Source organism: Azolla caroliniana, unplaced genomic scaffold (assembly GCF_043228905.1).
Source record: "Azolla caroliniana isolate FFs.n. ecotype wild unplaced genomic scaffold, voAzoCaro1.0.p SCAF_11, whole genome shotgun sequence".
NCBI classification, from domain to species: domain Eukaryota; kingdom Viridiplantae; phylum Streptophyta; class Polypodiopsida; order Salviniales; family Salviniaceae; genus Azolla; species Azolla caroliniana.
The window spans coordinates 15,609,281-15,752,856 of NW_028230446.1; the positions used below are offsets into that span (position 1 = coordinate 15,609,281).

General features: G+C 38.5%; 12 protein-coding genes, 2 long non-coding RNA genes and 1 other non-coding gene across 21 annotated transcripts in view; 8 read left to right on the forward strand and 7 right to left on the reverse strand.

Moving 5' to 3' along the window:
* The first annotated feature begins 1,128 nt into the window (after positions 1-1,128).
* LOC147857982 (Rhodanese/Cell cycle control phosphatase superfamily protein) lies at positions 1,129-3,610 on the forward strand. Of its 2 annotated transcripts, none has more exons than XM_087327836.1 (3): positions 1,129-1,273; positions 1,747-2,112; positions 3,031-3,186. In XM_087327836.1, the coding sequence occupies exons 1-3, from the start codon at positions 1,169-1,171 to the stop codon at positions 3,046-3,048; spliced, it is 489 nt and encodes a 162-aa protein (XP_087183962.1). In that variant the 5' UTR covers positions 1,129-1,168; the 3' UTR covers positions 3,049-3,186. The 2 variants fall into 2 exon arrangements, with proteins under 2 accessions (XP_087183962.1, XP_087183961.1); XM_087327835.1 differs by having other exon boundaries at positions 1,131-1,273; positions 1,747-2,084; positions 3,031-3,610.
* Positions 3,611-4,553: 943 nt separating this feature from the next.
* On the reverse strand, positions 4,554-7,241 carry LOC147857983 (uncharacterized). 3 transcript variants are annotated; one of them, XR_015530410.1, is made up of 8 exons: positions 6,843-7,238; positions 6,626-6,713; positions 6,122-6,216; positions 5,940-6,012; positions 5,260-5,352; positions 5,087-5,173; positions 4,715-4,974; positions 4,554-4,595 (listed from the first exon to the last, which is right to left on the reverse strand). XR_015530410.1 is itself a non-coding variant. In XM_087326603.1 (7 exons), exons 1-7 carry the CDS (start codon positions 7,202-7,204, stop codon positions 4,909-4,911), a joined length of 864 nt encoding a protein of 287 aa, XP_087182729.1. In that variant the 5' UTR covers positions 7,205-7,238; the 3' UTR covers positions 4,554-4,908. The 3 variants fall into 3 exon arrangements, 2 of the variants coding, with proteins under 2 accessions (XP_087182729.1, XP_087182730.1); XM_087326603.1 differs by having other exon boundaries at positions 4,554-4,974; XM_087326604.1 differs by lacking the exons at positions 4,554-4,595; positions 4,715-4,974; positions 5,087-5,173; positions 5,260-5,352 and adding an exon at positions 5,376-5,846 and having other exon boundaries at positions 5,881-6,012; positions 6,843-7,241.
* A 3,460-nt stretch (positions 7,242-10,701) lies between these two features.
* On the reverse strand, positions 10,702-19,636 carry PEX1 (peroxisome 1). 2 transcript variants are annotated; one of them, XM_087326804.1, is made up of 17 exons: positions 19,350-19,635; positions 18,829-19,002; positions 18,604-18,699; positions 18,073-18,520; positions 15,516-16,274; positions 15,297-15,388; positions 14,697-14,770; positions 14,387-14,609; positions 13,996-14,086; positions 13,751-13,905; positions 13,289-13,576; positions 12,108-12,308; positions 11,894-12,019; positions 11,754-11,815; positions 11,455-11,572; positions 11,026-11,325; positions 10,702-10,935 (listed from the first exon to the last, which is right to left on the reverse strand). In XM_087326804.1, exons 1-17 carry the CDS (start codon positions 19,554-19,556, stop codon positions 10,897-10,899), a joined length of 3,453 nt encoding a protein of 1,150 aa, XP_087182930.1. In that variant the 5' UTR covers positions 19,557-19,635; the 3' UTR covers positions 10,702-10,896. The 2 variants fall into 2 exon arrangements, 1 of the variants encoding a protein (XP_087182930.1); XR_015530440.1 differs by lacking the exon at positions 10,702-10,935 and having other exon boundaries at positions 11,167-11,325; positions 11,920-12,019; positions 19,350-19,636.
* A 1,603-nt stretch (positions 19,637-21,239) lies between these two features.
* Positions 21,240-34,630, reverse strand: LOC147857985 (pyruvate kinase isozyme G, chloroplastic-like). The gene is made up of 13 exons (XM_087328022.1): positions 34,223-34,630; positions 33,147-33,428; positions 31,913-32,078; positions 31,693-31,827; positions 31,124-31,234; positions 30,809-30,897; positions 29,301-29,363; positions 28,966-29,141; positions 28,787-28,889; positions 28,001-28,149; positions 22,084-22,192; positions 21,869-21,992; positions 21,240-21,766 (listed from the first exon to the last, which is right to left on the reverse strand). The coding sequence occupies exons 1-12, from the start codon at positions 34,553-34,555 to the stop codon at positions 21,870-21,872; spliced, it is 1,839 nt and encodes a 612-aa protein (XP_087184148.1). The 5' UTR covers positions 34,556-34,630; the 3' UTR covers positions 21,240-21,766; position 21,869.
* A 3,078-nt stretch (positions 34,631-37,708) lies between these two features.
* On the reverse strand, positions 37,709-38,535 carry LOC147857986 (uncharacterized). Its single transcript, XM_087327390.1, has one exon. The coding sequence runs from the start codon at positions 38,488-38,490 to the stop codon at positions 38,098-38,100; it is 393 nt and encodes a 130-aa protein (XP_087183516.1). The 5' UTR covers positions 38,491-38,535; the 3' UTR covers positions 37,709-38,097.
* A 6,078-nt stretch (positions 38,536-44,613) lies between these two features.
* On the forward strand, positions 44,614-46,649 carry LOC147857987 (uncharacterized). 2 transcript variants are annotated; one of them, XM_087326665.1, is made up of 4 exons: positions 44,618-45,021; positions 45,386-45,435; positions 45,524-45,590; positions 46,334-46,649. In XM_087326665.1, the coding sequence occupies exons 1-4, from the start codon at positions 44,724-44,726 to the stop codon at positions 46,396-46,398; spliced, it is 480 nt and encodes a 159-aa protein (XP_087182791.1). In that variant the 5' UTR covers positions 44,618-44,723; the 3' UTR covers positions 46,399-46,649. The 2 variants fall into 2 exon arrangements, with proteins under 2 accessions (XP_087182792.1, XP_087182791.1); XM_087326666.1 differs by lacking the exon at positions 45,524-45,590 and having other exon boundaries at positions 44,614-45,021.
* Positions 46,650-54,488: 7,839 nt separating this feature from the next.
* On the forward strand, positions 54,489-55,234 carry LOC147857988 (uncharacterized). Its single transcript, XM_087327363.1, has 2 exons — positions 54,489-54,568; positions 54,611-55,234. Exon 2 carries the CDS (start codon positions 54,662-54,664, stop codon positions 55,079-55,081), a length of 420 nt encoding a protein of 139 aa, XP_087183489.1. The 5' UTR covers positions 54,489-54,568; positions 54,611-54,661; the 3' UTR covers positions 55,082-55,234.
* Positions 55,235-56,886: 1,652 nt separating this feature from the next.
* Positions 56,887-59,794, reverse strand: LOC147857989 (metacaspase-6-like). Its single transcript, XM_087327617.1, has 3 exons — positions 59,766-59,794; positions 58,801-59,282; positions 56,887-58,131 (listed from the first exon to the last, which is right to left on the reverse strand). Exons 2-3 carry the CDS (start codon positions 59,147-59,149, stop codon positions 57,191-57,193), a joined length of 1,290 nt encoding a protein of 429 aa, XP_087183743.1. The 5' UTR covers positions 59,150-59,282; positions 59,766-59,794; the 3' UTR covers positions 56,887-57,190.
* Positions 59,795-65,649: 5,855 nt separating this feature from the next.
* LOC147857990 (putative potassium transporter 12) lies at positions 65,650-73,765 on the forward strand. Its single transcript, XM_087326686.1, has 9 exons — positions 65,650-66,182; positions 66,876-67,116; positions 68,098-68,346; positions 68,656-68,706; positions 68,799-69,059; positions 69,139-69,191; positions 71,351-71,465; positions 71,733-71,987; positions 72,478-73,765. The coding sequence occupies exons 1-9, from the start codon at positions 65,901-65,903 to the stop codon at positions 73,521-73,523; spliced, it is 2,553 nt and encodes an 850-aa protein (XP_087182812.1). The 5' UTR covers positions 65,650-65,900; the 3' UTR covers positions 73,524-73,765.
* An 18,288-nt stretch (positions 73,766-92,053) lies between these two features.
* On the forward strand, positions 92,054-103,209 carry ABCG31 (pleiotropic drug resistance 3). Its single transcript, XM_087326778.1, has 24 exons — positions 92,054-92,513; positions 93,585-93,705; positions 93,834-93,922; positions 94,029-94,113; positions 94,679-94,838; positions 94,922-94,998; positions 95,093-95,237; positions 95,339-95,640; positions 95,930-96,211; positions 96,298-96,614; positions 96,708-96,868; positions 96,957-97,060; positions 97,172-97,328; positions 97,407-97,487; positions 97,572-97,711; positions 97,793-98,125; positions 98,822-99,112; positions 100,988-101,071; positions 101,197-101,330; positions 101,420-101,647; positions 101,746-101,917; positions 102,023-102,110; positions 102,228-102,394; positions 102,729-103,209. The coding sequence occupies exons 1-24, from the start codon at positions 92,113-92,115 to the stop codon at positions 102,996-102,998; spliced, it is 4,389 nt and encodes a 1,462-aa protein (XP_087182904.1). The 5' UTR covers positions 92,054-92,112; the 3' UTR covers positions 102,999-103,209.
* Positions 95,026-100,835, reverse strand: LOC147857992 (uncharacterized). Of its 2 annotated transcripts, XR_015530438.1 has the most exons (4): positions 99,525-100,835; positions 99,359-99,420; positions 98,758-99,185; positions 95,026-95,631 (listed from the first exon to the last, which is right to left on the reverse strand). It is a non-coding gene; the product is annotated as an uncharacterized LOC147857992 (long non-coding RNA). The 2 variants fall into 2 exon arrangements; XR_015530437.1 differs by having other exon boundaries at positions 99,359-100,834.
* A 1,589-nt stretch (positions 103,210-104,798) lies between the features above and the next one.
* Positions 104,799-104,871, forward strand: TRNAA-AGC (transfer RNA alanine (anticodon AGC)). Its single transcript has one exon. It is a non-coding gene; the product is annotated as a tRNA-Ala (tRNA).
* Positions 104,872-113,728: 8,857 nt separating this feature from the next.
* LOC147857994 (uncharacterized) lies at positions 113,729-117,285 on the reverse strand. The gene is made up of 4 exons (XM_087327806.1): positions 116,862-117,285; positions 115,547-115,885; positions 115,414-115,447; positions 113,729-114,337 (listed from the first exon to the last, which is right to left on the reverse strand). Exons 1-4 carry the CDS (start codon positions 116,968-116,970, stop codon positions 114,052-114,054), a joined length of 768 nt encoding a protein of 255 aa, XP_087183932.1. The 5' UTR covers positions 116,971-117,285; the 3' UTR covers positions 113,729-114,051.
* On the forward strand, positions 114,170-115,519 carry LOC147857995 (uncharacterized). The gene is made up of 2 exons (XR_015530528.1): positions 114,170-114,292; positions 115,396-115,519. It is a non-coding gene; the product is annotated as an uncharacterized LOC147857995 (long non-coding RNA).
* Positions 117,286-142,687: 25,402 nt separating the features above from the next.
* LOC147857996 (pentatricopeptide repeat-containing protein At2g03380, mitochondrial-like) overlaps positions 142,688-143,576 on the forward strand; it is a 3,958-nt gene continuing 3,069 nt past the window's right edge. Inside the window, exon 1 of the mRNA XM_087326799.1 lies at positions 142,688-143,576. This exon is cut by the window's right edge and continues 2,162 nt beyond it. Coding sequence (XP_087182925.1) covers positions 142,727-143,576 — 850 coding nt within the window. The 5' untranslated portion in view covers positions 142,688-142,726.

Here is a 143,576-nt window from a genome sequence, read left to right on the forward strand (position 1 = left end):
TATAAGAACTCTGTGTATCTTCTTGAAACAGCTAAGAATAAAGTAGCATAATGGGTTCAACACTTGAATGGTTTATTTTACAATATACACGACTCCTAAATCTTCAGAACATGAAGGATAATGTGCTAATTAATGATTTGTTTCACAATGGAAGTAGTGGAAGAACGAACTTAATTGGATGAACAAGAGGCATCCTCTGCACTGTTCGATACTAGGTGAATGTTACTCATATACGCATACAAGATTGTCTTCATCTTTTTAAAGGATTGAAATGGATAACATCTGAGAGGAATATGCTTAGACAACATTTCAATGTAGTTTGGTTCAGATGTTAAGTAGACTTGATATGCTTAGACTACATTTTAATGTAGTTTCATTTAGATGTAAGTAGACTTGAGCGTTTTTATGTTGGAATGAAATTTAGAGAAACTAAGGAGTAAATCTGAAAAGCAATTATTGAGACAGACAACCTGCAACCCAGTGATACACCTCATTATATTGATTGGTGTTTCATTTTCAAACTAGAATTGAACAAACAAGAGCTTCAAGATATTGCTGCTATTCATGCAGTTTTCCATTCCTTTATGCTGAGAGAGATCAAAGGTGCGCATAAGTCATGCCATTTGTAACAAACTTTGAACTAGTAGTAATCGAATTCATTGACACCTTTATCTCAATTAACATACCCACGTTTGTTAATAGAAAACATGTGTATTTCTCCTCAACAACATTCCACACCATTTTGTTCTTTGTTTTTCCATTTGTCAAGTTTTTTAAATAATCCATCATACATACATTACATGGACACAGAATGGATGTAACTTAGAATAGAGAAGCTGGTTTATGAGCCCCCCCCCCCCATTCATTTGGCATTTGTAGAAGGCGGCCAATGCCCGGAAAAATTGCGCAGAAGGAATGATAGAAAGGAATCAATCCATGAGATGGAGAAGAGAAAGGGATCGTCGGTCCGGCCACCGAGAATAAGTGGACCTAAACTCTTTTGCTCCTACTTAGCCCCCCACAAAAAAAATAAGTCTTTAACACAAAAAGAAAGAACATCATCATAAAAAAGGCTTGGCTTATCTCAAATGAGAGAGATATCTCTGTTGGCCTGTGAATGAAGAAATATCTTCACTATTTGGACTGTGGAGCATAGAGAGAGCAAGCCATGTCTGGACTGAGCTCTCTTTCTCCTCCTCCTTCTCTTTCTCTCTCTTTCCAACCCATCATCAGAAAGCTACCTCAGACTCTCCCAATACACTCTTCTCTCAGAGTAAGTGATTCTTTCCATTTTTATTACCTCTCTCGCTCTCCTGTTCTTTGGTCACCTGAAAGCTTAACCAAAAAGAGAAACAAATCAAGAAATCCTTAGCAAAATTTTAGCAAAAAAACAAAAAACAAATTCTCTTATGAAATATTTGTAAGCAACGATAAAAATAGCAATTTTATTTTTTTGTTGGGATTACTAAATCATGAAGTTTCTTTTGTGATTATTTCAAGCAAAATTTTCCAAAATGCTTCAACCAAAATGTCTCATTTGTAAGAAAACGTTTTCCTTGAACATTGCAAATCATAAGATTTTCCTTTAAAAATGCAAGTGAAAACATTTTCTCGTGAAATTGTATCTCAATCTCCTGTGAAATTTGTTCTGGTGAAATTGGATCAAAATCACTTGAGCGGAACAATTTAAGTAAAAAGGAAGAAAAAGTAAAAAGGAATGAAATATTAGAATCTCTTGACGAACAGGATGCACAGGAGCTAGTTGGGATGAGGGTGATAAGGCCAGTTTCCCCTTCTGAAGCGAATAAGGTTATATTGAAAGAAGGTTATAAGTTGCTTGACGTGAGGCCGGCGTGGGAATGGGAAAGAGCTTCTGTCTCTGGATCTTATCATATTCCTCTCTTTATTGAAGATGAAGACCCAAGCTATCTGACCCTCTTCAAGAAAAGCATTCAAATGGGATATGGTGGACTTTGGATGGGTCAGAGACTAACTGCAAAGAATAAAGAGTTCTTTGAAGAGGTTCGATCCAAATTCCCCCGGAAGGACCAAAAGCTTCTTGTTGCTTGTGGAGAAGGATTAAGGTTTGTGTGGCTTGAAGACCAAAATCAGGTTATATTGATTGTTGTGATTACATATGTTTGTCCTTCTTCATGTTTAAGGGTTGTTTATTGAGTGAGATGTTTGATCTTTGTCTTGTGTATTAGCATTTTTGTGTGTCTTTTTTCTTGTTTGATTGAAGAATGATTAAGTGTGTGCATTATTGATAAAACGTTTGTTGCAGTTTTTTTGTACTGAGTGAAATGTTTGACCTTTGTCTTGATGTTCTGTTTGCCCCATCAAGTTTGTATTTTTTCGGTTTTTTCCTTGTTTTTTGCTTGATCGAAGGAGTGTGTATATTGTCGACAAAAAGCTTTTTGCAGGTAATGAAGGATTATGGTGTGTATTGAATGAGATATTGGGTACAAGTTTTTTGTCTCTTTGAAGTCGATTTTTGCTTTGTTTCAGTCAAGGATTCTCACTGTTTTTGCTGAGATATTGATCTTGTTCCCAATATTTTGCATTTCAAATTTGCTTTTTGCTTCTCCGTTTTCATTGGAGAATGATACATTTGTACGTCAAGATATTTTCATGATGTTTCCCCTTAGATTTGTTTGATTGAACAAGGATTAAAGTGTCTTGAGATATTTGATGTTGCCATGAGGTTTCCTATTTGCTCATCTTTTAAATTTGTTTGCTTAATTGAAGAAGGATTAAGGTGTGTATTGAAATATTGATCTTGTCGTGGTGTTTTCCCTTTCCGGTTGGTGTTTTGCTTTTGCCTTTTCGATTTGTGCACTTTGACTAAATAAATGATTAAGGTGCTTGTCGAGATATTGATCTACTATGTTTCCCCCCATGATATTCCTCTTTTTAAATTAGTTTTTTTGATAGCTTGATTGAAGAAGGATCAGTCCATTTCCATGTTGTCACATTGATTTAGCCTTATCCTTTTTTTCTTGCTTAAGCTTGAACTCTTCTATTTGCTAGATCGTTGTTGGCCCTTGATGAGCTACACAATGAAGGGTACACAAACCTTGCATGGATAGATGGTGGCTTCTCCAAGTCCCGATCCGATCACTTCCCTGATGTCCAAGGTCCAAGTATGCTTCAATTTGCAAACATAGGTGGAGTTGCTGAATACCTTGTGAAGTTTTTGCTCTTTGGTCAACGTGTGATTGGTTCGATGTCAAAAGCAAAGGCTATAGAAGATAAGAATTTGTGATAAAATAGATCTAGAAGTTGAGAGTGTATGTTTGGAGGTTGGGGCCTACAACCATTGAGATGTGGATTATTGTGTCTCCCATGTATGATATATATTGTATGACTAGGAAGTTGTATTAGTGCTCTACTGGTCATCATCCGTAGTGTATTAAAGCATGAGTGATGTGTCATGTCATGAATGTCCCAAGTTGATCATCTTGAGATAGTCAATGTTACGGTGTTGATTACTCATTACTCCAATCTCTCACAATTCTGTTGTCAACAATAGAAAAACAAACTTGAAGGATCCTTAACCTGAATGTCCAAACTTGACTGTTCAGATAATGTCATTGTGTTTTTTATGCTCCATGTAGTTCATGGTAACCTTGGCTTATAGTCACCCTACTTGGGCATAGAAAAAAACATTCATAAAAGACATTTGTGTTGGACATGTAAAATAGCGTGATTATAAATTAAGGATATCTACCATTGTACTAATGTTCGACAACTCATGGTAACCTTGACTTATAGTCATGAATTTAATGTTCTTTCTTGCACTAATTGATTTTGAGTACATTTTATGCATAATATCTTAATTACCAAGACATGAATATGTACCTATGCATGAATGGATAATCCGTCTAGTTTGACAAGATTGCTATAAATTACATCATAGAACCAGATGATTACACATCTAATTCCATAACAAATCTAAATAGCCCTGAATTATGTTCTTCATAAGCACTTCACCTTGTTGGAATAAATTTCCTAGATCCTAAATTTTGAAATGGTTTCTTGAAATTTTAAATTTGATCTTCATTACTTTATTACTTGTTTGAAACTTTTTAAGCCCAAAATTCAGACGTGTTGCATTAATAATCGTTCCATTAGAATAAAGATCTATTGGTTCTAACATTGAAATCATCAAAGAGAAATATTAACAGAAACATTTTCATACTATTACTTATGGAGGGAGGTCGTGATCTGCAATTGAGTGTAGAACATCAGTAGCTTTTGATTTGCAAACCCAAAAAATGGTTTTAATCAATTACTTTTTTGCCGACATGTCATTATTGTCGAAGTAAAAACACAAATGTCCAATACTACCTTCAGAATCCGCTGAGGCAATGTGCAACAACAGATTGAAAGGAAAAATAAGAAAACAAATCCAAATCAGAAGTACATGAATTTTATTATCATTCTCACATAACATATGCCTTTTTTGGGGGGGAGGGGGAAGGGAAAATAGATATATTATTAATGTCCATAGGAGACCAAATATGATCTTTGGAACAGGCTGGAGACGCTGATGATGATTGAACTTGGATTCACTCAAATTTATAACTTTGATTCTACAGTATAAGTCACCTAGAGAGAGAGAGAGAGTGAGAGATACAAAATGTTTAGGTTTGGTTATTAGATGAAGCAGATAACTAAAGCAATTTGCTAGACAAATATAGTGAGAACTTACATTTACCAAAGAGAAGTCCCATTTCAATGAGTGGTGATTTTGACTAGATGCTACATAGTATGAAGATCCCTCTACTTCTTTCATCAATGCCATGGGTTCACGTGGTAGATCTAAGCAAGAGAGATATGATTATCTCGAACAAAGAACTACCCACCTTTTAATGTTATCAAAATTTAGATGCTTGCAAAACCTCTTCAATTATGTCCAATAAACGAAACAAAAATACTCCACGCAACACCCATCAAGCTTGTTGCAGCTACCTGTGTTTTTATACCAATGATAATAAAGGCATTATAAAATTGCAGAAGTTGAAAAATCATTGTTTGCAAGTAAACAATGAAAATATGTTATCATCTAAAACAAAGATATTACCTGGAGTTGTGAAGGTACTAATCCAAAATTAATCAACTGGAATGGGATCCACAGTTTCCAATTTGCAATCACCAGAGGAAGCCAATCCTATTATTAACGCAAATACAGGGGCTTTTGAGGCAAAAGTATAGGGGGAAGATTTTTGAAAATAACTATTATTATTATTTATGAACCTTCTCGAGCTTTGGCACAATTTCGTGTTGCCGGCCTTCCAGAATACATAATGCGACAAACACACATCCCAAAGCTATAGGAGTGAAAACAATCTGAAAATAAAGGAATCTCTCTCTCTCTCTCTCTCACACACACACACACACAACATACCCCCAAAATTAAAATGCCACTGCAATGTGCATCAGATCGATCATTGGCCATCAATTAAAATTTGATGACACTTTTAATATAAACAAAGACCACAAAAGAAAGTCATTTGGAAAATTCAGTTACATTTTCATATAATTGATCTCCTATTGAATTTCACTAGATTTTTCAAGCAAGTTTTCCATCGTGTTTATGTTTGTATAACATATATTTTGAACTAATATTTCAATTCCCAGAACATTTCATTTATTTTGCATGAACAGTACATTAGTAAGCTCTAAAATGATTCTATCAAATTTTGGGGAATATAGCCAAACCCTAATTGAGAAATAGCCATGAATTTCCAAAATCCTTGAAAATTTGCCATTCTGACAAGGAATCACCCATGTTTCCTTTTTTACTTGGATGACGATGATCATCATCATTATGTAATACAGTCCTTGAATGATGTGATGATGATCATCATATAATACAAAGACCACCTATCTGTCCATTTCTCAAGATAACTAATTAAATATAAATACAGATGTACCTGATCGGCACAAAGTCGCAAAAACAATCCTTGAAATCCTGGCATCGGAATTAGTTTGGGCAACAGTCCATACCTAAATGCGTAGAACATGCAAAAACATCCCACCATACAATACACTATCACTTTTCTCCCATCCTTTCCATTGCAAAACTTCACTATAAACGTAATTGTAGATAGCATACCAAAAATGCAAGCCAGGTCCACTCAGAAAAAAGCCAAGAGCAGTAAATGATAGAATTCGCTGAATATCCAGCTGTGGAACCTTCTCAAAAAAGATCTGTTGAGGAAAATAAAATACACAATCTGAGCTTGAGAGGAATTCTTTTTAAGTCTTTTCGAATATAGTATTACAAGAACAATGAAGGGTTTAGGCTAATCTAAATCCTAATCCTAAAAACATAAATGTAACACCTTGAGTGTTCTTTAGCGTATGATTTATAACTTATACCTCAAGAGGCATGAGAAATACATAGGGGATACAAATTGTATACTCCAGAAATGTACCATAAATTCTAAATTAGGAAAATACATTTGAATTATTAGTTTCCATAAAAAGTTCAATTCCAAAAAGATTGATGATAATATGAGAAACATAAGTTGAAATCTATAAAAACCCATTAAAATAATTCTACGGGACAATACACCAGTTTTTTTTTTTTAAGGGGAAATATTTTTTGGATATTTACTTGGCAAACAAGGTCGGCAAAAAGATTGAGGAATCCAGTAGTTATGCTTTTGATGAGAAGAGGATTTTCTTCCAGCATGTCCATATACCTGACACATCACTTGAGAGGAAACAATCCAGTGTCCCAAAATCAGTAAGCAACACAACTTGTATATGATCAATCAAAAGAGAAAAAAAACTAAATGAAAGAAAATCCACGAATTGTCTTGCAGACAAACCTGAACCAAAAACTGCTCAAAAGACCAAATCCACCTGGTTTTCCAAAACCATCATTGTTGCCACCAAAACCACCGGCACCATCATTGTTGCCACCAAATCCACCGGCATCATCATTGTTGCCACCAAAACCGCCAGCGCCATCGTTATTGCTGACATAAGCCTTTCTGAAGGCATAGTGGAGAAAGGGAGGATTGTGAGGAGGAGTACTATGTAATGTGAAGGAGGGGGAGGGAAGACGATGCCCTTCCATGAGGTTAACAGGGGACCAGACGCGGTGGAGAAGAGGAGGGCAATCTGTTGCAGGGAAGAAGAGACCATGGAAGTGGTGAGAACCACAGGAAGAGATGGCTGCCATGGTCATGGATCTTTCTCTGAGAATCTCTGAGAGAGAGAGAGAGAGAGAGAGAGAGAGAGAGAGAGAGAGATTAAACCCTTCCTTCCCTTGGTGGAGTAGGTTTGGGGCCCGTGGGGGGTCTAGGCCACGTGGATGGTATGGACCCCACGGCCCGCCATGTCACCCGGTTTCCCGTGGCCGTGGTGCGCCCGACCAATGAATGTGACCACCCAAGTATCACAACATGAGAGCAATCCACCATCTATTTTTAGGTGTTGTCATCGCCATGTCATCATCATGGTCATGGTCATTGCCACATCATCATCATCATCATCAGTACCACGTCATTATCATCATCATTGCCACATCATCAGTGCCACATCATCATTGTCACTCATCATCATCATCATCGCCACATCATCATCATCGTCGTCGTCGTCGTCGTTGTCATTGCCACATCACCATCACAACATCATCATCACAGTTATTGTCATCGACATCACTTTGGGAAGGGCCCTGGGTTGTGATTATCATTGCTATGATCTTTCGATTGAATGAGTGAATGTACTGCATCAACACACACACACACACACACACACTTGTGCATGTGTTGAAGGAGCCCAACACACATTGTCGAAAATTTGCCAAGAACTTCAATGATGAATGATTAGACTTCCTAGAAATGTGGTTGCCTTATGATCGGTATGGATGTTTCGAGATATACGGGGGGCACCACGTTAGCAAATTTGGGGGAGATGCTAGGGTCATGATATTAAAAGGAAACTTGTTTTAGTGGAGTTAGTGTTTCTACTAAATCATCACTATAATATTATGTGGCTTCCCGGTTTTCCCTGGTTTTATTGAACCACTAGTTGAGCCAATTCCACCCTTGGTTTCAAGCATTAATTCAGAGTCGACGGGGGTTACACTCTACTGCAATGCACCACCTAAACCCTAAATCCTTTTAGCAGATTTGCGTTGACCAATACTCTCCTACATGGGACCTATAGCGCTCGTGTAATTGTGTTGCATGTAAAGTCAAGAAGCTCCAACAACTTGAAAGGCAAGACAATTGTATCACTAGTCTATTATATGAACAATGTGTTGTGAAGGGTGACGATGTCATTTGCACTAATTTTGTGGAAAATGAGAAAATGTAAGAGTTGTAAAGCCAATTTATAGGACCGAACTTGTAAGATTGCAAACTGAATTGTGATCAAGATAGAAATGTGCGCACGAATATCTCAGGATTAAAATATAGGGAAAACAAGCTTGGGCATTGCAGTAGAGTGCAACACCTTAATTGTTGAACTTGTTTGGTTCAAGACATACATTATATGAGGTGAGTAGTATGAAAGTGATGGTGCATATTCTGAACAAGTGTATGGTTTTGGCATCTACATGTGAGTGCAGATTACCCATTGATAGAATAAGATGGTTTTGTAGCATAGTACCAAATTTGTTATATATTATCCAAAGCAAAGTAATTTTGTCTCTCCCAATCCTACAATGGCACTGCAAAAAGCCTTATTCACTAAAGAATCTAGTGAAGTAGTGGAATGCACCACATTTAGTAGTCACATCTAGTGAAGTAATGCAAATAATGAGATTTGAACCACATTGCATGCTTAATGACCATGGATAGCTATTAGGATAGAATCCTTAGATTTCTTTGCTTATGTAGCCTATGTATCATAAAGTTATCATATTATTTGTTATGTATTAATGCCTAGAAAAGTATTAGTACTACCTTTAACATCTTGTATTTTCATATATACGTATGGTATAAAAAAGTATGCAAATTCATCGACAAATTGAAATGATGTGGATTTCTCAAGATGTTTGCATGATTACAAATGTTGAGTGCATATAAATTTGTACCCGTGACTTTCTTGAAGGTGCATAATTTGCACTCAATGGTAGAAGGCCTAACAAGCTTACAACTCAAAAGTTTGCTTTGATGTGCAAACATAGAAACAATCGATCGAAGTTTGATGAGATGATGAGCATTATGTTCTAACTCATGGGGTGGGGTGTTTGCAAATGGTCAATCATGGGATAATATGACGTCTCTCACTATGGCTAGTAGTATATTCATTGCATTTGGAGCTTTGTTCTTCATTGATTTGATGGAGATCACAAATCAACCAAAAGGTTGATAATCTAGTTTTCCCATTACGCCATAATAGCTACACACAATCCATAATTTGAAACTTCGTGAGTGAGGAGTTGGAATGGTGATAATCTGGATGCAAGCGCCCTATGGTTTTATTAGGTAAGATGGTTAATGACCATATACATTTGATATTCTTATGGATAATATGATGGTGATAAGGGAATAGAATCAAAACACTTGGGGTTACACTAATTGGAACAATGTCGATGAAAATCTATTAGCAACATTAACCAAATTGTCCATAATTTTGAGATGGGATGATTTGGAGAGTGTCTTTCCAAATTGATAAAATAATTTAGACATAGATGGAGGATCTCTCTTGAACCTCATATTCTTCATCATCATTAATCACAAATTGATAGAGGAAGTCTAGGTATGTATGGCTACAACAAAGAAACATGAAAGATTAGGCATATGATGTCATAGAACAATAAGGACCACGATGATAATAATCAAACTTGTTACGAGGATGCGTAATCATGTGTAAATCTCTTTACTCCCTTGAACCTTGGATTCTTCTTGATCAGCACTCACAACTAGAAAACTTAGTGAAGGAATATGAAGACTAGCTATATATGGCTACAACAATGAAGCATGAAAGTTTGGGCACACGTGCAAAGTTGATGCTCACTCGAGGCCTAAAGCAATGCCATTGATACACAAGGACCAAGATGGTTATATCAAACTTGTTACAAGGATGTGCAATCATGAATGAATCTCTTTACTCTATTAAACCTCAGATTCCTCTTGATCATCATTCACAACTAGAAGAATTAGTGGAGGAATAGGAAGACTAGCTATATATGGCTTCAAAACACTTGCAATGAATCTAGTACCACGATCGTTGACAATGATATCCAACAACCATACAGTTGAGCAACTTTGTGAAGAACTTAATATGCCTTCATTGATGATGACACAATTGAATGGAAGAAAATGAGCCATCTTCAAAATTTGATCAATAATGACTATGCCACATATTCGTGTGCAGTCTTCACAATGTGGGGAGGAGAGTGGGGCAGAGTGTCCAAAAATGAATGGAGGCTTGGATATTGGATCCAAAATATGAAGGTTATGTATAATGAAATTGTCCAAGACACTAAACCTCCCCTCTCCATGGGTTTAATGCAATGAGATTTTGGGAAGGCCAGCCAATTGAATAGACATGTTGCAAAGGGCAACGGGCTTACGTATTGTCAGTGCCAATGGGTTTTAGTCATCAAGATATGGGATTTTCTTATTAGGTTGTATCAAAATTTATCAAATATTTTGGCAGACATCGACATCGACAATTACTTCTATTTAATTTAACATCACATTGTCCGATGCATTTTTTTCTTACAGAATAACACAATGCTTTATATAAACAAATAATTATTAAATTGATGTTAGGATACAATGGTAATGATTTTCATTGTATATCCCTTCATAATATAATGAAATTAAGGACTTGCAACTTCAATTTACAATATTTTCCAAATGTGAACTGAATGACCATACCAAGAATTGCTCTTGCAAGTCAGTCCTTGGTTTCCATTACTCTTCATGCCAATGTTGCCCTTTTGCCCTTAGCATCTCTTCTCTAAAAAAAATAATTACAACAAACAAATTCACATAAACTGATATTGACAAAAACAATCATAGGAAAATCAATGCAAACATGAATGCATACCTTATCAGACATCGATGACCTTGCACTCATAAACATGTCATAGATGTTATAAAGACGACGTCTCTCCTGGTCTGAAACTGAAGGCCTTGCATTCAGTAACACTGACGACATCACACGCATCGTGATAATAGGCCTTTCCGATTTAGTTGCACTGGTATCATTAATGTCTTTTTGAGATGATAAAAAACTATGAACTGCTTCTAGTTGAGCATCAGATAAAATAGCTTGAAGGTCTGCTCCGCTGAGATTTTCAGTTAGTGATGCTACCACATCTAGATTTACATCCTCACCCAGTGGCAACTACATAAATTTTAGCAAAATAATTTCAATCTCATGCATTTTAAGAAACAACTTTTAAAAAACATTTTTTCAAACTCATTCATTTACATGTAAGAAGTCATTAGGCTTATAACAAATTATCACATTCACCTTGCGTGAAAGAACTTGCAAAATCTCTAGTCGTTCCTTTCTTGAAGGGAAATCGCATAGAAGAAGCCGATCAAGTCTTCCAGGACGCAATAGAGCTGCATCAAGTAAATCTGGGCGGCTATAGCATGCACAATGCAGTTTTAAGTTCACATGGGCACTACTCGATAAACCAGAATAAAAGATTGCCTTAACAATTTACAGACTGAACTTATATATAGCATATACACATGTGCAAGGATATGCACGTGGTGATGGAACAGATAACTTAGAACTTCTGATAGAACTATGTGCAAAAATACCTTGTTGCAGCAAAAACAAAAACACCATTCAGTGCTTCCACACCATCGAGTTCTGTCAGCAACTAGATAATGACAGAATAAAGGGTCATTTATCAACATAATTAATGCATGAGAAAAACATGACATGGTGAATTACAGACCTGATTTACAACACGATCTGTCACACCTGTGTTATCATGGCCTCGTTTCGGGGCTATGGCATCAAACTCATCAAAGAATAATATACATGGAGCAGCAGCAGCAGCTTTTGCAAAGATGTCACGGACCTGTACAAAAATACATAATAGTCATAGCTTCTTAATCCTTGATACTTCACAAAGATTAAAAAACTCCCAGAGAGTATAAGAGCCTTACCCCTTGCTCAGACGCCCCAATGTATTTATTCAAAAGTTCAGGGCCCTTTACTGAGATCAAGCGTAATGAACAGGCAGCGGCAGCAACAGCGACGACATGGGTCTTGCCACATCCTGGAGGACCATACAGCAAGACACCTGATCGCAACCTTAAAGGTGCATTTGAGAATATCTTACTAAACTTCACAGGGAGCTCCAGCATCTAAAGAAAAGATAAAAAGAAAGACAAGTATGAACTATCAGGAAATTTGGTTGTATTTTTATTTTCGTTGGACAGTCCCAGCCCATACAGATAATGAAGATGCAGGAAAGGATAATTTAAATTTCTCACTCATCAATCTTAAAGGATAACTTAAAAGAACGGATAGTACAAAGAAGCCCTTATCAATTTTCTCGTTATGAAGCATAAATTAAATGACTTGCCCTATTCCCTATTGTTGGACTGAGTAATGGCCAATGACCTGTGGTAATCAAGGCTTTGTTTTGTATTCTCAACAAGAAAGACACTGCCAAGAATGATACATATTCAAATGTCACCTCTAATGTGGAGGGAGGGAATCCGTTTTCTGTGGAGATGAAGATAGAGAAGGGCATTTGTTGTTCATAAGTATGAAAGAGGAACTCCAGTCTCCTACTCAAGCATAAGAACACCTTCCTCTTATTTTCAGCACTTAAAGACTCTCAAGCACACGTGTTAGATCACCTTGGGGTATTTCTGATCACCTAATTGTCACTACAATTGAGAGTATATGTGAGCACCCCTAGTAGAACCATATTCAATTGGAATTTGCAATCCTCAGATGGAACCATTGTTATCAGGAGGTGGTATGCTTGTTCTTGTTTTACGATAAATTAGTTTTGTTCTTTTATGACATCATTCATAATTTGTCATAAAACAAGAACAAATATAGCACCTCCAGGTAACAACTATTATCACACAATGAGCTTCCTCAGTTCCACATCAGTCAAGTTAGTTCAAGTTAGCTACTCATTGGGTGTGAAAGCGAGTCAAGAGGCATCAGTGCAGATGAAAACAGAATTATGGCCAGCACACAGCTCAAAGTAGATGAGTGAAACCCTTCAAGGTAAATCAATGTCAATATCCATTATTACACACCAATGTAAATCAAGACTGCAGATATAGAGGTATCCACAATTTTTATAGGGAAATAACACTCAAACCTCTTGCAAAGTTTGGCACGTGTCATTAAGACCTCCAACATCTTCCCAACTCAGACGTCCAACTTGGCCACTAGGCTTCGCAATATCCCTCATTGCAACAGGTAAAAATCCATCAAGAGCCGCTTCGAAGTCTTCCTTCAGAAGCTCAAATTTCTTCCTTTCTAAGGTTTGCAAAGAATTCATACGATCACTTTCTTTTGGTTTGCCAATGCTATTGTTATCGTTGCATGTCGTCAAAGAGAGCAACCGGGTTGAAGCAGAATGAACAGCTCTATCCACCAACACCTCCTAAAAATAAGGAAGATATAGTTTGAATTCTTTTGCATCTTAGGCATGCTAACAAAGCCCCCTATGCAAAGACTATTACATAGCACATCTATCCATCATATAACATGTGCATTAATAATATGCATGCCTCTAGGATCTAGCTCCAGGAATTGCAGATCATTTCAATTTACCAACCAGATCAGCTGCATCATAGCCATCACACTTCAATGCAGTCTCAGATAATATGGCTTTCTGGCAAACCAATCTGCGATTTTCAAGTTCTTGCAAAAGAATTGCAGCACGTTCTGCAGTTGCTGGAGTCGGCAGAGTCACATGCAAGTCAAACCTTCCTATAAAAGAGTAAATAGCTGTTGAGTATGCAGGTCTCTGTCCAAAGATATGAAAATAATATAGTAAATAAATAAGGAATCCATGAAAACCTGATGTACACAACGATGCTGGGAGGCTGGAGACAGCTTGTGCTAAGGCAAGAAATCCAACACATCGCCCATATCCACTTCTTGCATGATCCTATACCAACTTATGCATTGTTATTTCTGATTTATAAATATGATTGGGGATTAAATACAGCAAAAAACAGAAAAACTCCAATATGCCCTTGAGTTTTTCTTTATTTCCCAAGTGCCCCTTAGTTTTGTTTGAAGGGGATGAATTGACTATCTAATTTTTCACATAGCGCATGAATTGATCTTTCAGGGTTGAACAAGGGCATTTTCGGAAAACAGCAGACAATCAGGGGCATTGAGGGAAGTGATGAAAAACTTGAGTATTTTGGAGTTTTTCCAAACACATCTAATAAAAGGAGAGAACCCGAAATGCATCGAGAATATCTGCAAGGAATTCTGTGAGGACAGCTGATGTTGTGGATAGTTCCCTACTCTCAGGATTAGAATTGGATGGAATTGCCATGTCCAAGTCATCGAGTATGATTAAAGAAGGTGAGTGTCTCAAAGCTTGAGAAATTGCCCCTTCCAATGCTCCACGAATCGCTTGAACATGCTCTCCCACTAGCTCTGAACAATTAACCATAATTCTGTACAAGGTTTTATCAAGCAGAAACTGCATAAGCTAGGAAGAAATGAAGAAAACAAAATAGCACATCACTTATCAAAGCACATACATATGGGCAAGTATCGAAGAACTTTCTGCTAATTCCTTCGCTATTGCCAAAGCCAGTTTGGTTTTCCCAGATGCCTGGTAATAAGAATTCATGATTTTCAGGAAGCACGACTATTTAGGATCTTGAAAAAATAAACGCTACTTCAAAACCAAGAAGATACTAGTTCCATCTATAAAAGATACCCACTTCAAAGAATGGGAACTAGCTAGATTCCATATACGTGATTAGAAAATTATTGTGGCGTAGGACCAATTCAATCTAATCTTTCATCTGTGCTTCACGGTGAAGCAAAGTTAAGAGCAAGCTCTGACTAATTCACCCGATAATCAGCAAAAAGTACTAAATGTAAAAATAGAAACTACCATGAGAACCTTATACTACATAAAATATAGTTCAATACAACATGCCACATGAAGTTTTTTGCACCACACTAACAAATCTAAAATGTGCTGGAGTTGCAAAATAAAATTACTAATCCACATCTTTTGAAAGGAATAACCATCAAGATACTTAGCAGTAACATATCTTTGAAAACCTAGAGTTGGATCTCTTACCAAAAGTCAGTTTATAATTTCAGAAAACATGAAGTCTGTAACTTACAGGTGGTCCATGTAAAAGCACATATCCAGGTAAAGGGAGACCAAGGTTACGATATCTATCCTGAGCTTCAGAAGAGAGAGAAATCTGCAGTCCTTCATGAGTATATTTGCATTTTCAGAATATTTATGATGTAAACAACAACCAAAAAAGCAAATACTAAGTAAAAGAAAACCTTCATAATCTCCCTAAAGCTTCCAAAACTGATGAAAATGCACTTACGTCTCAAAGCATCACCAGCAGAGTCCATTAGCCACAGCAAAGATGATAAGCTTGGGCCCTCATTGCCTTTAGAAAACCCACTTTCAGGTAACAGAGGTATAACTTGTGGCTGACCAATTTTGAAGCTAAGAGGTACCTCTTTTGGCATTTTAACATCTTCTATTTCTAATAAGTTTTGATCAAACATGAACAAACTACTATAAGATGTTGACACTAATTTGGGCAGACCCCCTTCATGTTTCTTATCAAATTCTTCAGAATTCTGGAGAGACATTAGGAAGTATAAAACATCTGAGGAATTTTTCGTATCTGCTTCAGATGGAAATTGTTTAAGAGTATTTCTATTCTGTATTTGCTTTGGCAGCAAAAACTCCATAAGTGTTTCTTTTGAAATAGGTATACTTCTAGAGTTTTCAGTTTCACATTCAGAGATGCTACCAAACTGAGCAGCAGCCCACAATTTGAACAGCTCTCGCACTGATGCATTCTCCCCATCAGTAAGGAATCCCCCATTCTCCACATATTCCGACTCTTCTTGTTGGAGAGATACAGATTTTAATACTTTCTTGTGTCTTTCCCAATCCGATAAAGTTTCAGACGCTGTTTTATTGGTAGCAGCATTTTCACCTTCTTCTTGCACATGCCTAAGACTTTCAGATTTGGCATGAGATATTTCTCCACCCTTAAAACTGATCGATGATAGTACAATACCCGCATTCATCAGACTTGGGGTTCTATTGTAGCTTCTAATTTCTATACCTGTACAAATTCAAACATTCAGTTTGGTGAAATGAAAACATTAAAAAATCATCAACACAATTGTTTTAGTTATGAAGATAAAATAACATGCAGTGGTTTGTGGAATTTTTCGATAATTGCTAAACCGCTGTAAATTGTCAATTTTCCTTTGCTTCTTGCTTCATTGAATCTATCCAATTCCTGAATCAATAATGTTGTATTTATGTTTCAGGTCAGTTTTGCTAAACAATTTTAGTTTCTTTGTTATTTGGCACCCAGGGGTGGAAGCTTGGATATTTATGTGAGTTTTATCCCATAGGTCAAGTTTGGCCTCTAGTGAGAATGAATTTAGTGTTCTTTCTTTCTTCCTTTGTTCTATGCCTGCCAACTTTTCATTTGTTGCATAAGCCCATGCATTCATGTGGTTTAGGAAGATTTTTTATTTGTTCGATATACTCTCTCTTGTATGGCACATGGATATACTCTCTCTTGTATGGCAGATTTGAGGTGCCCCAAGGGGATTGCAATCCACTGGAGAAAACAGGCATTGACAATGATGACAAGATCATCTGCAATTGAAGAGGGGGTATAGAGGATAAGGGTGGCGATGAATTCTTCACACTTAAGAATTTGCAAAGATGCCAATTGTACTTAGTCTCTAATGAGTTATCCTATAATCTGTTACTCACTCAATGCCAATTTACCAACTGTAATATGTTCAATCACGATGCAGACCAACTATTGGGGTGACAGACCCTGAAACATGAACCAAAAGCATGGTGCAATCATTGCTTCATCGTGATGTCAAAATGGTCGCAGAGCTATGAGATATACAGGCCCGTCTATAATGGGGTATGTCAAACATATCTATCATTTTGCTTGACCGCACAACACTGATAGAAAGTAGCAATCATTAGAACCATAATAGCTTGTGCAACTTCCAGTTGCACTTGAACAGCCATGGCTCAATTTTGATACGTAACTTATCAGAAATGCGACCTGAAATCCAGTCTGAGATACATCCATGGCCATCCAGTATCCCAAGTGCTGAAATACAGGACTAGGGGGTATCACAAACCAAGATCCCAAAGTCTATAATGGGGTATGTCAAACACATCTATCATTTTGCTTGACCACACAACACTGACAGAAAGTAGCAATCATTAGAACCATAATAGCTTGTGCAACTTCCAGTTGCACTTGAACAGCCATGGCTCAATTTTGATACGTAACTTATCAGAAATGGGACCTGAAATCCAGTCTGAGATACATCCATGGCCATCCAGTATCCCAAGTGCTGAAATACAGGACTAGGGGGTATTACAAACCAAGATCCCAAAGTCTCTATCTATACAGGAAATGACTGATTTAGATCTGCGATCTGGAGACCAGAACATACGAAGTCCAGATATTCATTGCCTTCTTCAATTTGCCATGTCCGGCATACAAAATAAGACCATAATTAAGGCATACACAAGAGCCTATGGAATTAGTTGCTTCCCAGACGGCAATATCCAGTAGCATTGGAGAATATTTTTTATTGAGGCAGCACTAGTTTTCGTACATTCGTTCAATGTTTCTTTTCACGGAGAGAATTTATTCACTGAAATTCTGAGTTTGTTTTTAAATTCTCACACATGTACCACTTTGTATCTTGAGACATGTCATCGTGCCATTTCTTTCTTTCTTTAACTGGATGCAAAATCTATGTACCACTTTTTTTCATTGGCATGACTATCTATCAACATTTATCGGGTGAGCATCAGTTGTGAAGACTAGTATGTAATGAGAATTTGTTGAGAAGACTAGTTATACATACGTGTATGGATTTGAGCTCCAATGAAGAGTCGAATTGCGCTTGAAAGCATAACATGTCCCTTCGCTACAAGATGAGAATACACCACCCGCAACACAACACTTTTTGCAGGCCTATCAATCTTCTCGGCATCTTTCTTTTCAGCCTCATTCTTTCCATTCTGGTCCTTCCATTTCAATGCGCCATCTAGACTTCTTACACTTACAAGCTGACCATTGATCAAAGGTATTTTCTTTGCAGTTTTTGCCGATACAAAAATACTTGTTGTAGGTGCTATGGAACACTTGAAGTTTTCCAGCTTACATGGCTGCAACAGTGAGGATTTCAGTTCTTGTACACGTAAACATGCCTTTACAATGGATGGCTCAACAATAGTGGTGTTTTGTCGTGGTGTAAATGTTTTACGAGGTTTTGGTGCTACGATCAGCTCAGTTCCTGGCACAAGCCGGACCTGTTTAAAGCAAGAAACAGCATTGCCAAGTGAGTCGTGACCTCCTCTTAAAAAATAACTTGCGATTAGTTAGAGATCCAGACCACTTGTTTTGGTGCAGCTGAGATAACACGGAGTGTAAGGACAATGTCTCCATGAACCCAGATAGGAAAAAGCTGCCCTGAGCTAAGCACACCAACCTGTTAAAATAGAAATGTAAAACTATAGAATCTTACATAAATTTATATACATAAAGCTTAGAAATTCATGAAGGAAAACAGTAATATGGAAAAGTTAATTTGGTCTACAACACGGTACTAAATTAATACCTGACTAAGGATATGATCTTCAACAAAACCTGCATTAAGTTCCAAAATCTCCCAATCATCCTCTGTCGCTGGTTCTACTTCAACAGAGACAGCATTTGCAACATCTGTTAACGCCCTTAAATATAATGTCGCACCATCATGAAGCCCCACACACTCTGCTAGCTTCTTAGACACCTGTAAATAATAGACGTTTAAAACCAAAAGTCTATACTTTGTTATGTCTAAACACATACATCAGCATAAAATATACACCTTACGCTTGTTCCCTACCATATTCATGATTTCAAATACCATTATATGGCTGCAAATGGTGTTATATATCAGTAAGAAAGGATATCATAAGGACTTCTAAACGAACAAGGATGCAGAAAATGACATTCTCTAACTACAGACAAGAAAGAAAAGAAAAAAAAATTAAAAAATTAAAAAATAAAGAAAAGAATGCCTAATACAGATAGAGAGAGAGGAGAATCAAGATAAATAAAGGACAGATTTTGATAGAAGGAAGAAGAAGAGATAACCTCGATAGAAGATGAGAGGGAAGAAGCGCCAGCCCAAGACAGATAGAAACGATCCGACAAATTAGAGCTCTTGGGATATCTGAGCTCAAGCGTAACAGAGAAGATATCATCATCTCTGTTTCTGCCTTGCAAGGCATCGATAGCATGGAGAGGTAATGCAACGAAGCAATCTCTCATCCCTGGCACAGTAGAAACCTGCAATTCCATGGGCGGGGAAGGGGCAGGGAGGAATCAGAGCTTCAATTCATAAGAGGGAGAGAGAGAATTAAACAAATAAAGCAGAGAAAGATTTTGGGTTGAGAGTGGGATAGGTGGAAGAAGCAGGGGAAGAAGCAGGGGAAGAAGCAAAGGTTTTATATGTATGAATGAATGAAGATACATATATGAAAAATAATAAGCCTTCTCTTTTATGAAGGATTGCTTTGGTTCAACGTTAGCCTCTAGGCTCTCCCTTAACATGAGATAATTTCTTCTTCCCATTTGGCACTTTACGTGCTATATGTACCCTCAATACCCACACTCATACAATGACCATGACCAACCATTAGCCAAAACATATCAATCATATCATCATTCCATGTGTCGTTTATCTCAAACTTCATCTCCTCGAGCTCCTTGAGACTATAATGTTCCTATTGTGAAAATTACCGTCCATATCAGAAGAGTAGAACAATTTTCATGGTGTTATCAATCTCTAACTTTGGTTGTGTCGGGATCTTTGAGATATTATTATGCACGTCAAAATGTGCAATTACCATCTATTACAAAATAATAGAAGATTTCCCAACATCACGAATGTCCAACCTAGTTGTTTCAAAGCCATTTAGAGTATACGTCTCAAGAATTTCCCCAAAAAGCATGAAATCATCACATGTTTTCTTGAAGAGAAATAATCAAAACATCATTCTTCAATATCTAGTGTGGTTATGTTTGAGTTCTCAAAGATTGTGTTATGCGGCCTTATAGTCAATCTAATCATGTATTAATGGATATGAGTGTGCTAATGATGACCATTTACATCTTTCTCAAGAGATGCTTTTGTAACATTGTCAACATGAGTGGGTTGTGATATTCTATTGGCATCAAATCAATCCATCATCATGCATCATTGAAATCAATTAGCCCCATTACATTAGTAGTGCTGGGTCCCCAAGAGTTTTAATAGTTACTATTGCTAACCAGTGTTCATATTACTCATGAGTTGTGATCCATCCTGCATTCTTTGTTATAGCATTTGGTTGGCCACAATTTGGGTTGTTATGGTCTTGATACTTACATACTTGGTAATTACATATGTTTCTTCTTCTATGCCCTTGTAGCAAGGAAACAACCCTCTCATGAAGGTGCACCACTTTCTTATTATCTAGAACATACATTAAGAACTATCCAATTCCACATTCAAGGACAGAAAATTAGACGATCAAATAACCAAATGCAAATTTACACACTCACTCAATATTGCCTACAAATTCCAATAGCATCAGTCAAGTGTTAATTTCGTAACAAACTGAGAACAGGTTCATAGTAGACAAAGGATTAAGCAACTAAGGGTACCCGAGTATGTAATGACAACTGAATTCCTTCACACCCTTGAACTTCTAAAAGGAAGACATCCCTTAAGCGAAAAATAATACACTATCACTCGTTTAGAAACAGAACTATGAAAATAGCCAAAACAGGCAGACAATCAGTACAGGTATCGCTTTACAATACAAGAGGATTGATAGCATAATTTGTCTTTACATGCATAAAATTTCTGATAAGAAACTAAAAAAGTTTCTCATGCCTATCAGTATGCATGCCAACTGATTGAAGGGCTTGCAAAACCTTTTAGTTACATTTAAATTATGATTTTTAATCATGTTTACATAATATTGTACCCCAAGTATATATATTAAACGAAGCAATGGAAAGCTTTAAATTATTAATCTCAATTACAAATAAATCAAAAGAATCAATGCTAATTAATTAGATTGTTAGACTTTGCCATCTAAACAATATCCTCAGCTTTGCAAACCTACTTCTCTCTAAGCTCTTTATTATTTTTGGATTTTCTTTGTCTCTCAGGTATTAGAACATACGTTACAAATTGTAGCTAGCTGCTAAGATTTGGCTTGGCCTTGTGCATAATCAAGGATCTGGGCATGCTCATCTTCGCTACCAGGCTATTGAAAAAATTAACTTCAAAGCATCGCTTTATGAATGAGCCAGGTAATTTGTATCTCAATGAGTCAATTTGGAGAAACCTCGGCAAATATTCTCTGAACTCAATCAAAAACATGCTTATGTATGTAGCACAATTGAAACACTGGGCTTAAAATGATTTTTTATTAAGCTCCTCTTTCCATGCCTCCCAGTAAAAATACCAAGCATTAAGACTTTTTGTATATATTCCATTGAGTAATATAACCTTATTTCTGCAAGGGCAAATACATTATGGTTGTGTTTAGAATCAAGCAAAACAAATATAGAATCCTATCACAATATACTGAAATTTAATCTAGAGATACACAGCATACCTTAAAGTTCTGAAACCCCCACTTTCCTTACTTGAATGAGGTGTGTGGATTCAGCTCGCCAAATTGGTGTTCGGCCACTTTGAACAATTGTAACTTCCTCTCCATCCTTCACAAGTCCATGATCCTGACATAGCATGTGGAAGTTAGAACCAACGCAACATTTTTCAGAAGAAAAGAAGGACACTTATTTAAGACTCAAATCAAAATGTACTAACCTGCAGAAGGGAAAGAGCATTAATAAAGGTGTTTTCTCCATCATCTGAAAAAGGCATGATGATAGGCCGGACACCCCGATAAAGTGCTAGTTTTCTTTGAACTTTTTTCCTACATAAAATAGATATCTATCTCTAATAATAATTTTCAAATATAATGATTATCCATAAGAAATGCAAGATTGAAGGACATATGTTACAAGCATGAAAATTCAAGCACATAAAAGAATATATGCCAGTTGATACTCCCATTCAGTCATCCTCAGGAATTCAAATTTTGAACTTTTTACTATTATGATTTGAAAGTAATAGATTCTGAAACTCACATTCTTGCCCGTTTCCTCAATGAATGATGAGTTTCACAACTTTTTGCAGCCTCAGCTTAAAATAAGCCAGACGTACATCATCTTGAGTAAATCAGAAACAATACTGTGAAATGCGCATGGCTGATTTTGGATGAACTCTTCTAGTTGGTCAGTGCAAAGAGAGAATGGATTACGTGATAAAGGACATCCTTGTATCAAAGATACCTAGGAGAAAGAATGACATATTAACATCCTTTTAGAAGCCAAAATGTCTACAAGAAAGGACAAGAGATTATATCTGGAAATGTTGTCAATCTTGGGGAAGACAAACCAAAATAAATATAACCAGATTAGGAAAAACTCCCTAAAGTAGTAGATATTCCCATTAGCTAAGCATTTAATACTGTAAGCTTAGATAACTGAAACTTTTTCATTTGAAAGATATGCAGGCATGGGTTGATCCAAGTTGGACACATCTACAAAGAAAGTAAAGCACCTTCGATGTGATAATGGCCTTGATTTGTTGTGGCACAAAAGGATTCAACCTACATTCAGATGGAGGTGCAATCATCAAGCCTAAGGGCCCCCAAGTAGCTCCAATGTTGTACCCTATGAAGGCTTGTTTACCTTGTTTTGACCCTGATTGTGGTACGAATTGCGTCAGGTTCACCCATCCATCCATGTAATCTGAAATTCATAGTGGGTGATAATGGTGCTACACACCTTGTTTGATACTCTTGGTGCTCCAACCTTTCTCCCAACACCAACTCATCGTGTGCACAAACCCCCACTGCATATCCTTTTGTACCTTAATAGTTTGCAATTGTTGCATGAGTTTGGCGTATGGCACTGTATCAAAGGCTTTGGCAAAATCTACAAAGCTGAAAAATATCCTCTTTCCATGGACTCTACCCTCAACAAGAGCTTATAATTACTGTGTGAGAAAAGCTGTTAATAGCAGCAGTGGAACAGTTAGAACAAAATAGACACAGCCAAGCTGTGAGAAGGCTGTTAGACAGCAGTAGAAAAAATGGTTGCAAAGACTAGAGACAGCCAAAGTGTAGAGCTTGTTTTTTAAGTAGCAACAAAAGTAAAAGTCTTTACAAAAGAGGCTGGTATAGCCTATGTAAAGAATCTAGCTCTAGTAGAGTTTAGTATTCAGAAGCGTAGTGTGTGTGTGAGAGAGAGAGTGAATGTATAAGCAAGAGAAGGAATTACAGAGAATAACCAGAAAAATAAGAAAACACGCAGTAGGGGGATGACAGCTTATGCACTTAAGAGAGCTATATTAATTATCTAAAAATCATCAACTAAACTGAATGGCCAAAGGGGGTTTTATATACAAGTCCTCAAGGGACTATTAAATGTGTTGGTGGAATCTAACCAAGATATCCACTTGAGGACGATTTTGTCATAAGAATATCTAATATTCTTTGACCACACTAACACTCGACAACTACACGGATTACAATAAAGTGTGCTCACACACTTTTTCATACATCGTCCTTTTCTTCACAAGCACATGTTCACACAAGTTGAGCTTGATTCTCAACAGCCTATTTATACAAAATTAGGGAAAGTGAAAGTGGGTGAAATGGTTGTTTGGTAGTTAAGTGACTCTTGTACTACCAAACAGGTACAATAAACTAGGAATAAGAGGGAATATCTTGGAAAGAGTGGAAGAGAGAAAACGCATTTAAAGCGTTGCAGATTCTAGAGAGCGAAGCCATTTAAAGAGTTGCCGATTCTAGAGAGAGAAGAATCTAGGAAGAGAGAGAATGTAGAACAGAGATAATAAAGATGAAAGAGTGCAGGTCTGGAGCTGCCACCCTCCTCTCAACTCCAAAACGGCAGTCCAACATTGAGTTGACGGAGGAGTTGATCAATAGATTGCCTTGGAAGTGGCTTAGTAAATAAATTAGCCACATTTTCTTGAGTAGGGTAGGACAATATGCCAAGTTGATGACTTGTGATTTCACTAATTCACAAACAAAATGGTAGTGCACTTTGATATGTTTTGTTCTACCATGAAATGTTGAGCTATGTGTCAAGGCATGGGCACTTTGTTTGTTGGTGAAAACTGCAATAGGAGAGTCTTGCAAAACACCAATGTGAGAAAACAATTGCATTAACCATAACAACTCACAAGTATCCAAGTAGGCTCGATATTCAGCTTCCGTCAATGAAGTAGAAACTGAGTTTTGCTTCTTTGATTTCCAAGAAATCAAGCCTAAACCTAACATAAAACAATAGCCAGATGTGGACTTTCTAGAATCAATATCACCTACCCAATCCGCGTCCGAGTAGCCAACAAGCTCAATGCCGTCTCTAAAAGAGAGACCATAGTCGAGTGTGTTGGCCAAATACCTAAGAACTAAAATAGCTGCTTGCAAATGACTTTGTCTCGGAGCACTTGAGAATTGGCTGAGAATACTCATGCTATAGGACAAATCAGACCTGGTGTAAGTTAAGTGAAGAAGAGACCTTTTGTAGAGAATCGTAGTTGAGGTGACCGAACCTAGCATGTCACAACGTGGGATCTTCTTGTGCCACCAAGGCATGAGAGCCTTCAAGAAGATGAGATTTGGATTTTTCCAAGGGGCTATGGGAACTTTTCAGGCGATATAAACCCCCTTCTTGTGTGCCACTAGCTACAATTTGTAGGCTGTTGAATGATTTCCAAAATTGAGCTATCAAAGTAGACTACATAACCTTGCTTAGTGATTCAGTAGACCGAAAGTAGGTTGGCAAAGATGCGAGGCACATGTAGCACATCTTGAAGAATGGTAGGTTCATCATTTGAAGAAGTGTTAACAAACACATTACCCACACACGAAGCCTCAATGCTTGAGGCATCTCCTATGGAGATTTGGGGGGAGCTAGGCTTCACATCATGCAAAATGGATTTGTCATAAGTCATGTGTGTAGTGGCACAACTATCTACTAACCACTCATCAATGGTTGAGGTAGTTGTTCCAGCCAAATGTGAAGAATGTTCCTCAATGCCAAGGAAAACTGTTTCTTTGGCTGAGTGGACCGAGTTTGATATTGGTGTAGGTTGACTTTCGGTAGACGAAGATTTATTGGCATTGTCCCTTTTCTTTTTCCGACAGTCAGGCTGAATGTGACCTTTGTAGCCACAATAATGACAAGTGAGCTCCTTGTGGGCTGGGTTGTTTGGTGGTCTTGGATTGGGTTTGTTGTAGGAATTGCCATTTTGCTTCCACTTGCCTTTACTTTTCGCATGTAGAAGCGTCTCATTGGAAGTTTGAGCACTTTTCTTCCTTGTTGCCCTGTCTTGTAGCATGCCAAGAAATGTATTCATATCAGGTGTGTTGGGAAGAAGAGAAATTGCGTCACAAAAGGCTGAGAATGACTCAGGCAACTTTATCATTAGACGATGCACAAACTCAACTTCAGTTGACTTGTTTCCCAAAGAAACTAGTTCCTTTTGGAGAGTAACAAATTGCGTTATTTGATCCATGATGTTGGGAGTGTCATGAATCTTGAGATTTGCTAGTTGGCTCTCAATAGCTATCATTTGAGCATGATTAGCTCGATGATACCTCTTTTTGATGGCTGCCCATAGCTCATTGGCTGTCTCGTCATCTGTATCTTGAAATTGACGAGCGATGCTCGGTTTAATATTAAACATGAGGAAAGAATGCACGAGAATCCTTATCTAGCCAAGCTTCAATCTCAGCATTAGATGAGCCAGTAACGGATTTGGTTGAAGAGGATGAATTTACTGGTGGCTTCTTGTCACTACCATTGACTACATTCCATAGACGATAGTACTGTAGCAAGGTCTTTATTTGCAGTTCCCAATCCAAGTAATTGTTCCCATCCAAGATGTACTCTTTGGGGAGTTGGGGAGTTGGGGAGTTGTTGATGAAACAATGGCGGCATGTGAGGCCATGGATATTCTCCTCTTGAGCTACAACTGGACAATTTGCAGCAGCTGTATGGAGATGCTCAGGGTCTTCCTACTCCTCCCTAGATGCTAGGCAAGGCTCAAATGAGGGGGAAAGAAAAAAGAAGAACCTCCTCTGTAGGAGGGGAGGGAGGGATAAAAGAAGATAGGTCTGTGTGCTCTTTTGCAAAAAAAATCAGCCTGAGGATATGGAGACCTCATTGCTCTGATACCATGTGAGAAAAGCTGTTAATAGCAGCAGTGGAACAGTTAGAACAAAATAGACATAGCCAAGTTGTGAGAAGGCTGTTAGACAGCAGTAGAAAAAATGGTTGCAAAGACGAGACACGCCCAAAGAGTAGAGCTTGTTTTTAAGTAGCAACAAAAGTAAAAGTCTTTACAAAAGAGACTGGTATAGCCTATTTATACAAAATTGGGGAAAGTGGGTGAAATGGTTGTTTGGTAGTTATGTGACTCTTGTACTACCAAACAGGTACAATAAACTAGGAATAAGAGAGAATATCTTGGAAAAAGTGGAAGAGAGAAAAGGCCTTTAAAGCATTGCAGATTCTAGAGAGAGAAGAATCTAGGAAGAGAGAGAATGTAGAACAGAGATAATAACGATGAAGGAGAGTGCAAAGCCTGCCAACTACAGTGTCCAATATCCATGTTTCTATGCCCATTCAATCAACTCTAACTCCAAAATTGAACAATTTAACATGGCCAAATAATGGCCCATCATCATTGTTCTGTAGGTACTCGATAAAAATGAACTTCCGATTTTTCTGTGAGAAATATTGATGTGAACAGCTCATTCCTTTCATTGAGGTTACCTGCTCTTTTAGGTACAATTATCATCAGACCTGGCACATTAGAAGATCACAGCCTTGCATCACGGTGCCTCCTTTATGCCTTGACAAATTTCATGAAATTATCACTAACAGGTTCATGCTTATATATGTCAACACTACAATAAAGAAGGACATTCATTTATCCTATGGGCTCAAAAACACACTAGTGATGAGATAAATACTTCTAGTATCAGCTGCAAACTGGGAGTACGAAATATGTACCTTTAGAGCCTACAAGACCAGATATGAGATTGGTGAGATTGAGATGAATGATATTAAATTTGCATGCGCAAAATCATCTACCACAGGCAGGAGAGGATTTTAGATCTTTAGATAACTTCACGGCCTGATTCTAACCACAGATGTTTGCTGTTGAATAACTTAATTTCCATTTTGGGAACTTCTCTAGATCATAGAATAGGGCTAGAAAATTTTGCAAAATATAATATCAGATATATCTAGTCAGCAGACAATAGTATTCTACTTCATACAATATGGCACACTAAACTCCCCCTCAGCTAGTTCTTTCCAAATGGATCAAGTTTACCATTATTATCAATGTCCGTGCTTCATTCATTTTAACAATCTATTTTGATCAGTTGTTCTCAGGCAATTGTGTATAAAGTAAATAAAATGAGAACCACACAATGTGTTCCCATTCATAAATATAGGGAACCCCAAAAATGTCTTCATTAACAATGAAAAAAAATTAACATGTTTCAAAGCTCATTTAGCGATAATTTCTCAAAAGGATTTGAATGCTTTCATGTGAAATTATCACAAACTTCAAATGCATGTTTGATGACAATGAAATTTTCAGACAATAACATTCCATTTAAATAATTGCTTACTCATCAGTGAAAGCAAATATTGTTCCGATTGGTCTATAATGGCTAAGTAGCATTGCCATGAATCCTGATCGTGTGAAGACCAAAATGGATGTACCAAGTGTATTTGACATCATTGTGGAATGGAAAGCAAACATTTCACTCATGTGTATCTGCAATGAACCATAAAGTTTTAACAGTTTTACTCTGGCTTCAAGATTCCAGGTATGAAACTATGAGAACAACTAAACCACACAATCACAGTTAAATTATCCATCACAGGGAGTAACATTAATCCACTCTATACTTCAATTAATTGTTGTTTCTTGCTTTTCAAGAGGCCAGTATACATGAGAAACTCAGTTGGATATCCATGGTCCAATATGTTTTCTAAACTCAACTCTAATAGTCAATATTATGTCATAGTACTCATATTTATATGCAAGTGAATACCTCCAAAGCTCAGGCTAATTTAGGAACCAACCCTAGTAGGGAGACATAATTCTACCCATGTTCAAGATCAATCCATTAAATAGAGTCACTGGCTCAAATGTGTCTAAACAGCTCATCTACCCTAGTGGTTAGGGAACTTGGAAAGAAATTGGGATACAATTGTCTGACTGGATTTAGTTCAGATAGTTGAATTTAGATCAATATTATGAAGAAAACTTAGTTGGCTATGTAATAAATCGGTTCAAACTTGAGTGAACAAGTCAAGTTTACTTTCTTTCTTTCAGGCAGAATTCTGTATTAAATAGAAAAAAATCACAACACAAAAGAAACTTCCAGGTATAAAAATGTGAAAGATACCTTTGCAGCAGGGCCAAGGTTTTCCGGGGTCTGGCCCGGAGACATAGTTGCTTCTGTTCGCAAAGCAACTGTATGCATCACCTTCACAGCTTTTAATGGATACCTGAATAGATACAGCATCAAACATTCAAAAACATATATACAGATCAAAGATTTCCAAACAGTTATGTCATGCTTACTTTCCGTGTGCCGTCTCTCCAGATAACATCACTGCATCAGCCCCTTCACGTACAGCAATGGCTATGTCAGAAACTTCTGCCCGGGTAGGTGTAGGATGATTAATCATGCTCTCAAGCATATTAGTTGCCACTATAACTGCTTTTCCTGCACTTCTACAAAGTCGGATAATCTCTTCCTAAATAAGAGAGGTATGTATTATTTCTTTGTACACATACACACAAACAAATGCACTTGCATGTATGATATATATGTGTGTATGTATATACATATGTACGTAAATATGTATGCATACATGTATATCGGCATGTTAAGAAGGTGCAAAGATAGTTCATACCTGAAGCAAAGGAACTTCTTCTATTGGTAATTCTGCACCAAGGTCCCCTCGGGCAACCATTGCCTGCAAATATCAAGACTTTATAGAATGGATAATGATATTGTCCAACTTGGATATAAACATTCAAGTATTTCTTAACATAATTTGACCTCACTTGCACAATGCTGAATGCATGCTTTGATACGAAGTGATTGGAGACAAGACAATTAACAAATTCGCTTGCACGTATTACACTTTTTTCCTTCAGGTTTCGCACTTAGAGAGAACTTAGCTCATGAGTACTTTGCGTTTATCAAGGATCAGAGTAATTCACTATGACTCCATAGGACTCAGCAAAGCAAAGATTTGGAGCATTGATTGAGGTAGTAATAATGAGTCCATATGAAGCTTGAACAAGCAGAGAAGGAGAAGTGAAGTAGTTGATCAAAATGTAGGCAAACACGAAGATTAAGTAGAACATAGCAAAACCATGGGGATGGAGCTTACATGAGAAATGGCAGATGAAGACAAAGGAATCCATGATGCTAGAGGGATTCCAAGTGTCAAAGAGGAAATCAAGCCCACCACTTTCCTCTTTTATTTTATTTATTGAAAAATCTATATCACAATAGATGAAAGCACACAAAGTGCCAACAAATTTGCCTGAAAAATATGAACTAGAACCATTACCAGGACCATAAAAGATTCTCTGAGCGTTATATGCAATAATCCATCATGGAAGGTCATGTGATGTGTTAGAAAGAAAGAGGGTAATGCAGTTATATAGGCCCAATTCCAAAGGATACATTCCTAAGATTTGCTCCAAATTCTTTCTCTGCTGCAACAATTTTGACTCTTATTTCGATGGACTTGATCAATACTCTCCATAACCTATGGAAAGCATTTGCTAGTTCCTCTCATGTTGCTCAAGACAGCAATGCACTCATTTCATTTTCTTAGTTTGAGGACGTTTTTGTCCCTGTGTTTTACACATCAGATGAATGATTGTTAATCTAGGCAAGATATATTCTTTCGGTTGAGTTTTGCATTTGCAAAAGCAACATTTCGACTAATTCTCCTCAAAAAACCATAATCCCTATATATTTTGGTTTGTTTTGCTGAAAGATAAGACAACAGGTTAAGATGTGATTGTTCTTTCGGGTCTCATGGGGCATTTCAGCATCTCAAAATAAGTCGATATATCTTTATTTCCTTCTTCTTCTCTCTAGATTTTAAGCGTGATTTAATCTCTTTCTTTCTCATGTTAATCAATTGGTTTTTCAGACTTCACAACCTGTTTGGATTTGCATTGTATTCTTCTAAATGACAATGTAAGGGATATGATATTAAATATTTGTTCTATTAAGACGGATGTCTTCATGAAATTTAACAAATTCTTCTGTCGGTCAATAGTGCATCTAAAACATAATTGACTAGATTCCACATTTCTTCATAGATATAATATTTGTAGTTTAATGTGTCTTGTCTAACAGTGAACCTTAATATATTTTACTTGAAGTACAACTCACTCCATCAGATGCATCAATAATGGACGGAAGGTTCTGGATTGAGTCAGCACTTTCAATCTTTGCAATAACATGGATATCAGCAGCACATCCTGCAACGAGACATGGCAAAGCTTAAACTCTCATGTAATATCTTAAAAGAAGAATCATTCACCCAGAAATCAATTATTCATTATAAAATGAACCATAGTCATTAATAACCAGAGTTAAAACTCTAACATAGTGTATCTTAAGAGAATTACAATTCATCCCATGATTTAATTTTTTAATTTGAAATAAAGCATAGTTAGAACCTCTTATTAGCGTAGGTCAGATTACCTTTGAGGTAAGCTTTCAATTCACGCACCACTTGCGCATCTTTGACAAAGGATACCGCATAGAAGTCGACTTCATTATCCACTCCAAATTTGATATCTTCCCAGTCTTTCTCTGAGATCAAAGAAAGAAAGAAAGCTATATTAACGTTTTCTAAGAGGTCAAAATGTCCTACAGGACCAAACAAGAGATTACATCTTACAATGTTTTCTCGTCTTTGAGAACAACAAACCAAAATAAACACAACTGAACATATGGTATCAAAGAATCTAATACATTAAAATTACACATTAGTATATAATCCCCACTTATTCTGATTGACAAATAGTACGAAAAATATTTCACCCATGACTTACAACCCAGCTCTCTACCAGCAAACTTTGCCTACTATCTTCTTTCATAAGGATGTGAATGTTCCCCGCCTGCCCCTTGACCTCATTTAAAAGCCTATTTCCACTTATCATCATCATTTTAGTCATTCCTTATCCTGATATTCTTGCTACTTTCATATAGTAATACCTTCTACCTCCTATCTTCTGATACAATTGATGTTTTCTGTCAAATGCACCCACCAGTTATAGAAGGCAGAGTGGCACTTTTCCCTCGAACATTGAGATGTCTGCGTGACTTCAACTCTCCACCATCAACAACTTCGCATAAGACTGAATCGCCTGTTTTGGACTTGACTAACAAAGACATCATTCCTCCTGTATTATTTCACATGCCAGATTAAGTCCCCTAGAAGTCTTTTCTCAATATGAAATGAAGCAAAAACTGGTTGGCACAAAATACCATCAACAAGTAAGGTGTCTCCTTTCTCCACATCATTAACAAAGTCATCATAGTTCACACTCACGCAGTTCTCTGTACCAACCCCTCTTTTGATGGTAAATGTGAATTCTTGCCCTTTCTCAAGCTGTATAGGCTGCGGTAAGTCTCCACTCCTTACCTCTGGACCCTGAAACAAAGAAAAATGGGAGATTAGTACATGCAAGTACAATATCTAATTCCCAGGGACAATCCTTTTTAATAAAACAAGGCATTCACTAAAAGCATCTCTATCCACACATTTTCACAACTTATAAAACAGAGCAATGAATGAGCATCTTCAGATGTAGTTTGTGTTTATATGTAAACTCGGTGGAAGAACCCAATATCTCCTCAACCTAGATAGTAACATCTTACATCTTAGAATCTGATATTGCAAACTCCAAACAAACCACCAGGGCTGTATTGATTAACCAAGGAAACTGTGCCACAGGGGTGGAGAAACACAGAAATATCCAGGGTTTGTTGACAGTATAATATATTCCCAAAACTGAGTGGCCCAAAATCATGAGAATGAGCAGTTGGCTAAAGTTACCTTTCCTTTTACATTAATGCATGAATAATGGTTTCATGACTGTCTAAAGACACATTGATTGTCCTTATGCAATGAAATATATAGAACATAGAAAACATGTGAATTCATGAAAACGCTTTTCAGCTTCAACTTTCTTGAAGCTTTGCAGAGTATTTATATGCGGCGCATAACACAAAACACAAACAAGCCCCTGCCCGAAACTACTTCCAGAACTTGGTCAAAATTATCAGTATCTCATCTGAATGGCTGATTCAAATCTTGCATAAATGAACATCACATCTACCATAATGAATAATATATCTATCACGATTAGGTACAAGAATGACATGTCCGTGGCTTCAAATGTTGGTGATCTTTCCGAGGCAAAAGTTTCAGTTCATCTAAAGAAGCTCACAATGTTTTATGTTATCTATCATGGATATATGCACTCTTCCTTCTCAAGTGCATGGAATGTCTATGTGTATGTATGGCCTCAAGAATTTTTACTAGTTTATTTAGATTTTTACATTTATTTTGGTTTGCTCTACGAGATGAGAAAATATATTCGGATGTACTCTCTTATTCAGACTCATAGTCCAGTTTGACCTCATAAGGAACAGTAGCAAAACTTTCTTTCTATGTTTGGCTTCACTGTAAACAATGAGGTTCAGAATGGGCACTCACCTTTGTATCCACCATGATGGCAATTGCATTTTCTGGTGACTTGGCATTGTATTCCTTGATAAGGTCGATCACTTTCTGATGAGAACTATGATCCCCATGTGACATGTTTAAGCGTGCTACATTCATTCCTGCCTCTGCAAGCTTCCAGATCATGTCTCTTGTCCAGGATGAAGGGCCAATGGTGCAAACAATTTTCGTCTTACGTTGGAAAATCGGCTTATCCCTCAATACATCAGAATCATGTAAGGCAAGAAGTTGATCTGCTGAATAATTTACATCCCCCTATACAAAACAGAAGGGGACGAGTTCAGGATGACAATATGTGAAATTTTCAGATAGGGAATTTAACATTTTACTACCAGAAGACTAATGATTAGGTTTTGGGATTGCTTGACTCATGTGAAACTTCTAAACGATACAAAGAAAGAATCAATACTTCAATACAAATGAAGTGATGAAAAGCTTCAAACTTGCAATGTCTGGAAGTTTGAAAGTTTAAACAATCATGGAAAGAAGTAATGCACAAGACAGACCAATCATTAGTTTCAGGATTACAACCGAAGCAGCACTTAATAATACAATGAAAATTTGGATTATTTTAATGCAAACAATTTGATTTTTGACCCACAATGGAATGAAACAAATGAGATTGAAGGGAGGTCAAGAAGGGAACTAGTCTTTTGGGATCAAGACATCCATTAAAACATGCTTTTCAGTGCCTAGCTATTGATGCCAAACATGTTAAAAGTTTCCAAATATGGAAGAGTTTTCCAGCTCGCAACTTGTGAAATTTGAAAATTGATGGTTACAACATGTGAAAATTCAGTTGATTCTACGAAAGAATTGTGGATGCTTCAACCAGAAGGTTTCAAGCATACAGCATGTGAAATATAAAAACTAACAATTTACAACATGTGAAGTTCGATTAATTCTATGAAAAAATTAAGGATGATCTCAAGTGCAAAGAGTTACACAGCAGTGAATTATCTGATTTAAAGCAGTGTTCATGATCCATGATGTTTTCTGATACCGTTAAGCAGGAGACAAAGTGATATTGGAAGGAGAAACACACTTACAATGAGACGACCAGATCGGAGGCTGAGAGAGGTTCGATCTTCTGGAGACACGGGGAGAAGCAGGTCGGATTGTTGGACAGATCGTCCACGAGCTCTGATTCTGATTCTTCCAAAGTGGAAAGAAGACCTTTTCTGGCCGTGGAAGCCTCTAGAAGTAAGAATATGAAGAGATCGTAGGGGGAAAGCCATGTTTGTCGATCCACAGAGAGAAAGAGAGAACCAGGAAGTTGTAGCAGTAGTAGTAGTAGTAGCAGCAGCAGCAGCAGCAGCAATTGGTGAAGAAGAAAAAGGAAGAGGAAGATGCGGCATGGTCACCAGAGAAGACGACGCCATAGCTCGATCAGATCAGTAAACTGGAATCAAAATCATTCGGATTCTCGATCGAAGACAGACAGATGGAGGGGGGGGGCTGTTTTTGACGATTGATTACTGGCCATTCGTCCAATGGACGCCCACCCAAAGCCAACTCATCGAGAGAAAGAAAGAAAGATATATTAATGTCTTCTAAGGCCAAAATTTGGCCCACGAGACAATTGGTGTACAATAAAATAGGGTGTCTACCCATTCATTGAAATACAATCAAAAATAAAAACAGAACTTCAGCTAAAAGAGTTCTAGTATTTGTACAAAACATGTTATGGTGTAACATGTTCTAGTATAGAGAGAGATGGGTGTCTATTCTTGTTAAATCAAGGAAGCCATGTATTTTATTGTTTACACTCTCAGAGATGACATTTCTGGCACCTACTCGAGAAAATATTAGTAAGACGAGAGATGTGTGGGGAAATATTCTCAAATCCTTGAAGGATGAGAATTAAATGCATAAATCCGTGATCATTTCATGTACATAACAAATTATGTTTGGGTTGGGGCGGTTAGGAAGGATAATACACCCTGGTATGATTTGTCGTCATCATCTTTGTTATCCAATTGGGGTCGGTATTTGAAAAATCAGAAGATAAAGTTTATGTATTGAAGGTCTCAATTATGGCCTTTTCATGTATGGCTTAAGGTGGTCCAATTGATTGTGGTCTCTATTGTATATTATTATCTTCCTTTACTAGCATTGTCTAAGAAAGCTCTTGAATTGGTGACACCATCAATGTGGACGTTGTTATGGAATAGAAAAGGGAAAAGTGTCATGTCATGATTGTCATGTGATAATGTTTGTACTCCAAGCGTCTTAATGGGGCATCAATATTGATTTTGTATTGATTTGCCTTCATTTGATCAATGTTTGAGGATACACAACCTTGGACGGAAATGGTGGCATATTTGATAGAGAATATAAGAATTTAACTTGGAAACATGACTGGTGATTGAAGCTAATTGGGGGGGAATGTCATTAATTTTGAAAGGATGTCAAATGTGCAAGGTTTCTGATAGTTAATCATTTGTTGACATATTGGCAAGGTATGTTGGATTTTGTGATATGTCATCCTTCACAAGAAAGGAGATGTGTCAATTCATTACAAATGGAGGTTTTGGCAACATCAAGGTTGTTGAGGTGGGAAGGTAAACATCTTCTTAACCTTCAATTTAATTTGATGGCTTGATTGGGTTTGGTAACAATCAAGGATGTTATGTTGGTCTCATAAAGATGATTAATGGTCTTTCAAACAACAAGATTGACATTTCATATTCCAAGAGGGCATACATTTATCTAGGATAAGTTACAAGGATTATTATCATCGTATGAGTCAATTCATGATTTAGATGGGAGATCATATTTGACATTTGAAGCGGTGTCTAAGGTGGGATTGAGTTTGTAGCCATAATAATATTTAGATCCATAAAAGAGCTCTATACTTTGTTGTAAATTAGTCATGGTGGTGTTTTTTCTTTCATAATGAACACCACTATTTACAAAAGAATAAGAGATATGGGCACCCACCCCCTCCTCCTCCTCATGGTTTCATCTCAATAGGGAAACCATAGCGAATACAATCGTCAAAGGGCGTGTATGAATACACCAAGATAAATGCATGAGGGTCTCGATGACCAAAAAAGATAGGCACAAGCAAGCTTCCAAGCCCACATGAATATTTGGAATCCATTATGATAATGTGTGATAATGTGTTGTAAGTACATGTGAATGGTGCATAGTCCACAAAGTCTAAAGTTAATTGAACTAAATTTTAGTTGGAATGTGTGTGTGTGTGGGCTTGTGGATATTTAAATACATGTGGTTGGTGTTAATGTTTGCGGGGGAAGGGGGGGGCGGGTTAGACTTTAAAGCTTTAGGCTATGCCTAAATTGACCTTAGCTACAGTTTATCCCTATAGGAATCAACCATAACTAGGGCTAATTTAAAAATTGCATTTAGTTATGAACGATTTCCTAAAGAGGTTATAAGACTCATAGAATCCAATAAGAGGTTGATTAGTTTAGGAACTAGTCTTAACTAAAACCTAATCACCACATTTATGACTTGTAGTTAATCTAAAATTGAAAATACCTAATCATCACATTCATCAAGAAACATTTTAGTCTTAATTAAAGAAGTTATTGATACATATGACCATGTTTCTTGTATACACTTGGCCTATGACAAATATTCTAGTCTGGAAACAAGGTTGTTTAACTGAAGCATATGACATGATTTTGCTTAGAAGTTTTTCTCCCAATTCACTACCACCACATCACAACATCTACCTCCACTTAACCAACACATCCTCCAATATATGCCAAAAGATGCAGTATGACAATCACCTTCTTAATTGACTGATTTTCTGTTATTTACATCCGACCTAGTTACAAGATGGACCCATAAGGTTCATCCAATTCAAGGGCCATTTACCTTTGGCCTTTTAACTCTACCATGACCATTCCTCCCACCATATCCATGTTGACCACCCAATCTACTTTCAACTATTGTGTGTATAATTCCCTTGTTTCTCGGAGGCAAGTCATTTTTATCTTTTCCATTGAATTGTATCTTTGCATTGGCAGGAGTTACATAGCTTAGATTTAATAACTAACTTGAGTTGCCACCAGATGTGAAATGTTATTTATTATGTAATACCATTACAAGTGTGCCTAAATTTACATGTCCAAACAATGAACTAACTCATATAGAGAGAATCAACCATAAAAGTAGGGTTAGAGTGAAGGGCATGATAACCACATATTTGCACACTAGATTCAAAAGCATCAATCTCTTGTACCAAGAAAATTTACGCATTCCATGTTCTCTCTGTACCGATAAAACCCTAGATAAATGTCCACTTTGTTTTCTTTGAATTCATGTAGTACCATAAACATCTTATATCTTTATACACCTCGGGTTTTAGGGTGGTCAACCTTCAGATACACACTGGCTGATGGTATAACGCAAACTGAGATTAACAGCCAATTAAGGAAGTTAGTTGCTTTAACATGAATTAGACGAGGCCGCCTGATTACAAGACAATCCTCGGTTTTTTTCAGAAGATGAAACAAAAAGACCTCAATTTGTAGAGTAATGACTATCTTTTTGTTTCCATCACAAGTCATACAGACGCCAATTGGAATTTGAGATACATACCATGTAAAAGAATGAAAATAGTACGAGAAGCACATACAGACTACGGCGAGAAAGCTGAAGGCAGAAGCGGAAAAAAAAAATACGTTTCTGAATTTGTTCGTTTTCTTCTTCATCATCATCCTCTTCTTCTTCTTCCTTCCAATTACATATAATGTTAAGAAATATCATCATTCACACCAGAGTGATATACCATATAAAAAAAAGTACATATTGGTAAGAGAAGCACATCTAGAAAGGACAAAGCAAGAAAGCAAACGCAGGGAAAAACAAAAAGCAGATGATGGTGGGAGAGAGAGAGTAAATGTTTTCCCATTTACTCTTTCTGCTTTCCGTTTCTTCTTTTTCTGAATCAATCCTCTTCGTCGGGGCTAAAGAGAGCACCTGCATCGGGGTCGGGTGGGGGGTTGTCATCTTCCGGTACCATATCGTCATCAAAATCCGCGTCCGCCGCCGGAAAATCATCAAAATCTCCCGGAGGCGGGGTAGGCAAAGGATAATCATTAGAAACCGGATCCGGATGAGTCGTAGATTCTGTTGCTACCGACTCGGATGAAAAACCTCGTCTCCTCGTAGTCATGGTTCGCCAGAGGAGGACTGCTACAGAAGGAGGAGGAGGAGAAGGAGAAGGAGCGGGAACAGACCTTACATTATATGTACTCCTCTCGCAGTGATAGCTCCGGGATAATGAAGAAGCAGAAGATTTCAGACGCAGAGCGCGAAGACTCCTGTAGAAGTTCGCCATCGCTGAGCTTCAGCGACCGTCCAAGCCTATTCCGCTGTGTTCCTCTCTCTCTCTGTCAGCGTTTTCTTTCTTCTACATCGTCTTGCGGAACCTTCCAGAACCTCTGCTAAACCCTCGACATCGTTCGGAATTTACAAATCTGACCCTCTCATTCATAAAAAACTGAGAATTAGGGTTAATGTTCCACAAAAAACTGAGCATTACGGTTAATGTTCCACAAAAAACTGAACATTAGGGTTAATGAAGTTTTTGACGATTCGTGTGGGGTTTCCATTTGTGTTTGTGTTTGAGTGCACACTTTTATCGAATCATCATTTCGATGTAGAACTAGGTTAGATTACATGGTCGATTAATTTGCTCTTCTTATGTGGATGTAGAAGCTCTTACTTATGTGTCGATGAAATCAACAAATATACGAGACAACAAGAAAAGCCTCCCGTTCATTATAGCCTACATTAATTGTTTAATTTGGTGCAATGCAACTTGAGCTAGTTTTTGACATCTTCCCGAGTTCGAGATAAGATGGCATAGAAGATCTTATCAGGACATCGGAGTGAATGATACATAAGAATAAGAAACATTTCGTGGTAAAACCTTGTAGTCGAGATCAAGAAGTTAATTTGGGGTAACATATGTTCATTGGGGCAAGTTTTAGCTTCCTACACAAAAAGAGGAGTTTGAAGCTCTAACTAGGCATTACAATAATAAGGCAATGATAATTGCATCCATAGTCTCATAGACTAGGTTAATTTATTGATTTTTGGCACCTTTTTTGTTCATAGAAATAGGTAGGCCTTGGGTTCATAAAGATATATGATAGAAGCCTTTTAAGGAGGTGTATTTGTTAACAATGCCTACATAAGGAGCAATTTCAGATATCAATATCACATATTGGAGATGTGTATATTCCAAATTTGTATGGATTGTGACTTTAGAAATTAGGAGGCTCATAAGCTAAGCTATTGGTCAAAATAACAAAACAAAAAATGACATAGATTGCATGTAGAACGAGCTAGTGAGTAAACTTAAAGTGAGAGAAGTAGTTCTGTAAGGAGTGAACAACAATCATCAAGATTGGTAAAAATGGTAATTCTGCATATCTTCTCATAAGCATATGTACCTAGAGAGGTTTGTATGGATTAGGCATTTGATGATTGTTGGATGATTAGGATTCCACGCGTACTTACAGTAGTAGTTGCTTATCATTGTCCTAACTCACCCTTAGGGACCATTATACTTCTTTTTGTAAAAATAAAGGTTCACCTTGGTATTAATGGAAAGATCATTGCACTTTTTTAAGAGTGTGGTTTTCCGGTAAAGACTTTAATCCGTAGATAGTACATGAAGTCTAGTCTCGTGAGAACTAGGATAATTTAGTAATAAGACCATGACAAACCTAGCATGTGTTGGGTAAAACAATAAGGAACATTCTCCTCAATCGCCATAAGGCAAGGTAATTGTTAGTTTAGCATATTGTTAAATGGATATGGTAAAGGATAGTTGGATGTTGTAGTGCATTGAAAGGGGAAGTTTGGTTGACAAAGAATATGGTGTTATAAAAGACATGTAGTGAAGATCAATGTTGCGCGGGGGAAACTTTTGAACTTTTTAAAACATGGCATGTATCATGTATGGGTGGGTGATGGGAATATTTACGACAAAGAAACTAGATGGCATAAAAGTTGTTACGGGCATGACCATATAATATCCTGTGGTAAGATTGTACCGTAGTATTCTATACACGTGTATAGAATACTACGGTACAATCTTGCCATGGGATATTATTTGGTTTCGCACATTATTGTAAAATAATTAGCATAAAAAACGTGTAGAATAATACGTATTCTAAGTATTCTAACTTCTTCTTTTTTTGATTGAATTTCTTTTGAAATGATAAATACTTGTTAAATACATAGAATACATCAAAATTTAAAAAACGGCAATTTTAAAACATAGAATACGTGTAGAATACTTCAAAGTATTCTAAAACGTAGAATACACGTTTTTTTAACAACTATGGTTTCACACTTAGCCTTAATGGATTGTCTTAATCCCAAGGATTAAAAGTAATCATTCCCTTCTTTACACTCTCGTTTAACACTCACACTTTATCCATATGTATAGAATACTACGGTACAACGGGATATTATATGGTCATGCCTGTAGGCTGTAACAGAAGTGGTGTTAATTAAATGGCATATTGTTGGTGTTGGGTGACAATGACATTGGAGATTTTGGCAATTGATTCTCTCATTTTTTGATATAATGGGGTAAGTTACTTGTAAATTACTAGGCTACAACATAGAATCATGAGTCTAAACCCTTACTTTTACATATATTTACTACAAGATGTATCTTCTTCTTTTTTTCCCAGAAAAATTCTACTTCCATTAGTTAAGAAAAAGTACATAGAATAATATACAACTCATATGTTACAAGCCACTTTGCAATGGCTACAAGAAAACATCATGTATAAATGAAGCAATAAAGCCTCATCACATAATTACTCGACAGCCTCCCATCAACATGACCCTCACACAACCCACATTCAGCAAAGACACCCTCCAATCACTTCACAATTCAGCACCTACCTCTATGTTTGGTACCCTAGGAGGGAACAACCATCGGGGTGGCTAATATATCCACTTTGCATTGCCATCCACCATCTGTAACATCAGAGAACCTCTCCATTTAAGAAGGAAGCGGTACCTAGCTTATTCACTCGCATCAGAGGGCCCCTGAAGGCTGTCAAACTTACCTTGTAGCGTAGAAATCAGATTAAACCAAATCATCATTAAACTCTCAGCCGATGGGGTTCGCTTCCCGGTAAACGACTCCTTACACCTTGATACCCCACTTGCCAAACAGTAAGGCCAACCACTAAAAACCAAACATCTAAGTATCGGTCCTATATGAAGAATGAATCTCCTTGAGCTGCAGGTTGAATTGTACCATTCACCACCTTTAAAGAAGGGCTATTCCATTCCACCCACGAAACCATGCAGCTGATTCAGTAGCTAACCAAACAACGACTGCACTTGATACCTGAACTTCAACCCCACATTGAGCCAGAATTCTTAAGCTCCTCATCCAAACTTCTTGGGCTCGCGGGCAGCTCCATAAACAATGTGCGATGTCCTCCAAACTCGCTCCATAGGCCTTGGAGTTACTCATGCCACCCCTTTTCCCCAGCCACTCTCCGGTTGGAACATCCCGATGGGTGATTAGCCAAAAACCACCTTGACCCTCTCGGGGAGGGAAGAGTTCCATATCCTGCTCCTGGTTTTATCTACAAAGACCGAATCGATAACTACATGGGTCCATTTGTTGACACACTTCTCACGGTGCAAGCATAAATGTCTCCCCAAGCGAGTTGAGAAGTCAAAGAAACCATGTGATTTACCTTGTTCATCCCTCCACATATATTCTGCAGGATCCCATTCTAAACACTCAAGGGGCTTGCCTTCAACTACATACAAGATCCAATCCTCCTCAACCTCATCGACTGATGGATTCACCTTCCATTTCTTACCGTCTCGTGCCACAATTCTAATCGATGACCAACAAGCACTTGCAACTACAGATCCCAACTAGATGATCTTCCCATTCTTTCCTATACCCTTTGCATTGATAACTTTTCCAACATCATCACATTGTCTAAACCATTCACCCTCATCCCCATTACTAATAGGAACAGAGTAAACAACTTTATCGACTAGATCAAGCATCTTCCTACCATTTCTAAACTTTATCGCATCTTCATACAATTTATCCCGATTACTAGGGAACAACTGCATCCAATTTGCCATTGATCGAATGTCAACACTGTGCAATATAGCCCACGACATACCCTTGCGTTGGCCAAGCATCTTCCCCTCGGTCGACTTTAAGGTCTCGTTCCACAATAGGGCTTGGTGCATCCATTCAACATTAGTACTTGGACCTATACGCCTAAGATGCCCACGGAGCAAATCCCACACCTTCATCATTGACATACATGTGCGATCAGCCAACCAATTAGATTTCCTAAGATTTAAGTCCATACAAAAGAGCCACAATTTATGTGGCTTCCAATGCCCACCAAGTTGTGGACTCCAAAGGATGCTCCTATTAAAAATCAATGTTTTCCATAACTCATTTCCAAGCAACAAGCTCCTTACCAATACCTTACATAGCAATGATTGACTTTGTATTCCAGGGTCGATCAATCCTAAACCCCCCTTACTTTTGAGAAGAATCAACGTAGACCATGACACTTTAGCTGCCACGTTGTCTTTCCTATTCCCAACCCATAGAAAGCCCCTAATACACGCTTTAACAATACGAATAGCATGCATGTCAAACATCCACACTGAGATCGCATGCCACATAGTAGACAAGAGCACATGTATAATTTTATACGCTACATTGGTGCATTGAACTAACAATCCCCACACAACTCTCTCTCTCTCTCCCTCCCTCCCTCCCTCTCCCTCTCTATGCATTGATTAATTAGAACAAATCATTGCCACGCTTATAAAGGGAGAAGGCATCATAGAAGTTGTCATTTGGGAAAATAGGCATCATGTTTTTTATGTATGCAAATGATATGGTACCTTGTGCAAATACTTTAGGAGATGTACGAAAGCTTATGAGGGCATTGGAAGAGTTTTGTACGCATACAAAGTTGATTATCAATAGCTCTAAAACAAATATTACGTTTGTGAAGAGCCAAACTAAGGATAAACCACACATTATGTACAATAACAAGCCACAAGCTTTAAATACTCTGGCCTTGAAGTTCTTCAAATCATAGATGGAATGAATGTGTTGTTCACCGCCTGCATGTGGGAACGAGAACATGTTATGCATTTGAAAACACATGCAATCATGGAGAATTTAAGTGTGACACAATAGCATCCCTAAGTCCACTTGAAAATCATTTGAAGAATGTCCAAAAGCATAGAGACTTAGGTTTGTCAATTTCCAAGAGAAAGGTATCATAAACTCACTCAACTTGCATGGTTACTATTTATAACTCCACTGTGAGTACCTAAATGTGATGATATCCAAAAACTAAGTTTTTATGAATGTCATGATACATCTAGAGTAGAAACCCCATTACACACCGAGGTTGACCTTGATTATTCATTAACGTTATTCCCTTGAGTGAATTAAATCTTGTGTCAAAATAAACACACGTAATGTCTTCAATGCCAATGTAATAAAGTTGAGAGCCACAAGATAGTCAAGCTATTATGTTTATCTATTGTAGATTCCAAACAACAAATGGTCAAGCATCTCGATGGATTTTGTCATGCATTTACTAACTTGAACATATGGGAAACGATGTGATATGAGTTTGGGTTAATCAACTCATGAAAGCGGTCATTTAATTCCTACTAGAACCATTGGTAAGAACCACAAGTTGGCTCAAATGTTTGTGGAAACAATGTACAATTTATGTAGTTCATTTGATGGAATTGTAAATGACACCGATCTCGATTCAACTTTATTATTGCCTCAAGGACACGTTATGAATCAATAAAATCATCAAGGAATGCTTTTCGTTGATGATGCTTTTTGTCTTTCATTATTTGATAGTGAACTATTGATCCATGTGGAGATATCTTATTTTCTATTATGTGTGTAACTTCTTCATACAAGTATTAGTGTTGAATTTTGGGACCGTAATTGGTTACTCAAACAAGTAACAAAAAGAGATTGATGATATCTCTATCATAACGTCAATTTTCATCTATTCATAAACATGGTATAATGACTAACGTAAACTTATCAATCTTCTATACCATAGACTCATCCAATATATTATATATGAGATAGTAAAAGGTGGCATCTTATCAATTTATACCTTTCTTATAAAGTCTGTTTAGGTTGCTTCATGATAGAAAAGTGTTATTTATATTCATTAGTTAATATGAAATGTGGGGATTCCCGATGCCAACAAAGTGTAAAAAACCTTGAGAAGAGTAGAATATTGATGGAGTCTTGTGTGAAGTGGGATGTATCATGTAAGGAAGAAGAAACACCCCCTTTAGTAAACCAATTAAAAACCACCAAATTCTAACTACATGATATAAGAGAATCAAATTAAATTGTTATTATTTTCCGTTGTGGTAGAGTAAATGAAAAGAAACTCATTTAGCATATACTGTTTGCACATCACTCAACCTTAGCAATTGAATTGCAATAAATCTTTAGGAACATCAATTGTTGAACCTATCCTCCAAAGAATGGCTAGCTCTGGACCTAACATTGGCTCAAGTAGTACCACTACCACCACCACAACTATGCATGGTGGCAAATCAGGGATTCCTAGCTTTGCCACCCCTTGGATAGAACTAGGTAAACTTGAGGAGAGGGAGAAATGGCAAGCGCTCGCTATCAATCTTGTCGAGACGTCAATAACATCTGAGTTTCTAGACCTTAAGCGAGAAGTCGCAGAAACTTTACCGCCTCGACTCCCGGAGCTCAAATCCAAAATCAACGATAAAGTTGAGGAAGCCCAAGTCAATATATCTAAACTTATATGTACGTACCTTTTTTAAGTTCCATAAATCCTTCCTTCTTCTTGTAGAAACAAATGTTGGTCTTACATGAAGAAATTTATTGTCTCTTCTTCAAATAAAGCCCACCATTTATTGTGATATTCTCATAAATGTTTTCAAATTGAAGTTATACATCGAGTATTTAAAATCTCACTAGATAAGTTGATCATGATTTTGCTTCAATTAGGTTAACCCCCGTTTGTTCTAATGTCGCATGTAAATAATGTTTTCATTGTGGATTAAATGTGTCTATGAAATCAATGAGGTCAAATTGTTGTTTGTCAATCTACAAGTTAGATCTATGATGAATTTAATGAAGTTCATTCTTTTCTCATTCCAAATTACAGCGGAATATCGCAAATTGATATTTGTTGAGACCCCATACATAGAAAAACAGGTATGAACAATCATCATGTTGTTATTGATACTTGACATAATTCAACATTAATACTATGTTTACTATGCATGAAAATGAAACGGAGTAGGCAATGATCCATGCATTACAATACCAAGCATGTGGATTCGAAGACAACATTCCAAGCATGATAGAAGGTTCCCCCCTATCCCTACTCCCTCTCTACAAAACATGAATGCACACAATATCTTTTTCATGTTTATGACACACGGGTTACAATTCAATCAACTTTTATCTCACCAAAACAATCCAATAACTTCAATTTGTATTTGTACCCTAACAACTTTTAATTCATAATCTAGGAATTTTTGGAAGACGGTGACAAAAAGATTGTAGAAGCAATTCACATAAGCTTTCAAGACTTATTTAGCCAATTGCATGTGAACGAAATATTCAAACATTTCAAGAATGATGCAAATAAATAGACATATATTGGTGTACCATATCATAAAAGCATGCATATATTGATATAGATTTATATAGAACAAGCAATAAGTTATTATTACAAATGTGTAAAGTTGTGACATTCGTGTCGACAATTCAACTAATACAACATTAGGGCTATGTATGTAATAAACATATAATCTCTTATGCGAATAAATAAGCATAGCTCGCCACATTAAACATACCATGTGTGTGTGTGTGTACTTGTGTTTATACATGCAAGGACGAAGGGGCAAACATTATGTTTTGTACACCCATGCAAGTTCCTTGGCTATACAAGAATCTATGTTTTTTTTGTCTCTGCGTACATGTTCTACATACATCCTATTTATGATGTATATCTTTGTTGAGGTTTTCATGTTGCACAACATATGCATGCACACACATCTAATTTGTCTTTGACGATGTTTTCAATAATTAATTTTTTCCATGCTAGATTTCACGGCAACGGTTACAGAGGAGATAATGATGGAAGAACCTACAAATGGAAAGAGAACTTAAAACCTTCTGCCTTCCTCTATTATTTCAATAATTGAGTGATACATTCTCGCAATATTATGACTTGGAAATCACGAGTCGATGCAAGGCCTCATTGTTTACATTCAAATTTCATGAAGTTTTTAAGGCATTAATGATAACGATATATTATCATGTGTAATAGATCAAAGGTCATAACTACATATTAAAACAAAATGTATGCTCGGTTTTACATTATTGATATATTCGATAAAACTATCACTTAATCAGCTTAACATGTCAATTGATTGTAGCTTTTAACATATGCAACAAGACGTCACACGTGTTAAAACACATATTGAAAGCATTGCCATCGCACATAGTAAAAGCAAACTTCACACATCCCATATATTACTACGGTTTACCTATAATTTAGTTTATATTGCTTGAATGGAACTCTAAAATTCAAAAGTATAAATATAGGTCGTGAATTTGGTTTCTGGGCAATGAATGATCCCAAAATTTGGGTTGTGTCTATACATTACAGGGGAAAACTTTGAGATACCCCCAAATGTTTTGTTTATCTCCCCAAATGCCCCAAACTATTTGTTGTTTCCCCAAATACCCTTGGTTCATCCCCCTCTCGTGCAATTATATGGTCAATTCGTCTTCGTGTTTCTCCCTTTCGAGGTTAACTAAGGGTATATGGAGAGATAACTAAAACTCTAGAGATTTAGTGAAATAAACAGAAAGTCACGTGCATTTCAAAATGAATATAGCACTAGTGCCATACCATCTACCTTAAAAAATAAATGATTTTAAAGCCTTCTTGGACATATTAGTTGATATGTCATCATTTTGTTCATATACACATAAGGGTCTAATTTTTTAGTTAGGTTCACAATAAATAGTTCAACCATAATATCATTTATAATTAACTCATTCTTTTCTTTAGTAATGATGTTATAATTTCTCTTTCCACAGGCGAAGATTGAAACAATAGCGCCTAAAAAGGCATGCTCATAAACCTAGGAGGCAAGTCGCTTGACCTCTTTCCTCCACTCACGAAGAGTTGTGAGCAAATATACTATGATAGAGCTTCCGTTTTGTTAGCTTATGGATAACCTTAAATATAAACAGAAAAATCCTAATAAATTTCATTGCAATTTCTAGAAAATTTCATCCTCACCTAAAGAAAGTATAATTCATAAACTATGAATCTCGTGAACATTATCACGCATGCTTAGTTCAAGGCCAATGAGTAGATGGGTCCTTGACCTCACCATATTACTTCTATGAAAAAATCAACTAATATGTAAATGAAAGAAACTATTTAAATCACAGATTAAACAATTGTATACATTTCAAAAACACTTCGTAATTAGTTTGACTACCATGCATACTAACAAACTGCCGCTAAATTTTATAGCTTCACCATGGTAACTTTTCCCACGGCACATAGAGAGGAATGTATGTATAGATGAATGGTAATTGCAATAAAGTTGGCCGGTTGGTGGAAAACCACGTTAGCTTATGCTACTCCATTACAATCATTTGTCAATCAAAAAGCAAAAGGGAAAAAATACAATTAGTGCAAAACTTTCATGTGCATGCGTCCATCATAGGTTCTTGTAGAGTTTTATATGATAAAAATAATCTAGATGAACCCAATTCCATGAAGAATCTATGTTCTCCTGTTATGTGATGCAATTGGTGTATTTTGCTCGAGGAGATAAAAAATTGGCTTCCTTAACACCTATAGCTCATTCTTACTTCATTGAAGGATCTAACGCACCAATTGAATATGTCGACCATTGTCAATTAGAAACATCAACTTGTTTAAAGGCTTCTAAAAGAACTTTGAGATGTGAGCAAAATTCCATTGCTTTACACACACTTGATTTGAAAGAACTTGCAATTAGCATTTATATTATACTCTACTTACCTCACCATAACGTAGACCTCAATCATCGACTCCTTTTCTCATAACCTCATCAATGTCAACATCCATGTTTTATGAAAATTCCCTTCATTCTAATAGCCACATTGCCCATAATTGATTTCATAACAAAAAACTCTACCTAGTTTTAGTGTTCGCATGCGAAGTTTTTAAAGATTGGCCCTATAAAATTTGACAACACTGTTACGGGATATTATATGGTCATGCCCGTCATATATGTTCTTTTAAAAAAACATATATGATCAATTGCCTCGCATATCTCTTATACGCATCAAACATTAAGCATTCGAGAAGAGCAACTTACTTGGTTGGCTCAAGTGTTTAATGTATTTGTTCTCGAGGTCTCGAGTTCAAATATGACCAAGACCATACAACATCCTTGATACATATGACTATAACACATGTTTAGACTTAAGGTCTAAGTGCACCTCGGGGTCCTCGTAATAGGACTTAAAGAGCCGAAACCACATATGTGGGCACAGAAACATAGTTATTGTTAACATTTTTTTCGTGTATAAACTATTCATGACGCGAACATACATGGTTGAGCCTCGGGGAGCCGCCATGAAAAAAATCGATATAGAGATCAGGGAAAGGCATTCATTTGTCACCCCCATGGTTTTTAAAACACCTCTGTGTTACCATAGTAACCTGATCTTGAACCTCATCTCATACGTCTAGAGGGGTATTGACGTGAGATCATGATATCGATTAATGTTTGCCCATGATATGTTTACACCACAACAAGATGTTATGACTATTTGTCTGACCTTATCTTATTTCTTTGCCAGAAATAATCATTCAATGGCTCAGAATAACGACCCGATGCCCTCCGCTCAAGCGGAAAGACCTCAAGGAAATCCTCCTGGGACAATGTCCATTGAGGCGTATATTTTACAAGTACAACATTTCCTTAGTTCAACCGCGCAGCAGTTGACCGAATTTCGGCAATCTCAAAGTGCTCTCGAGGCACGAGTCATTAGTCTCCAAAATGAGATTAATAGACCTGATGAGCGTCAGGGTGAACCATCATTTGTCGTAAAGCCATTTACGGGAGATAAAAAGGAAAGAACCGAAGAAGCAATCTGCACGTGGCTGGGCCGATGGGAGTCTCATTTTGAGCTCTATCCCACGCCAGATAGTACGAAGATTGCATATGTTGGCCGAGAACTAGGGGGTAAGGCCGCCGCTTGGTGGCGTGGGCTCCGAACTTTGGGGAGATTGCCCGAGACCTGGACAGACTTTGTCACAGTTTTCAAGGGTCAATTTCTACAACCTCCCTCTCGAACCGAGGCAGCACAAGCTTTAATGAACCTCTCTAGCAGGAAGTTTTCCTCGCTAGAAGATTATGTCCACCATGCTAGAACCCAAATCCAAAAATCGGGTCTAGAAGGGGACAATTGGTTAATAGCTTGTTTTGTCAATGGCATCCCCAATTCGGACTATCACTGGATAGTGCACGATAAGGATCCAAAATCCTTCGAAGAGGCCGTTGAGATAGTTCTTCGCTATCAACGCACTTCGAAGAAGGACCATAACAAACCCAACGAAGCGCCCGAGACTAAGCAGTCACAATTCGTTGGGAAACGCAAGACACCCAACGAATTCATGGATCGCGATTATAAGCGACAACATCCTTTTTGCGTATTCTGCAAAAAGAAGGGTCATACAAAAGAGCAATGTCGTAAGCTCCAACGAAAAGAGCACGACGCCAAACCTAAAGCTACAGACCATAAAGGTCAGATTCCTAATGTCCTTCAGGTCTATACACATCATTTGAGTAATTGTCAATGTTCTTTCCCTCATTATGTATTGGGTCCCAATGATTTACTACGTGCAAACGGGTATATCAATGGATCTCCCGTACAATTTTTATTTGATTCGGGAAGCTCACACAATTTTGTGAATGATCGTTTGGTACAGATATGGGGAATCCAACCCACCGTAAGTGATCACACCTACACGGTGCACTTGGCTGATGGAAGAGTACAACACATCAACGGGGCGATTCATTCTTTAGGAATTTCTATTGATACCTATATAGAGGAAGTAGACTTCCATGTAATGAATCTTAGTACCACCGATGTAATACTGGGTTATCCCTGGTTTTATAATAAAAGCTCTTCTTTATTTATTGATTGGGTTCGCCATTCCATTTCTTTTGTACTCAACGATTGTACGCATTTTATTCAATGTGTAACAAAACAATCCCTCTCGATTGTTTCCTCGTGTCCATCAATATCCGAGTTGTCTTGTTCTACGTTATTTTATTGTGTACTTGATCCGGACATTCACGTTTACAATATCGATAATGTCTCGGGTCAATTAACATATTTTGAACAAAAACAACTTGATGAAATCGTAAACGATTTTCGTGATGTTTTTCCGAGTGAACTACCCGATGGTTTACCTCCTAAACGTAATATAGACCATCGTATAGATATTGTACCTGGCATTGCACCCATTAGTATACCTCCGTATCGCCTAAGTCGATCTGAAGAGGATGAGGTAGCTAAGCAACTTAAGGACTATTTACGAATGGGTTATATACGTTATAGTAAATCTCCATGGGGTGCACCAGTTCTCTTGGTTAAAAAGAAAGAGGGCACATGGCGTATGTGTATTAATTACCGACGCTTGAATAAAGTGACGATCAAGAATTCGTACCCATTGCCCCGGGCTGACGATCTAATTGACCGTCTCCAGGGAGCTCGGTATTTTACGAAACTTGATCTCCGTACTGGCTACCATCAAATACGAATAAGTGAGGACGATGTTCCTAAAACAGCATTTCGTACGCGCTACGGCCATTATGAGTTTTTGGTTATGCCTTTTGGTTTGACCAATGCTCCGGCTACATTTCAACAAGAAATGAATGACATTTTCCGAGAACAACTTGGAAAATTTGTCGTTATCTTCTTAGATGATATTTTAGTTTATAGCCGTACATTACAAGAACATGCTAGACATGTCCGCTTTGTTTTACAAATATTGCGTGACAAACAATTTTACGCGAAGATCTCAAAATGTGAGTTCTTCAAGAAATCAATTACTTATCTTGGACATCTCATAACCGAACGAGGAGTTGAAATTGATCCTTCTCGCATCGAGAAAATCAAGCTTTGGCCCACTCTTCGGAATATTCGAGAAGTTCGCTCATTCCTTGGTTTTGTCGGATTTTTGCGAAAATCTCTTCGTAATTACTCACAATTGACGACGCCGTTTACTGATCTTCTAAAAGGTCAAACGCGTAAGTCTACAAAACCTATTGTGTGGAATGCTACACTAGACCTCGCCTTTAAGGAACTCAAGGACTTGGTATGCAAGGCTCCTTCACTTCTTTTACCCGATCCTTCAAAACCTTTTGAGGTTGAAACCGACGCAAGCGATTATGCTATAGGTGCTGTCTTGTATCAAGATGGTAAACCAATAGCATTCGAGAGTAAGAAACTTGATTCTGCTCAATGTCGGTATACCGTTCAAGAAAAGGAATTATTTGCGGTTATACATGCGCTCAAAACATGGCGCCATTATCTTTATGGAAATCGCTTTGTGGTAACTACGGACCACGAGTCCTTGAAATATTTTTGTGACCAACAAGACCTGAAAGGTCGTAAGGCACGATGGGCTGATCTCATCCAGGACTTTGATTTTTCCATACGATATCGTAAAGGTTCCATGAATACTGTCGCTGATGCACTAAGTCGCATCCGTGAAGTTAACATGCTTAGCTTCACTGAAATAACATCAGATCTTTATGATCACCTTCGAGGAAAGTATCCTGATGACAATTATTTTGCAAAATACTGGGCAAGAGTCGAGTCTGGAACAGACACCACCACACCCTCGAAGGAATACTTCCACATTGCTAACGGTCTGCTCTACCGTAATGGGAAGGTTTGTGTTCCAGATTTACCTGAGGTCAAAAAGAGAATTCTTTTTGAATGCCATGATGCACCCTCAGCAGGGCACCCTGGAATACATCGTACACTCGTTCTCATCTCCACTCAATTTTATTGGCCTAAGATGCGTCCTGACATACATAGCTATGTGACTAAATGTCACCAATGTCAGGTTAACAAAGCCGAGCGACTTAAAGCCGCAGGACTTTTACATCCCTTAGACATTCCCAATAATAAGTGGGAAAGTATATCCATGGATTTTATTGTTAGCCTTCCTCGCACCCAAAAAGGTCATGATGCCATATGGGTTGTGGTTGCCAGACTAACTAAAATGGCCAGATTTATTGCTACTAAAACCACGGTAACAGCTCCTGAATTGGCTTACCAATTCGTTGATGAGTTATTTCGTTTTTACGGGTTACCGATGGATATCGTGAGTGACCGAGATCCGAAGTTTACTAGTGACTTCTGGACGCAAGTCTTTAAGAAGTTAGAAACTACGTTGAGCATGAGCTCCACGGATCATCCTCAATCCGATGGACAGACAGAACGAGTAAATCAAATTATTGAGGACATGCTTCGAGCATACGTTGGTGCAAAACCAACAAAATGGGAACGTTACCTCCCAATTTTGGAGTTTGCTTATAACAGCTCCAAGTATACGTCGACGGGATATAGTCCTTTTATGTTGATGTATGGATTTCAGCCACGAGCCCCGATTGATGTTAATATACATCATGATGAGTTGCGAAGTACGCAAAACTTTCTTCGGGATATGCAAGATATGTTGCATATTGCACGGGATAATATAAAAACAGCTCAAGATAGAGCGCGTTTTTATGCCGATCATCACAGGCAACCTCGTGTATTCAGCCCTGGACAGAAGGTATTTTTACGTGTACCTCACAATTCTAAGACATTGTCTACGGGTAAGTGCGCTAAGTTAGCCCCACGGTTTTGTGGACCTTTTACAGTCCTCAAACGCATTGGATCATCAGCCTATCGTCTCGCTCTTCCCGATGGTGTTGGAATCCATCCAGTCTTTCATGTAAGTCGTCTAAAAGAACTTCTAGGTTCTGGCGACAATACAGTTACAACTGAAACTCTGGTTACTTCTGAAGATTTATCTTCTAAACCACACGTACCAGAAAGAATTCTCGATGTTAAAACAAAAAAATTACGTGCTAAGGAAATCCGAGAATTTAAAATAAAATGGATGGATAAATCAATCAAAGATGCCACATGGGAACGCGAAACGACTCTAAGAACTAACTTCCCTAACTTTCCATTGCAAGAGTGCAATGTTTTAAAGAGGGGGAGTATGTTACGGGCATGACCATATAATATCCCGTGGTGAGAATTGTCGTAGTATTCTATACACGTGGATAAGTGTGAGGGTTAAACAAAGAGTCTAAAGAAGGGGAGGATTACTTTTAATCCTCGGGATTGAGACAACCCATGAGGCCAAGTGTGAACATGGCTGGGGGCCTTGAGAATTACTATAAATAAGAGGCCTAGCTACCCTCATTGGGGCATGCATTGACTACGTCGAGACTCTGTCCGTGAGTGGAACGACTCTTGTAGCAAGCGCGCTATCGTCCAGGTACGACTCGACGCCAAGGCGGTGGTATGGGACGCCGATCGAGGCTCGAGTCCGTCTCGATCCCTTCGCTCGGGGGTGGTCGGGTGGATCGGCACCCTTCTTTCTCTCTTTTCTCTCTATTCTTTCTAGATCTATCATTGATATATCCTTATTTTATGCTTACTTTAGTACCTAATCTCTAATAAACACCAAGAATGAAAGCAATAACTCATGAATCAGCAATAATAATGTCACCCCACGTCACTAATAACATGAAAGTCACAAATAAAACCGATAAAACCAAATGTCAACTCAACCCCATCTTCCTAGATGTTGCTCTTGAGTATTGTATTGATTTCCTTCTTCTTACATTTTCTGTCATAGTTCACTACAACCCAGATCTCGCCCCCAACACGAAACTTGACATCTCAAAGTTTTCAACATTTTGTAATGATATGCGAGAATGGAATGGGCTCGGATGGTTGCCATGTGCGTCACCATGGGGGACATATTCGGTGTCCAGTGGACGTAATGATATCTATCACTCGAGAAAATTTGTTTTGGGGCCGATTCCTATGGACCAAAGAATTGTAGGGGCATTTCTAGAAATTTCTTTAATAATAAATTTAACACAGCCTTTCTTTCCTTGAAACTTAAAACCCTCTCCCCATAAACCCTAAAAACCACTGTAAACAGAAACCATCTTAAAGAAGAAGAAGAAGAAGAAGAAGAAGAGGAAGAGGGACCACGAAACCCTAACAGTCAGGAAGAAGAAGAAGAGGGACCACGAAACCCTAACAGTCAGGAAGAAGCAGCAGCAGAAAGAGAGATAAAGAGACACACGCACAGAAGGAGGCGCACGACATGGTTCGTGTGAAGATCAGTGCGAGCAATATCTCCCAGAAGTGTCGCTTCTTCTTCGTCACCACTTCCCCCCATTCCCATCGGTTGCTACTCTCTCGACCTTCGTCGCCATCTCAATACCTGCAGAAACCACCCTCCTTCTCTTCCTCCCTTTCCTTGCTCGTTCGTCCCTGGTCTTCCGCTTCCACTGCTCCCTCCTCGTCTGTCTCTGAAGCGAGATCGAGCTCCAGCTATAAAGCTTCTCCTTCTCCTTCTCCTTCTCCTTCTCCTTCTCCATCTCCTTCGGAAATGGAGTCTTCCAAGCTTCCTCCGGATTATGACGATTGTGTATTCGACGCAGATGATAAAGATTACAAAGGAGAACCAGAGAGCGATCCTGAAGAAACTTACCTCTTCAGTCCTTCTGATAGCGAGAATTAGCTAAAGAATCCTCCTCCTCTTCATTTGCTTAGAAATCCTATGAGATATATTAGCTACGGGGGAGAGAGGTTTTAGGTATATCTCCACTTGATTATCCAGGTACCATTATGATGACTGTAAAGTTTCTTTCTTCCAATCAATGGCTTTCTTGTAGAGTGTTTTTTCATGTGATTTTCAACAATTGTTTTGAATTGTTTATAAGTGTTGATCTGTGTTCGTAGAGTAGTAGTCCTTACTCTAATTTATAAACCGTGACTACACAAAACCGTTCTGGTCTTCCATTCACCTACAAAGCTAAATCTGAACTACCTGAACTAACACACCCCCTCCATGTATTACATTTTCTCAAAATGGTGTTTTGAGGTTGGATACTTTTTTTGAGAGGTCATAATTTTCCTTCCCCTAATCCGTACGCTAATTTATAAGTAGTGTCTACACTAAACGGATTTGGTCTTTAATTTACCTACGAAGTTAAGTCTGCATTGCAAATGCATTTCAAGGATTGCATTTTCTCAAAAATGATGTTTTGAGATTATATACGTTTTGTGAGGTGATAATGGTTGTGAAATATTCAATTTTATTCGATATGTTTTCAAAGAAAACAATGATTATGTAATAAGGGACAAACTAAGCCGTACTTAAAAAGAGGTGGTGAAATGTTACAGAGGATCGTTTTATGTTTTCAAAGTAAACATTGATTTTATAGTTGAAACAAACCAATGCATGCATTTGCAAGTGAAGATCAAGTGTGAGTAATTTGACATTGATTTGAAACTATTGATTATACATGTTATGCATTGGGTAACGCATCACATGTGAAATCTTAATGTGATCTGCTTTGTAATTACAAGATTACAAAATTAATATTAACAACATGTCACCATGAAGTTGCAACTCTTGTTTTCCCATGTTATATACCAAGCAACCTTTCCTACACAAGAACATGTTATCTCCACCTTTAGATGATCTCCTACACACACATTCAATCAGCTAACTTAATGCATATATGACGGATTTTGACTCTCTCCAATAATGTATATATACTCTAGTAGACAGCACAAATAATCAAGTGATTTTATTGTCCACGGTGGTTGGAGATTTCAAGCTCAGCCATACACTTATGGGGCCAAAGTGGACAACATAAGTAATCAAGTGATTTCATTGTTCACGGTTGTTGGAGATATCAAGCTCGTACACTTGTTGGGTTACAAACACACACAAGGCAACAAATCTTGAACCTATAAAGAAAAAAAATGCTCAAATGGACAAAAAAGGAAACATGTGCCCATATAAGTGATGTGGCGAATGGTGCATTGCAACATGGCATGCCCCATAAGTAGAACACGAATTAGATCATACATCAAATCAACTTCTCCCCAATGAGCAGAGTGCACATATTACATTGTGGGGCTTATACCTCATGTATTATGTTGCATATGTTACCAAACTACATAACCAGTCTTCTATGAACATGTAATTCTATTTTTGTGTTATATCCTATTTTTATAAGATAGTTTTACGATTGTTCTTGTTGTGAATGCAAGGATTGTTATCATAATGGTTATCAACACATTCACCAAGATAGTGAATTGCACTTAAAAAGCCACAAGCAACAGACAGAAAATTGACTCTATAATCAGGTATATGTTCTTGTTGTGAATGCAAGGATTGTTATCATAATGGTTATCAACACATTCACCAAGATAGTGAATTGCACTTAAAAAGCCACAAGCAACAGACAGAAAATTGACATAAGAGAGTTGCTTTGTTTTTAATGGGGATTGAAATTGACACCATTTTCCAGATTAAATATGAACACAATAGTTGTGTATATGTTCATCATCAAATTGAGTGTTGATGACGTTGAGAATTATAATAACGTTGGCATGATAAAACAGTACATATAATTAAAAGGTTTTTTTAGTACAAATTTGTTCGAATGTATAAAAGAGTAGAAATGGTGGCTGAATAGTTCATTATGTGTGGCATTGAAAATGATAATGATGTTAGCTCCTTGTTAAATCAGTAAAACTAACGAATGTTAGAACCTTGCTATATCTGTGTAAAGAAATGAGATGGCTGCAGACTTTGCCAAGGTGAATAACGGTGTCAACAAATGAAAGGTGCTTTGGCATTCTCATCAGAGCAATAAAGCCCTGGTTGTTGAGTAAATCCTTGCTTTTTGAGGATCTCCCTTATTTTGCTAACAAGCTCATAGTTAGTGATAGAACCATGGTTTTGGGAGAGCACAATTTGAATAGCATTACTCATGGCTCCATATCCTTCATTCCCTAATTGTCCAGAAGCATCAGCTGAAGTCTCATGTGATTGGCACCCACTTACCAACACACCCATATCTGCCCTATACTTCATTGTTTTTTTATTATTCTTGCGATTTACATTAGCAACAGCTTTCTTTGGCCCGACTACATGATCATGACTATGACTGCTACTTTTGTCCTTGTTCTTTTCATTTGCTAACACTCCTCTCATAAATATCTTACCTTCTGAGGTTCGATCCTGGGGATGTATATCAATTATTGATGCACGGATGTTATGTACATACATGTCCTTCCCTGTCTTTTGTTTTAAGATGGTCATCAATGTGGAGAGGGGCAGAGCTCTACTCTTCACATTGTATTTCTCGTTACCCATGTAGGCAATGTTCTGGAAATGTTCATCATGTGCTATGTATTGATGGTCTAGATGAATACCACGTTTCTGAAGTTTCTCACGCATTTTGTTATGAATCTTGTGAAAGGTCAACTCATCGTCACTTGACGAATTATCACAATCACGATCCACATCACCATTACTCATTTCAAGATCTCTCTTTCCCTTACCTTTAGATGGTTTTTTTGCACCACCATTTTCCTTATGTTTCCTGGCAGGTTTCTTTATCGTATGAGCACTCACTAATTCTGGAAGTGAACTTTCGCCAATCTGTTCTTTCTCATTTTCGATTAAACCTCCGCTATGGCATGAGTCTGAGATCATAGTGAGGCCAACACCCAAGGGCAATTTGTCAACAACCTCTCTGAAGTCATCATCTGCAAATGTTGGATCAATCAATGGTCAAACGAATAGGACGTAAGAGGATTGATCTCACTAGGGCACAATAAAATTTAGACACTTTCCAATGTAGGAAAATGTCCACTCTTCACCATTACAATATTCAACATGATGAACTCTTGAGCCTCTCTTTTTAGCTCATAAGAAGTTTTTGATATCCTTTTATTTCAGAAAAGAGGCTACCCTGCTTACACTTTCAAGTTCAATCAACTCTGAGAGCTTTTGGAAGTGAGGTGGGTGGAGCCTAGATGTCTGACAAGATTAGGACTTTCTTTGCCCACATTTCCAAACCACAATATGAACTCAATTACAAAACACTTCCCGCAGTACACACAAATGTTTTCTTTGTTCCAATATGATGTTATCGCGTCCGACGAGGATAACAAATTACTATATGTCAGTCTTTGTTGGATGGATGTAATAAAACCTATCCATCCATTAATCTCTACTATGACAAGTCCACAGGTAACCAGTACACAATAAATCCATCCATCCATCTAGTCATTCATTGATCCATCCATCTATCGATCTTTTCATTTCTTCTTGATGTGAATGGATTGAGCACATAAAACATATATATATATATATATATATATATATATATATATCATAAGGTTAGCGCAGGAAACCAAGAAGATTGGGCTTACCAGAGATGAGGTTCATGTCACATGGAACGATGCATTCATCAAAACCAGTGGTATCAGGGTCACCAGGCTCGACAGGTAAGCGGACACCATGGCCACTATAGTGGAAGAAGAGAACATCACCACTTTTTGAACCTGAGACAAGGTCATGGAGGGCTTGTTTGATGTTGAAACCTGTTGGTTTTAAACCTGAAGAACTATCTGTGTCCACGAGGATTGAGATGTCAGTCTCATTGAACCCAAACCGATCCATGAGGCTTTGTTTGATTCGCTTCACATCAGTAATGCACCCACTGAGCTCTGCCTCAGTGCCCGGATAGTTGCAACCTACTAGCACTGCTTTTTTTGCCATATCTCTCAATATATTCTTTTACTCTCTTTGGGTTTAAATTGGGATTTGTAGACCTTGTTCTTGTTCTTTTTTCTGTGTAAAACTAGGATTTTCAGATCAGATAATTTAAGGATAGCAAAACTTCTTCTTCTTTCTGGATGTGTAAAATTAGGTTTTATTGATCAACTTTGGAAGAGTTTTTTGGAATTAGCGAATAGTATTCTTCTTTCTTCTGTGCTACAAAATTACAGTTTGTGGATTCAGGGAGCTAACATTTTTCTTCTGCTACTCGTCCTCATTGTGTGTGTGTGTGTGAAAGTAGGGTTTTCAGATGAGCTTTTGCATGTGTGAAGCCCACTCAGGCATTTTTTTATTATTCTTTCCATTTCTACTTCTTCGTTATTCCTTTTCTATCTTTCTTTCTTCTTCTTCTTCCCGTGTGTGGCATCAGGGGTTAGAATTTAGCTGATCATCATCTTCTTTCCTCTTGTTCTTCCTCACGCATTCTTCTTCTTCTTCTTCTTCTTCTTCTTCTTCTTCTTTATTTTCTACTCCTTTCTTCTTTTAACTTGTTTCCATTATAACAGAAACAAAACTATAACAGAAACAAAGGGGGGAGGACAACATGCGATCTTACATTCAAAGGGTCGATACGAAATACGAATGAGGGGATGGAACCCAAACGGTGGGGAGCCAACCTGATGTTTCTTCTTCAAAATTAAACCTGCACAGACAAAAAAGGTAAAAAAGACCCGGAATTAAATCGACAGAGAAGTAGAAATGGGAAGGGGAACAGAGAGGAAGGGAACCATGGATGGAATGAATGAATTGATGGTAAAATGCAGAGAGAGAGGAAGGAAACAGAGGGAAGGAGAGGGCGATCGATGGTCACGACGCTCGCTCCCTCCCTCCCCTCCGGTGTGAACCGCCCCTTAAATCTCTTTCTCCACTTCCTCCCTCCCTCTCCGGTGTGAACTACCCCTTAAATCTCTTTCTCCTCTTTTGGTTATTTCCTTGCCATACCCCTCCCTCACTCTCTCTCTTCCTCTTTTTTAAATTTTTTATCACAATTACCTTACCCTAGTGGTAAGTTGTTTACACTACAAGCCTTGCGTTGTGGGTTCGAAACCCAACTTCCTCACCTCTCTATTATATATACCTCTTATATATCTCTTAATTCACTAGATGCCACTGTGGAATGTAGGGGGTTGAACCCATGACCACCTAGTTTCCATTGGGCAACCTTACCAACTGAGCTACATCCATCTAGTCTCTCTCTCTCTCTCTCTCTCTCTCTTATTTGGTCTTATAGACCATTTTGTCCTCTTAAAAGACTTTAATTTTTCTTTCTTTCTTTCTCTCATATATAATATATATATATACATAAACACTTAAGATGTAATCTCTTATTTGGTCTTATAGGCCATTTTGGCCTCTTAAAAGACGTTAATATATGTTTCTTTCTTTCTCTCATATATATATATATATATATATATATATATATATATATATATATACAGTTAATATACTGTTATACATAAACACACACACACACACATATATATATATATCTTCTTCAAGTGATTCAACAAGACAAACTATGTATTACATAATACATTCTATATGTCAATGACATCAGACATCCTATGTATTACATTTTGTATGTTAATGATACATGCTTGCTTGAAACAACACAACCTATGCACGTATGTTTGGCAGCCCCAAAGTTGCTCGTCGTACTTACGTATGCGCATACTTGTGCAGTACTAGCCAATTTGATGTCTCCAAATCTTCAACCTTATGTTGAGAACTGTCGAGCACAATTGTGGTGTGGAAGGCCTCATTCTTACGTACGATGACCAACAACCCGCTTTTTATGTTAGTTTTGTTGTCGACTTTAGCGAGGCTTCCCGAAAGTCAGAATTTATCATATGCTTGATAGATCCACTTATGTAAAAAATGCTACGAAGAATTTGAGTTTGGAATTTCAAAACAATTTTGTCAATATGATTATAGTTACATATTTGATCATACATTCTTGCATCATGTTCTCATTGATCTCGATTGTTTTCAAAAGGATACTAATAATTATCCAACAAATCCTCATTACAATGGAGAAAAATGAATGATTTGTAGGTTGAATGAGGTACAAAAAACGATGGTGCGTATGAAAACCTTATCATGGATAGAAGTACCGTAATAACCTAGTTGACACAATTAGGTTATCACTCTATTGATATATTCTATGGAATGTATAAGTATCAAAGCACATAAGATTTTGGGACGAATGAATTAAATGAACTTACATTTTTATGGTGTTGAAAATTTCCATCAAGTATAACAATCGGCAACGGTTCGGTTTGAACCAAACCGGACCGTGAAACCGCGGTTTAACAGCTTAACGGTTTCAACGGTTCGTTTCGGTTCAGGCTTAGGTTTTTTTTAACGGTTTGGTTCGGTTTCGGTTTGGTTTCAACAATCAAAAACCGTAGTTTTAACAGTTTAACGGTTTTTTATTTTTTATTTTTAAAAAAATTTAAAAAATCCTAAAAAAATTTAAAAATTGTTTTTAAACAATCTTTTCATTTTTACACCTTATTCTCACATTTTAGGAACATCTTAAAAATTCTAAAAATTCTAAATAATGAAATATTATAAATTTTAAAAAATTAAAAAATTGACCTATGTTGAAAACCGAAACTGAATCACGAAACCACGGTTTTTACGGTTTCGCGGTTCGATTCAGGTTTTTTAAAAATTAAACAGTTCGGTTTGGACCTTCTCAAACCGAACCGAACCATTGCCGATTGTTAATCAAGTACAATGCATTTGCTCCTATTATTGATGACAACAAAATTATACGATGAATATGTTGCCTTCGAGAGGCAATCTAGCTAAATGGCTTGGATTAGAGTTTTTAGATGCTACTTGCGCTTCTATTGATTTCATTGCCCAATTTGGTTTAATGCAACATATGAGAGAGAGAAGCTTTTGTCATGTAAATATCATAATAATAAGTTTTGAAATAGGGTAAACATAAACAAAGTAAGTGAACTTATTCGTATGAATAGACTTGGGCTAGAAAAACATAACTTTGATGTTAGTATTTTGATCCTATTTCACAAGAATTCTTCATGATAATGTTAATGACTTTATAGAAGTAATTTTATGCTCCGAATGTACTTGATGTAAAGGAGTGATTGTGGCTAAACTTTCTCAGCACAGAGATTTATGGTCATCGTTTACCAAGAGACTGAGCCATAAATATTTTGTTTTGTTTTGTTTTGTGCTTGTTTTGATGCATCATGCAGTAGTGAATTTTTACAAAAAATATGTTTTTTTTTGTTTTTTCTTCGTATATTTTTTAGGTGAATGAACAATAACATGTTATGGCCGATGGTAAATCCAATCAATTGACTAGATCGAGGAGTTGGAAGGGAATTTTCCAGTATGTGATTTGCCCAACATTGTACAAAAAGGGAGGGATGAGCTTTGGTTTATAGAAACCATTATATGTGTACTTCACATTTCAGGTTCCAACAAATCTCTCGTTATGGAAGAGTGAGTGGGACATCTGAAGTTATCCACTTTATTTTTTGATACAAAGATATCTCTCTCACACATTTATTATTGCAAAGGCATACATACTTTTACCACATGCAAGCCCCTAATGAATGTGTGCCTTCATAATAGGTGAGCTTGATATCTCAACAATTTGTGATAGATGGCGATAAAAACAAGCATGTTCTCCAAAAGATAAGAATAATGTAACACATTGAATACCACGATCCACATCTATGCATAAAAAATAGACACAATAAAAACATTCAAGTTTTTTACATATTTACATGATGTTGAGTTTGCCATCTCTAAAATTTTGGAGCATGTTATATTTAGATATTTCTATAGTAAAGTAAATCTCCCAACCATGCATCTATAGTCTTTATCCCCTCAAGCAAATTATATTTATATTTTTAAAACATGGGGCTATACATTGACCCCATACACATCTACAATTAGTCCAAGTTGGAACTACCATAATATTCGTGCAGTGAAACATTGCAAAAGAAACTCGGTATACAAACATGTTGGCTGAGAAAATGATCAAAGAGTAATGTGAAAAAATGAAGATAGGAAGGTCATTCAATCCAATACTACGAAGTGTTATGGAATTTCTTTTGTGAATGAAAGATAAATTTGCAAAAATATAAATTAATTCAACATCAATATCAGATTTGTTTCACATATTGATATATCCAATCAAGAAATTAAAACATTCAATCAATGTTGATGCTTTCACATGTTGTGTTTCTATCTAGATGCCCATTTGTCCCTCAGGATTGGTTGAACTAAAAGTCCTACTTTACACCTACTAGGATTGCTAGTAAGCAATAAAGTGGAAAAGAAAGAAGTTAATACTCGTCGCCATAAAAAGATAAAATACAAATCTAAAAGTCTTGTGCATCATCAATCCTTCTTTGTTTGATGGAGAATTACCATGTCAATCATTCAAGTGCTCTATGTTGATGAGGAAAGACTAAAATAGATGTGGTATGTCATGTCACTATTTTGATAAGTTTTTTTTATTAGGATTACAATGTAGGACCATTGTTGAAACAACATTATATATTGCTTACTACTCACGTACAAACAACAATATTTATTTATTTTGTCCAAAAAATATATTATATTAGCATTAAGGGATGTCGTAATGCAATACATAAAATATGTACATTTAGGTAATGAACCCCTTCCTAAATTATGATTGTTGGTTGAAATAAATACTTCGGTGTAGAGTTGAGCCACTCCACCTTATCAGAAATCCATCTATAAAATATTCGTTTGCCCCATATGGCATGAAACTCCAATCTTTGTAGCTCTGCCTATTGCGCATTACCTTTAATGTTGTCCAAAGAACCTCTGAGATTATGCACAACCTTTGTCCAAATCCTAGATTTGATATAGGCATGGCCTTCACTCACATCTTACAAACAACCATATATTTGATGCCCCTAAATGCTTTAAATGTAATATCTTTGACCAAATATATCTAAAAAAGAAGTAAAATCATCCTCCAAATCATGAGACTCCTATCGTAAGAGGGTAACCACATTCAAGAGTCATGCTACACTATAAAAACATGCAAGGTTATGTGTATAATATATGCTATTAAGTTCAATGACAAAAAAAGGATGGTGCACATGATGGCATATAATAGATTATAGGAAAAGAAAAGAAAAAACGCCTTTCATTTCCTAGACATAGTTAAACACCAATGATGTGAGAAAAGCAGTGAGTGGAATAGTGAAACCATGGAAATATAATTGGTCATTGTTCAAAACGTAAAACTAGAAAGAGATGATAATTACCACAATTGATGATGGTGTTGGAAGGCTCAACCTTAACACAACCTCGTATATTGCCATCATCATATATTTGACACAATGAGATGCAATGAGAAAATAATAGTGCGATGTGATGAGATGATGAATCTAAATAGTTGCTTATCCATGTATTTGAGTATATACGAGAATAAAGGGATTTTAAGTTACATGGAAGCAAATTATATTACCCAACACATAATTAATACAACAACAAATCAGTATGGTGGTTAATAAGAACAAATAAGAAACCACAAGAGAGTGAGGCAAATAATCAACCGGGAGCAACTCAAGAGCTGACTCACAAAGTATATTTGAGAAAGAGTATGGTACACAATGTATGTAAAAAACATGAGCTCTACCATGAAAACACACACACACACACACACACACACACACACACATGTGTAGATCACGCCTCCCGACCACATAGGAGATGCTTGTACTCGATCAATGAAATCATATCCACACAACACAAAGGATGACTTGTAAGCTCAACACGAAACTGTCACGAGTAGAAATCACAAAATAACCACGAAATCATGGTATTGCAGGCAAACTTGGGTCAAGCAGACCCAAGAGAGAGTTACGCCTACATTCCAACGAAGAACGTGGTTGTATGTGCAATATCGAGATATGCCATGCATGGTTATTACTACTACTACTACCAAAGGGACTTCACATACATATGTTGACTTGACTATACACATTACATATATTGTTCTTTTACTCTTCCCTTCCTTTCCTATATGTACATACATACATACATACATACATACATACATACATACATACATACATACACAACACACACACACACACACACACACACACACGATACATACATATATTCACATACAAATAAGAGTATAAAATACACACATACAAATAAGAGTACAAAATACACACATACAAATAAGAGTACAAAATACACACATACAAATAAGAGTACAAAATACACACATACAAATAAGAGTACAAAATACACACATACATATATGTACATATTCACATACAAATAAGAGTACAAAATACACACATACATATATCATATGTACATATTCACATACAAATAAGAGTACAAAATAGTGAACGAAGCGAGAGACAATTGCAAGGAAGAAAAAGACTTAGACAAATACATACAAATACATAGAGAGAGAGAGAGAGAGAGAACGAAGAAGCCACGGAAGTCGAAGGTGGAAACGACCGAGCGATGTCTTTTCCCTCTCGTTCTCCTTCTGCCTCTGCAATTCTGCAGGATCTGATTGAATGCAGGATTCGTTAAGAAATAGGTCGAGATATTCTTTTTCTCCTTCTCCTGCGAAGATCCTTGTTGTGAAATCAACAACTGTCTATTTCTTGCCGAAGAAGGAAAACCAGAGTATTTACACATGGAGAGATCCGTGTTTCATAACACGAAGGAGGAGTTAGAGGAAGAGAAGAAGAACGGAGAGGGTAGTAGCAACGATTCTAACACTCCTACGGATAGGGATAATGGTGATGGTGGTGATGATGACAGTGCTGATGATAAGGGTGAAAACTTTGATGCTGAGCTAATGCGTGAGGGCTTGACAGTGTCTCATCCAAAGCTGAGAAGGGCTGAACCTCTTGTCGACTCACTTGATGTGGAATCTATGCAAGTCACGGGTCTCCCTGCCTCTCCTCTTCCTCAGGTTAATTGTCTCTTTCTTTTTCCTATATATTTATATAATCGTGAAACAAATGTAATCATATTCTCTCAAATAATATGAAATTCTATGTTTTAATTTCTATCTATCTGTTCATTTATTTATATTTAATGATGTTTACATTTTTCCTTGATATGTTCTATTGTTTTCTCTCTGTGTATGTACTACGTTGAAGCAATGTGTTCTAGGATGTGTATCTAAACTAGAAAGCAATCATACTATCCCCCAGAAGATGAACTGCTATGATGTTTTTCGCATATACCTTAATGATTCTCATTTATTTTGATCTCTCTTTCTCTACATGAGATAAAGTGGTATCTTATGATCACCAAGTTAAATAAATATAGATGTAATCTAAAAATACCAGCATTCATGTCCTTTTTTTAAAACTTTATATCTAAATTAGAAAATGGTATTTTTTGATCATTTTGATATATGATGAGGTCTTTGATTCACTGTGTATATGCATTCGGAAAAGAAAATGGCTCTTTTCAAATACACGATCTAAGTATTAGAATGGGTTCATCCATGCTTTGAATCATAAGTCTAATTCGGAAAACAGTATTCAATGATCACCAGGTCTTATTTTGACATGTGATGTAAATGTTAGCATAAATAAATATTCATGGTTTAGTTCTTGAATGAGAAATTATAGTTTATTTGTGAATATATTTTCAGGATCCATCATTGGTCCTGGTACTTCAGCTAGCATTCCAAACAATTGGGGTCGTCTATAGTGGATTGGGAACGAGTCCTCTTTATGTTTATGGAAATGCATTCAATGATGTCGAGATTGGTAGCACATCAGATATCTTGGGAGCCCTTTCGATTGTGATTTACACGCTCACGCTCATCCCACTCATCAAATACGACTTCGTCGTTCTTCGTGCCAATGGCACTGGGGAGAGTGACTTCAAAGGTCACTGGTTATTGGTCTTATTTGTTTTTGGATCATAGCTTAGTAAGTCTCACGATGTCATAAAGTTTAGCAACATTTTAGGGTTTGGAAAAGGCAATAGGTTTAGATTTGGAAGTTTCAAAGTTTAAAATACTCCTAGATTTGGGCAGTTTATATCTGTAGATGCATATGATATAGCAGAACGATTATGATATAATGACTTCTTTAGTGTTGCATGAATGAAGTAGTTCATTTTCATCTGTATGTGATGCTTGTTTACTCTTCTTTATAATTGGGTTGTGCATGACCTGGGGATATTGCGTGTGCCTTTAGTTTGGTAAATGAATACATGCCCCAAGATCTAGATCCTTAAGGTGCACTGATTTGACTGTAACAGGTGTATGTCTTTCTTATACCTGATTAATCGCACTCTACTCATTGAACAATAAGCTGGTTTGAGTTTCTCCTAAGTTCTAGATGCTCTATATTGTGCATGTAAATTGTTTCCTTGTCTTACATTCACTCACTATAATATGCATTCATTTCATCCCTGACATTTGAATTTCATAAGTTGATTTATTTATTTTAGTTTATATGAGAAAGTTCAAGGTGTCGTACATCATATTTCTATTTCTATTTGGAATCTCAATGTCGAAGCATGAAAAGAATAGGGATCTCATTTACTTTGCTACAGAATTTCGTTTTTATAGAATAATGAAGAAAGGCAAGTCTAGATATTGTCCAGCACACCTTCATTTCTCTCTATTTCTGTAAGATCATGTAATATTTCATGAGATGTTCTATAAGATTCACTAGATGTAATTGTTTGATCTTCTGAAAATGTTAATATTATATTTCATTTCATTTCTCTTTTACACATTTCTTCACTCACTCAAACACACGTGCGTTCTGTATATGAGTTTTTTTGAGAGGTTTTGTATTACTGGAGTCCAAAAGGAGGTGAGAAAATGTCTTTCCTGACTTTTGTAGTTGGACTTGCAGGTGGGTCATTTTCCTTGTATTCGATAATTTGTCATTATGCTAGAGCAAGCTTGATACCCAGTAGGCAGCCGACAGATGAAGAACTATCAAATTTCACCATTGAAACGCCGACAAAGCGTCTGGAAAGAGCGATGACAATTAAAGGGCGTCTAGAGAAAAGTGTGTTTTGGAAAACTTTTTTGTTCGTGGTTGCACTTATAGGAGTGAGTTTAGTCATCTGTGATGGAATCCTCACACCATGCATTTCAGGTATGGCTCATTTATTATTGTATATTTTCAATGGTTAAGAGGAGTAAAATAGGGGCATCAATTTGGACTTAAAATTGGATTTTATTTTTGTAAGGTAACTATTTTGGTGGCAATGGGTTGAGAGTTTTTCAAATTACGTTTTTCTTGAAAAATCTCAATATATCCTTGAAAGCAATTCACTGTTTTTTTCCTCTTTCCTTAAATTTGTCCCTTCTCTTGTTGAAAATTTATAACCATTATGAACTATTGGATTTTGAGAAGTAAAGTTTACCATGAAAAATCCCCCGTCCTCTTTTTCTTTATTTGCAGTGATGTCTGCTGTAAATGGACTTAGTGTGGCATTTCCTTCAGTTCCACAAGGTTATCTAACATTTTATTTTGATGTAATGGGTCAATGTTGTGAATCTTTTGTTATATCTTCACAATCTTTGTTTTTGTTTTTTGCTGCACAGAGTCAATAGCGATGGTTGCAATTATACTTCTTCTTACTCTTTTCAGTGTCCAAGGACTTGGCACTGGAAAAGTCAAATACTTTTTTGCACCACTATTATGTTTATGGTTCGTAGCAATAGCTGCGATAGGCATTTACAATATTGTCAAGTATGATCCAACCATCTTTAGAGCCTTCAATCCTGCATATATCTACTACTTCTTTGCAAGTAACAAGATGAATGCGTGTTATGTACTTGGAGGGCTAGTGTTGTGCATTTCAGGTTATCATACAAATCCTTTATCCAGATTTGGTATAAATCAGGTTTTAAACTTTCTCTTAACTATGATTTTGTTTCTCAGGAGGGGAGGCAATGTTTGCAGATCTCGGAAATTTTCCACTAAGATCCATTCAGGTGACGGTTAAAATTTTAAATTATGATTTTTTTAGGTGTAAAAACTACTAGGGTCGAATCTCTTATCTAGGCATTTACACAACAACAGGTTGTAATCCTATTGTGGATCATGACGTCCTTTGTACCAAGTTTATTATGACAAGATAACCAACAAATGAAGTTTAAATAACCTCAAAGTAAGAGCCCTGCCCTTGCTCTCCAAGTGCGTAGAGAGCTGTAGATGCTAGTAGTAAGAACCAATAAGACACGAGGATGAGTGCATGATGAGATAGCTTAGTCCTCACTACTACTAGAAGTTTCAAACTTCAAATTTATCTTGTTGAAGGCCATGCGATAATGCAAGAGGGAGAGAAGGATAGGGAGAGGGAGGATGTAATGCTTTTCAATGAAACGGTTCTGAAAGAGCTGATGAACACTAAGGCGTCCAAAAACTTCTTAGTATATTTTTTCTAGATTTTGACAATTTTCCTCATCCAACTGGTGCAAGCTGTCATGACATCCAGCTCAAAAGTGTTTCTCAATCATGCAGACAAGAAGGCCTATTGGAATCGGACCTATGAAGGTGGCTGATCTTGCGTCGACAATTTGGCCCACCATTGCAACATTACTATTCAAGAATGTAGATGGTGCAAGTTTGCAGACTCAGTGAACTCTACCCTCAATGTGTGCGCTGCATCAAATTGTTGTATGGAAGTTAAAGCCTTCAACTTATCCTGCATACTTCCAGAAGTTCCAAACTTCACTGTTGCACTGCCTTCCTGATTTTCTAAAGGTGCCAAGTGGTTCTAAATAGGTGCATATAAAAGTTGCACTCCACCATTTATCATTTAAGACCTCATTATATGGCCTTCAGCCATATTAGAGCTGCTCATATGTGGTTGGAGCAAAACCAGCTATTCCTTGATAATCTGGTTGCATGCCAACATTTTTGTCCATGGTATTGGCCATGCCTTTTTGCATTGCCCCAAACATATTCCTCGTGTAGGAATTCCAACAATATCCTAGAATACCAAACCACCTCGAAAGTAACCATAATGTGGAAAGGGTGGTTGTGGAGGAATTGTCTGGTAAACAATCTGCTCACCACTTCTCTGACAGCTCAAAGAAACATATTGTCCTTGCAAAGAAGGTTGAGTTGCATTTGTTTGACTAATGGGGGTCTCAACATCTTGTTTTCTGAATTGGCCAGTTACCTCTGTGGCTCACAGGACTCGAAGATACTCCGTTTCCTCTTGAGAGATGGAAGGAACTTGCATGTACTCCACTGTTTGGGTTTTGCATCAGCTCCTGAAATGTATCCACAGAGTTTGAGAGTTGTGTCTGAAATAAAGTCATTTAGAAGAGTAAACCTCTTCTCTTTGCTAGGGATTGGCTAATTTCTTTTCTTGTAACTTACATGCACAAGTAACCAATTGTTACATATGAGGAGAAAGTCATCAAATCCTCTAGATAGAACCATGAAACTGGCTTGTGGAAATTCCAGATAGTGGTAAAACAACCACTGATTTAGCTATAATTTCACCACCAGAGAAATCTTATATAAAAGAATAATCACTTCTTCAAGGTTTTGGACTTTGTAAGACTTTGACATCCACTAAAGTTAGATTGCTCCTCAAGGAACTTAAAACTCTGTTGAGCCTTGGCTGGTTGACTTTGGTCAGGACATTAATAAGCAGTCCCAGTGATAGTTTGAGCTGCTACGTCTATATCTTTTGCACATTAATGTATGTTACACTTATATCCATAACAGAGATATGGCTTGTTTTGGTGACATAATTGTAGCTTCATCACCAGAAGGATGTAGTAATTTACGTACTTGGTAAATGGACAAGATGATGTGGGATGTAAAAGCATTGTCTTTATGCCTCCAATCAAAATATTACTTTTCACAAACAAAATTAGTCTTGTGTCATAGTGGCAAAGCTATGCTTTATATCCTTAAAGCCACAAGTTCAAGTGAGAAGCAATGGGTCTAAGGTCATGTTCATTTTTAAAAGCATTCATATGTTATAACATTCTGATTATTATACTAGAAATTTTCAAAATCACTCGTTTTAAATTTATCTGTGATTCTTTGTCACATCATTTTGAGAATTTCTCCTGTTAACATTACTATAGATAATAATGCTTGATGTATTGATCTTCTAATATGATTCCAGATTGCATTTGGAGTGGTAGTTTATCCCTGTCTCCTGCTAGCATACATGGGTCAAGCTGCATACCTTGTGAAGTTCCCTCTTGCGGTTCATGATGTTTTCTATCGCTCTATCCCAGGCGAGAAAACTTAAAACTCTACTTGTGTTTACGGTTTGTTTTCTATTTGGATGTGTTTCACATTCATACCATGGATACATCGTGATGTTCAACTTGTTAGTCTCCATCCTAATTGTACACAATTTTAATCATGATGTTTCATAATATAAAAAATTTACATATATAAACATATAAATTTTTCTGAGGATGAGACACAAGGAATATGAGCAATCCTTGACAAGTTTTTATTGAAAGAAGAGTTTTCATTTTTTTTTCTCAATTCTCCAGTCACTCTTTTCTGGCCGATGTTTATACTCTCAATCTTAGCGGCAATGATTGCAAGTCGATCGATGATTTTGGCGACGTTTTCTGTAATAAACATGGCATTGGCGCTTGATTGCTTTCCAAGAGTCACTGTGATTCATACATCTAGACGTTTTATGGGGCAAATGTATATTCCCACAATCAACTGGTTAATGGCAATCATATGTGTGCTTATCATAGCTGGCTTCAAGAGTACAGACTTTATCGCTCATGCTTTTGGTAAGGAAATATTTGATTTTCTTTTTATACTGCACAGTGAAAGCTATTGTAAACCCTATCTATATATTCCAGGACAGAAGTAGTATTCTCTTATTTGTTAGGTAGTCACGGATTTTGGTAGAATTGGTAGAATAGTTAAGTTTTGTCTTTTTATGTTCGTGTAAGTCTGTCTCCAAATCTAGAGGCATAATAAGTTAAGGAAAGCAATTTTCAGGATATCAATCTATTTTGCTACACAAAGTTCACATCCATTTAATCTATTGTTAAAAACTGCTAGCACAACTTGTATCAATTTTCTTACAGGAAATCATATTGATTGTCTTACACAAGATCTACTCTGCTTGAAATATGTCATTAATATTTGCTAACAATATCTCATTGATATATTCACAACTAAAAGACCTATTAGTTCATGCCATTGTACCATGCATGTAAAAAATATATTGTTTACTAGTAGTTTTAATTAACTTTTGGTGCTGTGAATTTTTAGGCATCGCAGTTCTAGGTGACATGCTCATTACAACTGCCTTTGCTACATTGATTATGATCATGATATGGAAAACTCGATTGGTATTGTCTCTTACTTTCTTGGTCATTGTTGGAGGTGTGGAGTTGATATACCTTCTTGCAGTTCTTTTGAAAGTATCTGAAGCTGGTTGGGTCACCTTGGTTCTAGCCATATCTCTTGTCAGCATAATGTATATATGGCATTATGGTACCCGTATGAAATATCAAAGCGAAGTGGATCAAAGAATCTCAATGGATTATATGCTAGAGTTGGGGCCCAATCTGGGGACTGTAAGAGTAGAAGGTGTTGGGTTGCTTTATAACGAGCTCATTCAAGGAGTGCCCGCTATATTTGGATATTTCATGAAAAAACTCCCGGCAATACACTCGACCATAGTATTTGTTTGCATAAAGTATATAAATGTACCTGCCGTACCACAGTCACAAAGGTTTGTCTTTCGGCGTGTCTGTCCCCGGGATTACCATATATTTCGTTGTGTTGCAAGGTATGGATATAAAGATGTAAGGAAAGAGGACCATAACTTATTTGAGAAGCTGCTTTTGAAGAGCCTCAAGACTTTTATACGAAGAGAGGCTCAAGAATACGCGTTAGAATTTGGGAGCTTTGAAAGGCTTTCGGATAATATCGATGATGACATTTCTTCACTGGTTGGTAGAAATGGACAAGATTTAGGTGAACTAATCCAACCTTTATTATCAAGGAATTTATCCGGAAATATCGAGGACATTGATATATCTGAATCTCTTCATTCTCTACATTGTAACGAAGTTGTGCTTGATGAGATTGCTTCAACGGAGATTTCCTTTTTGAAGCAGGCAAAGAAAAGTGGTGTGGTTTATCTCATTGGACATGCTGCTGTGAGAGCCAAGAAGGATTCATGGTTCTTTAGGAAACTTGTCATAAATTATTTCTATGCATTTCTATCAAGAAATTGTAGGGCAACTTCAGATATACTGAATGTTCCTCAAACGAACCGCTTACAGGTTGGAATGACGTACATGGTTTAGAGCTTCAATGCCTAAGGTGTACAATTGTATCTTCTGGTTGCTTCGAGAAGTGCTAAGCTTAGATATAGAGAGCCATTGGAGGATTCTTCATCTTAACAACTAAAAAAACATTTGTTGGATCTTTAAAGCTTGAGAAAAGAAAAGACGAAAACTTGTAACTGAAAGTGAGGCATGATCTTGTGTAAAAGAGAGCCTTGTATTTTCACATGCTTTTATTTCTTAATATTCTCTTTCACCCTAAATATTTGAATGTGTATAGAAAGCTGTTTCTCAATAAGTATATAATGTTAAGAGGGATTGAGAGCTCAAGGGCGAGGAAGGGGGAGAGTGAAAGGTATTGAGGTTGAGATTGCCAAGATGGATGTAGCTCAATTGGTAAGATTGTCCAATGGAGACTCGAAGGTCAAAGGTTTAACCCCTACATTCCACATTGGCATCTAGTAAACAGGATATTTATGAAGTAATAGATAGATAGGTGAGAAAATTAGGTTTTGAACCCAACATGTAGGGTTAATATTCTAACAACTTACCATTAGGGTTCTTGAAGTTCTAGTACACATGGCATAATAATATTCTTTATATAGCAAAAATAAGTTCTTTAGGCTTACAAAATTAGTCTCTAGGTTTCATGTAGCTCAATGGCCATGATCTTAATGCTTGTGATGGAATAATTTTGGAGATTGCTACGAGCATTACATGCATAACAAACATGGGTGGATTTAGTAGTGGTGATTAGACTTTATATTTGAGGTTTGTTGTGGAATGAGGCTATAATGGAGTTCAACAAGTTCATATACATGTCATTGTTTGGATGGAACCATGCTCTAGAGATGGTATGCCCCATGTATCTTATATTCTAGTACTTGTCTACATTCTTAACATTACTTCGCTCACTCTATGGTGACTTCTTAGTATGTTGTTAGTGTAGCTATGGTGCTGTGGAAAATAGCAATATGCGATTGCCTTTGCGTCAAGTGTGCTAATATAAGGGTTTGTTCCTTATACCTTTTGAAGCTAAAGCCAGATTTTCTTGAAGTGTCATAGTTAGCCTCTCTATAATTTGTGGAATAGTAATGGAGTCCATGTAGAGTTTGACATACTTATCTTTGATGCATCATTAACTAGGTACGGCACACAAAATGTTCATTGATTTTGGACTCGCTTTCAAATCCCTCTTCCTTAATTCAAGACCTTAGTGGTCACTCACATCTCTCACACCCTTCTTGCGGATTCTTGTAGCATGTGTTGTTAATGTGTCATGGAGGTATTACTTGAGAAACCAACATTTGATTTCTCCACCATTGTAGTAAGCCCATTTTCAGGCTTCAACAAGATGGACAACACATTCGTGTTATGTACACATAACGTAGGTGAGGATAGGTCACTAGTATTTACATAAGTGGAAGGTATGTTCACTAATGTTAAAAAGGGACTAATGTGATTGGATAGAAGGAATGATAGGTGCATGCACTATCACGATTTGGACAACCAATGAATGGAGTGTCTTTTAGAAAGGCACATCTATTCAAGGGGCTTCAAAAGAGGTATAGGCTTAGCTACCCTCATAAGCAAATTACGTTGGAAGGCTGTTGTCTTAGACACGGGTGGTGCAGGCTAAGCTTTTGTCACGATGATCGTGTTATCTCTTCCAAGGTATTATTTATCCTAATATCCGGTTGTACGGGACGTCGATGGTAGGTTTGCTATGTCTAGATCATGAATAGCTTGGGGGTGGTCGGGTAGAATGGGTTCTTCAATTCAATCTATTTACCTTGTTTTAACTTTATTTTGGTCTAATGATTAGTAATACTCTTAATAGTGGTATTAGAACATTTATTAACATTTCTTTTTGTTGTTTTGATGTTTTGTGTGTGAACGATGGGGATCTAATCAAGTTTGTTACCTCGTGCCGATGATTTGATTGATCGTTTGCATGGGCCCCGATATTTTACGAAAATGGACTTATGAACAAGTTATTATCAGATTCACATTGCCAAAGATGATATTCCTAAACCTGCTTTTTTGTATGCGCTATGGCCATTATGAATTTTTAGTCATGCCTTTCACGTTGACTAATGCTCCAGTCACATTCCAACAAGCGAAGAATGAGTCAGACATTTTTCGAGATAAACTTGGTGGTTTTGTTGTCATCTACTTGGATGATATTCTCATATATAATCGTACCTTGCAAGATCATGTTCAACATATAGTTGTGTGACAACTCTTTCTATGCAAAACATTCAAAATGTGTTTTTTTCCAAAAATCTATTATGTACCTAGGTCATTTAATTATGGAAAATGGTGTTGAAATTGAACCTTCTCATATTGAAAAGGTTAATCTTTGGCCCATTCCCCGTAATATTTATGCTCATTCTTAGGATTTGTTGGATTTTTACGTAAATCAATTCGTAACTATTCCAAATTGACTACACCATTAACTGACCTTTTAAAAGGTCATCCAAGTAAGTTTGTCAAACAAATTTCCTGGATATTGTTAGTGATTGAGATTCCAAGTTAGAAATTGAACGAGTTAATCAAATTATTGAGGACATGCTTCGAGCTTATGTAGCAAAAACCCCTTCTAAGTGGGAGCAATCCCTTCCTATCTTAGAATTTGCCCATAATAGCTCTAAATATACATCCATTGGATATTATTGTCCTTTAAATATGTTGATGTATGGTTTTCAACCACGTGCCCCAATCGATGTCACGATTCTTCATGATACATTAGATAGTGTTGAATATGGGATTGGCCACAACCGATTGATTACCAAGCACAAACGAGAAAGACAAAAAAACTGAAATAACAGAAGATGATGCACTGACACAAAGACACAATATATTAACGTGGAAACCCTGAAATGGGAAAAGCCACGAGAGCCCACAGACTCCGAACAGAATCACCATATCGAGAGGAAATACACAAAACAAGAATCTCAAGGCAACGACCTTGAGTTCTTCTTCGTCTGACAGACAATTGCAGAGTTACAACTCTCTCTCTCTCTCACACACACACTCTCTCTCTTACACTCTAGTTACAGAGGCAACTAAACACTATAACCTTTTACAACAACAATGATGATCGTCATACCTAACTACTTGCCCTAAATATATTTATAGAAATCTTTAAAAATTCGTGCTCAAGTATCCCTCCAATCATAGTTGTAATGAATTGTTAAGAGTCTATTACAGTAACTAATCATTAGACCAAAATAAAGTAAAAACAAGCTAAATAGATTGGATTGAAGAACCCGTTCCACCCGACCACCCTCGAGCTATGATCTAGGATATTTGGATGACCAATACCTTGGAAGAGATAACACGATTGTTGTGACGAAAGCCTAGCCCACACCACCACGGTGTAAGATAGCAACCTTGCGACATAATATGCTTATGAGGGTAGCTAAGCCTCATATTTATACCTCTCCCTAGGCCCCTATCTAAAAGACTCTCCATTCATTAGTTGTCCAAATCATGATAGTGCATGCACCTATCATTCTTTCTATCCAATCACATTAGTCCCTTTTTAACATTAGTGAACATACCCTTCACTTATTTAAATAGGGAAAAGTACCAGGATACCCCTGGAAGTTTGTCTATTTACCAGGATGCCCCTAAAAGTTCCAAATTTACCAAACTACCCCTATGTCCAAAAAATTACACTTTATAAAGTAATTATACACTCAAATCTACAAGCCCTATTTACCAAAGATGGAAGAAATGGACCTGAACTAGCCCTATTTGCCAAAGATTTGAGTGTATAATTACTTTATAAAGTGTAATTTTTTGGACATAGGGGTAGTTTGGTAAATTTGGAACTTCTAGGGGCATTATGGTAAATAGACGAATTTCCAGGGGTATCTTGGTACTTTTCCCATTTAAATATTAGTGACCTACCCTCACCTACTTTATGTGTACATAACATACTCCCCTAGTTTCAAAATATTGCACTCTTGCAATATAAAGTGAGGAAATTGTGCCTTAAGAGTATGTTCGCGTTCCCATGTGGCATCATCAATAGGTTTATCCATCCATTGGATTTTGAATAGCCGAATCTCTTATAACGTAAAAGTTTAGTACGAGAATCAAGAATTCGTTTAGGAACATGAGGTTTGTAATAAAAATCCTCTAATGTTACAACATCCTAGACTGTGATGGTGTTCAAGTACCTCATTATTGTCCATGATGCGTGATTTTTTCTTATTTTTTATCTTTAAATTAAAGTATAATCTTCAAATGAATTCGATAGATTGCAAGCATATGTTCAATGGGAGTTGATATCTTGAGTTCTTCCTCTATCTCCAAATATGCTCAAATGGCATCATATCAAAAGCTTTCTTAAAATCTCCGAACCAAGAATATAATCATTTACTGTTTAAACAATTTTATTCCATTAGCACTAAAAGAATAACAAGGTTATCGATGGTACTATAGTGTTTCCAAAAACCAACTTGTCTATAAGCCCTCTCACCAATCTTTCCTTCCCATGAGACACGTTATGTTACAATGCACAATTACATGCATCTCTTATACAAACATGTGCTTCCTTTCCTATCCATTTGAGCATTCTATCATGATACCTTGAAGATATTCTACCTTGTGCGAGGCCAATTTCTTAAGCACAAAGCATACATCCTTTCTAGTAAAGAAAGAAGGCATGTGTGAAAGAGAACATAGCACATAATATTTCCAACATTCGATTTCTTGTATACCTTTGTACAACTGATATGCAAATCTAAAACAATTAAGTTACCATATTCTCAAAGTGTTTCTTGTTGAGATTTCTCAAAAAAATTCCACATATATTTTGCTCTCGCTCTTTTTTAAACTAAGTCTTTTGCATGCATGTCGATAAATTTGCCGGTTTCCGTTTCTTTGACTACATCTAAAGGTGTACGGTACTTTCGAGTTTCATGATATTTCTACTCTAACCATTTTTTTTTTTCGTGAGCTACATTTCTTGGCACGATTGCTAGGCATATGGTTAATTAAAAAACATTTCTTTGTGGATGAGAAAGTGACTTTTATGAAAGCTTCCTAGTGTTGGAAGATGTACAATTTTTTTCTCTCTTGTCATATAACCTAAATCATCTTAGTGTGCATGTGTTTTTTTTAGTCTATGCCCAAATATAATTGTTTTGCGTAGTGATTTGACTTCATATACTCAAAGTCTTCTAGACATTTATAGATATGATCCAAGATACATATGGTCAATCACACTATATGTGAATCGTGTGGAATCCGGATACTATGCAAGATATTATATATCTAGCTTATGTAAGAGTAACATATACTCAATCACATGATTTGCATTATGTATCATTCCATAAAGATATACCATTCCATAAAGTAACTTTTCTAGATTGAACAAGACCATTTCATCCATAGAAGACCAACTCTAGATGTCTATATCCTCTTTAATCCTTGAGTTATCTGACATCAAAGATTCATGTGCATCATATTGCAAAATTCTTATGCCAACATTCATGTCTCATAAAGAAAAGGACATCTTTCTTGGCTTTGAAGTAACCAATGTCATTTTCTAGATTGGCAAAAAGGTTAGTCTTTCTTAAGTATAAAAATTAGAATCATGACGAGGGATGTAACATCAAACTACAAAAATAGGAGGCATATCTACAACTTATGCTCGTCATCTTTAAAAGTAGAAACACCATTTCCTATTCTCCCTTTGAATAAAACATGCCACTCTCCTTTTCCTCTTTGTTGTCGTTGATTTTTTCCCTATACCATGGAGTGTGCATTATATTTGTCCACACCTTGCATCCTTTAAGAATCATGCTACCAAGTTGGATTAAGAAGTATAATAGTTGATTCATTGGTTAGCTTATCTATGACAATGCTCACATTCCATGGGTATCAATTGCAACTTTAAAAAAACATAATCAAAGAATACATGAATCAAGTCTTTTTTCTAAACAAATATTCTTCTCCTTGTTTTCCTTTCACCTATTCTCCACCTTGCAACTCCAATAATGTCACATGAGGTATGATGAATGATTTGTCATAGAACGCGATGGGCTGCCTTGGTTAGCCTACACCTATCCTCTCCCATTTGTTGTGCATACACCACGAGTCCTTTTGTTCAAGAACCTAATCTCTCCATGACTTTGTTGTGCATACATTCTTCATTTTACTTGTAACATCACGTCCCATTCTTCAAAGAATACATGAATTAGTCTTATAGTCTTATACACCACGAGTCTTTATTTGTTCAAGAACCTAATCTATCCATGACTTTATTATGCTTACATTCTTCATTTTACTTCACTTCTCATGGTGTCTACATTCTCCTCTTTTAATGCATACTCATGTTCATTCTTGTTTAAGTGTTCATTTACCTCCGTACAAGCTCTCTGAGATTGTTTCACCTCATCCTCAAGTTGTATGAATAATGTGGATTACATCTCAAGCATTTTTTTTATTCTTATTTTTAACGAGGAGAACCCTTTAATTTTCCATTCTCCATCATGAGTGCCCACAAATCTTCACCTTGATTGTTATTGGTGTATTATAATGAATCAAGCGACTCATAATCACATCGCTTCTGTTTTTGGTGGAGTTGATGGACTGACAACAAGAATATTTTGTGATTTAGGCTCATTCTCTATTATATAAACAAACTTTGTAACCTTCTCATGAGTGTTAACCATGTGAACCTAACTCTATAAGAATTGTAGTTTTGAAATAATATGTATACCTTTTCTTGCTTAGAAATTTCCTCTTTTTAGGAGAGAGGATGAGATACAATGAAAAAATCAAAACTCAAAACTCAATAGGGACTCAAAGAATCTATGATAGACCTTAAAGAAGATGAAGCACACATTGAAGAATATTGACATCTTGTAGGTTATGACATGTCCAAATATAGAAGTAGCATGAAAAAACTTTTCATATAGTCGGTCCCAAAAGTTACTCATTTTGTTGTACTCCCACGTTAAAATCATGTTGTATGGTATACAATATAATTCAACCACTTTATGCCAGAGTTTGCCTCGACAATCCAAGAAAGTATATCTATAGGAATACGAACAACAAACAACAGGAGGTGCTCGTCGGGAGGCTGCACGAACAACGACTCACAGTGATGGCGGTGATGACAGCAGAGGGGGCATCAACCAACGTCTCAGAACTTGTGGAGGTTGCACGAACTGCAACTCGAAATCCTCTTGCCACCAAGGGGACGTAGGTATGTGAGGATCGAACCTCTAATGATTATGATGATGATCTAGAACAGGGGATAGAGGGGATGAATAGGTTAGGTGATAACTCAATGCAAGCTATGGGAGCCTTCGTTCTCTCCCCGGAAGAAGAATGCATCATGGAGAGTGAAATTGCAAGACTTAGACAGGAATCATTTGTGGTGAAAGTGGTGGGTAGTCGACCAAATCGCCCGTTGTTGCGTGATTGGTTGCAAAGTTGCTTGCAAGAAAACCTTGGAAGAGTGAAGGACATCACATTTATGGGAAAGGGGTTCTACCATGTTATTGTGATGCCTGATACGAATATATGCAAAATTATCGAGAACAGTCCGTTGACATGGCACAATGCAAGAGCGTATGTATTCAAATGGGATGTAGATTTTGACATGTGTAAAGCAAATGCTTGTATAGGAAATCCAGCAGTAATAACGGCCTTTTTCCCTGGTTTACCTAAGCAATGGGAGTCCTTTCTCCCAACCATTGGGAAGAGTACGGGAGGGCAATGTTTGGAAAAAACATTTGTAGAGAGAGTAAGTGAAACGCGGAGGATGAAATTAATTGTCTCTGATGTAAAGACCTTACCACAAACAATGGTGCTAAGCAGCAAACTCATGCCTGACCATGTACAACCAGTGGAATATGCCGGACTTCCAGGGCAATGCTTTGTATGTAGACAAATGGGGCATATGGCCCGAGAATGCCCTAGAGGTAAGGAGATCATGCATCGTAGAAATGAGAAGTATGGATGGAAAAGCCCAACAAGTTTGACACAACAGAATAATATGAGAACAAACCATGCAATGCGGATGAATGAAGATGGATGGAAGTATATGAATAATAAAGGAAAACAAAAAATTATGCTTGGACAAGAATGGCCTCAACTTAGCAACAAATATGAACTCTTAACCGTAGAGGACAATGAAAACATAGCTAATGACAAGGAAGCAAGATCAAAGGCACATTCGGAGAGCAACTTTGTGAATGTTATTAATGATATGCAGACATGGCAGCAGGAAGACAATGTGTTAGTGGTTGAAACTAATTAGATGCATCAAGAATGTATGGATGAGGAAGGAGAAATAAGAAATCAAAAGGATGTAAGCCCCTTGAAAGAGCAAGATAAGTCGCTAATGACAACCCAACATATTAAGGGGATAGCAAAAATGAAAAGGCACATGCATGCTAGAAAAGAGGAAGAGAATGGGATGGAGAAACATAAAGGTATGCGTAAATGGTCAACAGTGAAATGGAATTCTCAATACAAAGTGACCCCCCTATCGACTACTGGGCAACAAATCAAATTGAAACTTACAGGAAAAAAGTGGTTCAAGGAAATGTGTGGGGTTGAGATGAAGAAGGACATCATGTGTAGAATCAATATCTATAGTCATTGTGAGGACGAAGATCAAATCGTTGGACTGTCCTGTATGCTGGTCGTGGGAAATAAGGAGCCCCACAACAGAGAAGAAACACTCGGATGGTTGGAACAACAAATGGGTGCTCATGTAGATTCAACATATGGTACCGCAATAAGTGTGAAAATGAAAAGACAATGGAAAGATGCCATGCTATGGGGCTCGGGCAAGGCGAATGAGCAAGGAATATGCTATATAAATGTGAAATTTAGGAAGCTGCCTCGAATGATCACGGAATTCATGGTATACCACCTTGAAATGGTGACACTAGAAGAGGATAATCTCCAAGATATGATCTTTGCTAACCTAGTGGAAGCTGAAAATGCATTGGCTGGGCCACTAAAGAGGCACGGTATACAAGGAATATACAAGGAATATACAAGGAATTGGTGGTAGCCAATTCCACATGAAGAAGAATGTATTAGCTGCTGAAATTCAGCGATGCACGGAGGCAATAGTGCCTGATGTTATCATGGTGCAAGAGCATCACCTAGATGGGGATAAGATCGACAAAATTGGAAACATATGCCCTGGGAGTTGGACCAATACATGGTCGGCAGCTACGGGGGACAGACAGATTCATGGGGGAGTACTCATAGCAATGAAAGCTAAGTATAATGCAACATTCACAAGCAGAGGATGTTTAGTAGAGGGTCGGGCTGTCTATATAAGGATAAAACATAGATATGGGCACTTGGGCATACTGAACATATATGCCCCAAATTCTGCTACTGAAAGAAAGGAATTTTGGTTGCAACTAGTGGACAAGAAACCAGATGTAGATCTGTGGATCATTGGAGGAGATTTTAATATGGTGGAGCAACAAGAAGATAGAAGCGGAAATGCAAATGGCACGGTGCAAGGGGCGGAAAAAGATGCATGGGATAAGTTTAGCATATAATGTGATAGATTGTTGGAATGCATCTAACTTTCAGATGCAAAAAGAAAAATCTCTTCTATACTCTAGAGTAAGAGGAAGCGTTCATGGGAGGACAATGTCCAGGTTGGACAGATGGTATTTGGACCCTCGGCTCATAGATATGAAAGGCAAATGCATAATTTGTCCTAGAACGATGTTCTTAGACCATGCACTTGTCCTGTTACATATAAAAGAAAACAGTCGATGCAATCCACATAATGTGAAGGTGAGCAAGGAGTTGGTCATGGACAATAAATGGACTAATGATATAAGAAGACTATGGTCTAATGTCAAATGGATGTATCATGATCCCGCTCATAGGCTGGCTGGGAAAATTGAGGAATGTGCATGTTTCTTTCGGAAGAAAGCAATTGAAATTAGAAAGGAGATGAAGGAGAAACTACAAAGAATGCAATGGACACTCGCTTCTATGCAGCGACTAAGAGAACAATACCCGAATAATGTATGGATTGAGGCCCAACTAGAGGAGGCAAAATGCAAACTGGATATGTATCAGAAACTAAGGACTACTAATGCCTATCGTAGCAAAGCAGTAAATTGGATGAGGGTAGGAGACCGTGTTACGAAAGGTTTTTTTGAAGCTGTAAAATGCAAAGGCTCTGGGACCCAACCTTCATGTTTGAAAAAGACAGATGGCACAATGATCACGTGCGCGAAGGAAATGCTTGGAATGGCCATGAGCTATTATATGCAACTACTGAATGTATGCAACGAGGAACATATTGAGCAGGATGCCTTTAGAAATATAATAAATAGGATACCGAAGAGAGTTTCAACTCAGATGATGGACCGTCTAAATACCCCTATTTGTATACAAGAATTGTGGGATGCAATTTCAGATATGAACAAACAAAGCTGTGCAGGCATAGATGGACTCCCTATATATTTTTACATCAAATATTGGGATTTAATTAAGGATGACATGTTGGAAGGGATGCAATACATTATGGCTGAAGGTTTAATGCCTCCGACACTGTGTCAAGGAATGATTTATTTAATTCCCAAGGATGGGAAAGATCTAACTATGCTTGATAATTGGCGACCTTTGACGATTCTCACTAATGGCTATAAGATCATGGCTAAAGTTGTAAGTAGTCGATTGAAAACGGTCCTAGGGGACATAATACATACAACGCAAACTGGCTTCCTCGAAAACCGGAGCATTGTTGACAATGTGATAACTTTTTGGGAGTATTCAACATGGGCAGAGGAGCAAGAAGTGGACCTAGCAGTAATGTTACTCGATTTTGAAAAAGCATATGACAGGATCTCATGGGAATTCCTAGAAGCAGTGATGGCTGCCCTAGGCTTCGAGCAGCAATGGATCCTTGGATTGGCTGCCTTTTATAGGGATGCTTCCAGCCAAGTTTTAATGGCTGGAAGCTTGGGGAAGAGCTTTAGGATGACACGATCGGTACGCCAGGGATGCCCATTGGCACCGTACCTATTCATTATTGCAGCGGAAGCGTTGCATTATCAGATTAGTGATAGATATTGGCAAATACAAGGCCTTCCCCTACCCGAGGATGCAGGAATGATGCTTGATACAGAATATGTTGATGATACAACAATTTATGTTAAGGGGGATGCAAACAACTTGGACAGACTACAAAGTGCAATAAATGAGTTTTGTAGGGGGTCAGGTGCGAATATAAACTGGAATAAATTAGTGGGCATTTGGATTAGCAATAAGCCTGTGGTAAATTGGGCTCCAGACCCTAATTTCAGATGGTTGAGGAGAGGAGAAGCTACTAGATACTTGGGTTTCAAAATCGGGATGGACATTGATCACTCAGAACACTACACTCTACTTGTGGACAAAATAAAAGCGAAGTTAATATGGTGGAATGCAAGAAAATTATCCTTTGCAGCCAAGATTGTGATTGCAAATCAGGTGCTAATGGCCACAATATGGCATACTGCGGCATGTTGGATAATCGCACCCAAGTTGATGAAATTGATAAAAAGGTTGATTAGAAATTTCTTATGGGGGGGCACCGAGGAAAAACATGCTTGTGCAAAGGTTGCATGGACTACACTCATAAAAGATAAACGTGAAGGTGGGGTGGGACTAATAGATCCTGTGGTGCAAATGAAGGCTTTGCTAGGCAAATTGGTGGTCAGGAGCTTGCAACCACCTGAGGCACCTTGGAAAATTCTCTGGCGACGTAGATGGAAGATGTGGTTGCCAAGACATGGTGGGAGTTGGCCAAGTAGCCCCTTTTGGGGGTTTGTGCTTGAAATGTGACCCAAATACCGGGGATGTACACAGAGTATATGCGCTGTTGGAATTATGAAGGCATGGAATGGAATAAGAAAGGGAATCGTTTGTAGGTGGAGAAATGATGCATATGCTCGAATGTACATGCCTATTGTTTGGAACCCATTAATTAGAGATGTGGATGGGCTGATGATAGGACAAAAAACAGGTTTCAAATGGGCCAATTTAATCAATGCCCAAGGGAATACATTGGCAAATTGGAAGAGATTTCTACGTAATGATGTGGGCACTCAAAAGGCTAGAATATGAAGGATAAACAAGGGTAAATGCATGCTAATGAGGATTACAGATGCCTTTGCACGCAACGGGCAAATCTTGGAAGAAGCAGCCATAAGCCCCTCTGAAATGGAATGGACAGGACTCATTGATGCTGAAAATTATATAATCGGAATTAAGGGAACGAAAGCCGACTCTAATGAGGCATGCTACTACAAAATAGAGCATAGAAGGGTAATATGTGAGTAACCAGCCTATCAAACTAAAGGCCGATTAGGTTGCTTGCAAAAAATGGAAAGGCTATGATAGTTGACCCCGAACTGAGTGAGCTCAAACCAACGACAGTGTGTTGACCGATGGAAGGGCATTCAAATAAGCTATCATGGGACCCCACAATGTATTTTTGGAAAACTCAAGGTCCAAGTGATGGTGCCAAGTTGGTGCAATTTTTCAGGTACAACACGAAAATCCGGAGGCAAATTATCCTAAAACAAGAACACCAAGATATTGCAGCTTGTAAATTTTGGATACAAGAGGGCATTAGTGAAAGGAGATTAGCTAAATTCTAGAAAATGATATGGCATGACAGCGGTGACCGCAAGATAATGATGTGCTTATGGCTTATTGTGCATAGAGCCTTGCCAGTAGGGGCATGGGCTAAAGGCCCCAATGTAGACCCAAGATGTAGTGCATGTGGACAACTAGAAAGCATTTCCCATTGTCTTTGGGAATGTCATGAGGCTACGGTAGTATGGAGAAGGGCATTACGATTGCTTTGCCATGCCTCTAGCTCATTTACCCTCAATTGGGGACATGCTTGTTGGAATTGTCTTGATGATGACGTAGAGAATTTTGATAGCACATGTACAACTATGTACAGAGGGGAGAATGGAACTGTTCGAGTGATTGTTGGTAACAGTGCACCTAGAAGTAATGCCCAGAAGCAGAAAATTGTAGATCTATGGAAGTTGTTAGCATCCATTATCATATGGAACATTTGGACCGCAAGATGTACGAGGGTATTTTCAGCAAACAAACGGCCTCCAGCAGAATCTATTAAGCTAATATGGCACATGCTAATAACTACATTGAGGGCCCAATATGAGCGGATTGATGGAACAGATGATGCTTCAGATTTAATGAGGTTGAAATTCAGAAAATGATGGTGTACTACACTGATGGCTACAGAAATTGGAGTGGAGATACGATGGCAGTACGTAGTACCGAGATGGCTGTTCCCCCCTCCCATTAGATGATAGAGGAGCGTGAATGACACGACAAACATGGAGAACAAACATGTGGGCTATTTAGTGTAAGATAAATAAGTGATGTAGTCCATATGGAAGTAGGTAATGTCTAAAGTTGTGTATTGTATGTCATTTTAACTAATGGAGTATATTCTTCTTTTGGAAAAAAAAGAAAGAAAGTATATCTATACTTGTGGTAGTCACATGTTTTCCTTTTAGCAAGAGAGATTCCTTATAAGGTTTCACATCCAAGTGATAGGCTTCATAATCTTTTCAATGTTCAGATTGTCATATTAGTAGTGTCTTAGAGAGAATTGCACTTCCAAGGTCACGAATGAGTTAAGAAGATTGCCTTCCTCTCGTTGGGCTAACGGAGGAGTCGAGGGACGTCACTCCCCAATGAAACAGATGATGTTATACATGAACAATAACAACACTTATCGCTTCGCTCCATTTAGCTGTGAAAGCCTCCAAGGCTTCTTGAGCTAATATAAAATTAACACACACCTAATCACTACATTAATCAAGAAATATTATTATCCTAATTAAATAGATATTTATTGCATAAAAAAATATAAGGTGTCTAAATTAAGTTAAAAGACATTTTTATCTTGATTCATTAGTAAGCAATGTCGAACAATGATGACCAAAAGGTAACCCCAAAGCAAGGGCATCAAAGGCCCATTTTACGTGAGAGCTGTTGCCCTTCTATAAAAGTTAGAAAACCTTAAACGCTTCTTTACACATTATAAGCCCATTCGGCATTAACCATTCTTACTACTAAAGTGTAGTTGCCCACAAATTATAATATGGTCAAGTTACTTACATACATTTGGCTAATGACCAATATTGCAAATATTATGCCTTAATAGGGTTTTTAAAACTAAAGAATATAACATTATCTCCTTTTAAGAGGCTTAATCAAACTCATGATAGCACTTGTGATTGTTCCAATAAAAGAAGGCAAAATAATTTTGATTTTATTAAGCTCAAGTTTAAATTTGTCAATCTCTCTATAAGAAGCCAAGCATCCCATGAACTCAAACTCGGGCTTATGATTGGTTTCTTCGGCATTTAGTAGGAGCAAATGTATAATATAACTTAATTGGTAAGGAGTTCATCTTCAACATTGGGTAATGATAATTAATCTAAATGAACTGTCTCAATAATGGCTATCAACCTTGGTATGCATAATGTAAAATCATTGTCTTTAACCTTAATGTCGTGGATTCAACTTTTGAGCAATGGGCCTAACTTTATCTCCACATCACAAGTACTATGCTCAAAGAGCCATCTTAAAAGAAAATATAAAGAATGGGTATAAAAAATTTCTATTTTAATAGAAATATACCTATTAACTTGTATGTTGTGATAGTGAAGACTTGTACCAATCCAAAAGGTGTCCCTTGACTATACATTGAACCCTATGGTCCACCAACACGTGCTACTAAAGTTGTACAATGTGCAATGTGCAATGTGCATGCATGATCGTATACTTGTACTAATTGCATTCTCAAGTTCATGACAAGATAAATAATTCAAAAGACGGAAGAAAGACAAATGATGGGCGTGGGCTAGATTTTAAGAATGAGGCAATTTGTTACTATTTTACCACAAAATGTTCAATTAATTTGGAAGATACACCAAAACTTCTAGTTATATAGCAAAATCGTCGAAAACTGCCAAAAAAGTCATACGTTAATTGACAAACAACGACTAAGAAACTTTTGGTCTTTCCTCTCACCACTTTTCATGTCCTTTCTAAATTCATGGACCTTATTCCCTTTGTAGGGCACTTTTAAAAAAGACAATCTAAACTATACTAGAAGTTGAAGGTAATGTGGTAGGATATCCACTCTTGTGTGGCAGAAATTCATTGAGGATGGATTTGCTTGAAAATGTGAGGAAAGTATCTCCACCATGTAGTATCAAATCCACACAAGCCTAATCAATAGCAAGAACTTTAACTCAAACTAGTCATTGAGAGCGTCCACACCTGTGCTCACAATGCTTCATGTCAAGTTTTTGTGAGCAGTATCTCACTTCCTTTGATAATAAAAAAAGAACCATATGGCTATATCGCCAATATGATTCCATTCACTACACAACAATAACGATCGTTTACAAACTTTTTCTTGATGATTCACATTTATTTAGTCCTTCAACATTTTGAGGAACTATGATAAGTTAAGTTTGTCCTTAGGTCATTAGGATCCATGTATCCTCTCGTAATGCTTTAGTATGAGATTGCATGACGATAGGGTTTAAGGGAAGGTAATATGATAGGATTGTCAGTCTGTGACAACTTGTGAATTAAGAATGCATCGTTAGACCACAAGCTTCTAGATTGGAGCATCTTGTTACTCCGCAAAGTATATTAGCTTTCCTTGAACTCTAAACCCTATAATCATGCAATGTCATAGTCAAGCATCTTGTGAGAGGATACATGGGACCTAATGACACTACAATCTAGAACCGAAATTGGTTTCATGATGATTGACAGATGATAAGACCACGGTAAGATTCCTGGGCCCGAGATAGGAAGGTTGTGGGTCGAGATCCGGAGCGAGGGCAAAGATGGGCGAGTCTGCAATGGCGATCCAAAAAAGGTACCTAGCAAGTGTGGGATCCAAAGGGTCGGTGAAGTGAAGAAATGATTAGTTTGGACGGAGAGGGAGAGGGAGAGGGAGAGGGAGAGACATGGACGTATATATATATTTAAAATGGAAGCTTATATCTCCCCAGAAGAGAAAGGGAAAAAACAGCCAGCCAATTAATTGAGATTGGGCTAAGGAACTCGTCTTGGAGACTCTTGCAATGAATAAACCAAAAAGCTTTTATTTTTGGCCCGTCCAATAATTCCTTTTGTTTTTGTGCTTCGCTTTTTCGTCTTTGTGTGTGTGTGTGTGTGTTTTTGGGTGGGGGGGGGGGGGGGTGGGGCACACTTTGTTTTTAGTTATAGTTAAACCTGACGAAATCATACGTAGACAGAGACACACACACAAAACAGACATGACAAAGACACACAGAGAAGAGATGGGGGCCCGGAGGGGGGGGCCCAAAAAAGGAGAAACAAAAAGTAAAAATTTAAAAAAAGCGACCAAAAAAAGAACCCAAAATTTACCAGTAATTTTATATACAAGAAAAGCCCCCAATAAAAAGAAAATACAAAATAAAATAAAAATACCCCATGCACGCAAAAGAGAGAAAACCCCACCCCCACCCCCAACCTTTTCCTCTCTCTTCTTTTCCGCTTTTTGTTTTTCTTCCTCTCTCTCTCTCTCTCTCTCTCTCTCTTCTGTTTTCCTTTTTTTCTGTCTTCCTTCTTCCTTCCTTCCTTCCTTCTTCCTTCTTCTTCTGATTCTGATCGGAAAAACGTAACGTAACGTCGTTGACGTCGACAAATGCAATCGCGTCACACTCTCCTGCTGTTCTGATTCTCATCCTTTTTCCATCTCCATCTCCATCTCCATCGCCATCGCCATCGCCAAAATCTTCACTTCTTATCGATCCCTCATGTACTGCATTTCCTCGACTTCTGCAGGCATCACGTAGTGAAGGATTCTAAGAAGAAAGAAGGAAGAAGAAGAAGAAGAAGAAGAAGAAGAGGAAAAGGATGAGGAAGGCGCAACAGAAGGACCGTCAGGAAGAGATTACTATTCAAAAGGAATAATCATCGCAGTTAGCGGGGAACGCGATTCAGCAGAAGCAAACGAAGAAGCGAAACAAGACAGAAACTTTGAGAGTCGAAGAAGAATTACCAGAGCCAGCAGTAATAGCGACTTGAGCAGTTACAGCGGAAGAAGAAAAAGAAGAAGGCGCAAGCTAACTAGAATCGAATGCAAGTAAATCCGAATTGCCAGGAATTATAGCGAAGCAGAAGGAGAGGGAGAAAGAATTAGCAGGGAGAGCGAAGCAGCAGCAGAAAGAAGACGATGAAGAAGTTAATTACGTAATCCACAAGACTTCGTATTGTTATTATTATCAACGAAAAGCCTTCGTTCAGTAGTTATATATTCAGAAGTTCAAGAAACTGTTTTTTTTCTTTTTCTTATGTTCCCTTACGCACGTAGTCATCGTAATCGTTTGTTTTGTTTTCTGCACGATTCTTGTTCCTCTCCTGCTCATCAGCTTTCAGCTTCTTACAACCAGCCTGATTAGACACTGCAAAAGATTCATAGTTGTTTGCATGCTTTCTTTTCTTCTTCTGAGGTTTCAATTTCCGAGAAGCAATCTGAGTACATATTAAGAGAATGCAGTTTGTATGTTCTGATTTTGTACAGTAACCAAATCGCAATCGCAGGTATTGAAAACAATCAACTTCTGTGATTTTTTTTTTCTCCAAAATTTCGACCGCTCTTTTAAACTTAAAAAGAAAGGAAACGGAAAAGGTGGTTTTCATCTTTTCTTGTTTTTTGTTCAAATAAATGAAGAGGAAACTTTGGATTGTCGTCAGCCTCATCGTCATCTTTTTGCTTCCAGAATCCATAGCAAGCTTCTTATATCACAATTCAAAAAAAGAAAAAACAAAAGCTGTTTTACACGCAGCTGCTTCGGCAATACATTGTTTTTTTTTTTCTACATACAAACTAAACCCCACTCCCCGCCCCTACCAATGGAACATTTACACGTAAGATGATGAACAGGGCGGCTTAGATGGCTATATGTTCAAATGTCTGTGTGTTTCTCTAAATTATTGAGTTACTGTTTACTACTACCAGAAATTAAAACCCATCCCTCTTCATATTTGTAATCAAAATTTGGCCTTCTGTCTTTGAACTAAATGTCTATAATTCCTTTCCAATGAATTTATCCTTCCAAACTATTTCTTGCTTTCCGGATGCAATTATCCTTCCCAATCTCTCCTTTCTTGGATTTAATTAGCGTCTCAAATTCCTCATACTTTGGAATTATATCCTTGGCAATTTTTTTCCTTTTAATTTAACGTCCTTGCATGACACTATTTCTCATACAAATTTGATATAGTATGAGCAATAATATGTCTCTGCAATATTTTATTCTAAATTCCCATTATTCCTTGATATAGTCTATTAATCATCCTAATTTCTGTTCCTCGATTGAACTAATGGCAATGAATGAATCATACCACCAGTCATTCTAACTCAAATCACTTGTCTTCGTTATCTCTATCCAGCCAAAGAACTGCGCAGTGAATATTACACACTAAAAAGTATTGTTTGATTGATTGATCCAAAATACTTCAAAAGAAGAAGAAGAAGCATCTCGAATATATACGCACACACATAAGTATGGCGAGCTCTGCGGTACCAGAAGGAGACATTTGGTTTGAGAGGAAGCATGGAGGATCGAGGCTATGGCAAGACACTGGAGACGGGAAGCTGGCCTTCTCCAAGAGGTTGAGCATGGACAACGCGGATGAAGAAGACGATCTGGAAGCACTTAAGTGGGCAGCCCTTGAGAAACTTCCTACGTATAGGCGTGTTCACACTGCTATGCTCGAGGCAGAAGAAGCAGAGTTAGAAGCCATGAAGAAGGAGAAAAAGAGCATATTAGGCGGTTCTGGTTCTCGTCCTGTGGATGTTCGGCGCCTCGCCAGAGGGCAACGTCAACTTGTTCTCCACAAGGCATTTGCTACTACTGACCAAGATAATGAACGTCTCCTCATACGCCTCAAAGAAAGGCTCGACCGGTAAAACATATTAAACTATAAGCCTGTTCATGATATTATTATATATATGTGTCTGTTGTTCTTATCTTTAGGTATATATACATACATTGACAGATGGATCGATAAAAGAAGTTAACATAAATAACTACTATATAATCTTGTGCAGATGATTATAGATACATATACAAATATTTGTGTATTGTTTAGACCTTCCCTATGCGATTATATATTGATCATTCTCGGTACCACATAATCCTTATACCATCATAGAAGTCTATTCTATCATTAATTTTACGATATTTCTAGCTTTAATTGATCATTCTGTGTACATAATCCTGCCATTTTAGGTGCCCTCAAATGTTCATTTTCCGTACGTAATATTACCATTTAGGTGCCTTCAATTCAGTTCATTCTTAGCACATAATCCTACCAGTTAAGTTGTCTTTAAAGCGTTACTTGTTTATGACTTGTTCATCATAAACTCGGCAAACCAGTTTTATACGTTTAGCCGACTCAATTTTACTTCATAATCCAAGACAATCCTACCAATTTTCCTTCATCTTTAAGGCGTAAATCACCCAGCTAAGCCCATCATCCTATGGTTTGATTCAAATCTTTACCATTTTGGGTTGCTGTGGTGCGTAATCCTGTGTTTTAGGTTGTCTTTAGGCCTAACAAGAAAATTCTCAGTACATAATCCTATCGTTTTACGTTTCCTGAACAATACTAAAGCTTACCATTTTAGGTTCCCAAATCAATCATTCTGATCCGTACATAATCCTAAGTTTGCCATCCATCATTCTCTCAGTATATAGTCCTAGAAATTTGGGCTGCTTGTATGGCCTAATCATTCTCGGTGCTTAATTTTACCAAATTTAGTTACATGCAGGTATTTCCTAATTGATCAATCTTGGTTTACAATCCAATTGTTTAGCCTGATCAATCATTTTTGACACATAATCCAACCAATTTAATTTGCATTTAGACATAGTCAATCGTTCTTGGTACATAATTGTACTCACTTCTGCTATCTTTAGCTCACTCTGGTCATTCTCATGAGAGTACATAAAATTATGCATTTTCTTGCTACAGGGTGGGTCTAGAGCTGTCCACTGTTGAGGTTCGATTCGAAAACCTGATTGTCAGTGCGGATGTTCATGTAGGAAGCCGAGCCCTTCCAACCCTTACAAATTTTGTTAGAAACATTCTAGAGGTAATGATTGCGCTAACTAGTGTTCTACTATGTAGTATACCACACGTTACCTTTGAATCACTGTATAATTAACAAATAAAAGTTCCATCAATCGACTGACTTCTTGTAACTGTCTACAAATGATATAGAATTGTTTGACAGGAATTAATGTTCTTCCTTCAAAGAAGGTGGACTTTCCTATACTACGAAACGTGTCTGGAGTGATCAAACCTGGAAGGTAATTATGTACTTCAGTTTGCTCAACAAATGGATTTTCAGGAATATAAATTAGAGCATTTTCCGATTCTGAATGTTAAATCTCTCTTGAATGTATTTGTAATCAGGATGGCTTTGCTCCTAGGACCTCCCGGTTCTGGAAAGACAACTTTACTCCATGCGTTGGCTGCAAAGTTGGAACCTGAGCTTCGGGTATGTATTAATTCATCACAGTGATTGACCTATTAAGATTTCCCTAATTTGTTATTCGCTTACATCTTCCTTGTATGTAGCGTAGCGCATCATATGTTGTTAAAAGTAATTATAAATAATTTGTAGTTTCAGGTTGTAAGTTAGAGTTATGCAATTAACGCACCCACTATATATTTGGGTCACACCGCATCATCTGCTTTGCTTGAAATTGGAGATGTAAGAGTCCAAATCTGAACGCTTCATGTATATACCTCTAAAGCCATATAATAAACTGCTTTTAAGTTGCCTCAAATTTGTCATTTTATCGCTAATCTATTCATACACACAACATTGGTATTAATAATTACTTTGTATTTAAAACAGCAAGAAAATGCTTTGTATCTCTCTGACACACATCTCTTATCTCAAAGATGCATGTTGAACTGCTTCTTAATTGTCTTAAAATGGTATTCTAGTTGCTAATCTAGTCAACATAAAATATTGCTAGCAACAATTGCATCATTATGTCAAATCTAATGTTAAGGACAATATCATAACAAACACAACAATACTGCTCAAATCACAGAGAAAGGGAACAATCACATACAATGGTCACAACTTCTCCGAGTTTGTGCCTCAAAGAACTAGTTCATACATCAGCCAGACTGATAACCACATTGGTGAACTCACAGTCAGAGAAACCCTAGACTTTGCAGCCCGGTGTCAAGGGGTTGGATTTAAAAATGGTAAGACCTCTTATTATTTAATGATATTAACCAACAAGTTATGGATATATACAGATTTGTTATATTCATTGTGATATATACAGATTTGTTGATAGAGCTTGGAAGGAGAGAGAGGCAGCAGAATATTCGTCCAGATCCTGATATTGATGCATTCATGAAGGTAATTAAGTGTTACTATCGCATTAGGTAAAGTAAACAATTGTGTCTCTTAAACTGCTGGTATAGACTTAAAAGTGCGTTTCCTTATGCTCCAGGCAATGGCAGTCGAAGGAAATAAACACAGCCTTTCAACAGATTACATCATGAAAGTCCTTGGACTTGAAATATGTGCTGACACTGTTGTGGGCAATGATATGTTGCGAGGAGTTTCAGGAGGACAAAAGAAAAGAGTGACCACAGGTAAATTTATAATACAGTTGTTTTGATTTAGATTCTCACATGAAGTATAATCATCTATTTACTGATTCTCATCAAAGCTGAGAATGCAATATAATATTTAGGAGAAATGGTGGTTGGACCAAAAAAGACGCTCTTCATGGATGAGATTTCCACTGGCCTTGACAGCTCAACAACCTATCAAATAGTGAAGTGTGTATCCAACTTTGTTCACCTTCTACAAGGCACTGTGTTGATGGCTCTATTGCAACCTGCACCAGAGACGTTTGAACTCTTTGATGATGTCATACTAATCTCTGAAGGGTACATTGTATATCTCGGCCCACGTGACAGAATTTTGGAGTTTTTTGAGTCCCTCGGATTCAGGATACCCCCTCGGAAAGGCATAGCTGACTTCCTGCAAGAGGTAAAAAATTACTTCTAGAATGAATAAAGTTATATTAATGCCCTCTGAAGGCTGAGTTCAACCTATAGGGGGAAACCGGACAGTCGTTGCATTCCAATTATACAAAAAGAAACTGAAGAGTGTTGGTTAATCCATGTTATAGCCATTGCATTCCAATGATACAAAAAATGAAACTGAAAAGTATTGGTTAATCCAAACATGAATTTGTCATTACTAAATTAATGGGGGGAAAACTTAAGTGTTTCCTGACATAATACAGTATCATAAACCTACAAAACAATGTGTTCAGGTTACCTCACGAAAGGATCAGGAACAATATTGGGCAGACAAGAACAAACCTTATCAGTTTATGCCAGTCTCTATCATGGCAAAAGCTTTTACCGAGTTTGAGGTTGGGATAGCAGTCAAGGATTACCTCAGAGTTCCATATGATAAGTCTGCAAGCCATCCTGCTGCACTAGTGAAGAAAAGATATGCTTTACACAAATGGGAGCTCTTTAAAGCTTGCACAGAGAGAGAGATATTGCTTATTTCAAGGAACCGATTTTTGTACATTTTCAGGACTTGTCAGGTACAATAAGTCCCAAACATGTGAGTCCGTACCATAGAAATATATCTAATTGCAGTTCTACTGGAACCTGTAAATTTCCTTTACAGGTTGGATTTGTAGCATTCATTACTGGAACGCTATTTCTTCGAACAAGACTAAGTCCCACAGATGAAAATAATGGATTTCTTTACTTGAGCACTCTTTTCTTTGCGCTAGTGCACATGATGTTCAATGGTTTGTCAGAGATGACAATTACAGTCGCAAGGCTTCCTGTGCTTTACAAACAAAGAGACAACCTTTTCTATCCTTCTTGGGCCTTTTCAATCCCTAGTTGGATATTGCGGATCCCTTATTCATTAGTCGAATCAATAATTTGGTCATGTGTGGTTTATTATGTTGTCGGATTGGCACCTGAACCTGGAAGGTAGAATCTTTAGTATCATCTCCTAGTAGAAATAGAATCGATGTGATGTGGTTAGTTTGGATTAAACCAAAAATTGCTCCTGGTTAATTGTAGGTTTTTCCGATACATGTTTTTGCTATTCTTAATGCATCAAATGGCAATTTCTCTTTTTCGTCTCATTGGAGCTCTTGGAAGAACTATGGTGGTTGCACATACATTTGGATCATTTGCCCTCATGGTCATCTTTTTACTTGGTGGATTTGTTATTTCAAAAGGTAAGGGTGATTCACCATTTACTATGTTGAGACAATTGTTACTAGATTTAGAAATAATTAAGCCTCATATTTTACATCCCAATGGCAGACAACATACATCCATGGTGGCTTTGGGCCTATTGGGTCTCTCCTTTGTCCTATGCACAAAATGCGATAGCCGTGAATGAGTTCCTTTCACCACGATGGCAGAAGGTGATTCTCTCCTTCGTCTTGTAGCTCTAGGATGATTAATCTTTATTTATTAATACACTTGTAGTACATTTTTTCATAACGGGTTGATTTTCTTTGACTCTTTCCAAACAGTCAACTTTCAACGGACATGGAACTCTGTCCACAAATATTCTCACATCACGAGGACTTATGACACAGGAATATTGGTACTGGGTGTCTGTCGGTGTACTGGTTGGGTACACATTTCTATTCAATATCTTAGTGACAGTGGCACTTCATTATCTGAATCGTAAGATTCTGTCGTGACATGTTAGTTTATTAGTTATCCTCTAATCATTATATCATATTAACTTTGGGTAACCTGCAGCCTTGGGTAAGGACCATGCGCTAACCTCTGAAGAAGTACTGAAAGGTGGTGAGAATCAGGATCGAGTTTCATCTGAGAAAGGTGATGACAACGGTGCATGTGTTATTTGGCAAGGTTGGGAAAACAAATGGAATATTCATGTGTTTAATGGTGAAACTATCGCAGAATATGGTGGCAGTCAAGGAAGAATTCAGCAGAAAACAACTAATATTTCTAATTTTGGTACGAGAAAAGGAATGACACTTCCTTTCCAACCTCTTTCCCTAACATTCCACAATGTTTCCTACTATGTGGACATGCCTCCAGTAAGTAAAAAATGTTGACTTTGATTGTACTTCGAATCATTTCACGCATGAACCTTCATCATTGACTATTGCCAATGACAGGAGATGAGAAATGAAGGTGCAACAAGTGATCGTTTACAACTGCTGAACAATGTTAGTGGTGCATTCAGACCTGGAGTGTTAACTGCTCTGGTTGGGGTTAGTGGTGCTGGGAAGACAACTTTGATGGACGTGCTTGCTGGAAGAAAAACTGGTGGATACATTGAAGGAGACATAAGGGTTTCTGGATACCCCAAAAAGCAGGAAACATTTGCTCGTGTGGCAGGCTATGTCGAACAGACAGATATACATTCTCCTCAACTAACAATCTATGAATCTCTACAGTACTCCTCATGGCTGCGATTAGCCAAAGAGACCAATGCGCATACACGCCAGGTACAAAACCAGTACTCACATTTGGAAGACTTGACCATTTGTAATTGACCTAGTAATGATTGGCAACTTCATAGAAAGCATGAATTGTGATTAAAATGTGGATAAGTTAAGTCAGATTATCTGCAAAAAACTCACACCACCATGCAAAAACTATATAGGGCTTGACTTGAACTCAAGGACCCTCAATTCACAAGTCTGAAAACTTTACAATATTGCCAAGCTTGCTTGAAACTGGCAGATCTCAAAGTCAAAACACCCAAATATGTAAATAAATCAACGTTATCCATGGCAGGGGCATCGGGAAACAAAAACATATAGATCTATTTGCAGGTTCCTTTCAGTGTACTTATTAATTGTTCATTTTGTCTTGTGCCATAAAGATAGTACGATTGAGCAAATGCATTAAATTCTATATGAGTGTGTGTGCACAAGCACAAATGATTGTGGTGTAATGATATATGTCCTTTGTTGCAAGAAAAAGAAGATAATGCATTCACAATTTCGGTTATTTATTATTTATACCATTATACACAGATCTATGCAAGTATAAAGAGATTTTCTTAATCACAAAGAAGAAAAAAATATATATTTCTGAAAACAATGAAAATGAATTATCTATGAAAATTGCTTACTTTTATACATCTCTTGACTGTCATGGGTAATGAAGATTTCTGAGCTTGAACTTTTGGCCATCAGATTTTTGTTGAGGAAGTAATGAAGCTGATTGAGTTGGACACTCTCCAAAATGCAGTAGTTGGGCTCCCAGGTACCAGTGGACTTTCTACAGAACAAAGGAAACGCCTCACAATTGCAGTGGAGCTTGTCGCAAATCCATCTATAATCTTTATGGATGAGCCAACATCAGGTTTGGATGCTCGTGCAGCAGCAATAGTGATGCGCACTGTCAGAAATACAGTTGATACAGGGAGAACTGTTGTCTGCACTATTCACCAGCCAAGCATTGATATATTTGAGTCTTTCGATGAGGTATGTGCAGCAACATTATTCATCTATACTGTAAGAGTTCATTTGAAAAATGTCTAGCTACAAATGAATGAAACTTTTAAAATATGTGTATAATGGTATAAATCTAAACCCTAAACCCTAAACCCTTTCTTTTCCAAAAAAGATGCAGTCAATTACCTTTTTACTGAAAGAGACAAGATACAATAATCACATGTAGAACATACTTTGGCATAATGGTATACCTAAGGAAACCAAAATCACCCACACCATTAGAAACAGATCAGCCGGAACAGAAAATGGTATCAAAGGAAACCAAAACCACATACACCCTTAACAAGAAAATAGAAAATATGTAAGCCAGAAATTCAACTACCACATTTAAAGATGGAGATGTTCAGCAAATGCCTTCTGCCGAGCTCAAAGATCAACTTACTTGAGTAGAATGCACGACAAACTGGAACAAATGCCCTCAAGACTCTGACCCTGTGCTGTTGAGGAAACAACTCCAACTTGTGCACCTTCAAACCAAAGCACAACCTCTCCAGAATCCCAATGTTCTTTTCCACATTAATGTTCACCAGATTCTACAAACTTAAACCCATGTTTTATCCAACATACCCAGAGCTACATCCGTTCTGGTTTGTGTTCCCTAGAAGTGAGCCAGTACATTTAGAAAAGCTAAAACAAGTATTAAGCCACATGCACACTGGTCTTTCATAATATCCAAAATATGTGAGAAAGTTAATCAGGGTCCTGAATGCAAAAAGGAACTCTCTACTCATCATATTATGTTTCCTGTTAGGAACATGCAATTACAACAGGCTCTCATAATATCTCCTAGGCTTATAAGTAGTCAAAGTCCAAACACTGGCCATGAATTCTTATCTCGATGATCAAACACATTTGGTCCTATCTAATGTAGATCCTCAGTGTCCAATGATAGTGCGCTTGCTACTATAGGACCATAATGTCTCAGTGTTTGGACCTCAATGTTCACACTAATGGAAGCACTCACATTTTAAAGATTTTTCTTGCATCAACTATTCGAGCCCATCCATTCAATGCTCTTCGAACAGTTTGTAAGTGATAGTGGCAAAAACTTACCAAGACGTTCTCTGATGATCAGGAACTGTATTTGGAAGTTTTGTGAATATTATTTTAAGCAAAAGGCCCCACTACAACAAGACTTCCAAAAATCCAATTCATAAATCTCAAGGACAAAACAGGAATTCATCACTGTCAAACTTCTACATTAACTAGATAACCCTTAAAGAGAGCTATAGATCCCATATATACAGCCATGATTTATGATGAAAATATTTTCATGCACCAAATCTCTTTGTGTGTGATACAGAGTTAAACCTGCATGGACACACACATACCTAAGGAAAAACATACAAAAATACCCGTATTTATTTTGAAACTCCCGTTATAATTCCAAAATACCACTCAATACTTCATCTCTCCACAATTTTCTCTTTAATGTGGAAGGTTGGAGAAATACAAAAAGGCATTACTTATAAAAATCGCCCGCATGATAAGGATCAAAACATGAGGTAGTTAGTCGGGAGCAACCCCAATAGTGACATAAGCACAACCATTTAGTTTAAGTAAGCTATCATAGAAAGATATTTTTGTATTGCTGTTTTCTTATTTTCTACTTGGATTGACGAGTTTACAACATATGCCATCATGGTCTTTTAGAGATGGTAATATATCTTTCTTTCTACTCTGTATGGTCTATTTTCAGACATTGAAGTGTTATGCATTACCTAAGACGAGCATGCCATATTTCAGAGAGTATTTATGGTGTAATAGATATTTTCTTTATTAACCTTTCTAGAATCTTAATATTCATGCTCCAAAGTCAATGATGCAATTGTAAAATTTATGCAGCTTATTCTAATGAAACGTGGTGGCCAAATCATATATGGTGGACCTCTTGGACAAAATTCGAGTCTGATGATAGAGTACTTCCAGGTGAGACTCTTAATTTATGTAATAATGTCATTTACTCTGTTTCTTTGACTATTGCACTAAATATGCAGGGTTTGTCATCCAGAGATGTTAATTCAAATTGTAATTTTGAATGTATGTTGATGCAGTCTATTGAAGGTGTGTGTCATATAAAAGAAGGTCAAAATCCAGCAACTTGGATGCTTGAAATAAGCACACCTTATGCTGAAGAGAAGATTGGCAAGGATTTTGCAGATATTTACACGAATTCTGACTTATATAAGTAGGATGAGAAGCTTTTCTTACTATGAAACCTCATGACCCTACTGTTTAATATGATTGAAAAGGATCCAAAATTATGCCTACTTGCAGACATAGTGAAGCTTTGATAGCGCAGTTGAGCATACCCGAGATAGGGCAGAAAGATCTTGAGTTCTCTACAACATACTCTCAAACAGTTTGGATTCAGTTATGTGCATGTCTTTGGAAGCAGCAGTTGACATATTGGAGAAGCCCACATTACAATGTTGTTCGTTTCTTCTTTACTACAGTTTGTGCATTGCTTTTTGGAACAATATTCTGGAACTTGGGCTCAAAAAGGTACTAGATACATTTAGTACGATTTTTGTTAAACTAAATAGGACTTTTTCTATTTTTAGATTTTCAATCTCATGGATAGTGTACACGATTATATGTAGAGAAACAGAGCAAGACTTATTCAATGTGATGGGTGCTCTCTATGCTGCTGTATTATTTCTTGGTGTCAATAATGCATCATCTGTACAACCTGTGGTTGCTGTTGAACGTTCAGTTTATTATAGAGAACGTGCTGCAGGAATGTATGCTGCTCTCCCCTATGCCATGGCTCAGGTGTGACATTCTAATTTCTTCCTTTGAGTATCTCATCTGATGTGTATGATAATGATTCCTTGCATAATTTACCCAGAGTAATCATAATGATTGTTTTTATCCTAGGGCTTGGTAGAGATACCATATATCGTCCTGCAGACTATGATTTATGGTATCATCACTTACTCTACAATAAACTTTGAGTGGACTGCAGGTAAGGATGAATCCTTCTATCATTTTCTCAACATCAAAATTCTTACATGGAAAACGTAGAGAATCAATTCAATTTTCCTTACTGTGTTCTCAATATTGTTTCCCATTGATTTTGCAGGAAAATTCTTCTATTATATGTTATTTATGTTTTTAACATTCACTTACTTCACATTATATGGTATGATGGCTGTCGGGTTATCTCCCTCCCAGCAAATGGCAGCTGTTGTCTCATCAGCATTCTATTCAATTTGGAATCTGTTTTCAGGCTTCCTTATTCCACTGCCTGTAAGTGATTAGTGTGGTATTGAAAATAAAATAAAGATTTTTCAAAGTGGTTCCATTTGGTAAATATCACAATAAATAAAGAAGGATTTCGTTTGATGACATCCAAATTTCAAGCTTATGATTGCAAACAAAGAGTTTCAAAGTTATTCAATTGATGAAATACAAATATCAAACTTACGAATGCAGAACCAAGAATTTCAAAGTCATTTTATACATTTGTAATGAATGCAAAATCAAAAGATTTCAATTAATGAATAATACTAGCTTATTAAGAATTTCTCAGGTGAGCCATAATTAACGTCTTCTTCTTCTTCTTCTTTTATGTATCATACAGAGGATACCTGGGTGGTGGTCTTGGTTTTACTACATTAGTCCAGTTGCATGGACTCTACATGGTCTTATTGCATCTCAATTAGGAGATGTAACAACAGAAATGACAACCTCAACAGGAAAAATAATGAGAGTTCAAGACTTCATATATGAATACTTTGGCTTCAGACATGATCAACTGGGGCTCTGTGTAATGGTGTTAGTGGGATTTGTACTGCTTTTCTGGATCATTTTCACCTCATCTATCAAGTTTCTTAACCATCAACATAGATAAAAATAAAAGTTGGTCCTTCCAGATTTTGATCATAGTTTGGATGAAGATTGATCTTGTTTCCGAACAATCTTTATTCTTTTAGGTTGATTAATCCTTCTAGATTGATGATCATTTGGATCACATTCGCCTCTAGAAGAGCATTGTAATAAAGTGGTATGTATAAAATTGGGGAGTTTAATGTCTATATATAAACAGGATACTTAGTTTTATAGATATCCTTCACCGATGGGTTAAGTGACAAACGATTTTGAAAAGGAAGAAAGAAACACACAAATATGGAGTTGTATTTTATCCTCAATGGAAAGGTTTTAGAATGCTAAAAAACATAGGTATACTGATAGATCTTGCAAAGTTTCAATCACTTCTCTTTTGTAGCTTTCCAAGATTCTCCTAATATGCTGCTCAGAATGACTTAGGGTTGCCTAAAGGTGAAGCTCAACAAAACTCGACGTGTTCCAAAACAAAATTGAAGTTAAACCCCCATGATAAATTTTTACTTTAAAAATATCATGGAAAAAATTTTCTTATGAGATTCAAAATATATGTAGAGTGCAAAGTTATCAAAATTCCTTCCCCAAGGACAAAGATGTTATATATACAACAATGGAAGGAAAATTTCATGTAATAGAATTGCAAGAGCTCGTAAGGGAAGTCATAAACTTAATTGTGAAGAATTCACAAATACTAACCAAATTTTTCTCATTCTTTTGTTTGTTTTGATTATATTTGTTTGAATAGTCTGAAATCTAACCAAGCCTGACACAGCCACTGACGCAATCATATGCTGTCACAGACGACTATTTCGAAGGATGCTGGGTTGCAGAGATTTAATAGAAGTTATCATGGCAGGGTTTACAGTTTTAACCATAGCACTATGCATTCTTTTAATACATAATTCAAATGCTTAGCTGTCATAACGATGCTTGTAGCTTTGCTTCCCCCACATCTTTGATTATATTGAATGAAGCATGCCCTCTTGATTATCAATATCTAGGATAAAAGTAGTAAAGAACTTTGTGAATAGAGAGCACATTTCAAGACCAATACCCATATCTCTAATCATTTTCCAAAATTAAGTTGCCGTATCTGTGTACATTAGCATACGCAAACTACATGATTGGGCAAGGCCAACCATGTTTCCATATGTGCACTCTCCGCGCCTTATTAAGGAGAATATAGATGACTCAATCAATACAAGACTATTCCCGGTGTTTCACTCCACTTGGTCTTTGCATATTTGTTCTGTTTGACAGATTCTTTTCTGCCGTTGTTATTATCAGGTGTCATAGACAGTCTCAAATCAGATTCTTGAGATGCAAGTTAATCTCAGATCGCTGTAGACTTTCAAAGATGTTAATATAGCATTTCTTTTTTATTTGACGTGCGGTAGTGGTTAATACCAATACAATAGCATCAAAATCACAAATTCAATAGAAACTCAAGTTCTGATCCTAGCCTTAGCCTCAACTCTGTTTCATAAATCATATTTAGCCTTTAACATGGATGTAAATAATCACTCTCTGGTTATTCGGTTGGTGGTTAATATCCAAAGCATCAAAGTTATAAAATTGAGAATCAATCGCATGTAAATCTCGTATATCAATCACAATCAGTCTCACATGAACCTTAAAAAGAATCCTCTTTCTCTCTCTATCCTATGATACAAACGATTTCTTATACTGCAAAGAATAGTTATTTGCTCGGACTGCTTCACTCCCGGGTGGAGGTACTCACTGAGGATCATACGACCCGCCAGCAGCAACTATCTTTCTCTCATCTCGAAGGGGTGAGAAAGAGAAAGGGGATGTAGCTCAGATGGTAGAGCGCTCGCTTAGCATGCGAGAGGTACGGGGATCGATACCCCGCATCTCCAATTCTTCTGCCTTTGATATTGACATCTCTATGGACGCTAAAATCTATCTCTCTCTCTCTTCCCATAGGCTAGGCCCTATCCCATAGATCACAATTGCTCTATCTGTGTGTGTAAACCCGTCTGTTAAAACTCGAAGAGATTATCACTTTTTCAATCAATGAAATAATGCAAATGACTGAACTTATAAGAAGACACAAAACAAAGCAAAAAGAAATAGATTTCCTCATACTTTGATGGTAGCAGAAGCCTACTTGTGTTAATGAAGATGATGGTGATTGGAAATCGAAATGATGTTTTAGTACAGAAAGATGAGCTTCTCTGTGCGACTCGTCTCTGCTCCAAGTGAGAAATCTTCCGCAAAATGAAGTTAAGAAAGCGAGGAGAGAACGGGATTTCTTTCCTAATATGGGCCATTTCAAAATCTTGGAGGGAAAGAAAGAACAAACAGAAAAGCATTCACATGGTGATTGTTTGTTTTTTTGGTGGGGTTAGCTTTCATCCCTTGCAATCCCTTCTTTGGGCACACACGAACTAGTGTGCCAAAGCAAAACAAATATGAGCTATTTGTCCCATGGTATACAATTGGACACCCAATGCAATCATCGCATAACAACCGTCAATCTACTAAGCTTGTAATATAACAATGACTTTTGCCTCCCCTTGAGGTACTACCAGTGTAAAATCAGTCATCAAACTTCAATATATTCATCGTTGTAAATACAAGAACAAGTTGGTGTCTGTTTGCACACCAAATGATATTGCATTTGAACCTCGTTTTCCGTCTTCATAATAATTTTAAATGCTCCAATAGCTATTAATTTTTTCATGTATCATGGATCCTTTCTTTGTTCCTCCACATATAACGTTCTTTAGAGATTATTACACACTTGGTCTAACTTTTTGTGTTGTTTATGTTCAATTTGCCACCTAACAATGAAATGATAAATGTTTTCAACAAGAGACAAAGATGTGCATGGCATGAGTTCCTCGTAAAGTCGCCCCTTGATTGTGCCAATGATGTTCATGTCCACACTAAAAAGTCGGGCTTCACATGTATCAAAGTTTCGCATTCCTCAACCAATCACAAGTCATGGCCATGATGTCTATTCCCACCAATATATTCATTAAAATATCTCCATCATGGGTATATACATTCCTAAGAACTACCTACATAAAATGCGCATACTTATTCCAAACTATTTAAAGATCAAAGAAATGGCTCGGTCAGAATTTGACTATGAGCCATTATCCAACATATCATGTGTCTCAAGTCTCTCTCCCCCATAAATCCTCAATGGCCACACCATCAAATTGGTGAATATTGTAAAGTACATATAATAGAATATTTTTGAGACATCGTAGTTTGTTATGGGATAGTTTCAATAATTGTGAATCCATTTGTATGGTAAACGTATATTGATTGTGGTCTAACATCCCGAACATTAACAAAATATAAATCATCACATGAATTAGAATTTTAAGAAAACAATAAGATGTTAAAGTTGATGAGACTATGGTTATACAAAACAAAGTACGTTGTGGGCTCCATTTGATGAAATTGAATATCAAAGGTCACCAAAGTTCATGAATTGCATGGTTGTGTTGCGAGTGAAACCAAACATATCTCCATAGTGGTGAAGGTTGCAAGCATCCCTTAGAGTCAATTAGAGATGCAATTCCATTCATTGTGTTTCTCTCTCACTTCACTCTTATTTAGCACCAATTTGTTCATTTGTTTTACTTTTTCTCATTGCAATTAGCTTGTCCTTGGTTCTTAGAATACTAATTCTAAGCTCTCTTTCTTTTCCCAAAATGAAGCTACTTTCCCATTAGTTAGGACGGATTATTACAAAGGGATTGTACAAGGAGGCTTATACACAAATTGGGGAATCTCCCTCCAACCAAGTTCAAGAAAATGAGACTGCTTACATAACCTTTCGGACTGTCTACTTAATGTAAGTAGATACCTATAACTAAAAACGGTGCCCTTCAGTGTTGGCTAGTACAAGCCAACTCTTGGGCCCTACAACGAAGGGAGGGAAGCAGGTGAGTCGGAAATAGCTAGCATGGGGGTTGGTAGTTCCACCTCAGGCCACTTCCTCCTTGTGTCACCATAGGCATGTTCCGCCATTTCTGCCAAAAGCGCAAACGGGCAATGACCACATCATTGGAATGGCTGCAAACCTCGTCCAATTGCCCTCGTAGGCAGCTGATAAGCGCAAACCATATGTCCATGATCACTTCCTCTGGGGGCCGTACCAGATCTTGAAAGACCTTTAGGCAACGCGCTTTCCATACATACCACAGGGTGAAACCTGCGATCAACATCCCAATTTCCGGGAACCTAGGGGATGCGGACTGCAAGCCTCTCTCAAAACGAATCTTGGCGATTTTGCCTCTCGTGCATACATAGCACCAACTATCCACATTGAAGGCGTCGTCCACCTATCAACGGAGTGAGCAATCCATGCCGCAACACTCCACGATGTTGTTCCTTCCGCTTCACATGCCGCAAGGATGCGAGTCACTCTATCCCATACCTTTTGAGCTTGAGGGCAATCCCACAAACAATGTCTCAGAGTCTCAATAGGTGAAGGGCAAAGTGGGCAACCTAACGGTCCACCACATTTACCTAGCCATTCGCCAATGGGAACCACTTTATGACTGATTTGCCACCAAAAGAGCTTGATCTTTTTAGGCATGTGGAGACTCCAAAGTCCCTTCCAAAAGGTAATGAGCACCTCATCAGGGATGGCCAATGTTCGCCAGCCATTGCGTAAGGGGCCGTCTAGCTGTAATTGTAAAGTCCGGCCCAATTTAGTGTTGTACTCGAAGAAATGACGGAATTTGCCATCATGTTTCCACCTGAAATCCCCTAGGTCCCATTCTATTTCAACGAGGGGACGACAACTGTATACCCATAACTTGCAATGGGGTTCCACCTTAGCAACATCTGGGTCTGTCTTCTAGATGTTATCAACTTGCGCCACCACTCGGATTGGGTGCCAAGAGCCCCTACTCTGACTCTCCCCAAAAATTGTATCTCTTCCCGATCCGCTCACGCCCTTCAGCAACTTAGCCATTCCAACCTCATCAAAGAGACCGAACCATGTATCTTCTCTCATCTCCCCCATCAGAATCCTATCAACTGCCTCAACTATCAAACTCTGCATTTTCATGGCTCCCTTGAGGGGAGGGAACGGGGCCTCCTGGGCTCCTCCTGAAGCCATCGTGCGTCTCCAATCATCTATGGAGTGGAACCCTATTTGCGCTAGCTTTCCCCATGCTAGGCCCTTAAGTTGCCCTAACATCATGCCATCACTTGTTCGCACCTGAGGTTCCAAAATAATGGTTGTCTAGACCACTCGATTAGTGTCTCTGGGGTCTGCTTGACTAAATGATGTTGTACGTGACACCATGCCCGCAAGATGGAGTTCGTGACCTTGTCCTCCGGTTGACAAGCCATCTTGGGTGGGACTCCACTCGTGCAACACCAATTCAAGGAGTCGGGCCAAGGCCTACCATACTTGGGAGTCCCTTCTTGCAACTTGTTGCGAAGTAGTACCGTCCAGCACCATTTTGGCTAGCAATGCTCAGCTCTGCATTAAGGGTTCTATGAGGCCAAGCCCCCCTTTGGCCCATGGTTGTGTTAACCAATGTCATGACACTCTGGCGGCAACCATCGGATTGTCCTTACTTGACCATATAAACCCCCTGATGGCAACCTTAATCGCGTGCAAACCTGCATGGTCCATAATCCAATAGGAGACTGAGTGCCACATGGTGGCGAGCATCACTTGGTTCGCAATAAGAACCCTACCAGCAAAGGATAATTTAGATCTGTTCCATTGGTTCAGCTTCTTGCTTATTTTGGCTTGCACATGGGACAATTGCGCTCCCTTGGGGATTGCCCTCCCCATCGTAAATCCTAGGTACTTGAATGGCGTCCCATCATGCACCCATGTAAAATCAGCATGGGGTTGCCACCTTGGTTTCTCTTGTTCGTTGAACCAGAGGCCTTGGGTTTTATCCCAATTGACCTTGGCACCAACAGCCTGACAAAATTCCTCAACAAGATGTTCATCCCGCTGCAAATTCTCATCATTGCCCTGCAAGAAAAGGACCGTATCGTCGGCATATTCAGATAACATAAGATCTTCAATCACATTGGGGATGGCTAATCCCCTTGGTCCGCTGCTTGGTGCTTGTAAGTAGGCAGAGAAAGCCTCGGTTACAAATAGATAGAGATATGGGGCTAGGGGACAACCTTGCCTCACTGAGCGATGTAGTTGGAAAGCGGGGCCCCTAGCACCAACTACCAAAATGTTGCTGGTAGCAATTCGATAGAGTGCAGAAGTGCAATTCCTCCATTGTTGAGGTAGGCCCATAACTCTCATCACACTTTCCAAAAAGGGCCATAAAACCCTATCGTAGGCCTTCTTAAAGTCTAACATCAGAATAGTCGAGCTCGACACAGAGCGATCTGCCAAAGCCATAACTTCCTAGAGAAGCAACACGTTATCAAAGATACACCTACCCTTGATAATGTCACGGACACACCAACCGCGGACTATGACAGAGCATAGATGACAAGGCTATGATTGACAAAAAATGCAATGATAGGGATGTGGAAGATGATAAGAAGTGCAGAGATAGAGATGACGATGAGAAGAAACTAGGAGATAGAGACGTGAAGGATGAGAAAAAACTAGGAGATAGAGATGGTGAGGAAGATAGAAAATGAAGGGATGTTGATGATGGTAACTCTAGAACCAATGACAGTGACGATAGTAACTCTAGAAGCAAGGGCGATGATGAAGACGGGTAATGCTTCCAATTGAAGGGATTCAAAATGTCACGGACACACCAACCGTGGACTATGATGGAGTATAGATGACAAGGCTATGATTGATAAGGCTAAGAATATGGAATAGGAAGTGACAAGGCTAGGAACTCTAGAAGTTGTGCAAGATGAGACTACAAACTTAGGAAGTTAAGGAGAGCGTGAAGACAAAGATGAAGATCAAGGAGACAAGATGAGGCGAAACGAGAATACTGTATTGATGTGTCAATTGACTGGTGTTGAATCCCTTGAAAGGGACCAAGAAAGTTACAAGTATTTATACTGTGAGTTGAAGTACATGCATTAGAATATTCTTGAGAATATTATAGAGCCCTCTAGAACTTTCTAAAAACTCCTAGAACGTTAATAGATAATCTATGAAGATATACATAACATGATTATGTACTTGGATGTGTTGGTTACAATATAACACTTGACTATAATACAAGAGGTCAAGAGTGCAAATCTTGACATAATTGTCGTCATGTCTGTGACAGATAAACCCTGTTTGATTCTCATGTATGATGTCCGGTAAGACCAATCCGTCAAGCTAGGACTTTTGCGAGTATCTTGTATATCGTGTTAAGGATCGTGATTGGACGCCATTGTTGTAGCTCTAGGCTTCGCCCTACCGCTTTAGTGATGAGATAGATCATCCCCTTAGCCAGGCTAGTCGGCATCGTTCATGAGGTTCAAATCTCCTGAACCCCGACTTCCAATGACGGGATAACATTTTCCCAATGAATCTCAAAAAAATCTCGTGAGAGACCATCAGGGCCGGAGCATGCTCCTCTCCGCAATTCCTTGAGTACCTCCGAGAGTTCTAATTGAGAAATGGGGCTATCTTGCACAACTCCGTTATTGAGCCGTCTGGTTTGCGCAGCCCTTGGGTGCCCTGGACTAAAAGAAATTACTTATTCTAGGCCTTATGTTGGAAGCTTGACTTTCATACCTTCTATTACAAGGATGCCACTGTGGAATATAGGGGTTGATTGCATGACCTTCTACTCTCCCTTCTATCTCTATATCTCTCTCATTCTAACTAGAGTCTTTTTATTAGGAGAGAGTAAAATAAAGCATGAGAATTTATTTATTTTTCCAAAAAAAACACTACTTCACATTAGTTGCTTGTTTTTTTTGGAAAAATAAATAAATTCTCATGCTTTATTTTACTCTCTCCTAATAAAAAGACTCTAGTTAGAATGAGAGATAGATAGAGATAGAAGGGACAGTAAAAGGTCATGCAATCAACCCCTATATTCTACAGTGGCATCCTTGTAATATAAGGTATGAAAGTTGAGCATGAGAAAATTTTAGATATTTGGTTTGCTTGAAATTATAGCTAATGGAAGCAACCTTTGACATGGTAACTGAACAACCCTTCAACTTCCCTTCAATTTAAAAATCACATAAAAATTTTGGCTCTTCTTGAATATTGAGCTACGTGACAAACATAATGGCAGAAAACCTAAGTAAAAATATATGTTCATATGCTAAATGCATTGATAACTCCACATTTATTGAGCACACATATTAGTGGTGACCTTTGCACTCTATGCTCCATTTGGGAGGACTAGCAAGAGTTAAATTAGATAATTACATGCATAAAAAAAGGGATGTAAGTTGTTGTCGTTGAGATGAGGTGATGATTTTATAGTTCTATAGTCTCAGTTTTTAAGTCTATTGTATGTTTATTGTATCAAAACTCGAGAGGAAGTAAATCGTCTAATTTAGTTAATTTATGGTCCTTGTTAGGTTTGAGAAAATAATCAAGTGTACTCATAATGGAGTCTTGACAAGGATGTCGAGGCATCTTTCATCACCTTTGATTCAATATAAAAATATATTCTAGATGACTTACCTTTAACTTGAAAGTGGTATGCTTATAATGGAATAGCCCAATGACAATGAGGCTTCCACTTATGCATTTGATGCCCACTTCCTACAATTGTTGTCGTTTTGAGTTCCCCGATGCTAAATTAGAATTTGTGAACACTATACCGATGGTAAATCAACAACATCTTATTGGTAGATCCTTCATACCATAATTTTGAAAACTCTAAATATTATTAAAAGAGTTTTCATATACACATCCCAAGACCTCGAAAACATTATTTTATGATATTTCCTTTTTTTGCATAAAAAGATATTACATTAGTATTTAAAAATCACCTTGAGGATGTACAAGAATTTGCTTTACAATGTACATACATGATACCCACCTCCCCCCTTTTAAGCTCTAGCTATTGGCTTTAATAAATAATTTTGGCATAGAGTAGAACCAATCTAGCTTATCAAAAAACCGTTGATAAGATATACCTATGTGGAAAATGGCAAAAAAATTCGATCATTGCAATTCTGCCTATTGTGTGTCACCTTTATATTATCCAAACTACCTCTTAGATTAAATCTCTGTCCAAAATTTGGTGTTTGTATGAGCATTGTCTTTTAGCACCTTGCCTTTCAAATATACAAAACGGTAATCTACCTACTACCCCGTTTGAAGCAATTGCCTCGCCACCTTATCTCCATTGTTAACTTGTCTCATCCAACATTTTTACCACTTCACAAAGTTGCACACAAGGCATTACATGGCCTACAACATGATAACAATGATGCAATGGTGGATGTGGAGTTTGGTGGTATTGTACAATGGAGTTTGAGAGTATTGTAGATTCTCAATGTTCTTTGGTAGTGAATTTACTTGTTTATGCTACAAGGAAAACTATAATTACCGAACTTGGTACTCTAGTTGTACAAGTAAGAAATGACTATTGTAATGTTATCTATGGTGGGCCAAAATAGTATTGAAGATGCATATAAAAGCCAAAAGGTTATGTGAAGTTGAATAACGACATGGTAGAAAATTGTCTTACCTTTTTTTATAACAATTTGTCATTTATTGTTCAATAGAGAACATTGGTAGAGTTTCATGGGATTTTGACTCAAGAGTTATAACAAGATTCTCACTTTCCCTATCTACTATTTAAGGATACCATGGCCAAGGGAACGAGCTTGGAAGAATCAACAAGGAAATATGACCTTGTTGCACTTGACTATAGTTTGACTTTGTGATATTACTTTAGAGGTGTCTAATAAATGGGAGAGGTAGATTTGTTTATTTTTAATGTCCAATGGATACTGATTTGTGATCTATGAGATGGGGCCAATCCCACAACAAAGATTAAACATGGGAGCTACTCCATTAACTAAGAGATACAACTTTTAACATTATTTTACTTGATCTATGAGTTGGAGGATGGGCAACTTCTAGTCATAATGCACATTGGTGTGTTGGTCCACACAACAGACATTTTCAAGTGATGAGTTTGGTTGGGGCGGCAATTGTTAAAAGATAACACATTTGTACTATAGCTCAACAAAAACATAAATGTCATGGGGAACAAAAAAGTAAAATCTCATTTGATTTTGATTTTCACTCCTTGATTTCGGTTGAGGTGGAATACAAGTTTTCATTGTCCAATGGCACTACCGTGTCTTTTACATTCCAATTTTTGAATCTTAAAAGGTGAAAGTTATAACAATTAAGTTTTGGAAAGAGTCATGTGTCCCATATGATATATAAAGGCCATGCTTGCACATTGTGATTTATTGCAAAAATGTCTACCACACATCCTTAAGTAACTTGTAAATTAAATCACTATTTATATTGATCATAGAAAGTCAAAAACACCAACAAACTTGTCCATAATAATGCCAATATTTGATCACAATATACCAATGAATTATATGTATGTTTGAAAAGCTTAAATGGAGGTTATGAAACTCTATTGCTTCAATAATATGAATACATCCATATGTATGTAAAGCTTTGAAACGATAAATCACACACGTGTATTAGGTGCAGACTAAAGTTTTGTAGCCATTTAAGATTTACAATGTACTACATCATTGTATCTAATGGAACAATGCAATTTCTTGTATAACTTAGCTTGCCTTCCATACTTTTTGATCTTCTAAGAATCACAGTATCATGTATGAGTGAATCAAAAGCAATTGGAATGGAATTATTCTCATTTAGCGTATGCAATCAATAACTTGCTATATGTTTTTTATCTCTTTATATGTACAGAATATACATGTTACATTTTTGCCCACAAATGGGAGGTCAAAGTACATAATATTTAATCTAAATATTGTATTGAGAAGACTATCTATCTTTTACTTGAGAGGAATGACAACATGAAACAATTGGTAACTCATTTCTTTCTTTGGGTAAGTGGACCCAACTCACAATGATGCTATGTCAGGAATCTTAGTTGAGGCATGAACTCATATCGTAGATATTGGACTAGATAATAAATAAGGTGTTTAAATTAACTTAGGAGGATCATGCCAACGAGCAACCCACATAACCCGTAAGGCATCCATGGCAAAGAAGTATTTATGGCATTAGAGGTAGTTCCTGTTGTGGGGGGACTAAATGTTGTGTTGGTATCAAAAGAGGGAGGGGAAAAGATTGTAGAGTTGGAGATAATTGGGGTTGTGGTTGTGGGAGTAGTTGGGGACGTGGTAATGGGACTAGTAGTTGTAGGAGTAGTGGGAGTAGTGGGAGTAGTGGGCGTGGTGGGCGTGGTGGGCGTGGTGGGTGTGGTGGATGACCTGTAAGGCACAAAAAACTCAACAAATATGAGAAACATGAAAAAGGGATTTGGAGATAGCTATATAGTTTTAATAATCTTCCTCAAAGGTGAAAATATGAGTGATGAGACCAAAGGGAAACATTTTCGTGTAGTATGTGTGGACTTTATTAATGACTCTTGATGTTCAAGAATATTATTGACGAGATCTTCAATTAAGAGTGCACACTGTAGCCAAGAAAGAAATATATATTTGAGATAGGTTTAGGAAGAGAGTGTGGGGAAAGCAAAGTCAATCTGATGGAAGGTGGAGCATTATAGTGGTGTAATATTTAAACTTACCAACATCTTGCAACTTTGGACACTTTCTTAAAACATTTGTATGCATGCCTAAGTGAGAGAGAGGTACAATCGGATACGCCTTGAAGATCATGTTTCATTATTAACTTTAAAATAATCATAATATATTGTAGATTGTTGTTGTAGCACGTTCATGATGGGAAATGTGAAAGAAACACATTATCGAAACGTGTCACCAAGTATGAACGTTATTAAGGGGTTATCTAAATGTGTTGCAATTATGAGTGCTATTAAGGGGTCGAAGAAAAGAAAGGCCTAGAATATATGTCAACATAGAATGACAACATGAAGTGAGGTCAATCTTCAATCACTCAATGAACTTATGTGGAAGCTACAAGGATTTTGTTTGTTTGTTTGCGTGCGTGTGTGTGTGTGTGTGTGTGAGAGAGAGAGAGAGAGAGAGAGAGAGAGAGAGAGAGAGAGAGGGAGGGAGGGAGGGAGGGAGGGAGACTACCCTTTGAATATGACCTATGGGACCAAACTAAAACATTTTCTCTTGTAATGAGTGAAGTTATTAGTATAACTTGATGTTGAGAGATGGAAAGAGAACACTACCCAGATAAGAATGGATAGACACAAGATCCAGAGAGAGAGAGAGAGAGAGAGAGAGAGAGAGAGAGAGAGAGAGAGAGACTACCGTTTGAATATGACCTATGGGACCAAACTAAAACATTTCCTCTTGTAATGAGTGAAGTTATTAGTATAACTTGATGTTGAGAGATGGAAAGAGAACATTACCCAGATAAGAATGGATAGACACAAGATCCGGAACCTACATATATGAAACAAATATGAACATGTTTAGAGCTCATATATGACGAAGTTAATACATTGGGTACTAAAACTTTGAGAATTTTGAAAATGTCAATACTTGGGTTGATTGTGGTGGTGGTGGCAACACCATTGAAGAAGCAAGAACCAGTGGCACCATTCATTTTGACATAGTAAGCATCAAAGGCATAAGAAGCATGGGCAACCAATGTGTCTGGGTTGAAGCAAGTTCCACCTTGTTGCAACACGGAACAATCCACATTTCCAGGGCCACATGCCCAATCTAATGCTACTTGTAGTTGTGTTTGGTCTGCCCCTGTTGCTGCCACACAATAGGTCGTTGTCTGTAGTTGTCGCCTCAAATGAACCACCTCCACTAGCTCATCAATTCCCCACTTCGTTCGCATTGTTGATCTCCATAGTAGATTTCGAGCATTGCCTAAACATTAGTTATGAATTTCAAGAATTTGTGTCAAATGTTCACATTTACCTTCAACAACATCAATTATCACTTATACACAACAAGTGTTGGACATTTTTTTCTCATACATATTTCCTTGCAAAGTTATGACATGATTGGGTTTTGTACATGGCATTATTTATTCCTAGTTAGGTGTGATGTGGTCTAGTTGTCGACTTGCCTCTTTGGGATTGGAATTCCCTTTCGAAAGGTGGTACACCTTGGTCCACTTAATTAGACTATAAGCCAAGTGGCATTTTCCTCTTTGTTGGAACATACCCTTGTTGAGAACGAACACCAACAAGAAGAATGAAAAACTCATGAAAATGTCCCAAGGCACAATGTGAGAATTAGAGTCGGAAAGTGTCTTGAATTTCTTGAGACAATGGCAACTTCCTAAAATGTGTGGTTCTAACTTCTAAATAGATAGGCATGTTGGTAGTTAACATGCTTAGTTATCCTAAGTAGGAAACCCTCATTAGGACAAATTTATTTTGATTAGATGTTAGTTGACATGCTTTATGCTAGCTAAGTATTGATACATAATCAAGATATTGGTTCAAAATTATCACAAATAATTAGAGAGATAATTTCAAATAAGATGTAAATATACATTAGTGGTAATTAAGGAATAATGCATAATCCAAACTAATTACTTCTAATTAGGATTACATATTCCCATAAAACACTTCTAATTTTTGTGTGTGTGCTTAATGCTCACATTAAATTCTAATTCAGAAGAAGTATTCCTAGCCAGTCACCTTTCGTAACCTTGTGGAACCGCTTTATTACATCGATAAATTAATGATCACTTAATGATAATTACTTATGAACCATAAGTCACATTAACTAGGGGTCATTACACATTAACTATGCCCAAACCAGAGTAACATTAGGAACACAATTAATGCATAAAGAGGTACATTAATTGTAGTTCACATAGTGCTAACAATACCTCCATCCATGAGAGTGCACAAAAACAATAACCATGCCATGAGATATGATCTCCTTGTGAATACAATGAACAGAAGATGCTTCTTCCAAGTCTTGGTGAGGGCACCCATGAGCAATATTTGATAACTATTGCTTCAATGCCTCAATATTCCTTATGTTGTTGGTACAACGAATAAGGTTATATAAACCTTTAGATTTTGAGCTATAGACCACCTTGGTTATCCCCAAAATGTCTTGATTTGTTGATGAAAGTTTATGTTAGTAGCTCTTCTTCCTCTTCTTCATAAGGGAGGAGATTGATGCATATCATGATATCCCTATTGACCTCTTTATTATTTTGCCTTGTGAAAAGCATCAAGCAAAGAAGATTTTGAAGAGTTTGCTTTCCCTTCACAAGGTGCCTTTTTTTCTATCTTTCTTTTTGCTTACTCACTCTAAGGTTCCATATGCTGTTGCTTATATATCCTTTTAAATAACCACAATATGTGTATGTATTACTTTACCAACTCTTTAAAATCTTTTTTTTGTTTTACTTGCTTATTTTTTCTATATTTAACACACTACAAAGTCTCCATGATCCACATAGGTATCTCTTGGAGTTGCAATTCCTTTTCTAGACGCATTTTATCTCTCTCCCTTGTTTGAGTAATGGATTCTCTTTTTCTCGAAGATTCGCTACCTTTTCTTTACTTTTTTATCTCCTTGCAAAAGTGAACCATTATGTATATCACGAGTGACATTTTGAGGGCATGCACAATGGAAGTAGTTTATACAAATCAATATTTCCCCCTTGGAACTCGAGGTTTGCTCATTGAGTTAGGTTGTCTAATTACATCATAAAATTTGATCTCAAGAACTAAATTACTAACTAAAATTTGGTTGTTTTACCACCGTAAATCGTTTCAAAAGTTTCCTATTGTAACTAGAAGGTAATTTATAGGGCAAGACCTCAACTTAGGTCAATTTATAGTAATCATGGAGATATGGTATACTACATTGGAAACACAGAGTGGCTCATTTACATTTGTTTGGTGGTTGTATATATACATCAAATTCGCCACAATGTGTGTCTATGGGATTTAGATGTTATGTCTGTTTCTCGAACTTCTGTACCTATTCCTTGTGATCTTATAATACCAAGGTGTATCTTTCATGGAAAAAAACAACTTAGGACATCTTGGACAACAATGGCTTAATAGTAACCCCCTAGTGGTAAGTGTTAAAAAGGATAGAAACATCAGTCTATCATAGCATTCAACAAAAAAATTCTTCAATATTTAACAATTCTCCATTTGACGAGGATGCTTAAGATTCGTTAAATCATCCAACCATCTCGTACACATTAGGTTACTGTATACATGTTGAGTACTACATTCGAATCGATGGCATTTCTTTATTACAATATGTATATTTACATTATACAAATATCATTGTGTTGCTTTGGAATGTTTGAAATGTGACATACTCAATGATTATTGACTTGGAGTGTCAGTGATAGGTTAGAAGAATTTCTCAATAGCTAACCATACCATTATTGTTTATTCAAATACCTTTTGCACATCCAATATCTTCTTATTTTGAAGTGTGTATGTGCATGTGTGCTTGGTGTACATGTATGTATGTGTCATATTCACAATTTGTTCTTGATTTTAAAAGCTTAATATAACAAGTATCCAAAAGTCAAGCGCACACAATAAAATTATATAATATCTTCCATGATCAAATATGCATTACTATGAAAAATCCCATTGAGATACCAAAATACAAAACCACCAATATAAAGACAAAGATACGTAGAAAAATACACTTCCAATATAGCAGAAATGCAATTTCTCACATGAATGAGAAGGTGATAGTATATCACATGTGCATATGGGAGGCAAAATTTTGAGCACTTACATCATTAGTATTAAGCAAGGGTATCCACTCTCACCAAATCTCTTTAGTTTATGCCTTGATCAAATGCAACAAATGGTTGAGGAGTTTGTATAACAAGAAGAAATTGAAGGGGTTGACATTCCAAATGTTGTCATCTTGCTTTTTTTGTACATAGAAATCTCAAATACTTCAAAAGATGTCCAAACGCAATTGAGTGGCTTGGAACACTTTGCGTGCACAATAAGTTGAGTTTGCCACTTCGTTATAATCCCAACCAACTAGGGCTAGTTTTGTAAATAAATTGTAAATCGTGTATCAATATTTACACAACTCAAAATTGGACAATAAAAGTTCTTAGATTTGAAAGGGACATTCAATTAAGAGACTCCCAATAATGCCCCTCTATCTCAACCAATGGTGGTATATTGTTCCAACATCCATGTTATTAGGGTGGCTACAACACGGAAGAACATATCACTTCCTTTCTCCACTTGGTAGACATAAACAAATCCCAACTCATGGAGTTTTGATTCTTGCTCAATAGTTGGGATGCTAGTTGCTATAATTAGTTCCAAACAAGCCACTTCCACACAATTGACATGGTTTGAGTGGAATCTTTGTCTATGTTTGACAAAAATTTGTGAGTGAAAGAGGCATGTCAGTAGTTCAACACCCCATACCATATGCCTTATGAAGAACTCCCCCAATTTCATCGTGCAGTTTCAATAACTCTCACTACAACTACCACAAAGGCCCCACAAGGAAGAACTTAAAGACACCTTCTTGTATGGTGGTCTATGAACCTCTCTACACCATTATCAACATCATTAACAACTCGATGAATATGCCATCAAAAGAGCTCACCCAATTGGTGAGGGAATAACAAGACATCTTTTTGTGGTCTTTTGAAGATATGTGTGGGTTGGATTTAGAGCTCTTTTATACAAGCTATTAAATGAAAACCTGATTAGATGAGCCTTATAATTTAAGCGTCATACTCAAATATCCATCCAGAGGGTTGAGCACATATACGTGTGCATTATTTTGACATCAAGAGTTTTATTATAGATAGTAGCCACCCTTCTTAGGAAGCATTCACATACAAGATGATATGTCCATTAGGCCTCATAGGTTTTAAAATTGGCCTCACAGATTCTATTCTCTCTCTCTCTCTCTCTCTCTCTCTCTCTCTAATTTGGGAATGGTGTCGTTATGCTTTTGCTATATGCGGATGATGTAGTGCTTTTTGCAAATACTTTAGGAGATGCACAAAAGCTTATCCAGGTATTGAAATGTTTTTCCATTCATACTATTTATTTATTTATTTTAAAGGAAGATGCACCTTAGTATATTACTTGAAAAGTCTACATAGGAAAAACAAAAGGAGACATTTCATCTCACTTCTTTTTGTAAGATACAAAAGCTAGTACATCTGATCAAACAGATGATGCATACTAAATTAAGTGTCAATAGCTCTAAAACAAAGATCATGCTTGTGAAGAGCCAAAAAAACATAAGTCATGCATTATGTATAGTAATGAGCCACTTGAATGTGTGGAAAGCTTCAAACATCTTGGCCTTGAGGTTCCTTCAAATCACAGATGGAATGAATGTGCTACACACCGCTTAGAGGCAGGAAAGCAAGCACATTATGCATTTGAGAACAAATGCAATCATGGAGATATTAAGTGTTGGGTCCTCAAGAAATACCTTTTCGACACTTTGGTGACACCGGTGCTTCTCTATGGCGTGGTAGCATCCCTAAATCTACTTGGAAAGAGTCTGAAAATGTCCAAAAACAAACACCATACATTCTCCTCCTCCTTGAGATGGGATCACTTCCCATTGCGATCATGGCCATGGAAAGGGTTGTTGAATATATGATTAAGGTTCAAAAAAATCCCTCACACCAACTTCCTAGAATTGCATAGAAAGCAAGCAAAACGATCCAAAAGACGCATAAAAGCAAATTTTTGTGTTCCGGTTGGATGCAAGATATGAAAAAGTGGTTTGGTAGATGGGATGCAACACATTTGCTTCATGATGCATCACTAAATTCCTTTGTAAATGAGGCCTTTTTGCAACACCAATGTATCATGACATGGGAAAAATGTGGAGGCTCACGCTTCACACATTATACTACACATGTTGCACCTAATTACGCAACCATATTCTTCGCGGAACGGGCAAACCATACACATTGATACATGTTAGAGCCCATCCCGTTGTCAGCTATTTGAACCATTGCTTCTATGCAACTTAGCTCACATGCATTGCGATGTGAGAGGGGGCGTTGGGGCACAAGTGATGAGAGTGGTCGACGATGCACACTTTGCCCTAAACAAGTTCGAGAGTCCAAGCATCATACTTTGATACAATGCTTTGCCTTTGATCATATTCGACCATGCTTTCCACACATCTTCGACCAAATCCAATCCTTGCATGAATTTCTCTCACGACCACAATGTGCACTCTCGATTGCAATATTCATTGGTAAAGTTCTTGAACATCGAGAGTCGCTACTCACTTTCAAACGTATCACGTGAAATGTAATATTTTTGGTCTCATAGGTCATATTTGACCTCTAAAGACGATAATATAATCTCTCTCTCTCTCTCTCTCTCTCTCTCTCTCTCTCTCGATATATATATATATATATATATATATATATATATATATATATATATAGTAGTCCCCCTTCTTAGGAAAAAGTCACATAAAAGATGATATGTCCCATAGGCCTCAAAATAGGCCTCCTCACTTAGTGAATGCACATTGGAATATGATAATAGGACTTCATATATTGACATCAAATGTATGAAAAAGTTTAAATGTGAGAAGGCCATTAATAAAGATCATAAATGTCAATTGTATTTGCGTTGAAATCTTAAACGAGTGCCAAGGTGTTCTAGGATATGTTACAAATGACAAAGATACATCATGGTGCCACACTAGAAGGAAAATGAGAAGCTTTTACGAAAGTATTTTTCTCATGCACAAAAGAATGCTTCTCAGCCTAGGACATACCTTGCAAAGGCATCAAGAAATGCAATTCAAGGAAAAATATGGTTTGGAAAGAAATGTTATGACGCTCAAAAAAACCTTTAGAGTTTAGATGTAGACAAGGATAAGGAAAATTATGAAAACCATTAAACATCAATACAAAATACTTATTCAAAGAAAGAAAAACAATATGGGAAGGTACTCAACAATTTCTCTGAACAGTATGACAGATGTACCATGGGAGAAGTTGTGGAACAAGCCATCTTCTCATCTTGTGATGAAACGATGGCCATGGATGAGGCTAAGAACATGAAAGTGACAAATGTCACCCCAAGAGTGGGCGAGCATTTCAGAACCTCTAGCAATGACGATGCAAACATAATCAAAGCTTGCGTGATCAAGGTGGTCAATGGGTATGAGGCTTATATGGTTGAGGAGATAGCCACAGACAATGATGCAAAGACGAAGGTGGTTATGGACATTATGACTAAAGAGGACAAATAGAAATGGGCTTCGTCTTCTTCTCAAGTGTACCATCATTTACCTCGACTCCTACATTTGCATCGTCATCTTTCATTCACGTCGACTTCTTCATTGAACGTGTTGTCGCCTACATTTCTGTCAACTCCATTGTTCGTGTTAATTCCTTTGTTCATGTCATTTCATACCATCACGTTGTTTTGTACGTTTGCGTCATCGCTACACAAGGAGAACAACAAAGCAATGAAAAGAATCTTCTCACTTGGCAAATGTCCTCCTTGGTTTAGGTCCCCAATGATCCCCTCAAGTAGCACACGCAAGCACATTTTTACGCAACAAGGTAACGTTGGTTCCATCACTCTTTTACCAGTTAACTCTATATACACTTTTGCTATGGCTCCAGGGGTACCCTCTTAATAGCGGCACTACGTACAAGTCTCTGCCTCATTCTTCAACAAGCACAAGTCAAAAATTATATTCTCCTCCCACTACTCGAGAGATCACGGTTTCATGCTTTGTTTCACAAATAACTATGTGTAAAGAATCGGATATGATTCTTGTGAAGCGGAAGAGATGTGAGTTATGTGTGTGTATGAGAGAGAGAGAGAGAGAGAGAGAGAGAGAGAGAGAGAGAGAGAGAGAGAGAGAGAGAGAGAGAGAAGGAGTAAGACACAGAGAATACGCAAGGCAAAAGTATATTAACAAAGGAGAAAGACTCGACTCTAATACAAGGTGGGAGGAGGTGCTTTATATAGTCACCCTCTCTCTTCATTAACTACAAGATTCATGGAGCATGGGGAATGTGAAAGCTCATAAGTTATGTGTCATAGAATATGATTCTATGACTCATACTAAATGCTAGAATACAAAGAGGTGACATAATGGTGACTCTTGACTGTTGGAGTGTCTATTCACTCTCAAGGTGAGTTCACACACTAGACCAAGTTGAGCTTGATTCTCAACACGCCCCCTCAAGCTCAAGTCGGGTCGGTTTCAGACGGTATCCGAAATCCGCTTCGACTCGCGTTCCGGAGTCCGCGTTGACTTGCGTCGACTCGCATTTATGTGGACTTGCGGAATCCGTGCTCCAGCTTGCGTTGTGTGTAGTTGCGAAGTCTCTGCTTCGGCTTGCGTCTTTCTTCGCGGCTTTGCGCGGTAGATTGGCTCTTCGTGGCTTCGTTGCGTGGTTGCGTAATCCACGCGTTATTGCGTAATGTGCGCGGTTTGCGGAATCCACGCGTTATTGCGTAATGTCTTCAGTACTCCCCCTCAAGCTTGGTAGGTCAGGGATCGTCAATTCGAGATCGGTCATGAATTGCCATAGCTTGTCGGCTCCTAAGGCTTTAGTGAAGATGTCGAACGTTTGAAGATTTGTGCTAATGTGTTGTAGGTCGACATTGCTAGCTAGAACGCGCTCTCGGATGAAGTGATAGTGCACTTCAATGTGCTTTGTCCGCGTGTGAAACACTGGGTTTCGAGCCGATAGATACTGCTCATGTTGTCGCAGTAAAGGGAAGTAGGATCCTTGATGGGTACGCCCAAATCCTTCAAAATCCTCTTGAGCCATACGGCTTCACACGCAGCTACGGCTACGCCCCTGTATTCCGCCTCCGTACTCGAAAGAGCGACGATAGGCTGCTTCTTGCTACTCTAGGATATTGCTCCGCTGCCGAGGGAGAAAACAAATCCGGAGGTTGATCTTCTATCATCCTTGTAGCCGGCCCAATTGGCATCTGTGTACCCCTCGAGGCGTATTAGCATCGCGGTTTTATAGAGGATGCCGCAATCCATTGTGCCGCTCATGTATCGTAGAACTCGCTGAGCGCAATCCAAGTGAGTATCACGCGGTGTTTGCATGAATTGGCTAAGGAGACCGACCGGATAACTGAGATCGGGTCGTGTGATCGTGAGGTAGATGAGACTCCCGATGAGTTGCCGATACTGAGTCGGCTCACACGCTTTGGTGCCGGAGTTCACATCGAGTTTGAGATTGCGATCGAGCGGGGTTGCCGCGGATTTGCACTCAACCATCCCGAACTTGTATAACAAGTTGAGTATGTAGTGCCGTTGAGAGATCATGATTTTGGCTGGAGTCCGAATTACCTCGATGTCGAGGAAGTAGTGGAGCTCCTTCATGTCCGTCATCTCGAACTTGTCGGAAAAGAGGGATTTGACCTTATTGATTTCGACGAGATGCTCACCTACAATGACTAGGTCATCCACATATAAGATGATGACGATCGGACTTGCGGAATCACTTCGTATGTAGAGGGAGTTGTCCGATTTTGACATACGGAAGCCGATTTGATGAAGATATTCCGTTATCTGCGAATGCCAAGCACGCGGTGCTTGCTTGAGGCTGTAGAGTGGCTTCTTGAGTCGGCATACAACTTTTGGATGGGTACTCGAGTTGAAACCATGTGGTTGGATCATGTACACCTCTTCTAATTCGCCTTGTAGAAAGGCGTTCTTGACGTCCATTTGATGGAGGTGCCACCCTTTCGCTGTGGCAAGTGCAATTACGGTCCATACCGTCATCATCTTTGCCACCGGGGCAAAGGTCTCCTCATAGTCAACTCCATGCGTTTGGGTGTAGCCTTTCGCTACGAGTCGCGCTTTGTAACGGTTGATGGAACCGTCAACGTTGTACTTCACTTTGTAAATCCATCTACATCTGATGGCCTTTTTGTGTGGTGAGGTGGGAATGAGATCGCACGTCTCGTTCTTGCGTAGTGCCTGCATCTCCTTGTTCATGGCTTCGATCCATCGCGGATCCTTGGCTGCTTCAGAGAATGTTTCCGGCTCGTGTATTGTCGCCACTGTCATCATAAACGCATAATGATATGCCATGTAGTCGTTGTAGCCGAATCGGCTGACCGAATTCTTTCCACGGGTGGAGTGACAGAGCTTTTCATTTGCAGAAATGAGGGCTTTCTTAGCTCCGATTGGAACATCAAAGCCGCTGAACTTACTGTCGAGTGACTGAGTTGACTCATCGTATTCAAAGCGATCGTCTTCGTATTCCGACATTTTTGCCTTGCCTTTGTCCATCTTCGGGCTGGGCCGTGATGTGCTTTGATCACTCAAAGGTTCTTGTGGTCCGCTCAGTCGAGTCGTGATTGGACTTTCTTCGAACATGCGCGTAAGGCGATGTTCATCCTCTATCTCTTGTTCGGCGGATTCCGGGTCGAGCGGAGTTGGAGTCGGAGTTGTCTCTGGTGCGTACCAGGATGCAGACTCGTCAAAAATGACGTCTCGACTTACTCGAGATTTTCGAGTTGAAGGGTTGTAGCACTTGTACCCCTTTTGCTCTAGTGAGTATCCTACGAGGATACATTTCTCCGACTTTGGGTCAAGCTTTTGACGCTTCTTGTTGGGGATGTGCACGTACGCTATCGCGCCGAATATCCGGGTGTGCGATAAGTTCGGCTTCTTTCTCAAGTATTTTTCGTGCGGAGTGACCTCGTGCACGCCGGATGTTGTGCACCGGTTCATTAGGTAGACAACCGTATTTGCAGCTTCGGCCCAATAAGACTTGGGCATATGCTTCTCATTCATCATGGCCCGCGCTACTTCGAGGATGTGCCGATTTTTGCACTCAACTACTCCGTTTTGTTGCGGAGTGTGTCGGCAAGTGAATTCTCGCCGAATTCCTTCCTTTCGGAGATATGCCGTGAAATCCTCTGAGAAGTACTCCTTGCCGCCATTCGATCGAAGGCATCATACATGTCGGCCCGTGGCTTTCTTGACTTCATTCTTGAATTTTTGGAAGTGTCTGAACACTTCGCTCTTCCGCCGCATCGGGTAGATCCAAGTGTGCCTAGAGAAGTCGTCGATGAAGAGCACGTAATATCGGCATCCGCGGAATGTAGCCATCTGCGCCGGTCCCCATACGTCGGAATGGACTACGTCGAGTAGACCTTTGCTCACGTTGTCATGAAGAATTTCGGCTAGAGGCGGAAACCGGGAAATGTTGGCTACATCGACGGGGTGCAGCATGTGCGATCACCCTTGTACATTTAGTGTGAATAACGAGGGTGCCTTATGGCACCGAAGAGTAGTCAAGTCGGGACAAAGAATCCCATGTAAATCGGGATTTATCCCACATTGTAACGCATCCCTCTCCTTGTTCTATAAAAGGAAGGGAGTGCCCTTTGTGAAGGGGTTGCCCGTTTTTGTGTTAGAGGGTATACCGTTAGGTTTAGAGTTAGTTTTCTTCTTCTTCTTCGCGGAGAGGTCGACCGTTGAGGGTTGTCTCTGCTCGGTCTCCTGTGCAAGACCCCGCTCCGCGTGACGAGCCCGAGAGCTCCCCGGACGGCGGCTTGGCAACAGACTACTGTTGTAACCTACCCTACCATGGTTCGGCTCAAAGCCGGGAATGTATTCTTCCCCATTGTAATATACATAGTAGTATCCATCTGTGCATACTCGTGTCTTTGTTTGTGTGGGTGTTTTGGTGTTCCCTTCCCTGTGTTTCTGTACATAAGGGTGTGAGTTGGTTCAGCGCGGTGTGCGTGTGTGGGTGTGAGTCAGAGTCAAGCGCGCGTTCTCTCTCTTTCTCTCTCCCGTTCGGTGGCTTCCGGAACCCGCTGGGAATCGTCTTCTCGGCTTCCCTTCTTCCCTAGTCCAAGACCCCCGTGGTCCCACCCTTCTACACACACGCGCGTAACAACGCGACATCTTTGGTGAACCCGACGTGAAGAGGCGGCAAGGGAGGATGGAGTCAGAAGACGACGACCTTGCGGTGATGGTGGCCGAAGTGGTGTTGGAGTCGGCACAAGTGGTGATGAGGCGAGAAGCAGCGCAACAAGCGGTTGAGCGAGTGGTCGAAAGAGTCGGCTGTTTCAACGGGGACAAAGTACCATCTTACTTGGGAGCCTACAACGCGGATATAGAGGAGCGTGGCGTAGACGAGGCGTTGAGGCTGGAGTTCTTCTGTCGGGTCGTAGCTGTCTGGATGCATGCGGAAGTAAAGAAGCTCCGTGAGGCTCATAGTTCGTGGGAGACCTTCGAAGAGGCGCTCCTGAAGGCATACGGAGGACGACGGAAGAGCCGGGGACGACACGACTTCGACCAGTGGGTAGCATCGGCAAAGACCCACTGGGGCGCGACCAAGGCGTTCCGAGAGTTCGAGCGACGGCTTGCTCGGCTCCTGGAGCGGGAACAAGGTTTGGTGGGGGCGGACAAAGTCCTATTGTTCGTCAGGTCGATCGACCGAGCGGAACGGGAGGCCATCGGGATTGAGCTCGAAGACGATGATGGAGCGAATGGCCTCACCAAGGACTGGTCGAAGGTCGGAAGGGTGTGCCAACGGCTAGACGATGAGCGAGCCGAGAAGGCTAAGAGGAAGGCGCACGACGGCGTGCCATCACACCGGGAAGAGGCCGAACGGAAAAGGGAGTTGGCAAGGGTCAACATTGAGGTCAGGATCGCAGAGGCGTACCCAGCTCTCGAGGCGATGCTCGAGGAAGAGGAAAGATCGAGGCCTCAAGCTGAGACCGGGGAGACGATCATGCCCCATGAGATGGCGGAAGATCAGTACGACGGTACCACGGGAGAGGGTGCGGAACAAAACACCCTCTCGACTTGCGGAGAATTGCCGACCGAGGACAAGGTCGGGAGCGGAGAAGAGCCCTCCACGCGGATTCCGGAGACTCCGGCGGTCGTGCCCGTGTGCCGACATGAGACCGGAGAGAAGGGAGGCGCCAACGAGGAGTCCTGGCACAATGCCAGCGAAGATGGATGGGAAACGGCCTGCGAGGAGGCCGAGGACGGAAGCGGCACGGGAAGATCGGCATTTCGATTTGGGTGGAGCGTAATCCGGTCGTGGATCGTTCGATCGGGGCCGGATTTGGCATGAAAGTGCCGATACGGAAGAGGGTGCGGGACGAGCCGCCCTCTTTTACATGGGGAGAAAGACCGACCGGGCGAAGGTCGGGAATTGGAAGGGAAGTGATCAAGGGTTCAGAACGAGTCCGGAGAGGTCGGCATCAGAACCAAAACTACGGACAATGAAGAACCAAGCCCGGGCGGGGCTTGGTTGATCACAGACCAGATGCTTCTTACTGAACGTACTTTGGAGCAGTACTCCGAACGAGCGTCCGCAAATCGTTACGGGACGGAAGCACCACGTATTATCCGGAGACTCAGGCAGCCGGTAACGAGCGCCGACGTGAGACCTAGAGAGATGGGAGATGGAGGCGGGAACGCAGTAAGGAGAGCAACGACAAGTTCGGGAGAAGTACAAGGGATGAAGAGGAGAATGAAGGCCGGTCCTACGGAGATCCTTACACCGATCTGGCTGTCGGCCCGAGTGCTAACGTGAGTCCTATAGGAGAGATCGGTGGCGACAGGAGAACTGGACCTGGCAATCTAGAGAATGACGGACGGACCCGAATGAGAACCGGGCGAAGCGGACTTCCAGAAACCCATTTCGGGAGGGAGGAAGAGAGCAGGCCTACAAAGAGGCCGGGAACACGGTACGTCGGTACCACAGGAGAGGGTGTGGAGCGACCCACCCTCTCGACTTGCGAAAGAAGGAAGACCCGAGAGAAGGGTTAGGGACACGAGGAGCCCAAGGAGGATCCTTCACACCGGTTCTACAAACACCGGCGGTCGGCCCGAGAGCCGGCGCGAGGCCTAGAGTGACGAACGGTGGCGGCGAGGGGACGAAGGCAAAGGGCTACGGATGGGCGGTCTACGGAGATCCTCACACCGATCCGGCGGTCGGCCCGAGTGCCGACGTGAGTCCTATAGGAGAGATTGGTGGCGGCAAGTGAACGTGACCAACAGAAGAGGATGGCGAAGGCAGAGCGGTGCAGTTGCGACCTTACACACACCGGTTCTAGAGACTCCGGTAGCCAACGACAAGAGGAGGCATGAGACCTAGAGTAAGGAATGGTGAAAGGCGGCAAGGCAGACAACGGAAGCCAAAAGGGGAGGTCCCACAAAGATCCTCACACCGATCCGGCGGTCGGCCCGAGTGCCGACGTGAGTCCTATAGGAGAGATCGGTGGCGGCAGGTGAACGTGATCAGACGACGGAAGAAGAGAAAGAAGGTATCTGGCCGGTGAGGCGGCTACGGACCATCTCAAACCTTCCGGCAAGGTTAGTGGGCGTAAGGAAGTCTGGTCCTACGGGATCCCCACACCGAACCAAAGACTCCAGTTGTTCGGCCAACGTGGCAACGTAAGACCGAGGGAGAAGGAAGGTGTCGGCGGGAAACGGGATCCGACTACGCGAAAGACACGAGGAGAGTCCGGGAGGGACTCAAACAAAGACACCCCGAATTTCGGCAAGTAGAGAAACGGAGTCCGGTCCTATGGGACCCTCACTCCGATCCGGAGACTCCGGCAGTTCCACCAAAGTGGCAACGTGAGACCTAGGGAGAAGGACGGTGGCGGCAGGGAACGTGACCCGGCGGCACGAGATAGCGGATCGGGAGTCGGTAAGACAGGGGGGTGGTCGAAGTGCGAAACCCTTACCGGCCAGTTACGGTTTCGGAAGGAGCCGGTAGGGGCAAACACGGGAAGGTGTGTCGGGCCGAAAAAGTGCACCCGGGACGGAACAAGAATCTCGCAAGTGGCCATCGCGGGCCGGATCGAAGCGTGACTACGGGACGGAGTGCGGCACAGGCAGTGCCAGGCAATGGGCGAGGGTATGTGGCACACGGAGGGGCTGAAGCGGAAAGGTGAGCGCGAAGATGGGCTATACGGTTCGGAGGGAGCGCGTGGAAGGCCAGAGGAGGATCGTCCACACCGTTCCGGAGACCTTGGCGGTTCGAGCCGACGTGGCGACGTAAGACCATGGAGAAGGAAGGTGGCAGCGAGAGGACGAAGGCAACGCGAAACAAGATGGGATGGCAATCAAGACAACGCGAATGGTCGACGGAGGCCAAGCGGGCCAATCGGCAGCGAGCCGGGATGCAGATTACGTAAGACCGGTTTCTCACCGGCCGAAATCTCTCACCCTTCACCGGATTTGGCACGTACCGGTGGACGTGCGGTTTGGTGGGGGCGGATGTCATGAAGAATTTCGGCTAGAGGCAGAAACCGGGAAATGTTGGCTACATCAACGGGGTGCAGCATGTGCGATCACCCTTGTACATTTAGTGTGAATAACGAGGGTGCCTTATGGCGCCGAAGAGTAGTCAAGTCGGGACAAAGAATCCCTTCACCGGATTTGGCACATACTGCTGGACGTGCGGTTTGGTGGGGGTGGATGTCATGAAGAATTTCAGCTAGAGGCGGAAATTGGGAAATGTTGGCTACATCGACGGGGTGCAGCATGTGCGATCACCCTTGTACATTTAGTGTGAATAACGAGGGTGCCTTATGGCGCCAAAGAGTAGTCAAGTCGGGACAAAGAATCCCATGTAAATCAGGATTTATCCCACATTGTAACGCATCCCTCTCCTTGTTCTATAAAAGGAAGGGAGCGCCCTTTGTGAAGGGGTTGCCCGTTTTTGTGTTAGAGGGTGTACCGTTAGGTTTAGAGTTAGTTTTCTTCTTCTTCTTCGCGGGGAGGTTGACCGTTGAGGGTTGTCTTTGCTCGGTCTCCTGTGCAAGACCCCGCTCCGCGTGACGAGCCCGAGAGCTCCCGGGACGGCGGCTTGGCAGCAGACTACTGTTGTAACCTACCCTACCATGGTTCGGCTCAAAGCCGGGAATGTATTCTTCCCCTTTGTAATATACATAGTAGTATCCATCTGTGCATACTCGTGTCTTTGTTTGTGTGGGTGTTTTGGTGTTCCCTTCCCTGTGTTTCTGTGCATAAGGGTGTGAGTTGGTTCGGCGTGGTGTACGTGTGTGGGTGTGAGTCGGAGTCAAGCACACGTTCTCTCTCTTTCTCTCTCCCGTTCGGTGGCTTCCGGAACCCGCCGGGAATCGTCTTCTCGGCTTCCCTTCTTCCCTAGTCCGAGACCCCCGTGGTCCCGCCCTTCTACACGCACGCGCGTAACAACGCGACAACGTTCCGCTCTTTCGGGAATGGGTGTCAGTGTTGCTTGTCGAATTAGCACGCTTCAGATACACCTTTAATCTCCTTCTCTTTGAATGTTGGGAGTCCGATGACGACTCCTTTCGATTTCATTGCTTTGAGCTTTTGGAGATTTATATGGCCAATCTGCTTGTGCCATAACTCTATGTCGGAGTCGGCTTTCATGCCATTTGCGAACATGGCCAATTTCATCTCGTGTGAGTCGAGAATGAACATTTGGCCCTCTCTTCGTCCGTGTGCAATGAGTTGGCCCTCTTTTTCGATGAAGCAACCGCCTTGATTAAATCAAACTTGCATCCCTTGCTCTACAATTTGGCCGATGAAGACCAAATTCTTCGTAATGGTCGGTACATGCAAGACATTTTTAATGTAATTTTGCTTACCTTCTTTTCCGAATGGAACATTGCTGATGTGCCGAATTGGGTGCGTAGTGTTGTCTCCGGTTTCGACATAGCTGGGTCGGTCCAGCTCTCGAAGTTATCGAAACCATTCTTGATATGATGTCATATGGTTCGAGGCACCGGAATCGACGAACCATACGTCTTCCGGACCGGAGGCACTAGTTGAGGTAGAGGCCGACATAGAGTTTGCTCTATGTTTTTCATCATGAACATTCCGCCACGGTCGGAGTTGTGTGCATACATTCCGCCACGATCTTCGTAGTCGGAGTTGTGCCCGTACATTCCACCACAGTCGGAGTTGTGTGCATACATTCCGCCACGATCTTTGTAGTCGGAGTTGTGTGCGTAATTCATGAGTTGTCGGCTTGTGGAAGCCGTTTCACGCATCTTCTTTCGACACTCTTCTTCGTGGTGGCCAAGCTTTCTGCAATATCCACATTCGGTTGCGTTTTGACGGCTCGGCCCGGAGTGGAAGCTCCCCCTTCTTGCGAAGGTTCCTCATTGGCTTCCATTTTGTGGCCGAAATTGGGAGTTCTTATCGTAGGTCGAACCTCGTCCGCCTTGTCCTTGGCCGAATCGGCCTCTCGACCGTCTGCGTCCTCTTCCTCCGTTCGAGTGTGTGTAGAGCATGTGGCCTTCCGACTCATTGCTCTTTGTACGCACGTGGTTTTCTTTGACCAATAGCATTGATTGGAGCTCGAAGGAGGGAGATTTCTCTCGTGCTAGAATGGCAGTTCGCATCACGCCAAACCATGGTGCGAGGCCGTCGAGGCATATTTGCACCATCTCATCATCATCGATATTTACGCTTATTGAGCCGAGTGAATCGCAAAGCTCCTTGATCTTCGAGGTGTATGTCGTGATGGACCTGTCCCTTTGTTGAATGTTATTCAACTCTTGGCTTAGTTGAAGCCTTCTTACGGTTGTGTTCGCCGAGAAAATCTTTCGTAGATTTTCCCATGCCTCCTTCAGCGTCTTAGCTTCGCGAATGTAGCCGAGCATGTGATCGTCAACACATGTCGCCAAGCAATAAATCACGCGGCTTGTGGCTTGCTCCCATGTCGCGTATCCGGGAGCCGCTTCGGCGGGTTGGTCTTCATGCGCTCCTTTGATGTAGCTCCAATAGCCTTGTCCGACAAGGTATTGGTGCATCTTGTACTCCCAAGATGCGAAGTTGTTTCGATCCAACTTCTCGGTAGGGAGAGCGCTCCCCATTTGAGTATTTATTATGTCGATTCTTCTTCTTCTTCTTCTTCTCTCTTCGAATGCGAGCTATGTAGCGAAGCGACGATAGCGATGAGCCAGTTCTTGGTCGTCGGCGTGGAGCACAACACACGATCACGATGAGGCGAATGGGCTAGATCGAGCTACCAAATCGCTCTAATACCATGTAAAGAATCAGATATGATTCTTGTGAAGCGGAAGAGATGTGAGTTATGTGTGTGTATGAGAGAGAGAGAGAGAGAGAGAGAGAGAGACAAGGAGTAAGACACAGAGAATACGCAAGGTAAAAGTATATTAACAAAGGAGAAAGACTCGACTCCAATACAAGGTGGGAGGAGGGTGCTTTATATAGTCACCCTCTCTCTTCATTAACTACAAGACTCATGGAGCATGGGGAATGTGAAAGCTCATAAGTTATGTGTCATAGAATATGATTCTATGACTCATACTAAATGCTAGAATACAAAGAGGTGACATAATGGTGACTCTTGACCGTTGGAGTGTCTATTCACTCTCAAGGTGAGTTCACACACTAGACCAAGTTGAGCTTGATTCTCAACACTATGATATGTATTTTCATTAGTATTTGAGTCGTAAACAACTACATTTGATGTGATGCATATTTTATTACATCTTTGCATGTGTATAAAGCCGACTATCAAGGGTGGTTCTTTTAATCATCACCAATATCCCTCATGTGAACAATGTTGTTGTATATTTGTTCTATGTTTTAGGGATGGATTATTGTTCCTTTTGAAGTTCATATAAATATGATTATTTATAGAAAATCTCACCTATAGTAATTTGCATCACGCAACAAAGTAAAGTTTATTTCAAGAATTCTCATTAGCAAGCTAAAACAATTCCCTTGTCTTAATTGTATGTACAAGTTATGCTCATAATTGACAACTCATGTTATACCTATAAGTCTCGACTTGGCCACCATGGGCTTTATCTTTATATTGTTTAATATCGATATGGTATATGCAGTTGTTCATAGGTCAACGACACGAATGCCCATTTGCACCATCACACCAACATGTGAGACAAGTTTGCAACCCTATCTTGGATGAGAATGCCCCAAGAGCCATTTTAGCTTTCATGTTAAGTATCTGAGTTTGATGGGCATTAACCCTAACCAATTAAGATAGCCATTACACATTATCTTATATTTGTTCATACCATCTTGACTTGCTTAGCCTTAACCATCAAGTTAGGATAAATTATCTTTTCCAAAACTTGCATTTTCATAGCTGCTTCATTTGTTGTCAATATCGTCAAGTGAGCTTGCCATTAATGGTTAAGTTAACAATATCATTGAGCTTTAAAGTAGGTGTAATGAGTTCCCCTCAATGTACGGGGGAGTTAGGAACATATCTTCATGTAGACATAATTTCCCACATGAATGATTATGCTTCCTCTTGTACTTTGTTCTTGTCAATCATTGTTGAGAATCAAGCTCAACCTAAAATTGTGTGTGAACACACCATTTGAGAATCTATTAGCACTCAAAGGTCAAGAGTCATACCACTCTCTACACATTAACTATGTGTCATAGAATCATATTCTATGACACATAACTAATGAGTTCCATATTCCCCATGACTAATGAGTCTTCACATTCCTCAAGGTTCTAGAGAGAGAGAGTGGACATTGTAGTGAGTTAATGAAGAGAGAGGGTGACCTTATATAAAGCACCCTTTTCCTACTTCATAAAGGGTCGGTTGTGACTCCTTGTAATGCTACATTTTTGTATCTCATATTCTTCTTGTGAATATACACCTTCTTCTTGAGTATTCTATCTTCTATTCTATCTAATCTATCTTGTGTTTTCTCTTCTCTCCTCTCTTTCCTCTCACATATACACATAACATACATCTCTTCCGCTGCATAAGAATCATATCCGATTCTTTACATGGTATTAGAGCAGTTTGGTAGCTCAATCTAGCCCATCTACATGTGTGTGTTCTACGACGACGTTCAAGAAGAACCGACTCATCGTTATCGTAGTGCGACTACATAACTCGTGTTCAAGAGAGAAGGAAAAGAAGAAGGATATCTTCATCAACAATGAATACTCAAATGGGGAGTGCTCTCCCTAGCGAGAAGTTAGATAGAAACAACTTTCCATCTTGGGAGTACAAGATGCACCAATGCCTTGTCGGTCAAGGGTATTAGAGCTACATAAAAGGAGCACAAGAAAATCGGCCCGACTCGAAAGATGCTGACTACTTAACATGGAAGCAAGCAACAAGCCGAGTGATGTATTGCTTGGCGACATGTGTTCATGACCAAATGCTCGGCTACATTCGAGAAGTCAAGACGCCGAAAGAAGCACGGGAGAATCTCAAGAAGATATTCGCCGCCGACATGACAGGACGAAAGCTTCAACTCCGCCAAGAGTTGAGCAACATCCAACAAAGGGATATGTCCATCACAAGCTACACCTTGAAAATCAAGGAGCTTTGTGACTCATTCGGCTCAATAAGCAGATTCAATGTGGAGGATGATGTGATGATGCAAATATGCCTCGGTGGTCTTGCACCACAGTTCGGAGCAGTGAGGACCGCCGTACTAACAGAAGAGAATCCTCCCTCTTTCTTTGATCTTCAATCCATGTTGTTGGTTGAAGAAAACCATGTTTGAACAAGGATCAATGACTCGGAAGGTTCGTGTGAGTCGAAATGTAGTCTTCGACAAATCGACATCATGGTACGAACCCGAACAGACTCCTCCCGTATCATTTCTAGTTGACCTGGAATCCGCCAAACAAGAGATAGAAGATGGAGATCGACTAGAACACATGTTCGAAGAATGCCTGATTACAACAAGGCTTAGTGGGCCACGTGAGCCCTCGAGCGACCAAAGCACATCTCGGCCTAGTCCGAAGATGGACAAAGGCAAGGTGAAAATGTCGGAATATGAAGATGATCACTTCAACGACAACGAATTGACTCACTCCCTCGACAGTGAGTTCAGTGGCTTCGATGTACCTCCTAGCATAAAGAAAGTGATTGCCACAACAAATGAAAAACTCAATCGCTCCCCCCGTGAGAAAAATCCTATTAGCCAATTAAGCTACAATGATTATATGGCATACCACTATGCCTTTATGATGAAGGTGGCGACAATTCGAGAACCAGAAAGTTTTTCGGAAGTAGCCAAGGATCCACGATGGGTCAAAGCAATGAACAAGGAGATGCGGGCACTATGTAAGAACGAGACATGGGATCTCGTTCCCCACTCACCACACAAGAAGGCAATCGGTTGTAGATGGATTTACAAGGTGAAGTATAATGTTGACGGCTCTGTCAACCGCTACAAAGCTCGACTCATAGCGAAAGGATACACACAAACACATGGAGTTGACTATGAAGAGACCTTTGCCCCGGTGGCAAAGATGACGACTGTGTGGACCGTAATTGCACTTGTAGTGTCGAAAGGATGGCACCTCCATCAGATGGACGTTAATAACGCCTTTCTTCAAGGAGAATTAGAAGAGGTGTACATGGTACAACCACCCGGCTTCGAATCCAACATTTATCCGAAAGTTGGTTGTCGACTCAAGAAGCCTCTCTATGACCTCAAGCAAGCACCATGTGCTTGGCATTCAAAGATAACACAATATCTTCATCGAATCGGCTTTCGAATGTCGAAATCAGACAACTCCCTCTACGTACAAAACGACTCTGAAAGACCGATCGTCATCATCTTATATGTGGATGATATGGTCATTGGAGTTGAAAGTCTAGTCGACATCAACAAGGTCAAGTCCCTCCTCTCCAACAAATTCGAGATGAAGGACATGAAGGAGCTCCATTACTTCCTTGGCATCGAGGTAATTCGGACTCCAATCGGCATTATGATCTCTCAACGACACTATGTCCTCAACTTGTTATACAAGTTCAGGATGACTGATTGCAAATTTGTGGTAACCCCTCTCGATCGAAACCTCAAACTGAATGTCGACTCCGGCACGAAAGAGTGCGAGCCGACTCAGTATCGACAACTAATCAGGAGCCTCATCTACCTCACGATCACTCGACCCAACCTGAGTTATCCGGTCGGCCTCCTTAGCCAATTCATGCAAACTCCACGAGATATCCATTTGGATTGTGCTAAGTGAGTATTATGATACATGAGCGGCACAATGGATTGTGGTATTCTCTACGAATCAGCCACACCAATTCAACTCGAAGGGTACACAAATGTTGACTGGGCCAGCTACAGAGCCGATGTGCTTATTTAAAATTTATTAAATAATAATTGAACAATTTTCATGATTGGATTCCCCATTTTTTACATAAAATGTCTTTGCGCAATGTGAGAATTGTTGTCATTACGAGAACTATCATATACAAATATCCATAGTGCAATGAAAGCATAACAACATGGGCCTACAATTCTAACTTTTCAAGTCGTTCTTTGTGTGATGATGTGTACAATATCTCTTTGTAACAAAACTAAAATTATTTTCTCTCATATAGATGATATTGGAAAAGACTAGAATTCAAACAAGTTGATGAATGGGCACGTGGGTGGGCACCGTTGAAGCATCATCCAAATACTAAACAACCTACCTTTGGAATTGAACTTTGAATGAATATTCCTACAAGGTTCATATATCTAATTGCAAAATGGAGGCCTTGTCTTTTGTAGGAAGTGTGAAAATCAACATGTCTCAAATAAAATGAATACATTTGTCCATAATGATGTGACAAAAAAATAAGAATACGAATGTCTTGAATAACAATTACAACAAACAATTGTATAATTATGTTGACCTTATCTATGAAGCTCTCAAAGACTAACAATAGTAACTCAGATTTGAGGCCATGAGGGCCTTAGATTTCAATAAACCGCAAGACTTTATGTAAAGAGGACACTTGCCTTCAAAAAATCGTATTTTGAATTGTTGAGTTCATTTTTCTATTGTGATGTATTTGCATAAATATATAATGAGGTTTTAATGTTGGTGAGAATTCTTATCAAAAGAATATGAAAGGATCGTGAAGCTTACAAACAAAAGCACATAAGTGCACATGTGTTTTTATTTCTGGATAATATGTACAGAAAATAAGAAGGTAGAATTATTTTAGAACGAAATCAAGTTATGGCATTGATGGAAATACCAACTTGACAAAAAAACTTCACATTGACAATGAGATAATGTGAAGCTTGTTTTATTGAAAATGAGTTACAATGAGTGGAGTTTCATGTCGTATGGTACAAAGGAATATTTTTAAGGTGGAGTGGTTGTACTCTACACCAAAGTATTTATTTAAGCCGACAATCAGAACTTAGGAGAGGGGGTCTTTACTTAAATGTATGTATTTCATGTATAGCCTTAGGCCATTTTCTTAATACTAATGTTACACCTTTCTTGGGAAAAAAAAAAGAGATCATGTGATGGCGACAAATGATAGATGGGTTGGAAACACTTTGATAGAGACATATAGGATAGGAGAGAAGAAAAAGAAAGGGAGGAATATCATATGTGAACGAGATGTCTAACTAAAGTATCCATCATAGATAATAATCTATTTAGAATATGCGTACTAAGGTTGTTCCCATACTGTAGTATATGGGAATCACATCACCTTTTGTGCATTTTTGGAGTAAAAACCTACTTGGGCACATATCAACAATAATTGACTTACTTTCCCTACCTTTCTTTGTTTTTTTGTAGTTTCTCTCTTATATATCTAGACAAAACAACCAAACAAAACAAATGTGGCACCTATTCCAGCCAATAACAAGCTTGGCCCCATGCACAAAAGAGTAAATGTGGCTTATTGATCCACCTAGAGGTGAATATATCTTTTCAAATGTCAGCATTTCAATGGACTACCCACTCTTCTCCTCTCCCTCTAAGGAAGTATGGAAGAAGTCCAAACATATAAATATTAAACACGGAGCTTTGATAACGTTTGCTACAAACATGGCACTTTGATAATGTTGGGTACATGATTCATGATGAAGTATTTTACACTCTCTAAATTGGTCTTGGCAAGAATAAAAAGTATAAATATTTGCAAAGAGGTAATAGTTAAATATGTATCAAGTCTTAAAAAAATGCTAGATGGTGTTGTGGCAAAGGCAACAACATCATTCAAACATGAGTATAAGCTTATATTAAGGTATTCAAGTTTCAACAATAGAATATGCAATATATGATTGTAAAGAATCGGATATGATTCTTGTGCAGCGGAAGAGGTGTGTGTTATGTGTATGTGTGAGAGGAAAGAGAGGAGAGAAGAGAAAACACAAGGTAGATTAGATAGAATGGAAGATAGAATACTCAAGAAGAAGGTGTATATTCACAAGGAGAATATAAGATACAAGGAGTCACAACCGACCCTTTATGAAGTAGGAGAAGGGTGCTTTATATAAGGTCACCCCCTCTCTTCATTAACTCACTACAATGTCCACTCTCTCTAGAACCTTGAGGAATGTGAAGACTCATTAGTCATTGGGAATATGGAACTCATTAGTTATGTGGCATAGAATATGATTCTATGACACATAGTTAATGTGTAGAGAGTGGTATGACTCTTGACCTTTGAGTGCTAATAGATTCTCAAAGGGTGTGTTCACACATAATGTTAGGTTGAGCTTGATTCTCAACACTACCGTTACATTCCAAGACATTAGTAATGACCTTTCAAGTTTCGCTGAATACTGAAAGAAGGGAACCTTTATGGTTTGTTTCCCCAAGGAGTGTGACTAGAACCAATCCCATGGATCCCATAGTAAACTTGCAACATGTTCTTTTGCATACAACCACATCATATCACACATGTGAGCGATGGAAGGATCAAGCAACCACTCCTTTCCAATTTTCGCAGCCACTCACACTAGTGCGCTTCCACAAGTGTTGTAGATATTTGTAGTCAAAGGCATAAGGTTGCAATTTGTTGTTGTCAAGAACTTCAAAATAAGAAATGCACCCATTAGCTGATACATTCTTGACTGCCAACACATCAACCAATATCTTTCGCACTTAGTAGGAAATTCATCAACCCGAAATGTTGATGTCAGAACTTCACATCTAATACACTCTTATACTCATCTTGTCTCATATTAATCCAAAATGGTGGTCATCTTGAACATCTACACTGTGCAATTCATTTGGTCAAGTTGCTCTCCAAAAGGAGTCGCAAGTGTATTCTCCATGAACTCATAATACTTACCTTAAATGTTATTGCTTCTTGAATCTACTCCTTACCCTTGTAGTCTAACAAGTAGAAAACAAGATCTTGTGAAGATAATCGACAATACAAAATAGAAGGATAAAGATAGAATATGTTACACAAAGTGTTAAAGCACGATTACAATTAAACGATGACACAATGGAGCTATATGCTCATTTTCTCCTAAGAGAGCAAATTCAAATAGAACGCAACGGCCTGAAGACATAAGTCCTTACTTTTTTAGCCAATGTGTTTTTTGATCCATTAGGTTGCTAACCTAGTGAACAACTCAACTACATTATTAATTTTCAAACCACTTCTATATGCTAATCATTTTCGAATATTCACGCCAACAAGAACCATCTTTAGTTAAGTACATTTTCCAATTATCTATTTATGTAATGTTACTTGATAGGGTAGACATCTAAATTGGTTAATAACGCATTTCATTAACATTGTCATTTAAGGGGCAATGCCATCATTTTCACTCATATTATGGAAAATTAATGTGTCAATTTGTTTAGGAACAACCTCGGTGTGCATGGTCTTTTGACTAGAATTACAAACAAATTTTCGTAATTCAAATAATTATCAAAATTGTTGCATCTATTCACTATAATTCTTGGAGATGTTTTATGTCTCTTACTTATATAATATATTTACAAATGTTGCATGCTTTCACAATGGTCTAGCATCATAAAATCATTTCGTTCTTGATTTCCTTGTAGCAAGTGACCTTTGCATATACGAATCTTGCTAGCATCAATGAAACGAAGTTTAGGAACAAAAGGCGTGGACATGAGTTCTCGAATGATGGAATTAGTGTAATAAATTAATAATCACACCATGTTGATGTGGTCAACGACAATACTATATATTGACACCCATTTTGTTCACACATATGTAATTTGTTATGTATGATGTGTAAGTATTCGAAAGGGTAATGTGTGAAAGTTCCTTAGTTATTGACTAGTCATATTATTTGCTCTTACTCTTGGTAATTGTGGTTAACTCGAATTTCCACTCTTCAAAGTAGTGACTTGTTTAAAAGCTAAAGAAAATTACATTCTTACGTTACTACAAATTAAACCATGCAATATGGTTCAATGTTTTACTATCTATATATGATAATATGCAAAATTACTCGTATTGTGAAACTGGGGTCACATGATAGAAGGGGGCTACTTGTTTGTGAATCAAAAGGCATAAATAATGAGGACGATTCCAACTTAGTGAAAAGAGAAGAATTGCAACACATAAAAAGTCTATTAGGCATAATTGATGACTCATGATTACATAAGGGAATGCTATACAACCATCAAAACATTTCCTAGCACATGGTGGCCAACCACAGAGTTGCCATCAATGGATATGGATCAACCATCAGAATCTAGACACTAACAAAGGATGTCTTGGAAGGAGTGACATAGTTTAACATTACCATTTTGCACATACATTTATCAATCCAAGTAAAGATTTGTTAAATCATTTTAAGAGTTATGTGGCAGTGTCAACATTGTCATAGAGCTTGTATCCATTCAAACAAGTCGAAGGGTAAGAAGTATAAAAATGCGTTGTAGGTTCAAATTCTCAAATATGAAGATCGACATGATTGGAAGAACAAATGGATCATTTTAGTAATGCATCATTCAAGAAAGTCCACAACCAAATGGAAAAATTCGGCATCGATGTAAGACCCTTGGTGTAATCAGTGAAGATTAGGTAAACATGTGTTCCAACCCAACCCATGAAAACAAGGAAAGAAGTTAAAGAATACCAAGACATAAACAAGAATAATGTGTTAGCACCCAATGTGAATGCATTGCCTTTATAAACTACATGACACTTTAGATGTTCTTATAGATTAATATTCACATGGATAACTCATTAAACATGGGGGTGCAATAATAAGCAATGTTAAGTCTGGACTATTCGACTAAGTGTTGGTTCAAATCGGTCAATGTTAAATTCATAATAAGACTCTTTCACACAAGACCATGGGAATGCTAATAAACAATATATCCCCTATTAGTGTTCTCCAAAAACCACCCTATCACCCTATCCATGTATACCCTTATGTTTTTTTGTAAATTCTTAGCGTCTCCTTAGGATGCTTTAAAGCTACTGAAATACCCTATCTACTACTAAGTTCTCGTTTATTTCCATAGGTCCCCACCATACTAATCTTTTACTAGTCAGTAATATAGGATGACTACTGGTTCAACAAATCAGAAAAATCTAATATAGAATCATTATGACGATACAAGTTATGACAATGCTATGCAATGCACTAGAAGAATCCTTTCTACGATCCCCTTCACGCCTAAGAGTCCACGTCTCGGTTGTAAGGACTGAACGAAGACCCCATCCCCACCCTACCTTTGTTATCCCTCCCAGTTTCTCTATTCAGAAGAATACCTTTGCCAAGCCCCCCAAGTGAAAGCCCAATAATTAGATGTGCAATACGAGAAACGACTAATTAACCTGATCATCTCTAGTTGTTGTGTCATTGAAACGTGTAAATTGATCGAGGGTATGCTACGAGATAATGAAAAACTTGGGGGAGGGGGCGGGGGGGTGTATTTGAATTTTGGGGGAGAGGAGAGGGCAGAGGTATTTCCTGTAATTGTTGTATGTTTCTCGTGGTTCTCTGCACCCAGGAGGCACCATGCAGCTCTGCACACATAAGTATGCTTCCTCAACCGTCTCTTCACAAATTTACACACATAATGCGATGGTGCATCGCAGCAGAAGAGAACCGAGCAATATCTCCCCTCCATTCGCACATTCTTCTCAAAGCCCTGCCAAGGATATCATCGAAGAATCATGCCTTCCTTTCGATGCTTCTACAAGCCGGAAACATCCAAGATTCCCTTAAGATCCTCGAGCATCTGAATGTGGAATCAAGCAAATATTCATCGTGGGATTCTCTCATCGAAGGTTACATCAAATGTGGTGAATTTAGACATGCTTTCACTCTATACCGAATTTGTGAACATTCCTTGTTCGTGGATCCATATGTCCTTGTTGGTTTATTGAAAGCTTGCTCGATGCTCAAAGATGCCGAGGTCGGAAATATAATATGCCAGAATGTTGTCAAATCAAGGTTATTGCAAGAAGATGTATTCATTGGATGTGCACTTGTTGATATGTATTCAAAATGTGGTCTTTTGGATCAATCATGTGAATTGTTTGACATACTTCCGATCCGAGATGTTGTTATATGGACTGCACTTATTTCCGGATATGCACAATATGGATATGGAAGACAAGCTTTGGATTCTTTTCAACATATGCAAATTGAGGGTATCAATGCAAATCCTACCACATTTGTTTGTGTTCTGAAAGCTTGTGGTAACATCAGAGATGTTAATCAAGGAAGAAATTTACATACAGAGTTTGAAATGAATGGTATGCTAAAAAACAATCTATTTGTCGGGAATGCATTGATGGACATGTATGCGAAGTGTAATGATTTACAAGAAGCACATGATGTCTTTGAAAAACTTCCCAATCGTGATTCAGTCTCTTGGAATACAT

Coding starts and splice junctions, on each gene's coding strand:
- LOC147857988 (XM_087327363.1), top strand. CDS start 54,662: ATGGTTCGTGTGAAGATCAGTGCGAGCAATATCTCCCAGAAGTGTCGC.
- LOC147857983 (XM_087326603.1), bottom strand. CDS start 7,204: ATGACCATGGCAGCCATCTCTTCCTGTGGTTCTCACCACTTCCATGGT. Junction 6,217..6,625: donor TTGCCGACCTTGTTTGCCAA/GTAAATATCCAA, acceptor TTTCCTCAACAG/ATCTTTTTTGAGAAGGTTCC. Junction 5,174..5,259: donor TTGTGCCAAAGCTCGAGAAG/GTTCATAAATAA, acceptor CGTTAATAATAG/GATTGGCTTCCTCTGGTGAT.
- LOC147857990 (XM_087326686.1), top strand. CDS start 65,901: ATGGAGAGATCCGTGTTTCATAACACGAAGGAGGAGTTAGAGGAAGAG. Junction 71,466..71,732: donor TTTCTATCGCTCTATCCCAG/GCGAGAAAACTT, acceptor TCAATTCTCCAG/TCACTCTTTTCTGGCCGATG. Junction 71,988..72,477: donor CTTTATCGCTCATGCTTTTG/GTAAGGAAATAT, acceptor GTGAATTTTTAG/GCATCGCAGTTCTAGGTGAC.
- LOC147857986 (XM_087327390.1), bottom strand. CDS start 38,490: ATGGCGAACTTCTACAGGAGTCTTCGCGCTCTGCGTCTGAAATCTTCT.
- LOC147857987 (XM_087326665.1), top strand. CDS start 44,724: ATGGCTAGCTCTGGACCTAACATTGGCTCAAGTAGTACCACTACCACC. Junction 45,022..45,385: donor CAATATATCTAAACTTATAT/GTACGTACCTTT, acceptor TCCAAATTACAG/CGGAATATCGCAAATTGATA. Junction 45,436..45,523: donor CCCCATACATAGAAAAACAG/GTATGAACAATC, acceptor GAAACGGAGTAG/GCAATGATCCATGCATTACA.
- PEX1 (XM_087326804.1), bottom strand. CDS start 19,556: ATGGAATTGCAGGTTTCTACTGTGCCAGGGATGAGAGATTGCTTCGTT. Junction 11,573..11,753: donor TTTGTTTTTGCTGCAACAAG/GTATTTTTGCAC, acceptor TGCATGCTATAG/CCGCCCAGATTTACTTGATG. Junction 11,326..11,454: donor TGCAAGTTCTTTCACGCAAG/GTGAATGTGATA, acceptor AAATTTATGTAG/TTGCCACTGGGTGAGGATGT.
- LOC147857985 (XM_087328022.1), bottom strand. CDS start 34,555: ATGGCGTCGTCTTCTCTGGTGACCATGCCGCATCTTCCTCTTCCTTTT. Junction 29,142..29,300: donor AAGAAGTTCCTTTGCTTCAG/GTATGAACTATC, acceptor TCTCTTATTTAG/GAAGAGATTATCCGACTTTG. Junction 22,193..28,000: donor ATATTTGCTTTCACTGATGA/GTAAGCAATTAT, acceptor TATTTTATGTAG/GAAAAAAGTTCAAAGAAAAC.
- ABCG31 (XM_087326778.1), top strand. CDS start 92,113: ATGGCGAGCTCTGCGGTACCAGAAGGAGACATTTGGTTTGAGAGGAAG. Junction 94,114..94,678: donor AGTTGGAACCTGAGCTTCGG/GTATGTATTAAT, acceptor CTCAAATCACAG/AGAAAGGGAACAATCACATA. Junction 99,113..100,987: donor TATTTGAGTCTTTCGATGAG/GTATGTGCAGCA, acceptor AAATTTATGCAG/CTTATTCTAATGAAACGTGG.
- LOC147857989 (XM_087327617.1), bottom strand. CDS start 59,149: ATGGCAAAAAAAGCAGTGCTAGTAGGTTGCAACTATCCGGGCACTGAG. Junction 58,132..58,800: donor TGACATGAACCTCATCTCTG/GTAAGCCCAATC, acceptor CAACATTTGCAG/ATGATGACTTCAGAGAGGTT.
- LOC147857994 (XM_087327806.1), bottom strand. CDS start 116,970: ATGGGTGCCCTCACCAAGACTTGGAAGAAGCATCTTCTGTTCATTGTA. Junction 115,886..116,861: donor GTGCACTCTCATGGATGGAG/GTATTGTTAGCA, acceptor ACTAATGTTTAG/GCAATGCTCGAAATCTACTA. Junction 114,338..115,413: donor GTCTATCCATTCTTATCTGG/GTAATGTTCTCT, acceptor TGTGCCTTACAG/GTCATCCACCACACCCACCA.
- LOC147857982 (XM_087327835.1), top strand. CDS start 1,169: ATGTCTGGACTGAGCTCTCTTTCTCCTCCTCCTTCTCTTTCTCTCTCT. Junction 1,274..1,746: donor CAATACACTCTTCTCTCAGA/GTAAGTGATTCT, acceptor CTTGACGAACAG/GATGCACAGGAGCTAGTTGG. Junction 2,085..3,030: donor GCTTGTGGAGAAGGATTAAG/GTTTGTGTGGCT, acceptor TCTATTTGCTAG/ATCGTTGTTGGCCCTTGATG.